The sequence below is a fragment of the Gavia stellata genome, chromosome 1 (genome assembly GCF_030936135.1).
Source record: "Gavia stellata isolate bGavSte3 chromosome 1, bGavSte3.hap2, whole genome shotgun sequence".
Lineage (NCBI taxonomy): Eukaryota > Metazoa > Chordata > Aves > Gaviiformes > Gaviidae > Gavia > Gavia stellata.
In genome coordinates this window covers 105586594-105730772 of record NC_082594.1, presented here as the reverse complement: position 1 = coordinate 105730772, position 144179 = coordinate 105586594, and the positions used below count along the sequence as shown (strand labels likewise).

The window sequence follows — 144179 nt, the reverse complement described above, 5'->3', positions numbered from 1 at the left end:
CAAATAGGTTTTCTCTGCTGGTAAAATTACCACTCACATTTTCCACTTTACAAAGAAATACAAAGCTGTGGATTTGTATTAGAATACATTTTGTTCATGCCAAGAGATAACTAGATAGCTAGATAAATAGATATTAGTAGACAAACACACAAATATTCTGTGTACATGCACGTGTCTTAGATGCAAGAAGGATCAAAAAAAGGTTACAGTGTGAGGCATCTAAAAGTTTATAAATGTCAGAATTAAGGTTTTCTCTCAAATTAGCATCCTTCAGTGTTTTTCATGGCAAGTGGTGCTATCTGGAGGTGTATGCTGATTATCCTAGCACTGTAAAATCTCTCAGATCCCTGCTTGATATGGCTTCCTCGGATGCTTCATGCTAAAGCAATCACCTGATTTGCAATCTGGAAGGACTAGTCTGAGCTAGTTCATAGCTCATCAGAAATATAAACAAATTGAATTTTGCTAACCCTCCCAAAAGAGAAACAGGAAGCAGAGGGATAGAGGGGCAGACAAGTGGGTGAGGGGAGCAGGGGAAAAGACAAGAGAGGAGATAGATTCAAGATTTACAGATCCTTCAGTGTCATTCCTTGAGGAATGCTTCTAGAAAAGAGCTATCTCCTTCCCAGCTAGCAGCAGAAACTACCAGCTTATATAATCACTAAGTGGAAGTAGCCGTAGTCAGCCTTGTTTACCAGGTCTTCCTATATGTACATGGACCAGCACGTGTACTTCGAGATTTTCTCAGTTATGCGTAATTTAATCAATCACAGGCTTATTTTTCCAAACAAAAGACAATGCCCTCATTTAAAAAAAAGTCCCACAACAGTTTTGCTTCCAAGCATGGAAGTGCTCGTTCTTCTCAGTGAAACATTTAAGATCTTTTTAAAGGGCACATATACTTTCTGCCTATTTATATTCTGGAAAATGAGCTAACCATGTAGCTGTATCTCTTACAGAAATAAAAATTGACACCCAGCATGGGCATTTTCACAGAGAACATCTTAAGCTGTGAAATCTTCTAAGAAACTGAAAACAGGATCTTAAAATGAAAAGGGACAGGTCTTAGATGCAGACACTGCCTACACATGCCATGGAGGGGGAATCGCCCTAGCTTTATCTTGCTGCTCAATGCCTGAGCAAAGCTTTTGCTCCAGAGAGTATCAAGGAGGGGCTACGTAAGGCGCATCAGTGTCTCCAACATGATGCACAGCACAGTACTGCAGGGGAGATAGACCAGGCTCCCACAGTCCATGTCTTCTGTGGTCCTACTGCCTCGTAACAGCACTGAGGAAGAAGCAGAGGGCAAGGATATTTCACAGAATCACAGAATTACAGAATAATTAAAGTTGGAAAAGACCTTTAAGACCATCAACCCAACCATCAACCCAACACTGCCATGCTGACTAAACCCTGTCCCCAAATGCCAGGTCTACATGTTCCTTGAACACCTCCACTGAGGGTGACTCCACCACCTCCCTGGGCAGCCTGTTCCAGTGCTTCACCACTCTCTCAGTAAAGAAATGTTTCCTAATATCCAGCCTGAACCTCCCCTGGCGCAACCTGAAACCATTTCCTCTTGCTCTATCGCTAGTTACGTGGGAGAAGAGACCAACACCCACCTCACCACAACCCCCTTTCAGGTAATTGTAGGGAGCGATAAGGTCTCCCCTCAGCCTCCTCCAGACTGAACAACCCCAGTTCCCTCAGCCGCTCCTATAAGACTTGTGCTCCAGACCCCACCAGCTTCATTGCCCTTCTCTGACCACACTCCAGCACCTCAATGTCCTTCTTGTAGTGAGGGGCACAAAACTGAACACAGTATTTCTTTCAGTCCATTGGCTTCAGTAGTGACTGCTGGGGTTATGCTGCCAATGTGCCTTTCACATTCATTATATGCGGTAAGGTACCATATTTGTGCATATAAAATTACTTTCACCCACTGAGTAGAAAAACCTCCTAAAAAATCTGTCCTGAAAACTGCAAATGAGACTAGTATCCTTAGCATCCAAGGCAGATGGGCTCTTTCAGGCATAAGAAGTGAGGCCCCACAGACTTGTAGGATGCTACTTGCAATGATACTTCCTACCCTGGCTCTATCAGCCCACCCTTGCAAATGTCTCATGCGCATTTTTTCCTCTGCTTTATTAAGCAGTGTAATACATAGTTTTCTGCATGCCCCTCTAAAATTCATCTTCTTGTTAATCCTTCTAACACAAAAAACCCTGTCATATTCCCTTCTCTTTCATGAGCACGGTTTCCCACCACTTCAGTTTGCATTCTTCTCTTCGCCACCTAAGTAATCTGTTTGTGCAGGCTCTGATAACACACTGGACACATGCTGTCCCTCCCACAGGACCTCAGTCTCACACAGTGAACAGAGCAGAATGACATGGAGCGTCCACAACTGCAGGGAAAGGTCTTCTCAGTCCATAGAGCCCAGGAGGGCTTGTGCACAAATTACTCTGCGGGATGTTATATGTATCCACATGCATAGGAAAAATCTGTGAAGTGGTTAGAGCAGGCTTGGGCAAGAAGACTCACCAAATAATTAAACTGCCAAACTCTTAACAGAATTCTGCTAAGTGCTTGTAAATTGATAATCCTCTAGGCTAATCATATGGTCAAATTTGAGCCCATGTCTGTGTCCTAAAACTGGTAAAAACTGCTGATCCCAAGAGATCCTCTTCCAAGTTTCAACCTTTCTTCAAAGCATAAATGTGCTAGAGGTGCTTCATAAAGAACTGTTTCATATTTTTAAGAGTGTGGGGTTTTTTTAAACTCATTTTGCTTTACTGAAACATTCCAAAATTCTTTACATGTGTCCAGTTGCCAGCAACATTCTGTATCTGCACCCTCTAGGTGAGACACTGATAGCACTGCACCTTCCTTCTGTAGCACCAAAATTATAGTACTGTCTCATTAACTTGGTTAAGGAGCTGTTTGCATTTTAAATTTTTTTCAGAATTCTAATATGAGGAATAGATCAGGAGAGTTTTGACTGTCCATTAGTACTTTTTAACATCATTAACTTGATCAAGAAAGAAGAAAATAATTTCCTAAACAGTTGAAAATTTGATGGAGATACAATTTCTGTTCTAAATAAGGAGAATATTATGAAATTGGATGTTAAAAATGGTTCCTTCTTCCACTAGTACAACACTTTATCTTTTAATGTTGCTATTGCATTTACTCTGGGTTCTGGCATACATAATAAGAGACCTAAAACCTTTAAAGTGACTTGCTGTTGAACTGAATTGGCTTTTAAAACCATCAAAACAATGTAAATTGCAATGCAATACAAGAAAAGTAGGAAAAATAGAATAGAAATGCTGTGAAAAGAAACTGGCATGTGGTGCTCCTGCCATCTTGTGGCTCTTCCGTACAAAGTCGTATGAACGTTAACTCATACATTTGTATACCTAAACTAAGTTTCAGTATTTATTCTCCTAGTGCCTACCTGTGGCACAGGTCTGCCAATAATAGTCATACACACATGAACTGTTCAGTCAAGGTCGAGCCATGGGTTGAAATAAAAACGCTATGTACCAGGAAAAAATATTTGGAAAGAGAAAGATATTTGTAGTTTGCAGACATCTTTTATTCTCTTCTGGGCTCCAGCCATGCTTTCCCAGAGGAAAGAAAAATACATTTTATTACACATATATAAATACAAGTATAATAAATATATACACATATCTATATATAAAAGTATATTTAATTTGTTTTTCTCCTGGAAATGCATACATTTATACATATACCTACACGCACACAAACACAGACACCATTCAAAATATATGCATTTAAATATCTGTGATTCTAAATTAGAGCTAAAGATGTCAGTAGATAAGATACATGATCAGCCTTACTTATTTCAATTTCACTTCTTCCTAAGAAAATCAAGACATACGATTACTTCCCCCACAACTTCAGCTTCCAGAAGCAACCACATCAATTCAGACAATCTGACCTGAATTTAAACCATTCAGCTCAATTCAAAAAACCCTCATGTTTTCATTCAGATAGATTCAGTCTGAAATGAAATATTGAGCTTGTTTTCCCAATTGGAAAGCAAAACAATGCAGCAGAATTGAAACTTAAGCACTGAAAATTTCGATTTTGCAGAGTTTCTTTTGTTCCACTAATTGTGGCCAAACATGGTTTGCATTAGAAAGCCTTAATCAGATCTAATCAAAAACCACTAGATGATCAATCAGTATGAACAGAAACTTCTGGCTTTCTTCATTTCACCTTTGGAGCCCAACCACAGAAACTGGCAATGTTTCTCTGTCCTGAGAAGTTCAAGTCTGACCACATAAGATTGAGGCTTACAGAGTTCATCTGCCACCAATTCTATAGTGCTAACACCCCCTCCACAAAACAGAAAGAAATTAGAAAAAGCACAATGAGTGGTCAGGTTCTTGGGGCTTGAACAGAGCTCTTGAACAGAGGCTATGATATGGGATTTTAACAGATTGTACTCTGCAAAGAAGGCACATCCAATTCCTACTGCGGAGGAGGAATAAAGTGTTTACCATTCCATCCTGGCCATATCTTATGACAATATATTAAATATGTCTAATTTTTATGTCAGGGACTAACACATTAGAGCACTGTCAACACCACTCATCTGTAGCCCTCCTTTCTGATGTATGAGGAAAACTAGGTGTTGCAAACTATATTTGGAGAGAAAAGATTGAATTGGCCTCTTCAGGAGAATATAGGTATTAATACCATCCAAGAATTTTTACCATGGTAAAGAAATTTCAGCTGTTCACTTAGGAAAAGTTGCTGCTGGTTCACCGAAAATTGCTGGGTGCCAACTAGCACAAATAGTTAGCAATTGTGGTGGTGATTTCTCATACACAGCTGGGATGAATGGTTAAGACGGAAATTGAGTAAACCATTTAACTCCTTGACTCTGCACAGGAGTGCTTTACCATCAGTCAAAGCAGTCCCAGCACTGGGACTGTACTGACTTACGTGATCGGAAAATACCGATCAAAGAATCCCATTCCACCATCAGTGTCACAAAGCAGCTGCCTGGGACTGGAAGACTTTGCTAATTTTTTAAAGAGCTCTGTAACTGTGACTTGAAGGTGTGCTATCCCAGAAAAAAGTGACTGTGACACATGGTATCAGTAGACTGCTGTGCACTGGGAAGTGTTCAGTGTGTGAATACTCCTCACTTCGATCACCGAAAGCTTTATCATGGATAGACAAGCATGTTCATCATATTGTAACTCTCACTACCCACAGATGATCATCACTGGATGTAAGTAAAAAAATATTGATAAGCCTTAATTTAAAAGTTTGCCTTTCCCAGGAAAAGACATTTTTTTCAGAATTAGATTTATATCATTCATAAAAGACCTCTGGATGTCATCTGGTCCAACATCCTGCTCAAAGCAGGGTGAACTCAGAGCAGGTTGCTTAGCTGAATTATGAACACCTCCAAGGATGAAGATTTCACAACCTCTTTAGGCCACCTGCTCCAGTATTTGAATACCTTTATTGCAGAAAAAAAAAATCCTAATACCTAATTGGAATTTCCTGTATTGCTGTTTGTGCACTTTATCTTTCATCCCTTCACTGTTCAACTGCAAGAAGAGTCTGGCTCCACCTTCCTTATACTTGCTCATTAAGTAGCTGAAGGCAGCAATGAAAATTCCCCCATCTCCCCAGCCTTCTCAACACAGAACAAACCCAGCTCTGTCAGCCTCAGCTCATACACCATGCCCATTTAACATTTCAATTGGCCTCCAGTGATCTTTCTCCAGTATGTCCATGTCTTTCCTGTAACTGGGGAAGCCCCAGACTGGACACAGTAGTCCTGCACAAATGCTGACCAAAGCGGAATCATCATAATCACTTCCCTCAACCCGCTGACTACACTTTTGCTAATACAGCCTGGGATATGGTTGGCCATTCTCCTGCAGGTGCACACTGCTTACTCATGTTCAACTTGTGTTCACCTGGACTCCTTTCTTACCAGTCAGGACCCAGTCTCTGGCCCAGGTCTCTGCATTTGCCTTTGTTGGACTTCACAAGACCCCTGTCAGTCCATCTCCCCAGCCCAACAAGTCCCCCTCTGGATCCATCTATCCTATAGTCTACTTACCCAATCCATAGTTCACCAGTTTGGCTACAAGGATACCATGGATATATAGCAGATACTGTTTGGTATCTAATGATCCTGAAGTTGGGGAATCAGAGTGTAAACAATTTTTGTGCAGCCCTTCTGTCTCTGGAATATTAGTTCAGATAGGAATTATATCTTGAAACTTGATATTAATACTAAAAACTACTCTTTGCATATGCTGAAGAAAAAATAACATGATTTTCAGAAGAAGGGTGCAGTTTTAAAGTTAGTCATTGTTCAAAAATATTGAGATGGTTAATATCAGAGACCTTCAGGTATCTAAAGAATAACTCGTCTAAAACATTTGATATGTAATAACAAGCTCAATCGAAGGCGAGAGTTTTCAGGTGCTCTGAGAAACAGACTGATCATAATTTTCCCACTATAGAGTATGTTTCCAGTCACTCTTATTTTTCTGAAGACTTTCTTTCTACCTGAAATCTTCTGGCTCCTCTCGGTCTGTTCATAAATTAATGCAGAAAATCTGAACAATTTCAAGTGAGAGGTGGGTAAAAATAAATCAGCTTCTTCAGTTATAAGAAAATAATTATCTTTTACCTTTATTTGAATCAGATATGCTGGAGAAAAAGAGGTTAAACCATGAGTAAATACAACCTGTGAATGAGCTCTAATTGGATGAACTATGATCATTGAAAACTGATTGTAAAATACATTACACGGTGCTAGATCTCAGGCTCCAACACACTTCACTGGTAGATGACCAGGCCTGATTTTCAAAATGAAGGGTGGATATATCTGTTTATCTGTGTTGCAATAGCAGGTACCAGAATTGCAACCACATACCAGGACACACCATCACCAGAATCCCATTGTGCTAAGTACCACATATACAAGAGAAAGACCATCTCTACCTCAAACAACTAGCACCTAGCAGCAAGACAAAAGAAAACAGAGAGAAATAGTAAACAATTTCTAAGGCCCGTAAACTGAAAAAAATCCAAAATTAATAACATATTAAAACAGACTAGGTTCCCTATCAGAGAAACAAATTTCCAAGGTTGAGTTTCTTTAATATTAGAGAATGCATGTGAAACCCATTGGCCAAATAAAAGTTTTAATACCACTTTAGTATCAGTCCACACAGGGAATGACTGTCAGTTTTATCAGTTCCTTTTAGTTTAAATGCCAAAAGTATGAGTTACTGATTTAAGAATAGCAACCCTGCTGATAGTTATGTGTTGCTATAGGGCCTAATTTCCTTTTCTTAGTCCTTTGTCTTGTTTTTTAAGACCTTGAAAATTATGCATAACTGGATATTTTTTAAGTGGCTGCTATAAAATTAATCAAGCTAAAATTAAGAAATGTGAGGATTAAAGTGTTATCTGTCACCTTCATTTCGCACCCCTGCTTGAATGCATTGTAATAGTCTTAATTCTATCATGCTATACAGATTTCTACCTCTTTCAGTATACAGTATGAATCATCTCTGGGAACAAGTCACTGATTTGCAGTGAAAGAAGCAGTTGTCCATAACACCTTGGTTTCATTTGTCACTGACACTGGGAGGTGTAAACTGAAATAGGAAACAATATGGTCTTCTGAGTAAGACAGGTGAAATCTGTCCCATTAAATTACATTTTATCCCTGCCTCTGTCACAGAAACTCCCATCAGCTAAGCAGAAAAGCTTTTAAATTATTTTCTCAGGTGCCTACTGATTATGAGTTTCTCAAAAAATGCTTGCCTTGAGACTCTGCTCTGGGGTCAAAGCTGATCACTCACAGAGGAAACTGAAGTCAGCAAAAGTTATATCTTCAACCTGAAAATTGCTAATAGTAAGTGTTCTGATAAAAGTCAAGCTCCAGACATCTTGAAGTAGGCATCCAAGACTGATAGATATTTTACACCTAAAATCATTTTGTGCCTCAGTTTCCCCTCTGTAAAAACAAGTTAATATTTCTTACACCTCTAGAGTTGCAGTATTAAGTAAATAAATTTATCATTGTTGAATAATCAAGATCATGTGAGTTAATATTCTGTCTTCAAGGAAGGCCAATGAGAGTAAATATGGTGTTGAATCACACCATGATATTAATAAAATATATTAAACAGCTTCTCATTGAGTAAGAATAAATTTGGAACAATAAAAAATAAGCAGAATACCTCAAAGAATGTATGCATAAAGGTCTTGCTCAGCAGTAAGGTTGCACATGCAACAGAAAAGCTTAATTTGGGCATTTTTTAAGCTTGAGGTACTTTATCTTGCAACAGGAACGTTCCTTTTTACACAAGACAGATTAAATTTTTAGTATTTAAATTTCAGGTGATCCCATTCAATCTAGTCACTGCGTGAATCACAAATACAGAATAATTTCTACAGCTTTGCAATAATCAACCTATTTATACTGTTATATTGCCATCAAATTTGAATCTGTTTTTTATCTTCAGCTCTAGAATGGGACAAACTCACAATTGCAGGCTATCAGTAACATGTGGCAACCATAGGAGTTCCAAATAAATCACTTCATTTGACTTACTATTTTTTGTCTTACAGGATTGTTACTTTTCAAAGCTCTTATCACCAGGTTAGACTACAGACATCCATCAGACAATAAACAAAGTGTTAGGCTTTATTTTCATAGAAGACTTAGCTGTAGTTAATGTGTATTTAAGCAGACAAAAATAATCGCTATGCAGTCCAAAGATAACTGAACTTGATAAACCAAAAATATAAATTTGTATTTATATGTCTGTGCCTATGTTGAGTAAGAAGGCAGCCTGTAGCTTTGTGGCAAAGGGAACTTTTGTTCATTAATAACATTAGAGGTTGATTTTTTAGAGACTGAATTTCCATCACCTTATGAAAAAGGCAAAAGACTGTCAACTTCAAAAATAGTCTTTCATATACCAGAACTATTTATGGTGTGCTTGTCGATGGCAGATTGGCTTCAATCCAGCTCACCAAGCTGCCTTTCAGTGATACTTTACTTATGATTAAGCCTTTACTCACTTATTGTACAGGCTGTTTAACATTTAAAATGAAATTTTATTAAAAAGGCTGCTTCTGTGGTTCAGATACCTTTTTCTTTTTTCAAATTACTAATTACTGTAGGGGAAATCCTTCCTCCACTGGTAACTGAACGTTAAAGAGAACAGTTGAAGACTAACCAGAAATATTCATCTCACTCCAAAGTTAATCTAGCCCTATAATCCAAATGTAAACTTTCAGACCTAGCTATCACAGGTTAAGCTGCTAAATTTTGTGCTTGAATACAATTGATGCATCTTCATGGCCACTTATTACCAAAAATTATTAAAACAAACCTTTTGGATGGAAGATAGTTGACTTACAAAATTCTGGTTCTACTGATTCTAGACTGGCAAAATTATATGAAAATAACCCAAGGATATGGTGAAAATTGTGAAGCTTTTTTGATAGTATGTGATGACTTACTACATTGAACAAAACTGTCAACATGAAAAGTATTTTTGCTAAAAGGGAGGACCATTTTTAAATTGTGAATAAGCAGTATTTTTCTACTTGAGGGATTTCTTAGAAAGAAAACTCATCAGAATTTAATCCATTTAAAATTTCTGAGGAAAGGATATACCAGTGACTTTCAAGCGAGAATCACCTGAGCAAGGGAATTCCGGTTCAATAGCCAGATGGTAAAGAGGAAGGCTAAGCTTTGAAAGAAAAGGTACTGTTGAAGTCTCAAAGGGGAGGAGGAAGATAAATCACAATATGTGGAAAGGAGCATCCTAAGTGGGGTTGGAAAGTGATCCTTCACAGGCAAGAAGAAGGAGCTTCTGTTTTTTGAAAAAATTATGTTCTATGAGCAATCCTCTTGCCAACCTGTGGTATGATACTTAACTGGAGTACTTCTTTGTCTCCCAAAAACTTTAATCAGAGCCCTCTCCAAATTATTCTTCTGCAGTGTATGGAGCAGAGCTGTGAACACATGTGCAGTTCTACAGGGGACTTCTATGCTTAAAAACTTTTTCAAGGAATTCACCCAATTGCATTTGCACAATTGTCAGTAATGTATATAGGTGAAATGCACTGGTGGTTTCAGAACAGGGAGGAAAAAAAAATCCTTGGGCTTTAGAGAATATGGGAATACTGAATATTAGGGATGCAGGCCACAGAATTCATAGAATTACAGATTTAACTGGGCAGGAAATAGATTCACCTGAGAATAGCTAGGGGAAAATGGAGTAGCTACTTGCAATTTGTAGAATACCAGTGAAAAAGGGAGGAAATACTTGGAAAGCTGTGTAGCTGGGGTGCAGGTCCAGCGAAGGCTGCTGAGCTTTGCAGAAGACCAAAGGAAGATGTTGAAGATGGACTATACTGAGTGAAAGGGAAATAACTTAGGACAAACTTTACAGAGATTGTTATAAGAGCTTTGAACTCAGTGAGATAGGTATAAAAAGGGTTGGTAGAAGCTCAACTTTTTCACTGTCAAATAGCAACTTTTCTGACATCCAAGAAGTGTGGAAAGGAGACTACTCGCAGCTCCCTGCTTCACCAACATCACCACAGTATCCAATAGTGACAGCCTTCTATTTTAGCCCGAAACTAACAACTAGTTGAATGTGTGGCTACTAGGTCTGGATGTTTTTGCTCACACCATGTCATATGAGATGCAATGGTACTTGGAAATCCCCAGTGGAAGCTTTGAGAGTTCTTTTTGCAGATGCAAGAGACCTTACTGTGCCTCCTTCAGCAAACTGTTATTGAAGAAGCATGGTTATTATTGTGTGATATCACTGTCCACTGTTACAAGACCAGGTACTCAGCATGGCCTGCCATCTTATTCAAGTTGCCAAACGGAAATCACCAGAAGAACCAAGTTTCTTTTATATTCTCTTAAAAGAGGAGGAAAGCAATGCAAATGAAAAATTATTGAGTAATAGGTGTCCAAAGCTCCACCGAGCATTTCTAGATCGCAAATCTGTAATAGTTGCAGAACAATTCAGACCAGAAACCTAAATTTTTCTCCTGCAGAAAGGAATTCAGAACATGTCTGTCCATTAGCCCTGTCAAGAAAGTCTACAGCCAAGAAAGTCTATATTCCTAGACTAAACCAGTCATCTAGACTTCTATAGCCAATGGAGACAGTCACACCCAGAGGGTAATTAATTCCATCTTAAAATAGGTCAGTAAAAAAAGTAAGGTTGAATCGACAACTGATAGGACCTATCCTTCTCTATTATTTATAGAAAAAATCCACATTAATATATTAGGTAAAATAAGTCTTACTGAGAGCCACCAGCTATCTCTGTTAGGCAGCCACACTTGGTAAAAAACTAATATATTTCCTCACTGACCAGAACTTTTCCATTTGTGTGTTGCTGTTTCTCAGTGGTCAATGTGATCTCCTTGAACATCCCTTCTACTGCTATATTGCATTGTTATAGGATATTTTACAATGTTATTCTTTCTGCAATTTCAAAAAAAATGTCTGCAACCTATTACTATAAATTGATTGTAAATGAATAGTTTGATACCAGATGCCAGATTTCTCTGGAGGCAGGGCTCTGGCAAGTGCCAGATGCTTTTTAATTCTACACTTTCAGTTATTCCAGGATGATCAAAAACTTAATAAATGCTAATAAGTAGTTTGGCACTAAAATGTACCTAAAAATCCAAATATTCCCAGTTTCTTTCTTGATAAAGATTGATATATCTTTGTTTGGAAATCCCTTAAAGACATTATTTTTCCCAAGCTGCTTCATTGTTTCCTCATTCTTTGAAGTAGAACTAGTAAAGCTCCAATTTTTTTTCTTAAATTCATGTGAGTATTCAGCTTCTTTTCCAGTCAGGAGGTTGAAAGTGCAAAAAAAAAAAAAATTATAAAGAGGAGGAAAACAACTCAAGTAATATTTTCCAAGACTGACAGAGGAAGGGAACATTTGGGTATAGATCGGGTGGGTTTTTTTAGAATTTCTGTTCTCACTTTCTCCAAGCCTCTTTTAAAAAATAAATACTGTATAAACATTACATGTTTACTAGATGTCAGTGTTCATTATTTTATTTTCAGCACAAACAAGATTTAAAGAGTAAAAAATACTAAGCATATACTTCCAAGTTAAAGAAGGACCTTGAAAATTAATACACTAAAATTCACGATACAACTACATTGCTGAATTTGTAGTCTGCAGTTTTTCTGTTTTCCCTCAGGAATTTAATGCATATGATTTTAAATTAGAATTTAAGTCTCTTCATTATATATATAACCTGTTATTTCATCTTGTAGTTCAAAGTTTTTCACTTTATCTGTACTACCAAGGGTATGCATAACAGAAGTGAAAAGTCTGATTAATACTACTATCAGGAGTGTGTGCTAATCTCTTCTATCCAGAGAAGTTGTAGGTTATTTCCAAGCTGATGTCATTAGTAGAAAAAAAAACATTTTTTAAATGCCTGACATGATTGGGAAATTTACAATCTAAAATACATCCTCCCAGTTAATGTTTTTATGCAGATTATTCTATCTGGTCCTTTTTGCCCCTTTCATTCTGTGAAATACTTCAGGACCCTGATGATAGGCATCGCATAAATGAAAGGTCAAAATTGTATTATCAAAACGAGATATATAAAAATAGCACTTAAGAGGATCCTACTTAGAAGAGGTAAATCAAAATTATACATGTGTATTGCCTATCTGAACAGAAATTATTGCTGTCCTGACAGTCATCCACAATACTTATTTGTGCAATGAAAAAATCACCTTTCAGAGCATGTGGTGGGCCCCAGGATGTCCTTTCCATCCTTCAAGTTTCTGGATGGGTGTCAGGGAGGAGGCATGGGGATGCTCACCAGGGCCAGTCCCACCATCCCAGCCAGGAGCAGGGCAGCCAGGGGACATCAGGCACCTCCCTGGGGATGGGACAAGGATAGGACATGGGGCCACAGGTGAGCCCTGCTCAGTGGGACCCATGTCCAGGCAGGAGGGAGCTGGAGACTGGCCCTGGTGGGATAAGTTGGGGTCCTGGGCAAGGGCAGAGCCCTGGGGGCCAGGGCAAGGACAGTCAAGCCCATGAGCACCCTCAGGGCCCAGACCAAGACCTCCCATCCCTGCAAGGTCTGTCCTCCACCTTGCAGAGGTCTGGGTTCAGACAAGAGCCAGCCTGGCACTAACCAAGCAGGACAGGGACAGAGGTGGTGGCCAGGTCCAACCAAGAAGCCAGACCATAAGGCACCATTGCGGTGATGAGGCAGGTCCGGACTCAAGCTGGGAAGTCAACCCACAGGTCATGGCCAGGATCAAGTCCTGTGGTTGCCAGACAAGTATGAGCTGGGCCAGGGAGCCAGCCCACAGGTTGAAGCCTGGCCCAAAGGGCTCTGTAGAGAGGCAGGGGCAAGGCTATGGCTGAGCTGGCAATCAGCACTCCTCCAGCATGACTCAGACAGGGAGTGAAGGCTTGGGACTGAGCTGATATAGAGGTCCTGGACCCACGGGTGTGTGTGGAGGCCCCAGGTGAGGCTGGTCAGGGTCTTTATGGCTTATTAGTCCTCTCAGGGCTCTGACAATGGGAGTAGTGAGTCAGAATGAATACAGCTGTGCCAGACTATGCGTTCTTGGTTTTACAGGTACATATGTACAAACTAAATATTGGCATGACTGTCCCTAACTAGAGCAAGACAGAAACACAGTCATTCCTAACTGAAGAGGAACTCACAGGAAGCTCAAAAGATAGTTCTGGAATTCAAGACTAATACTTCTATAGGCAGCAACTTCTGATTTCTCTATCGAAAGCTGTATCATAGAACCATAGAAACTGGGAGAGGAATGGACTTAAAGACACCATCTAGTCCATTCACTTGCCTCAAAGGCTGTACCATTACACCTATAATCATTCCCAGCCACTCTTCTTAAAAATCTTCGGTAATGGCTTTCTATAAGGCATAAGCCTAAGGCTCATGCCCTGCTGGAAAATATCAGGGGGTTTGTGTGGGGTTTTTTAACTCTAACAGTTTACCTCAATCTCTCTGACTTCAGAATATATTATTTTTTGTCTTGTCTATCAAGGACACAGAGAACAGACTGTTTCCTCTTTCTGTTAGTTTCTTCTGTTTTTCAGTACTGACCAGCTGCTACCTCTACCTTTTCCTCTGTTGACTAAATTACCCCAGGTCTTTCAAGCTTTCCTCATAAGTCACATATTTTAAGATCTGGACCACTCTTGCTGTTCATTTCTGAATTTTCTCCAATTGTTCTATATTGTTCATGAAGCATCGTGCCCAGGATTGAAAGAATTACTCTGGTTGCTGAATACACGCTAAATACACCAACTGGAAGTTTACTTTCAAGGTACAGCCTGACATTTCTCCTTATTGCATTGCACCCTTCTTTTCCAGACCGTTTCTCAAGTTTACCAGGAGCACTTTGAATTGTAATGCTCTCTTCTAGTGTACTTAGTGTCATCTGCAAATTTTAGAGTCATACTCTCTATTCCTTCATCATGAACACTAATGAAAATAGTGAATAGTAGCCTATTAAAACACCACTAAATATATCCTTCTCTTCTGGTGATGAATCACTAATTTATACTCTGTAAGAACAGTTTTCCAAGCAGCTTTACACTCTATAGCAGTTTCATCTAGATCATTTTTCTACAAATTCCTTAGGACAATGTCATGTGAGAAAGTGTCAAAAGACGTAAAATCAAGCATCTTTCCTAGCACAAAGCCATGTTCCCCTTCATGAATGAAACTACTTGACACAACGTGTTCTTAATGAATCTATACATCTAATTGTTTATAAATTGTTTGTTTCATGGTCTGTTTCAGAATTTTTTGGTAATAAAAGATAAGAGTCCATAAATCCCCAGATTCCCTTTGTGATGTGCTCACCCTCCTGCAGACTTTTTGAGTATCACCTGTTTTCTAAAAGTTTACAAAGATAACTGTGAATGACTTTGAGGCCATGTCAAGCTTGTTCTCTAAGTGTTTAGTGAGGAATTCCAATGAGCCAAAATGATTAAAAAAAACCATATTTTGGTAGCCCTCAATCCCACATTCCCACAGAGGTAACCTGTTTAATGCTGGTATTAATTCTGTTGGCCTACTGTAAGACATCTCTTATCAGTCACTAAGGTCACCCTCCTCCGCAAAAGTCCTCAGTCTCATCCACATCAACCTCAAGGGACAGTTTAATTCTATATCTGAAACCCCCTGACCACGGCTCCCACCAAACCACACTGTCACTGGCCCAGGCTGAGGCACAATCCCTGCAGCCACTGGTTGTGGAGAGAAAAAGGAGAGCTGCCCCCCACTATCATGCTCCACCACCGTGTTTCTCCTCCTGTAGGTAAGAAGTGATTCAGCCCTCCTGTATGATCCTTCACAGACTCACATAGGTCAAAGCCAGGGCAGTGGCAACTGGTGGACTTGACCCTCCCACCCCTCACACTGGTCCATGGGGAATCAGACTATTCCCAGGGGGCTCACATGTTCTTCTTCCCTGTGAGGAATGGCCGCCACAAGCCCAAACCAGTCTCCTGAAAGGCTACAAAGCCTACCTAAAGTCCTCATTGCTCTTTTCCGCCAGCAGCTGCACTTTCAGGGAAGCAGAGTAAGAGGTGACGCCAGCATGATTAGTCCTGTAGACCACACAGTGGCGCTTCCCCAGACATTAATGTCCATGGATACTTGACTGAAGACAAAGGCAACACTTCATAAAGAACAGTGCCCTTAAAACTATACTGTTGAGTTATGCTTATTCCCATAGAAGCTATATACTAAGCCATTTTTTGTGTTATTACCTCATTCCTGTTTGACTCTTTCCCAACACAGTTGGGTGTGGCAGATCTAGAAGCTGCTGTCAGAAGTATCTCATCCACTGTCTTCAAGCCCACTTTAAGACTTCAAGTTAAATGAAGTCAGTCGTCTTCCCTATTGTATTCATCAAATTCACTGAAATGCTTTCCTTCTTGAATGAAATGCATTCCCTGCAGGGAATGAAACAGCCTGCCATGAGGTAGCGTAAACTTGGTCCCATAACTTGCATTTCCTTCCTTTAGTTAAATAAGTTAAACCCATCTGCCATGCTTTTAGATGTCCATTGTCTAGCCAAAGGATTTGTTATGGGGGAGCAAAATAAAGCAAATAGATCTTTAACATCAATAACATAAAACAAATTGTTATATCCTATATAAAATTGATTTGAAAGCCAAGGACACACAATAAATTTCATTGTTTTTCCATTCCCAGCAGAGAGGCTAACATGCCTTACACATGCTCTAGAGGAAAGAAAGTTAAAAACTTCTCAAGACAAACTGAGAAAGTTGATGCTTTTCTTTCTGCTGTAAACTGAAACATCATTAACAAATTTCCATCTCCAGGTCTGAATAGTGACCTTGAGGTAAAGCCTGAGTTGAAATGACTGCCTGGAATACTTTCCTGGGACTAACATCTTCTTCACCAGTTTATTAGCTATGTCTACCCTGAGTTCTTCCACACACAAAGACTCACTCTAGAGGTGTTTCAGCTGCACTTCAGGATGAGAGCCAGGGATTTTTTGGAGAAAAAGTAGGTACACAGAAAAATCAGAAAACAAATGTGCTCTAGCATGTTTCAGTTCACTCCTGATCATCCAGATCTTCAGTCTCATTTATCAATAGACTAAGATTGCAGCACACAACTTGGAGTTCATCTGCTCAGATTCAGCCGTTCAAGGCAATTTGATCTGGTCTGCTTTTAAGAGATACATTTTTCTTTATCTACTTTTAGCTTTTAGAGCTAATGTCCTAGCTCGCTTCTTGGAACCAAAAAACAGCACCATCTTCTTAGAAGTGCCGGAATGGTAGTCCCAAAGGCTGCTTTAATCAGCACTATTTTGATTCTTCTTTCTAATTCTTTCCTCCATGTGTCCTCTGTAGCATTCACACCTGATGTTGAATTCTGAAAATTCTTCAGAAGCCAAATTTCCAAAGACAGTTTTGACAGTCTTCACAGCCACTGAAATGCTGATAGGAGAGGAGACTAAATAGAATCATAGAATCATAGGATCATTTAGGTTGGAAAAGACCTTTAAAGTCATTGAGTCCAACCATTAACCTAACACTGCTAAGTCCACCACTAAACCATGTCCCTAAGCACCACATCTACACATCTTTTAAATACCTCCAGGGATGGTGACTCAAACACTTCCCTGGGCAGCCTGTTCCAATGCTGGTTAACCCTTTTGGTGAAGAAATTTTTCCTAATATCCAATCTAAACCTCCCCTGGCACAACCTGAGGCCATTTCCTCTTGTCCTATCACTTGTCACTTGGGAGAAGAGACCAACACCCACCTCACTGCAACCCCCTTTCAGGTAATTGTAGAGAGCGATAAGGTCTCCCCTCAGCCTCCTCTTCACCAGGCTAAACAACTGTGAGAGACTGAACTGTGAAACATTTGTCTCAAAGATTGCTTGTTCAAGGTGAACAAAGTTTGTTTGTTTAAGCTGGCTGCGGAATGCGATAAGGACAGCTGCAAGGTAGTACCGTTGTTGTGGAAACCGCAGCATCTGACTGGGGGGATAAAAGGAACTGTGGAAGAAAACTGTGCGATTGCCCACCATGAAACTGCGATTGCCCACCGCAAAACCACCAAGAGGCTTGGACCCCTGGGACGCTGTGGATCTATGGTGGTGACTATTCTTGCAACTCTACCTCGACTGCTTGCTTGATTTCTACCTTTACTTTCCACTCTATCCTATCACTACTATTTTCCACTTTTGATAATAAAAAGCTGTTTTAGGCGTACGGCATTTGACCTCGTTTGTGTCTTAGTCTCGCTCTTGGGATCATATTGAAACCTTCCCTGACATTGGACCGGGACAACAACCCCAGTTCCCTCAGCCACTCCTCACAGGACTTGTTCTCCAGACCCTTCACCAGCTTCACTGCCCTTCTCTGGACACGCTCCAGCAACTCAATGTCCTTCTTGTAGTGAGGGGCCCAAAACTGAACGTAGTATTTGAGATCGGGCCTCACCAGTGCCGAGTACAGGGGGTGATCACTTCCCTACTCCTGCTGGCCACACTATTTCTGATACAGGCCAGGATGGTATTGGCCTTCTTGGCCACCTGGGCACATTGTCGGCTCATATTCAGGTGGCTGTCATTTTCCACCAGGCAGCTTTCCAGCCACTCGTCCCCAAGCCTGTAGCATTGCACGGGGTTGTTGTGACCCAAGTGCAGGACCCGGCACTTGTCCTTGTTGAACCTCATACAATTGCCTTGGCCCATGGATCCAGCCTGTCCAGATCCCTCTGCAGAGCCTTCCTACCCTCAAGCAGATCAACACTCCCTCCCAACTTGGCATCGTCTGCAAACTTGCTGAAGGTGTACTCGATCCCCTCATCCAGATCATTCATAAAGATATTAAACAGAACTGGCCTCAATACTGAGCCCTGGGGAACACCAGTTGTGACTGGCCACCGACTGGATTTAACTCCATTCACTACAACTCTTTGACCCCAGCCATCCAGCCAGTTTTTTACGCAGCAAAGAGCGTGCTCGTCCAAGCCATGAGCAGTCAGTTTCTCTGGGAGAATGCTGTGGGAAACAGTGTCAATGGCTTTACTAAAGTCCAGGTAGACAACATCCACAACTTTTCCCTCATCCACTAAGTGGGTCACCTTGTCATAGGAGGAGATCAGGTTAGTTAGGCAGGACCTGCCTTTCATAAACCCATGCTGACTGGGCCTGATCACTTGGTTGTCCTGTACATGCAGTGTGATGGCACTCAAGATGATCTGCTCCATAACCTTCCCTGGCACCGAGGTCAGACTGACAGGCCTGTAGTTCCCCAGATCCTCCTTCTGGCCCTTCTTGTAGATGGGCGTCACATTTGCTAACCTCCAGTCAACTGGGACATCCCCGGTTAGCCAGGACTGCTAATAAATGATTGAAAGTGGCTTGGATAAATAGGTCAAGGAGCCAAGAGGGGTGAGATCATAAAGGATTTCATCTATTTTGTTTCTGATGAAGAGAGATAGGTTTGGAATAGAAGGGAAAAAAGGGTGTAGGGGCAATGAGGAAAGCAGTATTAAAGTAGGAAGTCAAGGATTATATGTAAGTGGTACCTCTGGCCATGAAGCCCAGTAGAGGACTATTATTCTTTGTCCTAGAAGATGAAAAAGCTGATGGAGGAGGGAACAGGCTGTACTGAAGGAAGTGCTGGATTTCCTTCAAAAATGTTCAGCAGCAAAAGAACAAGGATGGAGGAACTGGGCACTAAGGACGGAGTCAAGGCTCAGGATTAATGGGATAGTATCTTACACTGAGAGGAAGGATGGAAATAAGAGGGAAACAGAAAAGGAAAAGGTGAAGGGAATGAACATTTCTTCTACCAAAAGGATGTAAGAGCTAGCATGGGTATACTAAGGACGATGGAAAAGTCCTCCACTTCCCTTGCTGGAGGTTTTGGAAAAATTGAGAGAAAGATAGATATGATACAAAATGAACGAACATGCAGCTTTGGCATTTGGACAGATATGCAGAGATTGGGATTACCCAGAATAAGAGTAAAAGCTGGAGAAGAGGTGAAAGTTTTCAAAATGTTTCTCAACATTAAATAAAACCTACATATTTGAAAACAATTGTCTTAGTGACACAGGAAGGTGGACTCCCCCCATAACCAAAAATAAGGCATGGTCTGTGAAATAAGAGTCCGTATTAAAAGAACTGCAGAAATAACAGTTGAGAGGGAAACTTTTTCCTTTTCTTGTGTGTCAGTTGAGAGATGAATGCCACAGAAGATGAGTAGTGTCATTCAAGAAAGAGAAGGAGACAAGCTATGGGCATGGGCAAAGCCCATGATTACAACAAAGGTTGGAGGAATATGTAGAACCTGCGGAGCTGGATGAATGGCTAGGAAAGTGAATGGTGATGATGGAGATAACAAAAAAGGAGTATGAGCTGAGAGTGATACAATGCAATCCATGAGGTAGAAGTAAAAGTGACAGTGAGCACAATATGAAAGAATTGGAGAAAAGTAAGGAAGAGAAGGAAGCCCAGAAGAAAAAAACTTATATTAGAAGAGGAAGCTGGGAAATCAGAACAGGTTTCTGTAATGAGAAGGGAAGTCAGAGGGAATTGCTTGTAGCGTAGTCTTTGCTTTTGTGCTGCACTAGTATGATGACATCATTCCCACACATTGCACAATGCAGTACCCCCATGGATTTGGGCAGAGGGAACATGAATGACGACCAGAGTGATCACATCAGCAAACGCACTTTTAGGATAATAAAGTCCTGATCTTCACAGCTGGGCTGAGATCAGAAATACGCTGAGATGCAGAAATTCACTTACAAACACTCTTTTAGAATTACCCTTGTTCAGTGGGAATCCCCATTCGATGTACAAAATCAATCGAGAATTGCCAGGATGAATCACAGCAGTGGTCCAACCTGCCCTAGCCAATACCAGAGATGTTAGGTTCCAGACACCTTGGGCGTAAGATCACTAAAAAATATGTTGCTTTTTAAGTCACAGCCCTCATTTGCAATTATTTCTGTATGTATTTTAATTAAAAGTTCCCTCTGTGTAAGCCATGTTGCTTCATCATAACTCTAAGATTGCAGTAAAAGCAAAGGGATACACTTATTTACAAATGTATACCAAATTACTAATTCTTTTGAAACTGTTGCCTGTAGACTGGTGGCAAACTTCATTTTGATTTTTTTTTCTCCTTGTGGGAAAAGCACAAATGTTCACTCAAGTTAATGTAAGCAAATGTCAAGAGATGAAAGAGTGAAAAAGTACAATGAATCAGTATGACCACTGAACTGTACTCACATGCATCAAACAGTAGAACATCTCCACCCTGGGACACAAGAAACAGCTGGAATTATCAGGAAACTTAATGGCATGTAGGTATCCAGAGAAAATAATTGTTCTCTTATGACCACCACCTTCTCTCTCCGCCTGTGATTTAGTGGCCTTAAAGTACCAAAAAATTATTCATTACAAGTGTAGGTCCCAAGAAGGAAACAGATTACCAAACCAAAAATGACATGCAAATGTCCTTTAGGTAACAGCATTTCTCAAGTGTGTGTTACAAGGGTTCTAAAAAATTATTTCACTGTCTTCTCCTGTGCACCACAGTGATCTCCATGAATCCTGCAGAAATTCAGGCTCTGATCCTGCAGATAAATTCCACTTTAAACTTTTGAGTAGTCCTGTCAGCTTTGCTGGAATTGCTTTTTCACATGGAGTCAAGAACTGTTATCAGCATTTCTATGATTAGAGAAAACAGTTTCCAAAGCTTATTAAAGTATTTGTCAAAGAAGCAGCCCGCTGAGTAGGATCCTGCCAGAATACTAGCAATGAAAGTGAGATGTAGGCCACAAACAGCTTAATGTTATGTTGAGGAGTACTCCACAGACACTGAATGATGCTGAAATACCTCATATTTTATCTGTACGTGCTCCTGGAATAAAAGAATTTGAAGTGTATTTGAGGAATTAAAAATGAACTAATAAAAAAAAGTCGTGAGAACACAGACAAGCAAGTATCATTACTTTCACTATGCTCAGTGCTTCACAGAAAGAGAATAGATGCACTCTCCTCTGACATATTAAACAGATCAGTTCCCACGTCTGTGTGCACAACTATTCACACTTCTGTTCTGCCTGGAAATACTGAAGGTTTATGTCTCTGGTCTTGCCTCACCAAAATGCCCCGTGAGTAGTAAGAGGTATGCTTTAAGAACTGCTTTGGTTAAACCACTATGAACACTCATAGGAACCCATTGGGGGCAGATGGGGTGTTATGCTAGAAACATAAAGTCTGCTTTAAGTAAAATACGAATATAAGCGTTACATTATCCAAAAGACAATTTCTTAAATTACACATTGCTCATCCCACAATACCATAGTATGTGATTAGATCAATATTGTTTTGAAGGCCCTAAGTCAACACAATGAAATATCATGGGCCTGTAGCCCCAGCAAAAACAAAGGGAAGGCATTACTTTGTCCCCTGTGAGAGCAGAAGACAAGTTTGGGAGCTCACCTCTCCCCTGTGGTTGGTAAGAACCCTGAGTAATTTCAAGTGAGTACATGAGTTTCAGGATGGAAGATGTAAAAGTGAGAGAAGTTTTAGATGTTCCTTGTAACGTTCCCAAGAGATGTATCAAACAAATGCCACATCGATTTGTTTAATGAGATTTTCAGCTTAAAATGACTGCAGGCCACTGCAAAAATCAGATTCATTTCTTGAACAGAAACATGGAGAAGGGACATTTGTGTAAGACCATATCCTTGTGATTCAAAGTAGTTTGTCATTCTGGGACCTGAATTTCAATTTTGAATAAAAGATATTACCTGAGTGTCAAATTAAATTAAAAAAAAAAAAAAAACCAGATGAGATCTTCTATGTCAAATAGAGAAATCTGTTTCAAAATCACTTATCTAGCTGTTGAGTCATTGGCTAATCAAAAATAAGTAATAGTTGCATGCAAGAAAAAACAAGACTTTCTGTTGAACTTAACAGTATATTTTCACAATGTCTCTGAGTAAGTGCATATATCTTGCAAAGGTATGTATATGATATACATTTCTTTATTCTTAGAAATAGTTCAGATTTTCTGTCTTCATACATTGGATCCAGCTTTCACTGAAGTGAATTCAGACTGAAGCAAGTGGCAGTCTTCCACAGATACAACATTAAGATATATATGTGGGACCAGCATGAATAAATTCATTAATTCTCTCCAGTGACTTTTACATAATATTCAAACAAAATAAATACTTGCTATTTCTTTGGTACTTGTCTTATGGGCTTCAATATTAAGAACACAAGATATTAGTTAATATGTGTTTGAATAACCAACTACATTTAAGAGTCCATTCAACTAATGAGGTAACAATTATTTGTTGTTATTATCACATTACATCCTGCAAGTAAATTGGCTTCCTACTCCATCAGTGTTCCATCTAATTATATATTCCAGATTATATTATAGAATTTGCTTCTATTTAACTTTATTTTATATATTTTCTAAGCAAATCTGCTCCAACTGAAAACTCTGGGACATTTGTACTGCTTTTAAAAAATCAGTGGGACCATGTCCACCATCTAGAAAGTTTTATTGTTGTGTTTTTAAATTAAATATTACATCTGTGTTTGGTATTTAATTGACAAATTAACTTACCTAGTACCCTACCCCCCAGGAGGAACTGAGCATCCCAGTTTTCCAGTAAAGCCATGATACGATTGACTAGAATGAAACATCTTTCATTTTCACTGAGCTCAAATACAAAATCCTCTCACTGCATCAAGCATTTATTGGTCACCCTGCTCCCCAAGTTTTGCTGAAATCCAAATAAGTCCTTTTTTTTTAAAATAATTACTCTTTTTTCCCCTGTGCATGTGCATGTCTCAGAAGTCAGTCAGAATATAGTAATCATGTTTCGCATTGCAAATGTTGTGGTTAAAACACAGTCTTGTTTTGAAAAATCTGACAAATTAAGTGGCATTTCCTGTTTGAAAGAGGGGAGCAACAGAATTTTTCAGGACCGTGCAATGCTGGTGACATTCAAGTGAGGCAACTGCTTTCATAGCACAGAGCTTTGAGCCTAGCGTATGGGGTAACTCTTGTCTACAGTTCAGAATGTAAGAAAAAGTATTCCCTGCACTCAAAATAATACAAATGTGCTCATGCGGACATTCAAATCAAATATCACCAGGTTCACAAATTAATTCAGTTCTCCCGCAAGAACCTCACTTGCTGCTGTAACAGAAACATCCAGGCAGCCAAAATCCTGCGTGGTCAAGCAACTTGCAGTGTTGCTGAAGCTGATGTCTATGGAGCACTGTTCAGCTGACACCCTCCTTTGGCTGAATCCTAAACTGAAAACTTTTGTCTTACTTATTTACCAGGAGGTAGGAATGCAACACTAGAGTAGGTCCTTAAATGCAGATCTAAAGGTATAAAGTGCACTTCTGCAAAGTTGTGACTAGATTCCTTCCCTATCAGCCCTTTTTACTCCATGGCTTTGCTAGATCAGGGGAGCAGACAAGTAGGCAGTAAATCCAGTCTACTAACTTTAAACAGAACTGATCATCTGAATATGACAAACCTTTAAGAACTCAAATATGGTTATCAAAATTTGGACTATAAATATCCACAGAAAGCTTTGCTGTTTAGCTCAAGATAAATTTTCTTACATTGCACTCCATAAATAAAAAACTCATCAGTAAGCTATAGCCACTGTCTGCCAAGAATGCCCTCACAGTGCCAGAAGATGTCCAGCCTCTCTCCTTATTTACAGTCTTTGGCAAATAGAGATCATTACAGGTACATTTAGGCAGATTATGTATTTGAACCAGTAGTAAATAAAACTGCAAATTGATAAATTCCATTTAGTAGCTTTGATGAATGGATTTCAGTCATTTTCGCCTGAGATTTTTATTTTTTAATCATGGAATCTTATAGCCGTATTCGGATCATGTCAGGGTAAATTCAAGTATTCATCTGCAACGTCATATGTTAAAAATAAAGCCAAATAAAAGTTGAAACAGCAATTTTGTAAAGCAAATACACACCCTAAATCTTGTAGAATAACTCCACAAAAACTTTGCAATTGTGTTTATGTTGCTAATGTTGGTAATCAGTACTGGATCTCGATCACTATAGCTATATAACCCTCTGCTTGAGGAGGATGGCGAGGTTAATGCACTTCACTATGCTTTTCTGGCAAACTTTTGACTTGGCCTGGGCTCTGTGAATAGGATTCACCTGAAGAAATGTAGTGTCTAACATAAGTAAATCTCAGCATCTGAGATAAAAGTATAGATTTGCTGTATAGTCATGGAGATAAATAGATCTTCTAGGGTACAAATCATCTCCATCTAAAGTAGAAATCTAAACCAGGCTGTATGAACTGTGTCCAAAAAAGTCTGTTTCTTCTCATTTACAGACCTTAAGGAGAATCCAGGGTAACTAACACAGACACAGATATCAGTACCATGAAAGTTGATCTTACATGAGATGAATCCCCTGTCGAAGGTCTAAACCTGCTTGCATTCAAGCCCAAAGGGACTTCGGAATTGTCTTCCTCCTCCTGTAGAAAGACCCAAGTCCGTTAAAACAGTTGTCCCTGAAACGTCCCTGGCAACAAAGGATTCCACTAACAGATTTGTTCACCTGCATGTGCAGCAAGTCTAGAGCAAGGATTGACTTTTCTTGTGCATCCAAACCTCCTCAGTTCTATTTTTCATATGAAATAGTTATAACCTGCCTTGCACCTGGCATCTCTTATCAGGTTTTTAAATATCCAGTAGCCTGTGCTGGCAAACATCTGGAAATCTGGTAGATCACCGCCTGCAGCAGCAGGGCAAATAAATTACTGTAAAAATTACTATCAGTCACCTAAACCAGTAAAATTAGGTCAGCAGTAAATATAAGATAAAGCCATCCACCTGTAGTATGACATACAGGAGATAAAAATACATGTACCTTGACAAGCTGGTTTTTAGAATTCTTTTTTGAATGTCTGTTTTATTCTAAGGTAAAGCATTCAAGTGCCCAGGCAAAAAAATTATGCATAAAATTCTATGCAATATGATAAATTGTGTTTCTGTAAGTAAATGAACATGCATCCTTATACAGGAATTAAATAAAATCTTAAGCAAGAATGAGTGTGTAAGTTTATGAATAAGTGAAAGTACACAAAGTAAGGCATATGTAAACTTATCTTGTGTTATATGAATCATTCTTGACATACGACTATAACGGCAGCCTTCATTAGAAAGGGGAACAGCAAAAACTTCTAAGAAATGAAGTAGGAATGCTTCCTAACGTTCAGTGGTTTGGCATTCTTTTTAAGAAGGTGAAGAAAGCATAAACAGAGACTGCATGCATTTCATGAGTCACTTCAGAAATTAAAAGTTTTGCGTATGAAGCTATGTCACTTGGAAAAGAGGATGTGATATGTATGTGGTGGGCATGAAAATACTAGATACATTTCTTGTTGTTAGTTGTGGCTCTGCTTTATAAATGCTCATCTTTCAAAGGACGAAATTTCAGAGAAACAGGTAATATTTTATACCTGAAGGTTTTCAATTTATGCTAGAGTGTAGACACATCCTATAGAAAGGAAGTTGTCACTGGAGTTTTAAGGACTCAGGAAAAAAGAGTGTGTGTCTGTGCGGTGTAACAATGTATGTCATCTTGGATCAGAAATTAATTTACAAATCTACTGATCCTCCAGCTGGTGTTGCCTTATATTTCCTGAAAATCATTCATGGATATGTTTAGTATTCTGAGATGGGTCCATATGGCACACAGTCATTGGGTGGCCTACTGCAAACATTACCATGGACTGGGGCGGGGAAGAGAGGGATATATCCATACACATGTACATACAGCATCACAGAATCACTAAGGTTGGAAAAGACCTGTAAGATCATCAAGTCCAACCATCAACCCAACACCACCATGCCCATTAAACCATGTCCCACAATGCCACGTCCACACGCTCCTTGAACACCTCCACTGATGGTGACTCCACCACCTCCCTGGGCAGCCTGTTCCAGTGCTTCACCACTCTCTCAGTAAAGAATTTTTTCCTAATATCCAGCCTGAACCTCCCCTGGCACAACTTGAGGCCATTTCCTCTTGTCCTGTCGCTGGTCACTTGGGAGAAGAGACCAACACCCACCTCTCTGCAACCCACTTTCAGGTAATTGTAGAGAGTGATAAGGTCTCCCCTCAGCCTCCTCTTCTCCAGACTGAACAACCCCAGTTCCCTCAGCCGCTCCCCATAAGACTTGTGCTCCAGACCCCTCACCAGCTTCGTTGCCCTTCTCTGGACACACTCCAGCACCTCAATGTCCTTCTTGTAGTGAGGGGCCCAAAACTGAACACAGTATTAGAGGTGCGGCCTCACCAGAGCCGAGTACAGGGGCACGATCACCTCCCTACTCCTGCTGGCCACACTATTTCTGATACAGGCCAGGATGCCGTTGGCCTTCTTGGCCACCTGGGCACACTGCTGGCTCATATCCAGCCGGCTGTCAACCAGCACCCCCAGGTCCTTTTCTGCAGGGCAGCTTTCCAGCCACTCGTCCCCAAGCCTGTAGCGTTGCATGGGGTTGTTGTGACCCAAGTGCAGGACCCGGCACTTGGCCTTGTTGAACCTCATACTATTGGCCTGGGCCCATGGATCCAGCCTGGCCAGACCCCTCTGCAGAGCCTTCCTACCCTCCAGCAGATCAACACTCCCGCCCAACTTGGTGTCATCTGCAAACTTGCTGAGGGTGTACTCAATCCCCTCATCCAGATCATCGATAAATATATTAAACAAGTCCGGCCCCAAATCTGAGACCGGGGGGACTCCGCTTGTGACCAGCCGCCAACTGGATTTGACTCCATTCACCACAACTCTCTGGGCTCGGCCGTCCAGCCAGTTTTTTACCCAGCGAAGAGTATACCTGTCTAAGCCACTATTCGCCAGCTTCTCCAGGAGAATACTGTGGGAGACAGTGATCTCATTTGAAACCTCCAACGGCAGACTGAGCTGCATAGCAAAAGTCCTAAGGGAAATGGACTGTTATCTGCAACCAGCTTCCTCATCCCAAACTAACTTCCTTCAGGTTGAGGGGTTTTACAGGTCCTCGTCTGTCTCATCTTCTCCAACTAGATCATCCCTTTTCATTGCATCAGCACTGCTTTGGCAGCAAACTTTCTAGACAGATTGGTGCTGTTGTGCATGTTGAAAACTGGAAAAATATGAACTGGTCTTTCGACCTCTCAGCTAAATTTGCTACTTTGAGACCCCCTAAGACATGAAAGCGTCATTCCAAATTGGTTGCTTCCATTGAGAAACACTTTTGAAAACTTTTTTTCAGTTTTGGAACATTGGAAACATGACTGGTTATTCATAACAACTTCTCTCTTTGTGAGCATCTAATACACAGCAACATAGCTGTTTGATGTTTTAAAGGATTGGAAGGGAATATTTCCCTCCTAAATTTCACTTTGTGCTCAGCTGTCAGCTACTGCATGGATCTAAAGTGACAGAGGGAAATGTTTTGGCTCATACCGAATTTTCCTTGCTCTACTTTGTTACCTGTTCTTCCTGCAGGATAGGAGAACGCAGGGAAAGGGACGACAAGCTGAAAGTTGTGCAGTGCCTACATTTTGCTGGGCAGAGCACAGCACTGAAGTGTTGGGATATTAGGTGTCTTTCTTAACAAATTCAGACTCAGGAATTCTGCAGTAACATCATACTTCCAGTTTTCACTCAGGGAAGCTTGCAAGCCCTCACAGTTACACACAAGCACACTGAAAACATGATCCTAAAATGCAGAACACATGAAGGAACAGGAAAATCTGTTTTGCCACTTCTAAATCAATGTGCTGGTATTTTGCTCCTGACTTCAGGTCTTTGCACTTAGAGACATCACGTAGTGTTGGTAAAGAATCCTGCAACAGAGTGCAATTTTATGATGACCATAAGCCTTGTGGAAACATTTCTGTTTCAAAAGACTTTCACTAAATAGTGAGCAGCATTCCCCCTGGTTTCCTGCCAGCTCATCTCTCCACTGTGAGCTCCGATCACTGAGGCTTGTGGCCCCAGAGTACCACCTCCCTCCCACTAGGTCTGCCTCAGGACCAAACTGCCCCAAATTAAAGTAGGACTTTTAGGATGCCTTAGCAAAAACTCCAGCAGCTCTGGAGGGCAGGAAAACCTTGGCCGCAGAGCGTTTTCGCATTACCCGCTATGCAGAGATGTATGGATGTTTTGCCGAAGCCGGACTTTCTCTGGCTCCTAGGCTTTGCACTTCATAGCAGGGGTGTGCCCTGAGGGGCTTTCCAACCACCCCTGTGTGCCAGGGACTCCCTGGAAATCCAAACACCTGCCCACAGTCTGCTAGCTGCTGGAAGCAGCCCCCGGTTAGCCCGGACCTCCAACTACATTGCACCCACCGAATCTCACCTCCAGCTTTGCTTTACGGGGGGCAATCATGTGTGCCCATGTTAGCCATGCTCAGGCTGATGAGTTAGCGTGAAAGTATAACGACACAGAACCAAGACCTGCGTGGATACAGATATACTCTGCCGCATTGTCACACTGTTAGCCAGTTTATTAGGTGTAATGCTACTTCCCTGTTTATGTGTTCGCTGTTGAGTCAGGCTCTGGTCTGGGGTATTTTTCTTTGCTTTTCTCCAGTTCCGGAAGTGTAGGAGGAAGAGATGGTCCAGATCCTACAGTTAACAGACACAAGTGTAATCTTATTTAACCCAACAACAGGACTGGTCACGTGAGGAGGTGCTCCTCACCTGAGCAAAACCACAGGGTACCCAATCCTCAGTGCTACCATGTCCTTCTTTAAAAACAGAGCATGCTGTTCCAAATGCAGCTGTAACTTTTTCTCGGTGCAGGATTGTGTTGCTCTCTTTCAAACAAGACAGATCTATTCCTTCATTCCTCCCTCTAATGGAGAAGAAATCAGTTGAGGCTGTGACTCAAAGTCAACTGTTGGCCCCATTGAAGACCACAGCCTCTCTTTTGAAGGCTAGGTTAGACGTGACTTAATAACACAATTTTTAGGCACATAATTACTAGTTGGCTTCTCAAGACAACCTGATGCTAGTAACACATGCTATCAGAACCTCGAGGCTCGATTATTCTAATTCTCCCATTGCCACTTACAGAAAGTTGTGAGTAGCAGCCCTAGGGCTCCTCGTGGCACTGAAACACCCTCATATACAGCCTTCCCTGCAGCCACTAAATTCCAGGGTGTCAACCTGAAAAACGGTAGACTCCATTTTTTCTTTTTTCTAAAAAGCTAAATAGAAATATAGTTACAGTGATATTGCTTATAGTGTGATCTTCCCTATGCAATGAGTTTCTGCTCCCAGCTACAACTTAAAGTGTGACACTGTCCCACCTAAAGTCCTTTCTCAGAGGTGTGTTACCTCACTGAAACCAGCCCTCTCTACTTGTTTTATTTATGTGTTGCTTTTGTTTTACTTACCTATTCATACATTTCTTGAACGGAGAGCACATATAATTAATGAGAATTTTTAATTACTGTTATTCAGTAAATAAGTTATGCATTAAATTATTAGTTGTTATAACTATTGTTACTGCTGCTGCTTTTATTAATAAACCTTACTGACATTTAAAGATAAAATGTGCTTGTGTAACTATGCTTGCAGTATGTTTGGCAGATTTATATTTATAAAGTTATTCAGTTTTCCTAGGAACATACAAGAGCATAGAAGACATCCAAACATGTAATTTTTCATTCAACATCTCTCTCTCCATGACATAACAATACTTATTAGCATATTACCAGGCAATCTTTTTTCTTTTTTTAATCTCATGTCTCTGTAGTAACAACCAGTGTTGTCATTAAGGGGATTCTGGGAAGGAAATACTCATCACTGAAAAAAGCACAAAATCCCATGTACTTTACAGAAAGAAAGATCATTGATTGGAGACTGACTTCTTCAGAAATTTCTGAACTTGTGCGTAGCTTGTAAAAATTCCCCACCCACATTATTCTTTTTGAAGCGCACTCTCACAGAGCTGCTCCTTCCATTTCTTGCCATAAAACTGTCAGCTGGGTGTTTCATGTTGTGATACAGCTCTCTGTGTTACAGGAAATCGACCTAAGTAGTTTTCCTGTGAGTGTAAAAGAAGCAGATAAAATCCATTAACCCTTTCAATACATGATCTATTTACACACTTGTAACCTTGCAGGTCTTAGAACAAACAGTCTCAATGGGAAAGAGCAATGGTTGCAGGGAAGGTTTTTTCCTTTAAGAACCTTTTTTCTACTCATTGGCTAATTTTTTTTATTTATCCACAAAAGGTATTTGTGGGTGTTTTCATGAGTGGCCCTTCTTTGCCAACATTGCTGTTTCTAACAGCTGCAAAATTTTTTTTTTTCATACTAAACATTAGCATACTCTCTCAGCCTAGAAAATAAACATCTGTTTTTCTTCTTGATTTGACCACCCAGCATGTTGCTGAAACAGAGCTGTGCCATGAGCTCAGATCCAGCTCTAAATTTTCAATGTGTGGTATTAGTTCTTGCTAAAACCTCTTTCTGGATTAGTAGTGATGTGCAACTGCAGGAGATTAGGAGCTTTGAATAAGGCTATACAAATTCATAATCCTTATCTAAATTTCCCTAGACATCCAGACAAAGAGAAAGTCTGGAACTGTAATAAGGATACCTTGCACTGTGGAATTCTTAAAAATTCTTAATGTCCTGCAGGTGATGGTTTATTAAAACACCTACTCACTTAAAAGCATCCAAATATTTTCTATTAATAAAATTTACTTTGCAGTCCAAACTGGAGAAGACAGCACAGAGGCCCTCAGCTTAAACCATAAGAGGTGAGCAGGGATCTTAAACTCAAGATCCAAAACCCAAAATGCATACCATTAACTCCATTTATCAGAAATTTTTGTCTACTACCTATGAATTTTGCATTCTTCTCCAAGAAACACATAGTCTACAGTGAGCTGAACTCTGCTGTCAGAACCACTGAGTAATATCAGGTTGGAAGGAACTTCATGTTACAAGACCACCTTATCTCACTGCGTCTGACTATACTGCAAAGCGACTAAACAAATTCATTGAACAGGTACACAGATGCAGCTCATAAAGGAACAGCATGAGAACCATCTTCAAAAGCAAAATAGGTCGTATTTCAGGGAAAGGATTTTTTACTTTCAAGTGGCACTCACAAATAGCTGCAGATAGCCCCTAATTCAGATAAAATATTGCCACCTTTTCTCCTGTGAGGAAACATTAGGCTCACCCAGCCTTTCTTTTGCTTTGTACTCAGTCTTATATTCTCATAAATTCTGAACTGCAACTTCTCGCTGTTCTACTTCCCACTCTCTTGCTGAGGATATGCCCCCATGTAACTTTGGTATATCTTTGTAATTTTTCAGTAAGTTCAAACAGTTAATGGTTATTGTTGAAGTCAGCTGTCCCTTAGTCCAATTTCACTTCTGAAACTATTTATCTTGGGAAAGGCAGGAATAAGAGAAACACAATTTCTTTCACAGCACCAACCTGGCTTATGGCGAAAAAATGTTTACCACCCTCAGAAATACAATAAAACTACTGAAATAATAAATTCCACAGACTGGCAGTTTTCTTCAGCCTAACTGATCAATAATCTATAAAAATGTTCTTCTGATTCCCCAAAATGTAATTCTGATTTTTCAGGAGGAAATAAGAACTGAAGGATTTGATATCTGGTCTGTGCTTAGGGGCACTTCTGTGTGTATCATCTACACATTTTTCTGTGTGGCTTATATAAAAATCACACAAGTCACTGCCCTGACTATTCAGGAATAATAAGGAATAATAAGGAATACCGTAGTTCTCAAATGCCATGTAAGGAAGGCATATAGCGTACAACCTACATGTACAAGGAGGTTCCACAACACTGAACGCAGTCGGCGTTTTCTGCACGGCTCTGATTTCTTTTCCCCTTCTCTGTGAAAGTGCAAGTGCAACAGTTGGGTTAGGATGGGAGAAAAATTTCTCTTTTAGATTTAGGTCTCAGCTTATTTCTGGCTCCCAACTAAGACACCTATGGGATGTTTTAGCTTAGCGAGGGACCTAAGCAATTTGTGAAGATCTTTTCTCCAAGCAGGAGTTGTGTTAGTCCCTTCAGCCCTTGCCTACCAAGACTGAGGGGAAAAAAAGTAGAAACACAAAACTTCCCTGCATAAGGTTACATATGCCTTTCTGTAGTCCCAGCTTAAACATAGGCTAAACACACTTCTGTGGTGATTAACTTCCTCAGTCATCTTTTCAATGACTACCCCTTGCTAATGTAATAGCAGACTGTATTACATAGCTGAACAGGAAAGCTCCAAGAAGTTCTTAAGAAGCCATGAGGAGATACATGCAAATTCAATTTTTCTGAACTCTGCTACAAAAGCATATTTTATTATTTTATTATTTAGCGAATGCTCCCCTTTCCCCACTCCCTTTTCCTCCTGCCAAACCCAGCAGAGATTTCTCTTCTACTGGTCGTATATTGTCCCTTAAACAGTACCTCCTGCGAAAAGAGAGGCTGAAGAAGTTTATGGGTGCTGCACTGGCAGGGAGCATTGCCAGTGGCTGTATTCCTCGCCAGCTCTCCCCCAGGGCAGAGAGCCAGGGGCTGCCCCTGGACCCTGCCCCTGGCAGGGTCCCGAGGGGACCACAGGGGCTGCACTGTAAAGCACCTGTGCATGTCCAGGGCTGTTCTCCATCAAGTAGTGGCTCTGAGTAGCAGGCGTGCTGCCTGGCACCAGTTCTGGAGCGAGGAACTAGTCTGCCTGAAGAAACAGAAGATTCCTAGAGGAGATTTCCACAAACCAGAACAGTGGACAGAACCCATCTGAGCAAAAGGGTGGCAGAAATCCAACCAGCTGCTGTTCATACACAGAAAAACACATATAAACGTAATCAGCAAAAAATGTTGCATTCCCCCATGACGCTAGCGAGATTTGAGAATTACAGAAGCTTACTGGATGGAAGAGTATGGGCATCAGACTACCTTGTTCTCCAGCCCTGTGGTTTGCAGCAATATTCATATTCCCTCTGGTTTTCCATATTTGAAAGGATGACAGCAGTTTTTACCACCAACAAAGTAATGGGAAGGGAATTCCAGTATATCAAAATTATTTCCAGTTCATGTTTTATTGCCTTCCTTCCTAAAATTAAAGTAGGCAAAGCATGGATGCTAAACATAATAAAACATAAAGGACTATCTCACAGACTGCTAGAAATTAAAATTACTTAAAGTCTGGGAACAAAAGTTATCTGTTCTCCCCAAGAATAAAAGGCTATAAAAAAGAAAACATCCAGAAACTGTGAGAGCTGCAACTGTAAATTGAGAACACTGCTAAAAGAAATTCCATTAGGATACAAATCCAAATGCTGTTCTTTGATATCTGGATACAACTCAAAGCACTTAGAAACTACACACAGTAATTTGGCATTATTAAACATACTTTTAATTATACCTGAGTTCTATTCAGTCACACTTAGACTTATCCGGGATGCATTAAAATGTGTGCTTTATAAATGTAGCCCATTCTGCCATGTAAAGATAATCTCAAAGGCAGTTCACAATAACATCCATTCCCTTTTTGTATTGGACTCCTCCTTACTAGTTCCATTTTTCATTGTTTTCCAGGACCGAGTCTTTTCCTTTCCTTAAAGAAGTAGAAGGAACCTGTTTGCCCTAGGATGTAGCTTTCAAAGCAACCTTCTCCATTGCTGCTTCCTCTTGCCAGGGCCTTGAGCGTGGGGGCTCTGCAGTTCATGTTCAAAGCCTGATCTCCAGCTTTTTCACTGGAACGGCCTCCAAGTTGCACTCGAACATCTGTGCAGCCTGTTGCTCTGGCACGCCCTCCTGGATTTCTCACCGTCAGTTTTGATACCAGTGGAGGAGGACCACAAGCAGCTCATCTGCTTCTCCTGAGCCTCCCCACCTACTGGTGTACCGGCTCTAGCCCTAGTTGCTCAGGTAAGGCCACGAGTTCCACTGGAAAGTAGGTCCCCCAGAACATCTTGCTTGCGTGGCAGCTTCAGAAAGCAGCATCTCCATTGCATGGACAAGAGAGACTGTACAGAAAGGGAAGGCACTGTTCATCAGTGTTTAAAGCTGCATCTAGGACTTATGACCTTTGAATCAGAAAAGGAAGATAGATCTGAGCAATCGCGTTCTGGCTTCTCTATGGCTCACCAGTAGGATTTCAGTATCACAGAAGAAGTGATAAGCGCTTAAAGAGTAACTTGGGCAGAATTTTGGTGCCCACATGAAAAAAGTGTTTTCCTGTAAAAGCAACTCAGTTGTCATTAAGACCCAGGACTGCACAAGTTGAAGTGCCAGAGGCTGTTGAAAAGGGATAGAAGAGAACAGGGAGACGTGGTTTGAAAAAGCTTCAAACATCCATCTCAAATTACGTTTTAGACACTTCACTAGGCAGTGTGACAAGAACTGATAAACCGTATGGAATAATTTTTGGCTAACTGAAATGTTACCTTTTAAAGAACTTTTGTTCAAAAATATCTTGTCTAATCAATGTCAAAATTTCCACAAAATTATTAAAAGTTTACTCAAAATAAAAATTTACAGTCAGCTTTTATTGCAAAGCCTAATTTTAGCCATTTTGGAATTTTCAACTCAAAAAACTCGGTAGAAGAATAAAATAATTTATCTCAAAAAGGAGAAGAAGATGAGTCTGGAAAGTCTGAAGAAAAATTGCAGTTAATTAGAAGAGAAGTTTGCTGCCTCTAGATTTTTATTAGCTTTTCCAGGGACCCATAGTTTAAACCCCTGCAGTTACTCATGAACAAGCTCTACTTGAAGATGGTACTTCTGTCATTAAACAGTTCTAATTAAATCTGGCATTTCCACCTTTTTCATTGTTTATTTTCTAATAGAGCCGAAACTGCGATCTGCTTCTGTCTCTGTTACATGTCATTAGGATACATGTCATCACCCGCAGGACCGCGGTGGCACTGCGCCCGCCCCGGCCTGCTGCGGGGCCGGGCTCCCCGCCTGTGCCCCGTGGACCACTACCTCAAGTGAAATTAGTATTGAGTGTTACGGGTCTGACCAGTGTCATACTAAGCTCAAACTCTCCTTGATTTCCATAAGTTTTGGACCAGAGTCTATTGCCTGTATGAATGTATTGCCCTCTGTTGGTCAGGCATATCTCATAGAGCATCACAGAAGACAGGAAACCTAACCATCTTTACCGTGTCAGTTAGGAAATTTATATTTCTATGTATGCTGGACAACCAGAAAGACTCCAAAAATTTAAAAATATATGGCATACTTTTAGAGACTGATTTTTTTTACAAATTACCCTAAAGGTCCTTTTTGACATTCTTGCAAGGTGTTAGTGCTTTGCATCTCTTGGTGTAGCCACTGAAATCATATTCACACACTTGAAAATACAAATACAGTGCTTCTCCCAGGAAATTATGCTACAGTTCTGTGCCGTACTTGAGTGCAGAATCACAGTGATAATTGTTGTAAGGTGCAAAAAAGAGATTAAGGAGCGAAACTCAGAGGAGCAGGAAGAGAGCATGGGACAGCCTCAGCAGCTGGACCATGGCAATGCCACCAGACCACCTCACAGCACCCGTCAGTCTGGGCATTTGAAGCTGATTGCCTGTCTGCCTTCAAACACAAATGCACACACATAACCCTAATCAGGCTACCCCTAATTAGACATCAAAGCCTAATTGACAGCTTTCCTGCTAAATTACCCATGTATATTTTTCTTAGCAACATTAGGATTTTATTTGCTCTTTAACCCAAAATCATCTATTGATCGATGTATTAACTGGTGTTTTCATGCATTTAATGTAATCCCTTACAAACCACGACATTTTGTGAGTGGCAAAATGAACAAAATCTAGTTGCCTATGGATTTGTAATTGAGTTCCTATGTGGACTCTGTAATATTTAATGAGTTGAACTCCAACTACTGTCCTTTCCACAAGTGGGAATTTTAACAAGGTCTTTCCTAATGGGCTCACTTGTTTTCACAAAAATCATAGGAGCTTCATATCCTCAAGGTATCCCTCCGTCATTGTGGGTTCAAATTTACCCATGATTTCAACCCATTAGAGAGGAGACCAACAGATATGCACGCAGACATACATATGCCAGATGTGATTCCCTAAGTCTCATCTCCTTAGGAATATAGGTTTCCAATTTATACCAAAATCAAGTTAAATTGCAAGTTAAAAAAAGAATTTGAGGTAAAAAACAAGATTTTTGTGTTGTAGCGTAATCAGATTGGAGACAATCCCAGGGTCTAATCTCACTGAAAGGGAGCTTCCCTCTTCGTCCCCATGAAAGCTGGCCCCAAGTTTTGGCTCTACATCAAGTACCAAGTAAGAGAAGCCACTTGGGGGGAAGGACCAAGTAGCTCAGTGGTTTTTCTTTTTCCTGGGTAAGAGCCCAAGAGAAATCCAGTCTCCTTCCGACCCACAGGCATAGGAAGAAAACAGAAAGATGACTGCCATAACCTCCCCACCCATCCAGACGCATGAGCATTAGAGCGCAGCCAGGCTTACTGCCCTCTTCTCCTCCAGCAGTGTGGGCGGTGGCAATGTCCCAGAGCGGGGGACCTCGGAGGTAAAATTAATTGTTTGTGTTTCTCAGAGCTGCTTCGCCTGGGATGTGTCGGAGGAACATCACTGCTCCAGCCGCAGCTTCAAACTTTTCTCTTATAACCGCAGGAGCCAAAATCCATCATACTGTTAATGAGGCGTGAGGGTCTGATGTAATCATGTAAGTGCAGAGCTGCGGACAAGCACCCAAAACTTCTATGGGCTCAACAGGGAAAATGAAGATGTTTCTAATTACACACCTAAAACAAAGAGAAGAACAGTGTGTGTAAGATGAAATTTGACAGTTGTTTTTTATTTCCTCGTATTTCGGTGGTTGGCACACAGAACTACTGTCTTTCAGCCATCTTAATGAGTTCTGAATTGAAAATATTTTTTTAAAAGTCACTGAACTTCCAAAGCGTGAAGCAGAAGAAATCTTGTTAATCCTAGTGAAAATGTAGTATTTTGAGAGCATACAAGTCTCAGTGGCTGAGGAAAATCAGGAGGTAGCAGACATATCTTTCCTTGCTGGAAATTCACATAAACCGGATTTTTCTGGGAATAGGGTCAGAACCTAAGAACTGTATAAATTTGTATCTCCTGTACATTTAGACCAACCTGTCTTTCCAGTCACCTGCAGTGGTCTTTCAAGAATGTTAAAAATGCCGTATGATTTTAATAACAGTCTTCCATGATCCACTGTTTTAGAGTCTTCCATGTACATCCTAATTTATCTGGAAGTTGTCCCTGGTTTTAGACATTTCTAACTGTACCAGCTACAGCTGTCAGGTGTGTCTGCACGTTTCTTGAGGACAGGGAGAACTGTATGCATCTCTGATTATTTATTTTTTTTTCTGCCTGGATCTGCCAGGGTTATTTGTAACACAAAAAGTCCGTGCAGGACAGCTCTGGATGAAAAAGTAATACAGAGAAAAGTAAGAAACAGCTCACCACAGTGAACTCCCTCTCCAGTTAGATCTCTGAAGATACTGGCATGAACTCTCTCTCGCACGACATACCCCTAACTTGTTTAAGTGTACTGTCACTACCAAACAATCATTTGCATTTATTATTATTACTCAATTCAAAGGCTGATGCCAAGCTGTCTGAGGAAAGGAAAGTACATGGTGTATTTTTAAAAAATCCTCAGTTTGATTGGAGTTTTCTGTTTTCCTTGGGTTTTCTCTTTTCTTTTTTTTTTTTTTTTAAGCTCTGTTCTAAGAAAAGGAAAGCAGGGGATTTACTAAAGGCAAGGCAAGTCGGTTAGTTATGAGTCACCTTCATGACTTATAAAGGGTCTCAAGTTGTTTGGAGCGGGCTTTCTTCACCTAACTTGTGCTGCAGGGATATCAGGCGACCAGCCAGACCCACAGACCTCTGTGGCAACTGTTCCTGCCTCAGTTGCTTTTTTTCATTTTTCGTTTGCCTTATTTCTCTCTCTCTCTCTCTCACTCTCCCTCTCTCTTTAGAAGAAAAAAACACACAACCCGAGCTCAGTGATCATGGTTAACCTGTGAGATGGAACAAAGGAAGTCTGTGGCCTTCTTGCTGCATTGGTTTTGCTTGCAACTCTGTGTAAGGAAACTGCCTCATAGCAGGTAGGTTTTTCAGTTTGGTTCTTTGGCTTTTTTGTTTATTTTTTGTGTGTGCTCCTTTTTTTTAAATGAGAAGCTCATCTGTTACAGGAGATGGGAGCAGGCCAAGGGAAGGGGCCCTAGGGCAGGGTTTAGAAGCCTCAAGAGTCGGAGAGGCTGAACTTCAAACATTCGTACACATGCAGAAATACTCAGGCAGGCATCCTTGTGGAAATATGCCTTCAGCCATCCAGAATCATGCACAGACAACCAGTCTCAAGTGAATACAAACCCAGTCCCCTTGCTGTCTTTGCATTCACTTTTGTAGGTGGCTACACCTCACGTAAGTGATGGGACAGCACCCATGAGAAAGGTGTCTGCAGACAACTAAGAGGACATGGGGGATGCATGCTGCTTTTTAGCTCCTGCACCCCTCTTTTTTTTTGTTTTGAGATGAATAGTTTAGAAGACCATGCAATATGGAATAGAATTTCTACAGTGTTTCAGTTATCTATTTCGAAGAGATTTCTGACTAATCTGCAGTTATTCTCTTGCCTACAGCTTGTCAGAGACATTTTGAGGTGGGGAAAAGTAACTGTTCAGACTAGTTTGACTTATTTAATTTTGGCCATACAAGTAGGTTTGGACATGGGACAAGTTCTGGTCCTCATTTCATAAATAAGCAACAGAGAAATGCCTTCTTTAAAGTATACCCATTAGACTTGCATCATTCAGTTATGGTTTATTTTAATTCTTTTTAAAATGAAGATGTTTAAAATGCCCACGTAAGAACTTTATATAACTTTCTTGAAATGCATATCCATACTGACAAAACAGGAGCTCCATGCTCAGCATTAATACCTGTCTGGTGAAAACTCTAAGTTTTAATTTGGTCATAAAAATTTGCTCTGAACTCAAATTTGGTTGCCAGTACCTAAGATTAATAATTTATTTTATTAGCTTTTTAATATGCCAATTTTTATTTTACAATGGAACAAACAAAATAGCTGAAATATAGTATAAAAAAAAAAAGAAATCCAGCTACTTGATCCACAAAATGAAATAGAGTTACTGGGGACATTTTATTTTAGAGGGAAGTTTTCAGCAGAGAAAAGCCTCTTCTATCCACATACACATCTTTGCAGCTCTTCCAATATCTTAAGAGTCTTGAATTCAATATTTTTCTAAAAGTGTTTTAAAAAGAATAGCTTTACTTTCTCAGAAATTAGAGGAGAACAGAGGACTTAAAGTCCTCCTGAAAATGTAAATAGGGTACCTGAAAAATGCATGACTGGTGTACTGTTTATGTATAACGCCTTTTGTGGGTGATTGAAAGAATTAAAGGATGTGCTAATTATATTAACCCTAATTCTTTTTCAGTCAAAATTGGATTTCTGCTATTCAAGGGTAAAAAACAGCTCTGAAACTGGTACTTTTCATTTTGGTCTTAGTTTTTACAAAAACGATTTTTTCATGACTGCAGAGGAAGACAGATTCAAAAGCCACTCTCGTATACTATACCAAATTTTAGTTTTGACAAATAAAAGGAAATAGGTATCTCCAGAGGGCAATTTGCCACATTCTAAGAAAGATATAAGATCGGTGAAGCATGTTACTCTTTGGCCAGTGCCCACTTCTCTCTCTCTGGTGAATGTTAAGGGAGGACATGCAGATAGACAGCATAGACTGAAGACCTAGTTTTTCTATAGCTGCAGCTGGGTGATGTGAGTCCCACCTCATGTCCCCTACAAGGCTATTCACGCAATCTGTTTGCTGGCATATCTCTTTCAAGATGCCAAAGCTCCTTCAAGTTTTTTCTCCCAGAATCAGGCCTTTAGTTTATTTTCAACAGGTAATCTGACATTGTGCTTGTGAGCTATGTCTCGTTTATATGCAGGTGAATGGAGATAAAAGACTGGGGTTCCCTAGGTCTGTTACAAAGCCTGTTGCAGTCAGTGTGGGTCTCTATTCTTTAACTTCAAAGCAACAGGCTTGGGGACTAGCGCAGTCAGATTCCTCCAATGTGATTGTGAGCGTCCGTGCTCACGTGCATGAGCACTGCCGATTTCTGGCCTTGGTGAACTGCCTTTTCTCCCTCACACCCTCCCACTGAAAAGGGACTTTGTAACACAGGTGATTGCACAACCCTAAGCACCTTCAGGTAAGGCTTCCCAAAAGGCAAAGTTCTAATTTTTTTTTTGCTGTTTGGAGAACACATTTAATCTTTTCTAAATTGGCTACCAAATTTGCAGAGTTGGGACTACTTTCCTAACCTGCATGTGGTTTTCATAAAAAATTTATATTGGGAAGCTGACATGTCCTCTTGCTACCGATCCAAAGACAAAAGGTTGAGTTTTACTCCAGATTCATAACAAAAGATCCCCTCTAGTTGAGCAATAGGTAAATAAGAATTTGGTCTTTTGGACAGGAGAGGCAAAACTGACTAATAATCACATAAGTAGACTAAGAAGCTGGATGGTTCTAGTCCATCAGTGGACCAGTGTAAGTCCACTCAGACCCTTGAGGTACCGTACAATGATGTACATATGTACAGGTGGGGAAATGAACACTCGTCACATTTAAACTAAGTAGTTTGAACTGTACTTGTTGTACTCCTTCTGAAGGGAATCTGAATATAGACTATGATATGGTTGAACTGATTAACCATTGATATTTCACTGACCAAAGAAAATCCTAGGTTAGAGAACAATGAGCTACCTACACTTAAGCAGACTTTTTAAGTGTCTCAATGACTTGCCAATTTTTTTTAAAATCTATGAAATACAAAAATAGCTATGAATATGATATCCATTCTCACACATTTTGGAAGACAAATTACAAAGTAAAATTACTGTAGTCTGTAAAACTACTAGTCAAAATTTATTTTTCAGTAATGCCATAGGTCTCAGTAAGGTCTCAATTGGTTGCATTAACATTGCAACAGAAATGAAGATAAACATTGTCACATACCGAGGAAATTACAAGGAGAAGAAATTAAATGTATGTGCATATGTGTATACAAGAGCAGAAAAAATCTTGTCCATATGTTTACTATTTTTACTTTTGTTTTTATTGCTTATAGTTCAAACTAAGACATCCAGCCTCTCAGTTTATCCCAACTGCCTCCCAGGCTCTTCAGAAAGCACTAGCAGATTTCTTGAAGCTGTCATAGCAGAAGCTGACCTTTAGGAGGTATTTGAAATAGGAGAAAGAAACTGGGGAGAAAAAATGTTTGTCTGAAGGAGAACAGTCTGTAAAAAAGTATGAGGAGAAGTAGAACAGAATAGAATATTTCAGCTGGAAGGGACCTACAATGATCATCTAGTCCAACTGCCTGACTAGTTCAGGGCTGACCAGAAGTTAAAGCATGTTATTAAGGGCATTGTCCAAATGCCTTTTAAACACTGACAAGCTTAGGGCATTGACCACCTCTCTAGGAAGCCTCTTCTGAGCAGATGAAGTACAGTAAGGAACTAGGTTGGTGGAATAGATCACTTCTGTATAGTGCTGACAGAAAAGGTGGTGGTAAGAATTGAATGCAACTGGAAAATAACTGAATCAGAGGTGACACTGGAGGAAAAATTACGTGTTGCAGTTGATATGTCTTAAGTCAAACGTTGCTACTAAGAAATCCAGAGGGACATCTCAGAGAAATAGGCAAAGTCAATGATTTAACGAAAGCTAAAAATACAGAGACAGGTCTGTGGTCACAGAGGTGAGAGGCGAACCAAGAAAGAATAGTCACAAAAAGGCAAGGTGGGACAACATTTTCATGTATGTCTGACTGTCAAACAGGGATAAAATAATCAAAGAATAATGCATCTAGCCTAAGAGATCAATTCTGATAGGGACAGCTTCTGTGGAGTCAATAACAATGAAAGCAGATACGAAGTCTGAAAATGAAATTAAAACACACACCTATCTGAAGTCACTACAGCAGATGAAGGAACAGAAAAGCAGATGAGTGGATGGGACCTGATGACCAGAGATCAGCAGATAAGATAGGAAGAATGAATGTGTTATTCTGATGTCAGTGACTAAAGGAAGAGAGTGCTGGAAAGAGAAAGAGGGAAATCACACCACATCTTATGAGCTTTTTCTTTTTTCATGTTGCAAGGGAAATAATAGGGGATTTTATTTTATGCTATTTAAGCATGAGTAGATGGTCATCATTTCCATTGATGGCATGGCCACATATTTAGAGCTGTGTGAGAAGACAGGCAGCAATATATGTATTTGCTCATGTAATGGAAATCTGACAGCGGTACAAAAGGCTGTTACAAAGGTTCAGCAAGAGGAAACACATGTCATTTCTCACCACTTCCTGATAAAGCATGATTCTTGTTTTTTTCCTTTAGCACACAAAAGCAAAACAGTATGCAGCGTTGGAGATGCTATGTAGCTTTTAAAGCCAAAATTAAAATGCTAAGGTGCCAGCCTAGGCAAAACTATTCCATTACATAAATCCAAGGTCATGGGAGTAGAAAAGTACCAAAGGCAAAAGTTTGTCTGTGGTTATGGCTACCTGCTTACCCACTTTTCCCTAGAAGGGCTGACTCTGGAGTAAAGCTGCAGAGAGCAAATGCTACCTTAAGTCTCTCACTTCCCTCACTGCTCAACAGTAATGTTGGAAGTAGGCATGTGCAAGTACAGCACTCATTCAGCTTTGTTAGAGAAACAATTATTAGACCTATTGAAGTGATTGATTTCAAAAACATCCCTTCTCCAAGACTGAACGAAGAAGGCAGACTGAAGAGGAAAGTGCCATCAACCACAAATGACTGCTGCAAACCACAGATAAAAAAATTCTCTTTTTTGGCAAAACCTATAGGAGTCTCTAGCAAGCCCTAAAAAGATAGGAAAGAATTAGGCTTTGGGAAGCATGGTGTGAAGAATAGCAACCTGGAATACATTTAAGATAGATAGTGCAAATTTACAAATATGTTCAAATATTCTTGGGGCAACAGACTCTGAAGAGACAGAAGCTTCTTGTAGCAAAGCTCTTGTCCTACTGCCTAGTTTGATCCTGATCCAAAGCTTAACAAAGCCAAATTTAGTGTTCCCACTAGAGGAACAGATGTTTTGCATCAAGCCTTTCATAAAGATGTATTCCCACTGGGTGACGGCAAGTGAATAAGGAGTCAGGGACTCAGAGACATTAAAAGTGCAATAATTGAATCAGAGAATAATTTAGGTTGGAAGGAAACTCCGAAGGTCATCAAATCCAAATCCCTGCTCAAAGCAGGTTCAATCCACAATAAATTCAGATAAGATAATAGCCTTTATTAACAGTATTAATTTGTTCGCTTTCATCCTAAAAAAAAAAAAAATAATTAATACCTTAACTTGCATCTCATCCTCCTTCTTTGACCTGCACCCCTCACCCTCCACACACACACCACATATGCACACACAACATTTTGGAGTATTGAGGTATAGATTTAGAAACTGTTCACTTCATTGCCCACAAATGCAAATGTTACACTGCAGGTCTCAGTGTCTGACTTCAGTAGGAGTTTAGCCTGAACACTCATCAGAGCTCTGAATCATCATTTTAAATTTGAGGTTTGGAAATTTCTAAACCACTTTTTTCTGCCTACCAAAATTTTATATTCATCTTGGAATTTTTGTTTGCCACTTACATATCACAACCATGTACTTGGCTGGTTTCATTTAGAGTGGCACAAAGTGAAAGGTAATTTCCCTAAAATCTCTAAATTAGATCACAGTCTTACTATGACATTTTAACTTCCTCTTAAAACATGTGTTAGTAAGAGTAGGGAAGTTATAAAAGTACATAAGTTTCTTTAAATTTACATACAAAGAAGATTGCCAAAATTGCGTCTTGTATATAATGCCTCGTTTCCTATACTGTTTTTCTTGTTACTTTTTTCTTAAACAACAGTGAATGTTTTTCTTTAAAAAGCGGTCACTGGGAGACCAAACAGAAAGCAAACAAGATTCAACCATTTCTGAACTCTGCCCAGGAGCCAATACTATATTTTAGAAGGATGGAGAAAGGAAAATATATTTCAATCAAGACATACATAACAGAGAACTAACTGGGCATTATTTAGGCCTTTTTAAATCTGCTTGGAATGACTGTCTCAACTATTCCATCCTTATTACTGATGTAAGTAACTGAAAATTGTAAAAAAATTTCAGATAATTGGATATATAATGAGGATTCTCTAACCTTTCTTCTACTGAGTGCATTTCTACTTCATTATGCGATTTCTTTGGGGATTTTTTAAATATTTTATAGAATTACTGTTTTCTAAAACTATGTTTTCCTTTTTAGTTTTCAGGAGAGAGCTCATAATAGGCTGAAAGAAGTAAAAAAAAAAGTTCAACTTTGGTCAAAAAAATTCAGCATTTATTAATTCTGTGGTCAAAGCATCAGTGACTGGTTACTATTAAAAAGCAATTAGCAAACAATGTACTGTTCAACACAGACAAATATAGCCATTAATCTCATTCTAGCCTACTGGAACAAGGGTGTAGGAACCCTGCATGTGGATGCTAGACCAGCAACTAAATCTGTCCGACAGGTTTTCTCTCCATTCCGTGCTCACTTTTTCCAGAATCCAAAGGAATATTTGTCGCTTAATCACAAACACCGCATACTGATGAAACTATGATTATTTCTTAGCTCTGTTTCTTACATCCTGTTAAACAGTCAGCTCTCCTGATGATAGGCATTTTGTCTATTTAAGTAAAAATAAAACCTAGTAATTTTTGCTTTTGTTTATCTTGGGTTCTTAACATTTTGAGAAACTTGGCTGATGTTAGAAGTCTTCGTTAATTGATTTCTAAAGGGATACAAAATTAGGCAAGACTGTGCCACAATCTGTATTCCTTCTGCTCAGTGCAAGTAAAGCAGCACAAAAAATGCAATAAACAGAACAACGGAAGTCCTTCAGAGAAGAAGAATAGTGAATGTACTCTAGTTTTCTTATAAAAGTAACTAAAACAATTGCAGGTTTGACTGTTTTTAAACGTACAGCAGATGGTTCCTTTGTATTTAACTAACTACAACCCTTTTTCCTCTGATGCCTGTCCTTTCTCTGACATAATTTTTTTTATATGCATTTCTGTCCTCTTTTTTGTCCTTTTTTTTTTTTGTAGGTATATCAAGAGAAAAAAAAGACAGTGGTTTCAGTTCTTTATGTCTCGTACTCCAGTCTCTGGAGTTCTTCTGTAGGCTGTATGTTGTTAATGCTAATCGTGATAGGGGTTTTTACCTCTGACTGACTCCTACATGTTAGCATTAACACTGTGCTATGCCTCTTACCAGAATTCACATGGAACAAACTGCTACTGCGGGAGAACAGAAATCATGAATCAGTCAGTACTATGCTGGGAAAACCTCCGTTCTACGTGTAAAAAGACAAGTTGTTCTGCATATAGGCATGTTTGCTAGGTTTAGAGTCACTGGAAAAAGCAGGGAAAAGAAACAGCTTTGTGTATCAATAAGTCCTTACTAGGATGCAGAACATGTAACATTTTGAGTGCAGCAACCTGCTTTTTATTTTGTTTTATTGCTTTTCACGTCTTCTGGCTTTACTTCCCACAAAAATATTTCATTTCTTCATTTTATTTAGGAAAGAGAAATGATGAATTAAACTTTTGGCATGTATAACTGTGCATTCTATTCATTTCTATAGAATTTTATTATATGTAAGAGAAAAACTAACAGAAAAGGTTTCTCTGAGATTTTGTTTTCAGTTCACTGGGAAAAATGGGTCAACAGGTCATTAGGAGAAAATGAAAATATATTTATTTTACTCTAGGATTACCAGTGCATTCCAAACTTTTAAAAAAAATCTCAGAAGATTTCAGAGACATAGGAAAGTACTGTTATATTTATTTTATGGAATGTCAAAATAGATACTGAATACTCACAGTCACACAAAAACTGTGTGACAGAGCCAGTCTTTAAAACTCTCTGTCTTATGCTTTAATTAAATCTGCTTAATGAATAGTTTAGTTATGAAACATTAGTTTGATGGGGAAGCAGAAGGGGAAACAAAAAAACTCAAAGTACTCACCATTAATTAAGAAAAGAAATAAGGTTAATGTTTGTGCTATATCAATACATACACCCTTTTCTGTTCACAGTGTTTTGACTGTGAACCCCCTGCATGAGGTATGATTACAGAGCACCTCGAGACCGCAGACACTTATGAATCAATGGCCTTACATATAAAACAGTCTCACATATGAACAGTCTCACTGAATATGATTTTTCCACTCAGGCAGAACCGCTGCAGGGTGTAAATGTTTTCCAAATTAGGCTGTAAGTTCAGTGGCTCCCCTGGGGATGCATACAGCCAGGGGCCATGCCCATCAAAAAGAAAAAGCCAGCTTCATCCCTTCCAAAGTCAGAGCCATAGCTCTGAGAGGGGATTCTCAGTGTGGTGAAGGACATTTTGTTAAAGAAAAACATATTCCTATTCATTTTGCAGGAAAAATAGCTTTGAAAGTGTGGAGGAAATTGTGGCAAAAGAAAGGAGGAGAGCAGACAGAAATTCTCATCTTGGGACTAGGGTGAACAGTGCAATGCAGTTTGATTTCCCTCTCCATGTGAGGCAAAGTTTGGCAGTCTCTCACTGAAGCCAAGGTGGTGTTGGAGGCCCCAGGAGCAGGGGACTCCCAGGCTTCCAGATCACTGCTGCTTGTCTTCTCCGTGGTGCAGATACCAGAGAGCTGGCAGCAAGCCCTGAGCTGCCCTGGTGTGGCTGCAGTACTTACGGAGCACCCAGCTGCGTGACTGACATTGAAAGCCAATTTTAAAGCTAAGATTCTGTGAAACGCAGAAATCTGGAGATGCTGTTGAGCTTGTCTCCACAACTTAAATTCCCCCATGGGATGTATAGATTAAAGTGAACTATTCATTAAGTGATGACATTTATTATGTTAATTGTGCTCACAAAAGGAAGATGTTACTTGCTATTTTCCTTGGATCCTCATTGCATTCAAAGAAGTCTAATTTACTGCACAGCACCCCAAGCCTGCAACCAGTAAGAGACTTCTTCTCTTCTTCAAAGGCTTTAATTAACGTCAGAGCAGTGTACCTGGAGTACAGTACCATCCTCAGTGGTTGTGAAAGACACAGTACTGAAACAATGACCAGCTGTGACTTCCTTACTTCACCCCACCTTTCCACTCCCCAGCCTGAACTTCCCATTTCTATCCTATATAGGCACATGCCAATAAAGGTACATTAGATACATTAAGGAAGAAAACAGGTCTTGCCACTCACCATTCTGATTCACAGTCATGCTATAAAAATCAAATGTATGTTCCCTTACATTTTCTCTCTTTAAAATGTAAGTTGAGTGACCTGCAAACTTAAAAAATAAATAGCAGATATAAATATGGTCATTAGACCATTTATATGTATTTTTTCTGCATAGCTGATTCCCCAGAAAAGCAGGCATATTAAGTTGTAGATATTATAATAGCATTTATTAAAAAAATCAGTTTTCTTTTTACTCTGAAAAAATGTTAATGCTGTCCATGACTGGGGTTAAATCTTGTGAAAGACCACAGCATGATAGCATTACCATTTTCAGATGGTTGGTGTTCTTCAGGAAATAACCACTACCAGCTCTTCTCATCAAATGCCTCTATGATATTGAGTTCCTGTGTCTGGATTCCTTAAAAAACCTAATAAAATAAATGTAGCTGCACTAGCAAGTTCACTGGCATCAAATATAACAAAGTATTGCAATAGGCTGAGTGGTATAGGATTAGATAAGTCACCAAACAGCAGAAAAAGATGACCTCTTGCCAGAGGTTAAACTAGAAAGGGAAGGTCATTTTGGCTGCTGTGACAGAAGGACTGAACGTCTACTGATGATTGAGCGTTTTCATCGCTTGCATGTGTTCAGTTTCCCAGGGAAGAGTTTCACTTCCTTGGTAAGAAAAAAAACCCCTCTCTCTTGACGTTTAATTCCTTCTGTTATGAAGGAAGTCAGACTAGATCATAATAGCCTTTTCTATCTCCAAAATCCATGATAGCATGGATTACCAAATATCTCTTTGGAAAAAATATCTCGCCTGGTCAGATAATGTGTATACAAAGCTGGAACTGACTCAGCTCAACCTTCCTACTGCCACCTCTTAGGATCAAGACAGCACGTAGCTTTAACCTTATTAAAACCAATAAATGAAAAGGGAAGGCTCAAGAGTCCTAAACTCAGAGCAAAATTTCTGCAATTCGGAGAAGTTTCTACTCTCTTTCAAACAAGAAGTAGAAGGAGGAACAACTTGAATATGAGAAGCCACGGAGCTACTACTGAGATGTGCAACAAGGAAGAAGGCTTCAGTTCCTGCCTTTTCCCCTGGAATCACAGAATCGTTTGGTTTGGAAGGGACCTTTAAAGACCATCTAGTCCGCCCCCCATGCCTTGGGCAGAAACATCTTTCACTAGATCAGGTTGCTCAAAGCCCTTTCCAACCTGCCCTTGAACACTACAAGGGTTCGGGTATCCACAACTTCTCTGGGCAACCTGTTCCAGTTTCTCACCACCTCCATCGTAAAAAAAATTCTTCCTTATTTATTCCTTATCAGAACCTGGCCAGTGTCATCTTCTGCTCATCTATGTTGGCCTAAATCATTCTGCCCTCCCTTTTCTCCATCACCTGTGTTTTGCAGTATGGTGTCTTCCTAGATTCTTCCTTACCTTTAACTGGCTCTGCATTTCTTTTACTGGATGGATACAGTAAAAACTGCCTCTTCAAACCTGAAAAGAAATTTAATAAAAAGGAGAAATAGCCAAGGAGGGGACTTTGCTTAATTTTGTAGTCTCTTTCATTCACCTACCCTCCCCTAATCCCTGTAATCTCTGGGACCTATAGCATTCAGTATAAATAACAGTATCTACTTTCCTGTCTCTTTTTGAACTGACCTACAGTGGTCTCTTTTGGCTACTTCCAATGGATATAAAATATAGAAATGCTAGAATGCAGAAATGGCCCTGACCTCAAGGACCAGATCTTCCTGTTACTCTGTGGCTGCTATGAGCACTAAGCATTGTTTATATTTGTCCTCAAGCTCGCCGAAGAAATGTTCAGGACTTTTTTTCTAGTAGTGGCATCACTTCCTATAGATCAGGTAGGGAGTACTCAGAATACCTTATGGTCCATCGCCCAATGATGTTTGCCCCTGCAAGTGTGGCTCTGAATCCCTCTGTGGCAGAATAGGAGATTGAATCTACATCTACTTTGGAAAGTGCTGGCACCACCATACTGCTGGTAAGAAAGAAGTGGACACGACCTTCTATTACCTGATTCTCTTTTAACTGCTACTGCCTTCTGCGAGACTGGTGCTTTTCAAACATGTCCTCCAGTTCCATCTCTCCCAAAGGAAGACCTGCCTTCTGGAGCCCACGTAAGCCGAGATGTGAGCTAGCACCAAGTTCTGCAGAAGTTTGAGCTTCCACCGTTTTTACTCATAGACCTCCGGGGAAGGGGGGGAAGTTTAATCTCGTGTAAACTTCAGCTGGCAGCCCTCAACAGCATTTTCGGTAATGTAGTTCTGCACTTGCAAAAGTCCCTTCCATGGGGATTCACCCATGTCCCCGTTGGGCAACCCTCTTGCTGCTCTCCTGCCAGCAAGGCGGCACCTCCCTTCCCCAAGCCACTGCTCCCACCTAGCGGTAGGAGCTCTGCAGGTTCCCCAGGCTCGGCCGTAAATTCTCCTGCCAGTCCCGCACCCGCTTGTCATAGCCCCAGTAGAGGTCAGGAAAGGGAAATTCCCTCTCCAGTTTGTTCAGCCCAGCTATATGCCTTTCAAACCATTTCTTACGCTGAGCACTATAAAAGCCGAATTACGCCCCACCCCCCAAAAAAAAGCTTCAAAACATGAAATATCTGTTCAAGTTTAAAAATTTCCTAAGGGGAAGCAGCATTCTCACCTTCCTCTGCAGGTGGTCGAATCCTGGAGGAATTCTGAACTGGATTCCCAAAACACAGAGCAGACATCAGGAGACTGCATGGGTTGCTGAGGTAACTGGTTTAAGATTCAAAATAGGCCACCTAGATCAGTTTCCATTTGCATAGTTTCACTGTGGTCTTAGGTTAACCAGAGATAGCAGGTACCTCCGAAAAACCCAGCAAATTTCATGTTCCTCAAGACAGGAACCGATGTCTGCTTTTTCAGTAGTTACCAGAGCAACAGGTCCAAAGCTAAAGTATACTCCAGAAGGTTAGGTTTAAAATAAACATAAGTATTTGAAGTTCAGTGCAAAGATCATTTATAGTCTTAAGAAAAGATACAGAATGTCTGTGCGCACTTTCAAGGTAAGCCTTGAACCAAGAACCTTATTTAAAACAGTAAGCATCTGATACCATTATAAAAAGTCCTCTGCAACATTAATCAAGAGGAAAAAAAATCAGTTTTTCAAGTAGCCCGAGAAGGCATGGGCTATACTTTAAAGATCTGTTTAACAGGAAACTAAACCAGGGGTCATAGTGTGTTAGCATATTGACGGACTTCAAGCTTCACTGTATGCCACTAAATTTGAATAGCTGAAGATTGCACTAAACACAGAAATGCACAGAAGCAAACATATTTTAACACATACCTTAAGCAGATTTCTGCAATGTCACCAAAAGCTACTTTTACCACTTGCATTTCTTCTTCTGTGCTCTGACACATTCAGCATTTACTTACTAATTATTTAGTTCGATTAAGCTAGGTAAGATCTCCTTACCTAAACGTATTTCAGAATCATAGAATCATTTAGGTTGGAAAAGAAAGACCTTTAAGATCATCAAGTCCAACCGTAAACTTAACCCTGCTAAGTCCACCACTAAACCATGTCCCTAACACCTCATCCACACGTCTTTTAAATACCTCCAGGGATAGGGACTCAACCACCTCCCTGGGCAGCCCATTCCAATGCCTGACAACCCTTTCAGTAAAGTTGTTCCTAATATCCAATCTAAACCTCCCCTGGTGCAACTTGAAGCCATTCTCTCTTGTCCTATGACTTGTCACTTGGGAGAAGAGACCAGCACCCACCTCTCTACAACCCCCTTTCAGGTAGCTGTAGAGAGCGATAAGGTCTCCCCTGAGCCTCCTCTTCTCCAGGCTGAACAACCCCAGTTCCCTCAGCCGCTCCTCATAAGGCTTGTGCTCCAAAGCGAACTGCTACCCTGCTCTTAGAAAACTATAGTGTTAATGGATTAGAAAGAAAGTGATGCAGTTAATGGTAAAAATAGTAATTGGGATAAAATTCAGAGAAAATATTTGCACTTCAAATACGAATAAAAATCTCTTCTGGTAAAATTAGAACAGCTCTAATGAGCTAGGGATGAAAATACAAAATGTCAGAAAACATCATCTAACAAAAACCCCTTGTGAACTTTAACTGAAGTCACCATATTTAAATATCAAAGAATGAAAATGCGTAATAAATCTTACTACACTGGGGATGCAAGTAATAAGACTACATTCATGGTACTATTGTGGAAAATCATCTTTAACTGCACTTGTACAGCAGAAAATATTAAAGAACGTTTCAGCTTTTACATTCTGCTATTTTTATATTAGTAAAGCAATGGCAATTACACAGTTGTCTACTGAATGGAGTCTTTTGAACAGGAAACACAATAGAGTATCTAATTTCAATTCTGACTGGAAATCAAAATGAGTTAAATAATAATCTTTTGTAACCGTTTATGGGCTTCTGAAAAGGCGGGGGGTTTTTTCTTCTTTTTCTTTCTTTTTCTTTTTTTTTAAAGATACAATTTGTCTCAAATTTCTATTGCAGTAGGCAAAGAACTCAGTGGAGTTCTATCATCATGAAGTTCCAGCAAGAAACAAACATATCAGGTCAGAAATTAGAAAGAAATACTTTCTTCATGGAAGACTAAACAAGGGGTCTTGAAATTACATCAAGATAAAGGGGATGGCCTTTCCAGCTGCCAGTTCAACTACAGTCTGTAGGCCACACTGCACTAATCACAGAGGACAACATCTGGACACATACAATTGTTGTCAAGATAAGGACAAGGGTAACTTGCAAGATGAGTTATTGCAAAAGAAACGTTACCTTTTTTTCCTCCCCCCCTTTTTTTTTTAAGTAACATTCAGTGGACTGAAATGTCTGATACTGGCTTTATATCTATCCATGATTTAAGTCCACAGAATTCAAATGAATTAGCCAAGACATTTTTATATGCAGCACAAATAAGTCATGTAAAAATACACAATTTATTATGTACATTTAGAGGTTAAAGTTAATTCAAATTGATACAGTTTTTCCTTCTTCAGTTCCATCTTTTGCCTCATGACATTCTGCTGCTGCTTCCAAATATTTTTCTTCAGTGACCTGCAGAAACATTAACAACTCTGTTATATTTTGAAACATGATTTAATTCTCCTTAATCCTGGAAATCCTCCCCTCATACTGTTACTGAAACAAGAAAGGACAGCCTACAAAGACAATTATTGTCTCCAAAATTAAACAACCTGAATGACAAGCATCTTCAAACTAATTTCATAGAAAAATATCACAGGTTAGGCTCAGAGCACATCCTTGGCTAACAAGTTTCATCAGACATACAGCATTTTTTTCTCTCTCTCTCGCCACACAAGTAAGTAAAATATTTGATCTGAAGGCTCCAAAACATCTGCTGTTTAATTCTTATGAAGATTTTCCACATTGAAGCATGCCTTGAAATTGAGTCTCTTGTTATATGCGGCTTATGACATTTTACAGTTCATTTATCTTAAAAACTTGCCTTTTGCATTTATTCAGTCATAGTAATTCTCTTATATCATTCTATTGGATAAGTACATTTCAACTTTGAAATACTGTGGGTTTTTTTAACAGAAGTATGCTTGCAAGAAACTCTTCTTTTCCATGTCAGTTTTAAACAGGCAAAAAAATACTCAAACTAGTGCATTTATGCAGCTTACTGAAATAGCATTCCCTTTTATCTCCAGTAACTTCCACCTAGGTTCACCCAGTGGTGTTAAGATTTTATCCCTGCATTTCCTTGTAAGAAACATGTTTGTATGTTTTTTCTCAAAGCTGTGGCAGAAAACTTCTTACTACCTAAAATCTAGGTAAGTGTAAATATATTACTCCAATTTTAATTTTCTTATTTCACGTTCACAATTAAAACAGGAAAAAATAATTTTATGTTTTACACACACGTGATACCAACATTAATTCTAGAGACGAATTTGAAAAATACTAATATAGTTTAAAGTGATCATTAACAACAGCTTAGAGATTTCATGTGCATCTGATTTTTCTTCACCTCTGAACATTTGCATTCCTATAGATATGTTCTTGAAGATACTACCCATCTCTAATCATTCAAATTCTACTCTATCACAGCATATCTTTCTTTATATTTATAAGCTGCACTTCACCACTAATGAGACTCACCAGCCGCTTCGATCTTTCCAGCAGTTTGTGCCACACGGTGTGGTGAGCCTGTATTAAAAGTCATGAAATGATGTTACTGGAGGCCAAAAAAAATAAAACCTTCTCATAGGATAGATTCTGACAATTGAATAGAAATGATGGCACAAAACTGTAACAATCCCTAATTCAGATGTTACAGCTTATGATTTCAGTGTCCAATTTGCCCATATTCCTTCAGGGGACCTGAATAAATGTCTGCTGATCATACCCATTCATCGTGTGGAATCATTGAGGGAGTAATGGGCAAAAATGGGAATTAAAATCTTATGACGAGGAAGGGTACACAGAGATGAGGTGAGGAACCCAGTGCCTCCTTGTCCCTTGAAAACTTCCCCAAATGAGACAATAGCACATGTGCTAGACCACAGGTCAAAAATCACATGAGTCAACAGAAATGGGAAGACAGACTCCTGCCTCCACCTATAGTTCTGCAAAGCCTTTGTTTAAGACTGATTAGTGCCAGGACTTTTTTGTTATTGTTGTTAAGTTTTACTTTGGTGTCATGAAAGACTTTGAAATGGCATCCTTTATCATGAGTATAAATTTAAAGTTCTGCTCCTTCCTGAATCTGAATAATCACTGTCAGCAGCCTCAATTTCAGAAAATTAGCACACACAACTAAGGGAAGGTGAATGAAATATCCATGCAGAAATTTCACAACCAAAACAACACTTTAAGTACTGAAAAATAACATCAAGGGCCCTCTGATGCAAACTTTCCTAGTTCTGATTTCACATCTACAATAGTTCCAGGAAAACAAATCCCAACTATCATCATGGCCTTCCATTCTGCTACTGTTCTCACCTTTGAATTACATTCAGCTACCAACACAGCATATAATAAAGATCAGAAAGTAAAGCCAAATGCCCTAACTTAAAGAAGGAAAACTGTACCAAATGGGTTAGTTACCTTCAAATGGATTGGCAGGGACACACCTTGGAACCTCCTTATCAATTCAGATTGGTTAGTCTGAAGATTATGGGCTGCCGTTATCTCATATTGGAAACAGAAACTTGTCCTTGGAATATGAGGGCCTTCACTAACATCTACAAAGTCACCAAACCTGATGGAAGCAAAAAAAATCCCTATGTCAAATATATTTAGAGAGAAGCACAAGCCTATTTGTTTTCATTTTTGATTAGCAAATTCCTAGCTACAAAACAGATGAAAGAAAATCCAAACAAATCCCAAACCAAATCTAAACAAATCCCCAGTTCAGCATTCCTATGTTTCCTGAAGAAAAAGTACAGGTCACATAATTTCCTAAAATGAATTTATGAAATTTAAACCTCAAGTCTAGAAAGAGGATCCTAGGTTTAACAAATCTTTAAAGTCATGTTGAATTTAACAGCGGGATCACTCTGTCATTCACCAGAAAAAGATTTGTCTCCAAGATCACACATTTCTCACAGTACAGTGTTTATAACCTGCACAGGTATTTTCCTTTCAGGTCTTGGAAAGCTTCAAATCAATTAAGAAAAGTGAGAGACAAAAAGATGTACAGCAAAAAAACATTCAGAACAAACCTCTCTCAGAAATCAATATGTAAGCCTATTTTCTCTCTTATTGAGCAAACTAGAGAGTGGGAGGAAGGAAGAACAACAGACACAACATTGTTCTAAAATTTCAAGAACCATCATTGCAGACATCTGTTCCTTTAGAGAGATGGGGACTCCAAAATCAAATGCCGAACAATTTAGACATCTAGAAAACTGAATATCCTACACTAGCCTAACCTAGTCACAAATTCTTTTATATGCCTGAGATACAATACAAGCTTCCTGCCTCCAGCCTAACGACTTTATATCTTACACTGTATCCCAGAAGCCAGCTCCTTTCTCATCTCCACCACTACAAGGCAGTAGCTTGCCGGTTAGGAAGATCTTGACAACTTTGGAAGAAAAATCCTCTATACAATGATAACCTTTGTTTTCAAACAAGTATTTGGTTTGTATTTAACCTGTCAAGCTCTAGAGATTTATTTAGATTTTATGTAAAAGCATTTAAAGCAGTAAGACTTCTCTGGCACTTACCACCAAAAAGAAATAGAAATTTAGTGAGATCCACCAAGTGTTAAGTACCACAAAACAATAGCTGTATTAAAAAAAACCGCACCCAAACAACAACTTAAGACAGACTACAGAGAGCAATGAATACAAGTGATTTCTAAATTGAAAACCATCACAAGTAACTTACTCTTCTCATTTTGAGAGTACTTGCAAAATAATCACATCTTTCAGTGAATCATTACAGAATGAGAGTTCAGTTTTGCTCACCTATGTAACGTTACAAGTCCTTCCATATTCTGAGAAGCTTTTCGTTCTATCATCTCCATTTTGTATCTGAACAAGACAACAAAAAGATTAAAAAAGTCCTCACCTTTAACACCTAGTTCTTATAATACTTGAGATTGATTTAAGGAGCATTCTTAAAAATCATGCTCATATTTATATGAGCTTTGAAACAGGTTTCAATTCTTGATTTTATATGACAACATATATTGGCATATTTCACAAAGCACGTTTTACAGACCTGTTAGTATAACCTCAGTTCCTGAAAAATTATGGAGATTATACTGAGTACGATTGAAAGGCATTTAAGGAATAATGCAATCATCAGGCACAGTCAACATGGGTTCACAAAGGAAAAGTCTTGTTTAACTAATTTGATATCCTTCTATGATAAGGTCACCCACCTAGTGGATGAAGGGGAGGCAGTGGATGTAATTTTTCTGGATTTTAGTAAGGCTTTTGATACTGTCCCTCACAGCATCCTTCTGGACAAGTTGTCCAACTGTGGGCTAAGCGGGTTCACGGTGTGCTGGGTGAAGAACTGGCTGAACAGCAGGGCTCGAAAGGTTGTAGTGAATGGGGCTACATCTGGCTGGCGACCGGTCACCAGGGGTGGTCCTCAGAGTTCAATTCTAGGGCCACTTCTGTTCAGTATTTCTATCAATGATCTGGATGCAGGAGTTGAATGCACCATTAGCAAGTTTGCTGATGATACCAAACTGGGGGGTGCGCTGTTGACTTTCTTGAGGGACGAGAGGCCTTACAGAGGGATCTAGATAGAATGGAGCATTGGGCTATGATTAATGGAATTAAATTTATCAAGTCGAAATGCTGGATTCTGCACCTAGGACAGAGTAACGGCAGGCACAAGTATAAATTGGGAGAGGAGTGGCTGGAGAGCAGCCCTGCAGAAAGGGATCTGGGGGTGCTGGTCGACAGCAGGCTCAGCACAAGTCAGCAGTGTGCCCTGGCAGCCAAGAGGGAAAACCGCATCCTGGGGTGCATCAAACACAGTATAACCAGCTGGTCAAAAGAGGTGATTATCCTGCTGTATTCAGTATTGGTGCAGCCTCACCTGGAGTACTGTGTGCAGCTCTGGGCCCCACAATTTAAGAAGGATGTTAAGATGCTTCAATGCATCCAGAGGAGGGCAACAAAGCTGGTGAAAGGGCTGGAAGGCATGTGCTATGAGGAGCAGCTAAGGACTTTGGGTTTGTCTAGTTTGGAGAAAAGGAGGCTGAGGGGCAACCTCATCACCCTCTACAGCTTCCTGAGGAGGGCAAGTGAAGAGGGAGGTGCTGATCTCTTCTCCCTGGTATCCAGTGATAGGACATGTGGGAATGGTTCAAAGCTGCGCCAGGGGAAGTTTAGACTGGACATTAGGAATCATTTCTCTACTGAGAGGGTGGTCTCAGTAACCTGGAACAGGCTTCCTGGAGACGTGGAAGATGCCTCAAGACTGTCAGTCTTTAAGAGGCATTTGGACAATGCCCTTAATAACATGCTTTAACTTGGTCAGCCCTGAAGTGGTTAGGCAATTGGACTAGACGATCGTAGTAGGTCCCTTCCAACTGAACTAGTCTATTCTAGTCTATTCTGTTCTATGTTTAACGTTATAGGAGGGCCATGCTCTCTCAGCAGAGTTTTATTCAGAAAGATAAAATGAACCTACTACTTCAAATAAAAATAAGAGTTTTTGAAGTCACATGTAAGACTAGAAGACACTATCAGATCACCTAAACTGATTTTATGCAATGCGTGGTCCTCAACAGCTGGTCATCTGCAAGACAGCAAAGCGTTCTCTGCTCTTTCTACACACACACACACACAAATACTGATACAATCTCTAAAGCTATTATCAGAAGTCAGCTCCCACCCGCTGTCAATGCTTGCCAGCCAACACAGTGAAGAGATGCTAGTCCGTATGTCACATTAGTATCATCTTCATTACTAAGCTAAAAAAATAGTTATTTGTGCAACTTTAGCTTAGTTTCATTTTGGTTAACAAAATTATAAATTATTTATCATTTCCCCCCACCTCTCTCCAACCACCAAAAAGCTGTGGGCCAGAGAATTTTTCTCCCAAAACACTGCTTAAGTGTTTTTTCACCGCAGAAGAGTAGAGTGTTTTGAACAAGCCTTGTTTTATAGCACAGGCCAGAGTATTTTACCCATTTTCCCCCTGCAGAGCTCAAAAACTGCATTTCATCAAATCTTCATTTGAAGATAACCAAGATATAAGAAAATCTACATTTCTTTGAATATGAAAGCTTTTTAGCAAAGGCTGAGAGTAACTAGCACACCAAGTCTAACCACCAGAGCTTCAATTCAAAAGTAGCAAAATCTTGAAGCTCACTATTAAACTAAGAAGTCTACAGTCTTTCCATCTGTCACAAAACTACATCCAGCAAAGGTGCCTGGTGTTGGCCTCTGGAGAGAACAATAAAAAGGAAGTAAGGTAGTGTGACAAAGAGAATGGAGGCATGTTCATTCAAAGTAGTGGGAGAAGTACCTTCTTACTTCACCTGTCACATCTTATTTTAGATTTACAAGAACAAGCAGAGATTCAAATTAATTTCTAATCATCTTTTTTAAAAGGAAGGCAAATTCAGACACTTACCTGTTATGCTGAAACATTTCACGTGCTACTTTTGCTTCAACATGCAGTGTTTCAAATGGCAGGTCTTTATGAATTAGCTTTCTGGCATCCCTTGTAAGAGAGCGGAAATTGTTCTAAAAAATAATTGATAAATATAAAACTGTCACCACTGTTTCACAGCTGTACTGAATAGACAAAGCATAGCAAACACTAAGTATTAGTCAAAACAATAAGGATCATCTATTATAAATCCTAAATGTAAGAATATTAAGAATTAACAACAAAAAGAGAGCCAAGGAGAATCTCCATCCTTTACTGGATGCAGGAGGGAACATTGTCACCAAGGGTGAGGAAAAGGCTGAAGTACTTAATGCCTTCTTTGCCTCAGTCCTTAATAGCCACACCAGGTATCCTCAGGGTATTCAGCTCCCTGAACTGGAAGACAAGGATGGAGAGCAGAACAAACTCCCCATGATCCAGGAGGAAGCAGTTAACGACCTGCTATGCCACCTGGACACTCATAAGTCTAGGGGGCCTGATGGCATCCACCCAAGGGTGCTGAGGGAGCTGGTGGAGGAGCTTGCCAAGCCACTCTCCATCATTTATCAACAGTCCTGGTTAACAGGGGAGGTCCCGGATGACTGGAGGCTTGCCAACGTGACTCCCATCTACAAGAAGGGCCGGAAGGAGGATCCGGGGAACTAATGGCCTGTCAGCCTGACCTCGGTGCCTGGGAAGATTATGGAGAGGTTGATCTTGCGGGAGGTCACAGGGCATGTGCAGGATAAGGAAGGGATCAGGCCCAGCCAACATGGGCTCATTAAAGGCAGGTCCTGCTTGACCAACCTGATCTCCTTCTATGACCAGGTGACCTGCTTAGTGGATGAGGGAAAGGCTGTCGACACTGTCTACCTGGACTTTAGTAAAGCCTTCGACACTGTCTCCCACAGTATTCTCCTGGAGAAGCTGGCAAATCGTGGCTTAGACAGGTGCACTCTTCGCTGGGTAAAAAACTGGCTGGACGGCTGAGCCCAGAGAGTTGTGGTGAATGGAGCGAAATCCAGTTGGTGGCCGGTCACAAGCGGAGTCCCCCCGGGGTCAGTTTTGGGGCCAGACTTGTTTAATATCTTTATCGATGACCTGGATGAGGGGATTGAGTGCTCCCTCGGTAAGTTCGCAGACGACACCAAGTTGGGCAGGAGTGTTGACCTGCTTGAGGGTAGAAAGGCTCTGCAGAGGGATCTGGACAGGCTGGATCGATGGGCTGAGGCCAACTGTATGAGGTTCAATACAGCCAAGGGCCAGGTCCTGCACTTGGGTCACAACAACCCCATGCAACACTACAGGCTTGGGGACGAGTGGCTGGAATGCTGCCCTGCAGAAAAGGACCTGGGGGTGTTGATTGACAGCCGGCTGAATATGAGCCAGCAGTGTGCCCAGGTGGCCAAAAAGGCCAACGGCATCCTGGCCTCTATCAGAAACAGTGTGGCCAGCAGGACTAGGGAAGTGATTGTGCCCCTGTACTCGGCTCTGGTGAGGACGCACCTCTAATACTGTGTTCAGTTTTGGGCCCCTCACTACAAGAAGGACATTGAGTTGCTGGAGCGTGTCCAGAGAAGGGCAACGAAGCTGGTGAGGGGTCTGGAGCACAAGTCTTATGAGGAGCGGCTGAGAGAGCTGGGGTTGTTCAGTTGGAGAAGAGGAGGCTGAGGGGAGACCTTATCGCTCTCTACAATTACCTGAAAGGGGGTTGCAGAGAGGTGGGTGTTGGTCTCTTCTCCCAAGTGACCAGCGACAGGACAAGAGGAAATGGCCTCAAATTGCACCAGGGGAGGTTCAGGCTGGGTATTAGGAAAAATTTCTTTACTGAGAGAGTGGTGAAGCATTGGAACAGGCTGCCCAGGGAGGTGGTGGAGTCACCATCACTGCAGGTGTTCAAGGAACATGTGGACGTGGCATTGTGGGACATGGTTTAATGAGCATTGTGGTGTTGGTTGATGGTTGGACTTGATCTTACAGGTCTTTTCCAACCTTAGTGATTCTGTGAATATTGCTGCAGGATTGTAATTCTTATTTATCTGCAACAGATTGTTACAGATCATCGCTGTTTGAATGGACTGATTCATCGCCCAGTGAAATCAATAGGCATTTTTCCATCAGAAACAATATGTATTAACTGGAGTTAAACTTCTCAGGAGATTTTCCCAACATGATACATGAACACACAGTCTTGCTACTTTTAAATATTCATCTGTGTATCCTGTTTCCCAGTCATGATTCCACTTATAAATGACCCCTATTCTGATGGAATCAAAAGAAGAAAACTACTGAATAATTAATAAATAGACATTGATCACCCTGGTCCAGAATCCAGAGCTCTGCATACTCAGATTTGTCAATAAATAATTACATTTATAATGTCACTTAGAAAATATTTCAAACTAAGTTACTTCAACTACAAGATCACATTGAAGAAAAATTCTGCATTGTACCAACATTGCTTTGTTAGTCATACACACCTCTGATAATATTTGGGCATGAGAACAAGAATAGGCAGCAGACAAGTAAAACACTCGTGATCACACTAGCTACCAAACAGTTATGAGACTTAACGGTTTTAGATTATTAGATTTACCAAAGAGCATGAAATATAGCAAGCTATTAAGAAAAGCTTCAGCTGAATGTGCTCACGGTTCTTTTACAACAATAAACTTACTATGCTGTAAACCACTAGATGAAAATACTCATATTACACACATTTTTATTTTCAGCGGGCCCTATTCACATAAAGGCTATAGGGCTATGGTTGCATCTACATTATCAGACAAGAGTGGCTGAGTAGGAGCAGATCTGTATAGTAACAAAGATGGCACTGAGGTCCCAACAGCCAAGCCAACTATTTTGGGAATTGTATTTCAGACTAGAGCTACTCTAGACCCATACACTTTAAACCTGTTAAGTATTTGGAGGACAGCTCTAGGTTCAATTTCATCTGAAAGGAACCCAGTTTGTGTGCTCTGAGACCATCCTGCCATGAAAGCCAGTATGCAGTAAATAAGATTAGTTTCCAGAGAGTACTCCTAACCTAAAATAAAATACTAGTATAGATATAGCCTATGAAAAGAAAAAAAACTCGCTGTCCCCTCTCCCCCATTAGAAAAGAACCACTGGACAAGGATGCAAGCTATATAACTTTTTCAGGAAGAAGTTATTGTGCTCACGTTTGTTGGTTTCCAGTCATTCAGTCTGTTGTCCAAAATTACGTCGTAACAGAAAGCTCCAGAGATCACTATGATTCCAATTCCAAAGAGAAAAATATTCATGTTTGTAACAAAGTATGTATTTCATTGCCATAATACACACTTATAATATATCAAAATGAATGAGAAGAAAAACAAAATGATCTCAAGAAATCCATCATAAATTTTCAGCTGTGATTATACAGTCAAATGGCAGACTAAACCTGTATCTGGTCACAGATGAGCGAAAGTTGTTATTAACCCTGTTTATACTTCAATAATCTTCCAACTTCATGTATGCATCATAATTTTTACTAACTCAAGTGCTCACAAGGTTGTGTAGTTATTAGGGCAAATTTCACAGAAACACATCACATCTTCTAAATACCTTACTCATGTAACTTCACAATAAAAAGGTTATGTCCTCAAGTTACTAACTTAACCTATGAAATCCTAAGTGGTCTGAAACCCAGATGCCACAGACCAATCTTCTGTACTTTGATAACAAAATTGTTTTCAGTGTGATCGCTATACATTAAAGGCTACAACAACAGCACGCAATACACAAATCAATGCTAAGTACCTTCAATCACTGGAAAAGGAGCCTCTGATTTTTTTGGTAAGATTATTAGGCAGTCACTTAAGCAGCAGCAAAAGACAAGAGAATCAGTATAAAACACTTATATCACCTGGCACTTCTGGAGCTTTAATCAGATTCACTGAGTACTCATCTTTGAACGCCCGCTTTAACACACATGCCATGATCATGGCACAGGAACGCCAATAGGCCTATAAAGAGAATTTCAAAACACAGATTTATTACCTAGAAGCTAACAACCCATACCAGATGAACATCAGCTATTTATTCAAAAATAACACCAACGTTTATCTGAATTAGGCACAAACCTAGCTGTCAACCCAAGCATTCATTTCTTTAGTATTTAAACTTCTATTTGGAGATGACTCTCCATGTAGAATCAATCAAAAAAAGGTCAAAACTGCACTTAAAATGCAAGACAGATGTTTCCCTGGAAATATTTAAATCTGAAATCATAGAATACAACAACAATACAGGTTGAAAGGGATGCCTGCACATCATCGAGCCCACACCCTGGTCCAACTAATGACAAACACAATATGCCAACCAACTATTAAAAATATCTGAACTTTCACAACAACAAAGTTCAGGAAAGCAGACAGACATGGAACTGAAAGGGGCATACAGAACCAAGTGGTCATAATCAGGGTCATCTACAATGGGATAAGATACAGGCTTACCTTGTTTACTTCCTCTGGATCTTCATCTTTGAAAGTAAGGAACTGAATTTCACATGATTTGGTCAAGGGTCTATACATATCCCAGACTTCACCATCCACAAGAGCTAGAACGGATTTCCTGCAATGCCATTCACTTAAGTCTAAAGAAAATGAAAAAAGTATTACACAGTTATTAATCATACTCCTCATAATCATACTCGTCAGAGTCAGCAGTTTAGACCCCTGCATTTGTAACAAAAGTGAAACTTGCAATTTGTTGTAAATGACTTGGAAGGATGAGCTGTTAACAGAGCCTCCAAAAATTAAGTCAGTTTCTGCTGAAGTATTTTAGTACAAATGTATTTTAAACATACCAACCACAAATATTCTGAATGCATGTCTGTTATCTTGGTCATTAAAATGTCAATAATATTAACATCGCAAATTTGGATGACAAATACTTCAATTAGCAGCACAATTTTCATCACCAGTGGCACATTAGTTTAAGAGTCCATTCACTTACGCATGGCACAATTGTATGGAGTAGACAAAGCTTTGTTCATTACAAACACACTGCCAGGGTGCGATTTCCCAGTGTATTTTACTTCAATTTTCTCAATTCGTGGATACAGAGATAACTGTCTCTCTTTCTCTTTGATAAAGAGCTCATTACGCATCTGAATAACTTCATCTGATGTCAGTCGAGAAATAGTTGGCGTGGAGATGAACCCTGGTAAAAGGGATGATACAAAATAAGCAATAAGGAGCGTTCAAAGCCTCTTTATAAGATGTTCGTTTCTAAAGAAAAGACGTGCCACCGCAATGCTAACCCAGACGTCTGCATCAATATGCCTAAGGGGAGCACTTCAGCAGCTCTTACTGCCCGTCCATTGCAATGCTTGCAGGAAGTCACAACACAAAACTGTTAAGCAACGAAGGCTTAATGACGTTCCCTGGCTGCAAAGGCCCTTCCCTCAGACCAGCCAACCGCCCCTGCGGACCGCGCCCGCGCCTCGTCCCCGCGCGGGGAAAGCGGTCGGCAGCGCCTCCCGCCCACGGCCGCCGCCCCCGGCCCGCGCCCGCAGCAGCCTCCTCAGCCCGGCGGGCCGGGGACCCAAGCCGCCCCGCACGGCCAGGCCCGGCCGCCCCAGCCCGGGCCCCTCCAAGCACCCGCGCAGGACGAGCCCGCAGCCGGCCCGGCCCGGCTCCGCGCACACCCGGCGCCCCGCTGCGCCCGCGCCCGGCCCGCCGCCACTCACGGCGCCCCTTCCGCCCGCCCCGCAGGCAGCCGGCGGCCCAGCGCGCCGCCATGCTCGGGCCGAGTCCCGTCGCCCCGGTCCCCCCTCCCCCGGCTCCGCCGGAAACATCGGCGGCGGCAGCGCCGTTCCGTCTGTTCGTCTGCCCGCGGCCGCCAGGCGGCGCAGCGGGGTCGGGGCCGGGGCTTGAGGCGCGGGGCGGGGTGGGGGGAACGGCCGGCGGCTGCCCGCGGCGGGGGGCTGCCCCCCTTGCCCTCAGCCTTTAACTCTCTCTTCGGAGGCCCCACCGTGTATGTGTTAGCTCCGCTACGCTGCGGTGTAACGCGTAGCCCTTCTGCCCTCCCTTTGCCTCAACAGGCCTCATACCCTGGGTGGTAACGTCGTCCCGGAAACCAGCAGCTTTTGGATGGCCTCAAGATGTATATTCAGCCATCTCGTAGCAAGGATCGCAAATATGTCGTACTGGGGTTACAGCATTAACATTAACGGCCCGAACGGTTGAAAGGGTCTTTGGCGGCAGGCCACGGCCAGGCCCCTGTGACTGCACCCCTCACCACCAGCTCCCTACGCTGTCACCTCCCTACCGCCCTTTCCTGCCCAAAAGATTGAAGCCAAGCACAAAGTAGTTACTGCCCAGGTAGGAAAACCACGGAGAGCATTAAAATTTGTTAAAATTTGTGAAATACCTCAGAATTTGTTCCAATACTTTACAGTTCAGCTGATGGTGGTCTTCAGCCCAATCCCCAATTGGCAAAGATACAACAACAGCCATCAAGAATGCCAATGTCAAAGAGTTACACTGAATTAGTGTCATTAAGAGCTAAAGGATGCAATTAAACTCAGCATCAAAAAAAAAAAATGTGTTAATACTGGAAAGGGGCAGCAACAGAGTATTTTTCACTGTGGAAGCACGTCTGCGGAGCAGAGGGACAGCTGGCTCCTCTTGGTTTGGTACCTGGCACTGGCTTCCCAACTCACCCAGGCTCTCATCCAGAAAACCAAGTGTGCGAGTACAGTAGCTGTTCATGCCCTTCATTATGTTATCTGATAGATTAAGAATTTCAGGAAGTCAATCATCCTGCTTCCTCATTTTTTAAAACGAGTTAAATACAGGTTATTTTTTAGTGCAGCAGGCTTATTGTAGGCTACATACTTGTGTCTGTAAAACGGATTATAGCCTTAAGGTGAAAGGTCCTGAGAAGACACAAAGGTGCTATTATTATTTATATCGTTATAGCTCAGCTCCACCCTTTCTTCTATTAACTTCTTATTCTATTGCTTGAGGAATCATATGCAGTCAATGATCACATCACATAATCGTTTTGGTTTAAATAGTAAAAAAAACCCAAACAAAATAAAGTTCACAATGTGAGGTATAAAAAGAACATTTTTATTCTATGAGGAGATAAATTCAAAATGTTCTGAGAATGAGAGACAGCAACAAACCCTATTCTGTCACTCTGAGGAAGTCTTGAATGACAGGAGTAAAATCCTATTTGTACTGCACACTTCATTATATGTCTCTCTCTCTGTTCTAAATTGCCACTTTCTAATCTCTAAATCTTCTTTTGTACAAGTACTTTCAACTTTTTATTCAGCTTAATCTTCAGAAAAATGGTGGGAGACTACCTGGTCCCTCCTTCCACTTGTTTGGTGTCACTCTGGAAGCACAATACAGATAAAAAGCCACCTGGGACTTGTAACATGCTGAAGTCTACAGGAGGAGCATGGTTGTAACCCTCTATCTTTTAGTAATCCTCAGCCAACAGAGTGACAGTGCAAAGCTTTACCCCCCAGCAAAAGTCAAAAGACATCCAAAACTGCTGGAAATTTCACCCACAGTTCAGCTGGCATCTCTACAGCCCCTGGACAAAAGCAGAAAAGAGAAACAACATGAGCATAGTCTTGGGGTTAATTAAAAAGTTCAGCCTATTTTTGATTCATGCTGGCACAGATGGCTTGCAACTGTAATATCATTTCTCTGTTTACTGCAGTATATTTACTTGAGGCTTCTGTGAGAGGGTAAAAACCCCTGGGTCTGCTCAAACCCTGTGGACTGAGCCGCGGGCCAGCAGGGAGTTACTCTCAGGTGCCAAACGTGACCCTGTCAGCAGCCTGTGGGGGATGTACAGGCCCACTGCAATCCTCCAGCTATTGATCCCTCAATACCAAAAGACAAAAGCCTTCCAACTGAGAAGTACTCTGGGAAGGGTTTGGCTGAAGTCCAGCGGCTTTTAGCATCTCACAACACTGAGCAGAAAAAAGCTACTGAGAACAGGTAATTTGCATTATTGTTATCTTGTTCTACCCTCACATTTTGTGGCTTTCCTGGTTAAAGTTTGGCTGACACATTATATATGGACTATTTTAACAGTCTAATAGAGATACAGTGTTCCATCACAGTGCTCTAGTCCATCTCATCATAGCAAGGCAAGTAGTCAATGGCATACTCGGTCTTTAAACAGCCATCAACAACAGCTTGGTGGAAAAAAAAGAATATCTGACGTTTTGTTTTGCTTCTTTTCTCAAAACTATACTTGCTCACAGTTTTCAGTTTCAAAGTACAAAACAAGCAGATAATCTCACAGCTAAATCCCATTTTTTCCCCAGACAGGCGTTAAAGCAATTAACATGAAGCAGCGAAACAAAAGAACAAGATGCCACAAAAGTAGAAAGGAGACAAGGCCTACTGTGACTAGAGGAGTGGATAGCTGTTACACCAATACCCCAGAAACATTATAAAAAGCTAGGTGTGGTGGTAGTTAAAATCGCAAAAGAAAGAAATTATCCCTTAAATTGTAGATATCAGCCTTTCCACACACTTACACATGGCTGCTGATAATTCTTCACACTAAAGAGCAAGGCTTTCAAGCTGATAGATTCAATGTATTGCTGGCTGGTAGTCTGGGCACAATGCAAAATACATAGCACATCGATCAATGAGTTTCAGAAACAAGGTTTGTGACACGGAGCATGGAATACGTATTTTGGTGATTAAGCTAGTTAATTAAGTGGAATCTGGTTTAGCAGTTTTACAAAATAGATTTCCATCATCTTTCCCATTGCCGTGCCCAGAATCACACCAGAACAGTCGCTCTACAGCTATGTGCTCCCATCTTCGGCACTTACTAGAACAAACATATGTGACAACAATTCGGTGTGCTTGGAAAAAAGATGTGTACAGAGATTTAACCCACAGGCTATGTCACCAAGTCTCAAATGGCATCTCTGAACACCTCAAATGCAACATTCCTCTTCTAGAAATACGAAAAAATCTGTTTCTTCTCCTTTAAATACAGAAAAATATTCAAAGATGTCTTCTTGATCAAAACCTAAACAATGTAAATTCCAATAACAATCAGCCTTCCAACTCTCCATATAAATGAAGATATAGGTATACTTATGCAGAGGAGAGCTTTTTTCCTATGTCTTTTACGTTTGCCCTCAGTGGCTCCAGATTTTAAATCTTCCCCCTGCTCCCCTCATCATAACCAGGCACAGTTATCAGCAACCTTGCTGAGCTACCTGCTATTATAGATCAGCTAAGACACTAAAAAGTTTAAAGAACACTGAACTTAGGAAAGCACTGGAAGAAAAGGGAAAAGTGGTGCAGAACTGTAATCTTCGATGCTTTCACTCTGCAAACAAGAGGTGAGCTACTCACAGGTCACCACACATCCATACTACCTGCTCATCAACACAATAAAAAATATGTATTTGCTTACATGAAACCAGGGTTTCACTAGTTAATCTACTTAAATTCAATGAGTAAACTTGAGATATGTCAGGTTTATGCCTGAATGGGATATACTAAGGAAGCATTGCCTTTCATTAAACTTTTTTTTTTTTTTTAACAACAGTTCAAGGATGAACATTCATTAGCTCTCCCATGAATGTCTCCTAGTTTGGTACGTGTAAGCCATGACAGATGAGTGATTACATAGGAATTAACATCTTACTCTTCTAAGTGTTCATTACACAGCCAGTTCTCATCTTGTAGTGCAGTACTTTTCCCCCATCCTACGCATGTTTTTGAGAATAGGAATCATAATCATCTTCCTCTCTTACCTATCTGTAATGTGTTTGAGCATTTACATCACAACACCTTTGTAACCACATTTTGCCATTCTAATATGTTGTACTGATTTTTTTATTATTATACCTCAAAGTTATTCTAGAAATCAGCATGCAAGGTGCAGAAAAATAAATCTAGGGTGATTTGGTTTTGTACCCCCTGCAAAATAAAACCTATTTTGAGTGGAGAAATCACCAAAAGGAGCATTTTCTTAATATAGACTAATTTCTCTCTATTCATTTTTATCATCCTATAGCTAAGAAAAAGCAAATATTCCCAAAATGCAGAGTCAGAGTTTTGGCTTATACTGTTTCACAGAATTTTTGCAATTTATTTTTCAAAACTGTTTTTGCACAAAGCTCTTTAACAGAGTGATGGTGCCATAATAAAAGTGGTAAACTTGTATTGTTAGAGCAGATTATCATCAGCACTCCGTATTTGCAATAGTAAGTTTCATTAAAAGGAGAAAGAATTCCATTGCAACGTAAGAATGTAGATTTATCTAAAATATCATCTAATGAAATGAGGGTAATCCTTTGGCTTATAAATTATTGAGATCATTAAGAAGCAGTAAAGTCTTGAAATCATGTTGCACTTCCACACAATTCGTAAAGGCTTTTCTACACAGAGAACTTGACTACAATAGTTATTACAAAATAAGATAGCTATTCTTGACTGACATTCTGTGTGCAGATGTTAATTGTAGACTATTTTTATTATTCTAAAAAGGAGTCTCTGTGGAAAACTCTCCAAGAATAACTGTTAAACTGAGTATCTCAAACAAATTCTTCCATGTTGGGCTCTATGTGCTGTTTGATGAAAATATTTTTACTACGCCTTACTTAAAAAGATTAAAAATATGGATAGCAGTCTTGTACTCTTCTAACAAGGTCCTTACAGTATTTTTAAGAATACCTTTGTTCAGCAAAGACCATACTGAAAATGTATACACATTAAATGAACTATATGCGTTACAACCAGTCTTCCAATGATTCTATAAATGCATTCAGAATACTCTCATTTAGTTCCTGGGGTTTCCTGCAATTGTATAAAGCAAGCAGAGAAAGCATGATCTAGTCATTGCTGAAATAAAAGAGCAAAATGTAAAGAAACTGTGAAAGTACTGTGAAACTGTGCTAGACAATGTCAGAGAAATGCTGGGGAGACGACCCTGTACACTGTGTATTTGCTTCACTTGCCAAAGAAACAAAACAGTGAACAGAAAAAAAAAAAAAGGAATTTTACTCTGACCTCATGCTTATATAAACCCTATGCATTTAAGTGGATTTACTGTGGTATAAGAATCATGTTAATGAAATCCAAATTAAACCCTATATGTGAGTCTATGTATTTGGGCAATTAGAACTGAATGTTTACTGTGGTGGAAAGACTACTGTACTAGTCTAAACTTCATCCCATCATCTAATGGGATACCTTCTCACAATTTGTCTCTTCATTCCCCTCATTGATTCATTGTCATTACGTCAGCTTTAGTAGTCATTCTATGAGCTATCCCGCAATTTAATTCTGTACTGCCATGTCTTAACATTCCCCACCTCTATACCTTTTCCACCAGGCTCCTCCCATATATTTCAGTTTTGTATCAACATGGTGTTTTTATCACCTGTGGCTTTAAACAGTGAAGCAGTCCTACTGAAATCAATGAAACTTTGTATATGCTTAAAGCTACGATGTGCTGGGCCACACAAAATAAAGAACTTTTCTGTTGTCTATGAAATAGTTTTGATTTTATTAAATGCATGTCGCCATTATACTGGTAATATAAACTGGACATATATATATATGCACATTTTTTGCAGAAATATTACTTGTATTCTATATACATTTTTGCATGTGAAAAATAAGCTAAGAAGATTTTGATGTGAAGAGCATCACGGCATTCTACTTCTTTGGTCTCCATTAAAATAGCTGCTAGAGATATTATTTGTAAATAGACATTCCTCATTTTGCTACAGTCTAACAAAACATAGCCAACATTGCTGTTCTGATTATCAAAGAAATGCTTATGATACTTTTCTTGTTATAGAACTGTATTACATCAGTCGTAATACATTTTTAAGATGTCGTTAGAAACCATTCAGATGCACTATTAACTGTCACAATGAGTAATTTTTCTTGATACATAAATTTAAAGGGCCATTACACCTCTTGTATATTTAATCAAGAATCTCCTAGACTGGTACAAACTATTAATAAAAAAGGCTTTGAAGGTCACCGAGTAGTCCATCTTCTGCTGGTTAACGGATGTGCCCTACGGTAGGTGGGATTTTGCCCAGTCCAGCTGTACAGGCACAAGAAGTCTGTGACTCTGTTTAAAGGCTGCTTAAAGCAGCGCCTCACCATCACATTGCTTTCTTTTCATCCGCAACGTCGAAATTTTTGTTTCGTGATTTCACCTTGTTACTCCCACTTCCACCCCGGGTGGGTTTGACTGCGGGAAATGTACCAACAGGGACTATGGTCTTCTTTGAGAAGTTTCAGCTTTTCGTAATGAAAGTCCGCTCTGTCGCAACAAATGTCCTTGAGCTTATGAAGACCTCACAGTTCAAAAATCGTTCAGTAGTTCGGAGGGAAGAGCTGCTGAACACAATACAGTACAGCCCCGGGATGCGCGGGGGCACCGCGCTGGCCCCATGGCGAGGAGGGAGGAGGGGAGCAACGCACCCGGGGCTGGCGCGGAGCTGCTGCCCGCCGCGGCTCCCCGGGGAAGGGCGGGGGCAGGCGGAGCACAGCCCCGCGGCCACCGCGGCTCCCTGCGCTCGGAGCCAGCGCGGGGCGGGGGGGCGCCTCCTCGGACATGTTACAAGTTGTGGGGGGGCGGCGGCGGAGGGCTGGCGGGAGCGGCGCGCGGAGGCTCCGCCGGCGCGGAGGCAGAGCCCAGCGGGCGCGGGCATTGCGCCCCGGCTGCCGCACCTGCTTCACGGCAGCCTCCCCGGGCGCCCCCGGCCCGCCAGGCGCCGCCCCGTTGCCCCGGGCCGAGGCGAGGCCGGGCCGGGCCGCCCCCCCCGGCCGCGCCTCACGCCCCGCCGGCGTCGCCCGGCGGTTATTAACCGCTGCCGCCGGTGGGGAGCGGCCGTTGCTGGGAAGATGGCGAGCCGCAGCCTTCGCCTGCTGCTCCTCGGTTACTTGGGGGTCCTGAGCTGTAAGTGGCCGCGTCCCTTCCCCGCGGAGCAGGCACGGGGACTATCGCGTACCGCTCCCTCCAGGAGCGCCCCGATCGCTGGGCTCTCCGCACCGCTACGGCGCTGGGCTCCCTGGCCGGGGGGGGGGGGGCGGTGCCCCCGAAGCGTGTGTGTCCTGACGGGGGAGGGCTCGGCCCGGGGGCGCCCGGCTCGCTCAGCCCCTTCCCCGGCCGCCGCCCGGGCCCTGCCCGGCCCCGCCGCGAGCCGCGCCCGCCCCCGCTGCCCGGCCCGGGGAGCCTCTTCAGGGCGAGGGGAGCCGTGGCGGGACGCCGTTTCCCCTCCCTCGCCCCCGGAGCGAGAGGAGCCAAGTTGCGTCTCCAACAGCGAAATAAAAGCGAACGCGTCGTTCGCTGCAGCCGCGGGAGTGCGCGCTGATTATTTCCATGTGTCTCTTGTTTTCACACAGATGTAACCTCTTCTAAGCCGGGCCCGTTTCAGCGCAAGCCAGTGGCTTTCTGCAGTGAGGCAAACTTAAGGATGCAGGCTGCGTAGTTTGCTTTTCTGATGGCCTTTACAAGATGAATGAGCAAGTGACAAGAGCATGTTTTCTGTTGCCAGGACTAGATGCTGCAGCCCCAGAACATACTTATGTTTCCAATATTTTTGTGGTCCTATTGTCTAACTCATTAAAAAAAAAAAGGGGGGGTGGTGGTGGAGGAGATGTTAGAATAAGTTGGCAAAAGCTGCCCTGCTCAGAAACCACAGGGAAATATGAAAAAATAGATCATGGAGCCACATACCTGTGAAGAAGCAGTGAACTAATATACAGTGTTAACAGTGCCAGTCGTGTGATAAGGCTGTCACTTCCACATCACGTCTTACTGTGCTCCTGTTGTATGCTTCTTGTGTCTTGCTGGTATTTTAGAGAAAGAGGCTGTACATGGAAATAACATTTTGAAAAGAATTATGTAGCACAGTCTTGCAATGAAGTGACCATTTGGGATGTGTTCTCAATCTGTTGTATGTGCGGAACATCCACGGTGCTGATGCTTTGTAGTTTACCTTTCATTCTTCCTCACCTAATAGAAATTTGTGTGTGTGGAAACTCCTCTTTTGCAGAGGAGGGATGAGTCCCGTCAAGGACAGACTTGAAGTGACATGTGTCTGTTAGGTCTTTGGTTTGGTGGCAGTTTTTCTTTTCCTCTCTCTTTGCTTCTAAGAGACCTTACGGAAATTTTGGGCTGTTAGATAGGCAGCTAGCACAGACTTTCTCTTTTATACAGTAAATAATAATAATTCTTTTTTCTCATGTGTTGTTAATTGCATGGGTATATCTGAGCAGATGAGGCTGCTGTGGTTTTTTTTGGTGACAGGTTTCAGCATCTTCAGGCTGCTCAGCCTTCTGGTTAGTTGTGTCTGTTGGCAGTTCTGGCTTTGACCAGTGAGGAAATGATAGAGGGTGGTTTGGAAGCAGTACAGTGGATCAAAGTCTGGTGCGTACATTGTTGTCAGACTTGCATTTTTTTTCCCTCTTCCTGTCCCAATTCCCAAGAAACATCAGGTGGGGAGAAAGTTTACTAGCAAGGTCCTGATAAGAAGTTGTCACGTGAAGAAAGTGACTGTAGGTGGGTGTGCAAATGCTGTTTGTTTGTGTGAGCCGGAGGAAATCCAGGCAGAAATCCAGGCAATCAGGAGTCTGCTGCTGCTTCTGTGGCTGGAGTATGTTCACATTACCAGTAAGACCGAGTAATACTGGCATCCAAGTCAGACATAAGGGCTGAGTGGTCTCTTATGTGGGACTGGGGTGCAATGTGCCATAGAGATAGTGGGGAATGGGCAGAAACTAAGGAGGAAAGGAAGGTAGTGATTGATACCTGAAGTGTGTGAACGTTATATTGTGAAGTAGGTCTAGAGAACTTGCTTGGTAGTTCAGCTGCAGAAATTAAGAGCTGTATAAGTTGGTCAAAGGACATCAGCATAGCCAAAAACAGTGCTGAGATAGATGAGGTTTGGATTGCTTTTCAGTGAGAACCTACTAAGAAATATTAATGACCCACAGAAATAGTGGTTTCTCTGAGGTAAATCTTCTTTTTCACCTTAAATTTGAGGGAAAGTAAGGGAGTTGGAGGTCTTCAATCATATTCTCTGTCAGCATGAGCTCCTGAATCTGATGTTAGCTGGAAAGTTTTAAAAGATGCCACAGAGTAAGATTTGTGAGCTCTGTTGGCAAGACAGTTAGAAAATATAGAGAAATGATTGTTACTAATCATCATGGCTACTCTGGAGGAGATAGTACATACTGGTGAACTGGCCTTTTTGTGAAGCTTCTAGGTGTGATTTTTTTCATGCATTAGTGTACATTAGAAATTAAACTTAGGCTGGTGATGCTGAGTACAATGTGTCTGTATGAGGACAATGCAGAGGCAATAAATAGTAGTCTTACATAAACATTTGATAGAGCTCACTAGGGTAGTTTGAGCAATAAATAAGGTGAGGTTTTGTTTGTTTGTTTTTGGCTTTAAAACAAACACTCCTTAGTGCTCGGGAATCTTTCAACCAGATACAAAAGGCTTTTGGGGTCTAGCACCTCTGTGTCTCGTCTCCACCCCCACCCCCCCACCCCACCCCACCCCCCACCCCCCCCCCCCCCGCTCCCAACAAGAAATCATAAAGCGTGACTGCATTTGCTGTAGGAATTGACAGTGGAAGTCTTTAAACTATGCTCTCTGATTACATGTGATGTACAACTGGTGTACTCAAAATTGAGAATATTGTCAACCCCCAGTCTTCTGTTGAACCCTCTTTGTCTGCTGGATTAACTTGGTAGGGACTTACTCTGATTTCTAAATCTGAGTCCATATTCAAGTGAGATGGGGTTTCTTAAATTTGTAAGACTGCATACTTCTCTAGTAATAGCTGTACAACATAATACTATAAACCAGACTACTTATTTTTTTTTGGAGAGGGAATGGGGGGAAGAGGCATCAAAGGAAGGTTCCTTCTCTTGCTGTTTTAGTTGAGAAGCAGTATTTCTTTGCTATAGACTGCAGGGTGGTCTACAAACCTGCACAGACTCTTAGACACCATAACATAGGCTGTGAGATGACAGTAAGCTTCTTAAATATAAACAAACAAATGAAAATTAACTACAGAAAAGCAATGCTTGTTTCTAATGTTCAGCCTAACTTTTTTCTTTTATGACTGTGGTGACGCTGCACAAGTTACCCAAATGCTTCTAGAACAGGTAAAAATTGAGGACTTGGTTGGAAGAGCTTCTTGTCTTTAAAAGGGAGACATGCTGCTCTCTCTAGCTTATGTTATAACCTTCACAATTCACCCTCTTGGTTAGATCCTCAGGGCTCAGAAGAAACTTTGGCTGTGAGTTATTGGCATGTCTCTTAGAAATCATGGCCTTTGCTGCATTTGAGCAAGTTTTGCTATTTCCCTTAAACTAGGCATGCTACTTGGACGGGGCTCTCTATTTCTGAGAGGCCTCAGCCAGAAGTAATGCTGTTCTGTGGTAAGGGCTTTGTCTCTCTCATCTCTCTCTCTTTCTCTCCAGCAGAGAGGAGGCAGAGAGAGCTGGTCCCTGGCTGGCCCTGCAGTATACTTAGTTCAGGTTACTGGCCCCATAGCCTGATGTTGCATGTGCAAAAGAAAAAGTTAGGATGAGTGTCTTCCCTCACTGCGTACAGGAGGCAGGAAACGTACCTGGAAATGTCACATCAAGACAATTGCAATTCCTCTTGTTTTCTTCTGTTTAAGGGGGATGTATGCAAGTGGAGGACTTGCTTTTGCTCTCGCTTGGCCTCTGAGGTCCCGTTTTCTCAGCTTTAACATTGCAACAATTCCTTGTTCATGTCATAGGACATGTATTTCTGGTAATTGTGAATACCATAGGGCATCTGGCATTAATAATGAGAGTTAAAACTACCACTGTGATTAGCAGATCTAATTGAGCCTGGATGAGGTCTTCTCATTGGCTATTTAACTGAATTACACAAAGATAATACAGGAAACAACCACAAAAAATATACCTGTATTTCCTACTGCAGACCATTTCAGGAGCAACACGGTAACTGCCAGGTTCTGCTGCAGACACTGGCTAATGACATCACAAATGATTAGGTAAGAACTCACAAGCAGTTGAACTTCAACTTCACCTTTTCTCTTTAGCTGACTGACTTAACAAAATACGTGGGATCATCTTTCATAGAATCACAGAATGATAGGGGTTGGAAGGGACCTCTGGAGATCATCTAGTCCAACCCCCCCACCAGAGCAGGTTCACCTAGAGCAGATTGCACAGGAACATGTCCAGGCGAGTTTTGAATATCTCCAGAGAAGGAGACTCCACAACCTCTCTGGGCAGCTTGTTCCAGTGCTCTACCACCCTCAAAGGAAAGAAGTTCCTCCTCATGTTTAGATGGAACTTCCTATGACCAAGTTTGTGCCCATTACCTCTTGTCCTGTCCCTGGGCACCACTGAAAAAGGACTGGCCCCATCCTCCTGGCACTCAGCCCTTAAGTATTTAGAAGCATTGATAAGATCCTCCCTCAGTCTTCTCTTCTCCAGACTAAAAACACCCAAGTCCCTCAGCCTTTCCTCATAAGAAAGATGTTCCAGTCCCCTAATCATCTTCATAGCCCTTTGCTGTACCCTCTCCAGCAGTTCCCTGTCCTTCTTGAACCGGGGAGCCCAGAACTGGACACAGTACTCCAGAGGCGGCCTCACCAGGGCAGAGTAGAGGCAGAGGATAACCTCCCTTGACCTGCTTGCCATACTGTTCTTGATGCACCCCAGGATGCCATTGGCCTTCTTGGCCACAAGGGCACATTGCTGGCTCATGGTTATTCTGTTGTCCATCAGACTCCCAAGTCCCTTTCCACAGAGCTGCTCTCCAGCAGGTCAGCCCCTAACCTGTACTGATGCATGGGGTTATTCCTCCCCAGGGGCAGTACCCTACCCTTGCCTTTGTTGAATTTCATAAGGTTCCTCTCTGCCCAACTCTCCAGCCTGTCCAGGTCACGCTGAATGGCAGCGCAGCCTTCCGGTGTGTCTGCCACTCCTCCCAGTTTTGTGTCATCAGCAAACTTGCTGAGGGCACACTCTATTCCTTCATCCAGGTCATTGATGAATATATTGAACAGGACTGGACCCAGTACTGACCCCTGGGGAACACCACTGGTTACACACCTCCAACTAGACTCTGTGCCACTAATCACAACCCTCTGAGCTCTGTCGATCAGCCAGTTTTCAATCCACCCCACTGTCCATACTTCTAACCCACACATCCCAAGCTTGCCTATGAGGGTGATGTGGGAGACGGTGTCGAAAGCCTTGCTGAGGTCAAGGTAGACAACATCCACATCCTCCCCTCATCTAGCCATCCAGTCATGCCATCGTAGAAGGCTATCAGATTGGTCAGACATGACTTCCCCTTGGTGAATCCATGTTGACTACTTCTGATAACCTTCTTTTCCTCCAGATGCGTTGAGATGACGGCCAGAATGAGTTGGGGGGGGTGTGCAGAGCTGTTTTTAAAGAAGCAAGCTAAAAATGTTAGCAAAGGCTTTTACTCTTCCTCAAAGGGTACCCCAAGTGCTTTAGCTTCTTCTCTGCTGGTCACGAAAGGGAAGCCTTCTTCTTAAGTATGGGAGAACCTTCTTGTACAACTGATATTAAAAAAAATCCATTTTTCTCATAATTTCACATGAGTAAATAATAGTGATATTTCTTCACTAAAGATGGACAGTGGCATGCATGTGAATCTTCTGCAGTAGCAGTAAGCAAGCTTCCCTTGTTTGTGCGGGGGAGAGTGTAGGTTTGGTTGTTGGTGCTTTTGGAGGGGCAGGAACAACTAGTAATTCAGTTCCGAAATTGGGATTTAAAAGTTTACATATGGTATGATCTACTTAGAGTCCATCAACACTCAAAATGTCATCTTTCTGTTGCAGCACTTCTGAGGACAGTCTGTTTATCATTGGTTCCCTGCAGCTGGCGATCCCATTTAGGAATATTTTTCTCAAAGTAAGGCTTAGTGTCATACTTTCTCTTAGCAATGCTAGAGGTGACTCCAGTGTAAATGCTTATGTAAAGGAAGATTACTAAGAAATGTTCACACAGCCAGAAATGTCAGCATTGCAATATAAATATCTTGTATATCAAAACAATTCAAGTACAAGGTAGACATTTGTATTTGTCATTGCAGACTATTTGCCAGGGCCATATGGAATGGCTAAATTGGTTCCCTTGAAGTTATACAATGATAACAAACAAACAAAAAATTGCTTAAAATAGTGTCCCTGTGGATGTATGCAATGAACTATCTTATTGCTGTTTTTTCTTGTTTGGCTGATGGGGTTTTTTTTCTCCACCAGGATAACTTTGTGGCACTATTGCATATATGTGGAAAAATAGATGATTTACAAGTTCTTACTTTCTAGTTTAGTGGCTAATTTATAATGAAGTGAGTACTTTAATGGAAACTGAGGGAAATGTTATGTGGAAGCTGAAAGGCTGTTCATTCACCAGTAACTAATTCTTTTCCGGTTAGCTCGCCTTTCTCCTCCCCCTCCCCTCCCAAATTTTGTAAAGCTAGCTTTGTTACATTTTTACTTTCTGGCATGTCTTTTCCCATCCCGAGTACTTGTCAAAGTACTATCAGTTTTAACAAAATATTTCTGCAGAAAAGCCTGTCGTGTCTTCCTCGAAGTGTTGTACGTGGCTGTGCTGTAATTCCACCACAGGAAGCTTAAAGCAAATATTATGGTGTCTTGTAATCAAGACAAATTATTTGTTTCCTTTATCTAAATACTGGGTTTTTTGGGGAAATGAATATGTATTTCAAAGAATGAGACAGCAAATGAGGCTGGAGGAGCTTTTGGATGATTGCCAGTGCTTGTGCTCACCTGTATTTCCAAAGCCACTTTTTTTCTGGAGGACTCCAATGAGTTATGTCACCTCTATGCTCACAGTGTATCATTGAGCATTCAAGTGCTTATATAAAACTTCTTAAACCAAGCAGAAGGTGAACTTGGCCAGCTGAACATCTGGTCCTGTTCACTTGTCAGTTTCTCACATACACTGGGAGGTGAAGGAGCTTTTGGAGAAGGAAGAAGAGGAAATTAGCCATTTCTGAACAATAGCAAGTAATACAACAGTGGTAGTTGTTGAACCGCTAGTAAGTCAGTAACCCCTCCTGGTTAATAGGAATTAAAGCAGGCGTTCAGTTTCTCTCAAAGATTATTTGCAGGGGAAAACATGATAGAAAAATCTGGCAATAAGCCTTTTTGAATGCTTGCTTTTTACAAGTTCAAAACGTAGCAGTTTTCAGTAAGAGATGGGAAGATCAAACTTGCATTGAAATAGCTACAACTTGATCCTGGCTGTTTAAGAAAGTAAGAAATGACCAGACTTGAGCTGGAAAGAACAGACCCTACAGTTATGAAGTTTCAATAGATATATTTACATAGCTTTTGTTTGGATTAACTTCTTAAGGGTTGAACATGCTCTCAAACCACTGGATCAGACTCAAAGGGAAACAAAACATATTATCGTCTGGATGGAAAGTGATGTATTGTAGGGTTGTTTTGGTACCAGATAATGTTAACAATAGGGGCTATTATTTGCTGTTCACAAGCTGCTAGCATAGTATTTGGAGGTAATGATGGAACATGCATTCTTTAGAAGTTACTTTTGCTCAAATTAATATAATAAAGAAACCAAACTGATTATGTATTGAATCTCAGTCTGCAGAAAGTGCCCAGTATGAATTGGGAGAAATTGTTGGGGGTGGTGTGCTAAGGACTTGTGTATGTTGACTAGAGCTGGGTTAGAGTTGGAGAACTGTTTGTGCTTGGCACACTTGTAAACATATGAGGGAACAATATGTAGAAAACCAGAGTTTGAATACATATTATGCAAGTGAGACAGCTGTTTACCACTTTAATATATAGACAATACTTACCTCTGGGAGGCCCTGGTTCGTAACTGAAGCCTTCTAGTAGCTGTACTGGCAAAAATGAGTAAAAACACATCATCTGGAATGATATCTGTAGAATGCGTAGGTGTGTTTAGGTGCATGTTATGGCTAGCTTTTGTGCTCCAGTACCCTTTCTGTTTCTATAAAATGGTCTTAAAAAGTAAATATTGCTTCTTTGCCCTTTGACTGTTGGGCCACCTAAACTGATTTTCTGCCCTTCCTCCAGTCTTTAAGCTAGTCAACCACAAAGGTGAGAAATTCTCTCTCATGCTCCTGGCTTCTTGTTTGTGGCTCTTGTTTTATGTACCCTTGTGCCAGATTGACTGGGATTTTGGGGAGCATGAGAGGGCTTTGATGCAGCTTTGACACCATTGAAACTGGTGGTGGTGAGCACTTCTGCAACCGGGGTTCAAGCAAGCTGTGCCATGTATTTAATAGCGAAGGGCTATACTGCTGTATTTGGGGAGGCTGCTTCCCCGCCTAAATACAGAAAAATCTGAGAGGGCACAGTGGCTGGGGATGAGAAGTATGGGCTTTGGGGTGCCAAGACCTGTGGAGGGCTGCTGGCTGGGAGCCCCTGCAGCTCTGGCTGGAGGCACTGCTTAGTGACATCGGCTGGGGCATTCTGAGCCACCATTTTGATGCTACAGGGCTTTGCTGGGTCCGATTGACTGGTGTTAGGGTGTTGAGCTTGCTCAAGAGCCTGAACGTTTTTAAAACGTAGATTGGGGGAAGTCAGGCCCTACTGAGAAAAATGCACTTAGCAGACCTTTGCTATATGAAAGGTGTGCGCGTGAATTAAGTTAAATCTTAAGCTGGGCAAGTTAATTCTAAACAGAAATATACGCTTTCTATAATAAATGTGACATGACTGAAGACTCTTTAAATGCTGCTGCTGAATTAAACAATTTTTAAGGTGATGTCTTGCCAATTAAGATGTTATATGTCAAGATTTGGAAAAGGGTATAAATTTTAGTAACTTCTAACAGATAAATGCATATTTTTCATTGCTTGAGACTTAGAAGATTGTAACTAGTCAGTGGCTTATACTGCACATAAACAACTCCAGCTTGTTTCAGGTGTTTACAACTCCTAACTGTAGGAATAATTAAATAGAGGAAGATTATCTCTTTTTTTTTTCCTTTCTTTCTCCTCTAATGTCCATATAAAGTCTAACTAAAAGGTCATTAACAGCAATGCTTAGATGTTGGATGAGTTTGTGCAGAAAAGGTCTTTATCCTCCGAGAAGACTTAGTAGCTTTCCGTTTAAATGTCAGTAAATATTTTTATGGGAAAGTTTTGGTTTTAGTCAGTATTTGAGTATTCTTTATATCTTGCAATGAATGCTGCTGTTGCCTTCTGTTCACCAGCATAATGATCCTCCCTGGTGTAATGTGATTCACTGACACACAAGAATGTCATAATCATTTGAGAGGCTCCTGAAGGGATCAGTATTTCAATATTGAAACAGAGCAATACAGCATCTGAAAATGTAGAAGAGAGGGAGGTTTGGGACAACCAGGTAGTAGTAAGGGCTCATAAGATTTTTAAGATGGTGCTGTTGTAGTATTGGAGTGACTAGTAAAGCAAACAAATTCAGACACTCCAGATTCACTGGTAACATCAAAGTTGGTGCCTGGGAGAGGAGGTAGAGAGAAGTAAGCAGATGCATCCATAGTGGAAGTATGCTTAGACATCAAGAAGCGACCCTTTGGGCTGCGTTAGTGTATGGTTTTGCTACTTGCTATACATTCTAAGAGGCTTTCACATAATTCTATTTGTAAGGCAAGTGCTTTATTTTTTTTTCCTTTTCTAAATAAGACCTACGTCCTGGACATCAACTAGTGCTGTTTGAGTTAAGTGATACAGAAGTCTTTTGAAATGTATTAGGTAGAAAAAGTAAATGTGACTCTTGTCTTTCTCCATGTTCAGTTTAAGTGTTGTTGAAACAATGGCATGGGGTACTTCCAGAAGTTAATGTACTTATAGCACTCATCTTCAGAGCCTTTCAATAAATTATGTTCTAGGGGATAAAAGTCATCTGGGCAGGCTGTTTACCAACAGGGAATCAGCACCACACGTAGAGAGACTAATGAAAAAATGGTTTTCAGCTCTATTCTTCCCCTGTCACTGCATACTCTTATCTATTTCATTCATGTTCCAGTCGTACCTCTAGCTGAGTCCTCAAGACTGTAACAATCCACACACAGTTGCTGTTCACTTCCCAGCTGTGTTCAAATTCTTAGCCCCCTTTTTTAGGGGGTAGAAGGGAGGGAAAACAGTGCTACGAAGGTTTTGCCCAGTTGCCAAAGAGTGCACTGGCTTTCTAACATAAATAGCTGTTGGGAGAATGCACTGATTTTTGGGAGAGAAGAATGAAGTGATGTCTCTTTATAAGCATTTAAACTCATTTAAAGTTTATTCAAAGCTTTTGAAAGCTATGTAAACAGAGAAAGAGGAGGGGGATACCCAGTTCTTATATGTACGGACTTTCAGGTGCAGAACATTTTTCTTGAGTTAAAGCAAATTTAATGTCTTCTATGGAACATCAAAGCTATGCAGAAGGTTTTTTTCTTACCTTTTTAAGCTAGTCTTCAGTCCAACAAGAAAGTCACAGAAAACTTATATTTTCTTGTGAAAATCTCATAAAACTTTAAGACAGATACTTTGTCTTCTAGTAAAATAACAGAACCTAAAAGGATAGAATATCTATATAACAAAATCTATTAAACCCAAAAGATTGTTTTACACTTCAGTTTGGAAAGCTGGGAATAAGTCAGTATTTAGGATCAGCCTAGCATTTAATAAACTCTGAAACAACTGGGTTTAACTTCATCTAATTTTTTTGGGGGGGCAAAGTTGAACTTTGATCTTATTGGCATCTTTAACAATTGATTGTATATAACAGTGTACGCTCCCCCCCCCCCAAGTAAAAGAGCAGCTTGGAGGGAGAACAGGATGGGCAAGGAACAGAGCTGCTGTTTGTTACTGAAGCGATGCTGTACCTATGGATTACAGCAGAAATTAGATGTTACAAGCAGTTAATGAAATATTGGGAGGGGGTAAGGAGGAAATAGCACTTCTTTTGAAGCTGAATTAGGTCACATTGCATGAATACAAAGAGAAGGAGAGGGACAAATCGTAACTGGAGAGAATATCAATTGAACTAACAGAGTAGCTTGTGTGTCCAATATGTACACAAAGAAGTTGATTGGATGCCTAGTAACCCTGTCTATAGGCATACTATTTAAAATAGTATGTCCAATATAGATATGTTAGTAACTTAAACACCTTCAGTTTTGGGGTGGGACTAATAATCTGAAAACTAGAAAAATCATCTACTGCATCGTGTTGCTGTTAAGGCTGCAATCCTGCACCTATATGCTGCATTTGAATCCCTTATAGCTTTATGGAGCCCTGCCGAAATCTTGTACGTAAAAATGTGGTATGAAATCTGATTATTTTAGATTGTCAATTGTGGTGACTGAAGGGTAGACAGTCCATGTTCTTTAGCTGCCTCTGCCTCAGGATGGAAAATGTGTGCGGGGTAGACAGACAGTATCAAAGGAAGTTCCTATGGCTAAATGTAGCAAGGGGCTTAGTTAAGAAATCAGCCTGTTTAAGTAGAAGATGATGTGTAGACTTGGCTATGAAGAGTTGCATATCTGTAAGCTCTGAAGTAGATGCTCTTTCCTATGAAAGAGCAATTAATTTTTTCTTGCAAGGAACCTGTTCCTCATCTGCCCTAAAACAATACCTGGCACTTGTAAACATAAACCATAAAAGCTTATGGCCTTATTTTACAAAGGCACTTTCAGCAGAACTGTTGAACTTTTACTTAGTTGGTCGTGAGTTCCTCTTCTAGAAGAGAAATGCTGGTAGCAATCTATTATTCAACAAGCCACCTGGTTCCCTTTCTTGATATTTTTTTTTTTTTTTTTTTTGACCACTCACAGCTCCGCTGATGCTAGCTCTGTACCATCCAGGCTCATTGCAAGAAGCTCAGCCCTACAACAACAGTGGGAATAAATATGTAAATGTGCACAGATCCTCTTCTTCCTAAAACATATTGTTCTGTGAATTTAGAGCTGAAGTCTGAAGACCTTAGTATGTGTTTGGGTTCCATGTGTATAATCTGTTTGCCAGCATAGTCCTTGGCCTGTTCTTCAGTCATCTTTCTCAAAAAGAGATCCTTAAATTGAAATTAGTTGACCTGAGTTGAAAGAGCACAGGCACCTTCAAAGCGGTATTATTTAGTCTTATTTCTAATGGAAACTTCAGTTTAAGCAATAATAGTGTCACATCAGTTTCTAGAGCATCAACGTCTCATGAGCAGTTGGTTATAAAGGGAATATGGGCAGAAGTAGGCAAAGCAGATGGCAAAACAGTAGTTTAAAGCAGCTTATATGCCTATCTGGGAGTCATGGTTTCATGAAATGTGTTGATTTATTGACTCTAACAAGTATTCTAGAAATGTAACACGTGTTTTTTGATGTTATTATAACATATGTGCGCTGTAGAATATTCCAGACAACAGCCATTTTGACAACCAGAGTTTTAAGCACTAAGTTGTGCTTGAGAGAGTAGTGACCCAGAGGGCTGAATCCTTGATCAGATATGGTTTATTCTAAAAAAAAAAAAAAAAAAAAAACCCAACAAAACCCAACCAAAAAAACTAATGGCTTTAAAAAAAAAATGTAAAATATTCCCAGCTCTACATGTTCCCAGTACTATTTTTGTCTCTGAACTGTAACTAGATTGACTTTAATTATGTCAAGATTATTTGTCTTCCATACAAACCATTCTGTCTCCTGGATTATTTTTTGTTGTAGTTTTACAGCATTACAGAATTGCTGACATCTTTTTTTTGTTTCATTTTCGTGAGAGTGAAACAGCTGGTAATTTCTTAGTTTAAGTACCTGCAGACCAGATAATCAAATCCTGTTACATGAAGCAGCAAACCAGTGAATTGTGAATGTTGGCTCACATACTGAGCTTTCCCTTCCTCTGATGCAAAGCAGCAGTGTTTCATTAGTGAACCTTACCCAAATATTCTTGAGGATGTGGCTCCTAACACATCCCTTCTGTTGAAAAGCTGTGATGATCACTAAGTTAACACTTATGCTTGATTTTAAAATAAATAAACAAAGCACAGAGTTACTCTATTATGTTTATTCCTGTTTCCTGTGTAACTTTCCAGTGTTGTTCTTCTGATGTTTTCTAATCTGAATACCCATATGTTGTTTTGCTTGTGTAGCTTTTTAATGTGATGAGGACTGTAGTGTTTTGTTTTGTTGTGGTGGTTTTTTTTTTTTACCCTCTTCATCCCCTTTAAGGAAAACTTGGCACCTATTATACTGTGACCTATTGTTCCTAGCTCTACCTTCCGGAGGATTTCTTCTAATCGTCCTTCTCCTTTAAGCATGCAAAACATCTTCTGTTTGTTCTAGCTACTCTTAATCCGTATCAGCCTTAATTGAATTGAAGGAGTGGCTTCAGTCTTGTTCAAATGTGCCCAAAGGTGCTTCTAGAAAATTTGTTATTAAAGAACTAAATTATCTATTAAAGGCCTGTAGAATTAAGGCTAAAGATATGCATTCATATTGTAAACTACAATGTTGATTGAAAGTAATAGTCATCAAACATGACTGTTAGCTGCTTCTGGCAGGAAGAGACTATTGAGCAAACTTGGCAGTGTAAGAGATCATGTGTGAATGAAAATGGGATGAGCTAATTTGGCAATTGCATTTGGATTATTAGGAAGGGTTCACCAAATTCTTTTGGCCAAGAGAGAAGTGGTCATCATGTTCCCAGCTCATATGAGCAAAGAATCTTGTAAAGTTCAGTGCTGTTTATCACTAATAGGATGCAGTCCTACAATTCATGGTTTGAGTGAAACTTGCTCAAGTGAAAACACTGCCACCACCACCCCCAGTTATTGGAAACATCTCCTCAGAAATCCCAAGTTCACAAAGCATTGCACAAGGCTCTTGCTGAGTATTTGTATTTAAAGAGCATCCTACTGTTTTTGGAAAGACTCTGCTTTTTTTTTTTTTTTAAGAAATATGCTAGCTAAAATGAAGTCATGGTATGTCCCAAATTCAGCAAAAACTGAATGGGAGAAAGCCTGTGTAAAGCCCTTTTTAAAAAGTCACCACAAGGAGTTATTCTGACTTTTGTTGCATATTAGTATAGAAGTATATTCTAGGACAATATTTGCTTCAGCAAGAACAATTCATATTTTGTTTTAAATTAATGTATTTCAGACATATCATCCCCTTCAGTGGGGCACAGAAGGTGACAATGCTGACTTGGCTTTGATTATTACACTTTGCTGAAAATGAGACATTTGGGCATAGCTGGTCAAATTAGCTGTCCTACCTGCTACTTAGGATCTGTTTACAATGCACAGTTCTGGTTAGTTAGCTACTCCTATACCTTTAGAAGCCAAAACTTAATACATACTCATACGTACTCATCCACTGCAGTGGAAGAGCTTTGTAGAAATGCTTAGATTAGTCAAAAAGGGGTTGAGAAGACCTACTGGGGAAAAGCTACTATAAACTTGAGAAGGGACTGAGGATGCACAGGAAATTTGGTTCCAATTTAAATGAGTAAGACTAACTATGGGAAGAGATATTCCTTCACTATAACAATGTATTTACTTACAACGATTTAAAATTGTATCTTCTTGATGTTCTTCTTAGCATCTGGAAACATGATCCTACAGTGAGGGAGCTTGAATGACTTCACTGGTTCTGAATGAGCTGGGACTCCGTTTTCATATGGTGTTTACTGGAATTGTAACTAATGCTGGTTGGCACAGTTGGAAAGTAAACTAAATTTGTTTTCAGGCTTTTTTAGATAAGTAATATGTCTATTTGCAGGTATATAAATGGTGTAACTTCTTGAAAATGTTTATCTGTTTCAAATTGCTTGGCAATTCCAGCAGAAGTCACTTAAATGTTGTAGGAGACTTCAGAGATCTCTATCTTGAATTGTGGGCCGGAATGGTTGTGTGGGTTTTGAGGTTGGTGTTTGTTTCTTCTAGTTTCCCAGTGCTCTTGTGTTTCAGGGCTGATTTTTACAGCTGATGTAAATCAGTCGAGTACTATTGACTTCAGAGGAACATGCCAGTTTGCCCTGGGTACCTACCTTTGTTCTGTAAATTTAAAAATCGTTCTACGACAATTTCTTTAGGTATTTGCACAGGCAAGTGTTTTGCTGAATTGTTACACCTAGTAATGCAACTGGAAATCTGTTCCTTCAGATTACTGCTGTAATGTGTGATATGAGGTGGGCAGGACAGCAGTGGCAAGGGGCTTCTACTCCCATAGCCTATTCTCATGGTCTTTTGAAACATGATGGTACTAGACATAAGTCATCAGCATCCTGATGCATCTTAAAATAAGCAACAGCTGAAGCAGCTACAGGCTTGCACTGCATTTGCAAGCTGTCTTTGAGCCACTGCTGAGTTGCCGTGGAAACCAATGTTGAGCAGGACCGGGAGAGGGCTGGAAAACTGGCTTTTTTGTGAGAGCCTGACTAGTTTAAAACCCCATCCCCCGATTTCAGAAGCTCACTCTGAATTACCATGGAGATAAGAAGAGTAGTGGAGTTTTGAGTCTTGTAGAATTGCGAGCCATAAATACTTACTTGGTTAATAGCATGTGCTTTCTGGATTGTCCCTCTGTTGGAATAAACTCCATGCTACAATGAACCTTTGCAAGCTGTGAATTCAAACCTTCCTCTCTTCTGTGTGAGTAGAAAAAGAAGAGGCAAAAACCCCAAACCTCTGAAGGGAATAGAATTTTACATTTTGATAATTAATTATATAAAAATGAATTATAAATTTATTTTTCCTCAGAACTTCCCACACCATCTCATGCAGTAATCATGGGACTGCTGGAAGCGCTTAAGAGGCTGTTCAGTTTATCTGGAATTGTTGTGCTTTGGTGTTCAGTTTCTTCAGAAAGGCTGACCTAAATAATCTCTTCCTTTCTTGTCCTTATTCCTCTTATTCCCAACTTTCTCTTCTACAGGCACTTCCAGTTCTGTGTTTCCAGGGCCAACTGTCCTTTGGGGCTCTGCTCTGAAATGAATCATTAACATGATCTTAAACCCTTAGGACTACTACTGATAACTTTAGATAATTGGCTCTGAAAACTTCAGTCTCTTATTACTTTTTTACTTTCAAGATTTTTTTTGCTTAACTTGAAAGTTAAGAATAAAGGCACCATCAGACTGCACTATACAGTACACACAAAGCTGAGGGTTAACTCATTCTTAGGTTGGCATTATAAATGAAAACCTCTTCCCTTGTCTGCTCTGTAGTTGAGGCATTTAACACAAGAACTTCTTTCCCGAGTGAGAGCTCCTCAGATCATCCAATAACAGCTTTTAATACAGGTAGAAATCCTGCTCTTAGTCACTTTCTGGCAAAGCTTCTCTTCCCCTGTTTAAATAACTCCTGGCTGGATGAAAATGCACCTCTGCGTTCTGTTTCTCATGTGATTTCCATTATGAAGGCAGAGTTACTGAAGCTGATTAAAACCTACTTTCTGTAACAGATGAGTGTGGAGGATTGTTTTTATTTTTATGCTACATCTAAATAAAGTAGCGCTTCTTTTGTATTAGACTCTAGACCTCTGTATATGTAATAAGTAGTAAATCCAAGAAAAACTATTTGAACTTGGGCAGCTTGGCCATTTAAACTGTGTCACTTTAGCCTAAGGTTTTTTTTGGGGGGAGTGTTGTTATTTCTGAAACAACTGATTACTTGTCAGGGTTTTTTGGTTTGGAGGAACCACCGTAAAGTATGCTTTAGGGTGACACCTTGCTTTGTTGCAATAGAGGTCCTGCAGGCAGGATACCTTGAAACTTGACTGCTTTGTCTTACTTGAGTATCTGTAGATAGTTTATTTTTTTTTTTTTAATTTGACTGCTTTTGCTCTTAATTTGAGATCTTTTAATAAAAAAAGGTGAAGAGAGTATCTGCTGACTTCCCAGAAAGGTGACCTACCATTTGGATGCTGGCTTTGTTATCAGCTTCAGATGTATAGCTCGGTTCAGGAGAGCAAATGGAGTGGAGGATTACTGCATTGTGCAGGGCTCTGAGCCTGGGCTGGAGGGGGGGAAAATGCCTTTGGGTTTTGGGGAAATCTTTTTGGATTTGCTGGGGGTGCAGGGAAGGTCAATTTTGTGTGCCTCCTACTCAGCTGTAGAGATGGAATTTTAGTTTTGTAATAGCTGCTCTTCCAAAAGAGAAGCCAAACTAAATATTGGATTTACCTGTTTTCTATAACTTGCTGTGTTTAAGTCTAGCAGTTTCCAAAACATGACAGAAGTGCTGCTGTGGCTGAAGGTATGCAGGCTTGTGTTTTTATGAATCGGATAAACTCTGCCCAGTGTAAATCCTGTTCTATTATTCTTCTTTAAGATTCAAAAAATTTTGTAATTCAAGATAACTGAAAGACTGAAGTTGAGCTACTTTTTCCTTTTTTTCCCATGATGTGGGATAATTTCTTCTAGCCCTTGTCCAAAATTTGAAGTCTTAATGCCATGTTTATGTTATGTTTTCTTAATGAAGCTGGGTTTACTCCAGTTATTTCTGGCTACATTTTGGTGCCTAAATTGCCAGTTTTGGAGATTGGTTAAGGAATCTGGCCAATACCGGGTACTCCTGCAGAGGCTGTGAATACTCCCGATTTCTTTCCAGCATGTTTGCTGTAAGTTCACCACGCAGAACTGATGGAAGATGCTTAAACACTGACCACTGACAGCAACGTGGCTGGGAAGAGTGGTGGGCCTGAGTCCTGGCTGCCTGTTGTTTAACTGTTGGAGTTAACGTAGTCTAGCCTGCCAACACCACTGTGAGCAGGGTTGATAGCCTTTCAGTTGTAGCAACCGCATCTTAGACCAGTAAGAAGAAGGGGAGTTAGTGTTTTGTGGTGTTTGGTTTGGTGTTGTTTGTTGTTTTTGTTTTTTTTTTTAGGTGATTCACAACTAATTCTGTCCAGAGGTAGATAGCTTCTCCTCCCCCTTCCCCATTTATGGACTATGTAATCTATGGACTACTTCTCTTAGGAAAAAATATGGCAAGAGGAGAGCCAAAACAGATGCAAGTGTTTAAATGATGTGACTGTAGCAAAACTCTACGTATCATTTGAGTACCTCATGGTAGGTAGTTACATAGCTGAGAAGTCTGCATCAGCATCTAAGCATGTTGCTGATGGTTTACCCTGAGGTGGTCATGTGTCTGAAGGATGCTAACACCAAACAGATGTCTGGTTTCCTATTCTCTTTCAGGGATTTCAGTAAGAGAACTGGCTTCATTATCGCTTTATTCTTGGGACATTGGACTTCCTAAACTTACAGTATCCTCTGAATCCTTTGTTAAGCTTTGCTCTGGACCACCTGCTATTTAGGACTTGGCAAAACAAATACTACAAGACTGCTTTTTCTCTTGTGCTTATAACTTTGTTTTGATTCTGTTCTCATGTAACTTCCTCTAGGCACACTGTTTCCTTTGATTTGGTTTGACTAATAGGCTTTTCCTTAATGATTCTTCCAGCTAGTAGTATCAGTTTACAGCTCTGAGTGATTATCAAATGGAAAGTGTGTATTTTGGGGGTTTATTGCTAAGCAAATGAAGTTACTGACAAATAAGAGTAGGCTTTTTTCAGTCTGTATAAAAGCATTTGATGAACAAAAAGTTTACTGGTACAGTAATATGTCATCTTTTCACTATTGCTTTTTATATGGTGAATTAAAATCCAAAGCTTAGATCTTGGATTCTGAATTATTCTGAATAATTGGAGGAGGCATTTCTAAAAGGACATTTTAAGGAAGAGATGTTTTGGCTTTAAAGAGCTCTCCTGTTTTTCTGCTTGATCAGAATATATAATGGTTTTAATTCGGTCAGATATCTCTGCATCACCTTAAGTTACTGTTCAGACTCTACTGCTTCTTGAAGAGGGTCATGTGTATGTGTGGTTTGTGTGTGCGAGGAGGAGGACTGTGTGTATGTTGAACTTCTTTCTTTTTTCTGATTTATTTTGTACTTAATGCATTGCATAATAGAATCTTCACGTATTCTATAAATCCCTTGATGAAAGGGGAAATATGGAGACTGTGCAATTGCAAGCTCACAATACAAAGTAAGCAAAGTAATTTCATCATAACTTCCACAGTGAGAAGTAAGTACCATGATCCTGCCCCAGAAGTCATAAAACACGTTTTCTTATTGTGGTTTCTAGCTTATGAATAGTTAGACCATGACAGTGACCTGCGTGACATCTGTATTAAAGAGGAGAGAAATTTCCAGGTCCATGAAACAGTGAATGTAATACAGTGGTGAACTGCATGTATTTGAGCTGTTTTGTGTCCAGACAGAGAAGGTTGATGTGCCAATAATTTGTAAATGGCTTTACCCACACACTGGAGTCCTAGAAATGCTTCCTACCTAGGTGTTAGCAAGTGTTAACTGCTGTCAGAGCCTCAGAACAAAATGCTCCTTGCCGTCATGAACACATGAAGGAAGATGTTATCTCAATAGATAAACATCATTTGTTATCTGTTGGCATATAGAATATGGGGGGGGGGGGGGGGAATATTGTTCTAGAAGCAACATGGTTTGGATAAAAGTCAAAAGCTAATTTTCTTTCCATAAATCTTATTAGGGCTTAATAGGTTAAAAGGAAAATGACTTAATGACTTCAGGCTTTCTTCCAGGCCAGGCTTGGACAAAACCAAGGAGATAGGCTATGTGTGGATGTGCAGGAGTACTGGTTACTTTGGGAGGCACTGGCAAAGTGGTTCCCTCCTTTGGTTTCAACAGAGTGTGTGTGGGGTCATTTTGGTTTTTTTAATTTCTTTTTTTAAAGTCCAACAGGAAAGTTTCCTTTCTTGATGGGGTGGAAAAAATTTCCAAGGGCTATTTGTAATGCAAATATTTTTTGCTATTTCAGTATTCTAAGGGTACGTAAATGGCATTGCTGGAATTGTCTTCTTCACTTCGTATTTATTTTTGTATTATAAACTTCTGCTGTAACTATTTTGGGGTAACACAAAGGTGGTGATAAAATTAAAACATATTAAGGACAGGATAGTTGCACGCAAATTTGGATCTTTTGGTAATGTGCACATATGAAAATTCACTTCACATTGCCAGGTGTGAAGCTGTATTCTCTTAGAAACAAGAAATGTTGGACATACATTTGGAAGAGGGGAAGGGGATGGTGGGATATCTACAAAGCAGCAGCTCTGAAGAGGTACAGGGGTACCAGGCGCAGGTGCCCCGGCGCTGGCAGGGGCTGCAGGGCGGCCGCTGTGAGGAGAGGCCGGGGCTGCCCCGTGCCGGACACAGCCGGTTCCAGCCGGCTCCGACCACCCACCGCAGGGCACGGCTGAGCCCCGCAGCCACGATGGCGGCGCCTCAGGGAAAGCCTGGGTAAGGAAGGGCAAAACGCTGCCCGGTAGTGAGGGGTAAGGAAAAAAGTGCGAGAAACAGCCTGTGAGCACTGAGGGGTGAGGATCCCCTGCAGCCCATGGAGAAACCACGGTGGAGCAGGTCTTGCCCTGCAGCCTGCGGAGGACCACGCTGGAGCAGATATCCACGCTGCAGCCCATGGAGGATCCCACACTGGAGCAAGTGGTTATGCTTTGAAGGAAGCTGAAGTGCATGGAGGATCCATGTTGGAGCAGGCTCCTGACAGTAACTGCGGCCCATGGAGAGGAGCCCATGCTGGAGCAGGAGAAAAGTGTGTGGAGGAAGGAGCGGCAGACAGGAGCTGTTACGGACTGACCACAGCCACCATTCCCCACAACCCCTGCACTTAACTTTATTTTTGATTGGCAGTAAATTTAATTCATTTTCCCTAAGTTGAGTCTGTTTTGCCTGTGGTGGTAATTGCTAAGTGATCTCCCCATCTTTCTCTTGACCCATGAGCTTTTTAATTTTATTTTCTCCCCTGTCGTGCTGAGGAGAGGAAGTGAGAGAGTGGCTGGGTGGGCATCTGGCAGCTGGCCAAGGTCAACCCACCACAACAGGATACAGTGAATGAGTAACTGAACTTCTGCTACAGTGCTGGGGATTCAAATACCTATTCTGACTGTTGCTCCATGACTCACAGAGGCAATGGTTATAGATACTGATAGAACTGCAATCTGTATTTTTAAAGGATGCTGGAAAAAACCTAGAAAATTATGGAGGTAAAGGGCTGTAGGAACAGTTTGGATGGAGAATTCCCTCTGTAGTGCCAGGCTTGAACAATAAGGAATGATCTTTAATTGAGAAGAAAACCATGGTGGTGTATGGGACCAGTACTGTTTAATATCTTCGTCAATGACATAAGACAGTGGGATCGAGTACATCCTCAGCAAGTCTGCAGACAACACCAAGCTGAGTGGTGCAACTGACACACCTGAGGGATGGGATGCCATCCAGAGGGACCTGGACAAGCTCGAGGAGTGGGCCCGTGTGAACCTCCTGAGGTTCAACAAGGCCAAATACAAGGTCCTGCACCTGGGTTGGGGCAACCCCCGGTATCAATACAGGCTGAGGGATGAAGGGATTGAGAGCAGCCCTGCAGAGAAGGACTTGGGGGTCCTGGTGGATGAAAAGCTGGACATGAGCCGCCAATGTGCACTCGCAGCCCAGAGGGCCAACCGTATCCTGGGCCGCATCAAAAGCAGCGTGGCCAGCAGGTCGAGGGAGGTGATTCTGCCCCTCTACTCTGCTCTTGTGAGACCTCACCTGGAGTACTGTGTCCAGCTCTGGAACTCTCAGCACAGGGAAGACATGGACCTGTTGGGGTGGGTCCAGAGGAGGGCCACAAAAATGATCAGAGGGATGGAACACCTCTCCTATGAGGAAAGGCTGAGAGAGTTGGGGTTGTTCAGCCTGGAGAAGAGAAGGCTCCAGGGAGACCGTATTGCAGCCTTTCAGTACTTAAAGGGAGCTTATAAGAAAGATGGGAACAAACTTTTTAGCGTGGCCTGTTATGATAGGACAAGGGGTAATGGATTTAAACTAAAAGTGGATAGATTTAGACTAGATACAAGGAAGAAATTTTTTACAATGAGGGTGGTGAAACATTGGAACAGGTTCCCCAGAGAGGTGGTAAATGCCCCATCCCTGCTAGTGTTCAAGGTCAGGTTGGATGGGGCTCTGAGTAAACTCATCTAGTTGAAGATGTTCCTGCTCATTGCAAGGGGGTTGGACTAGATGACCTTTAAAGGTTCATTCCAACCCAAACCGTTCTATGATGGTACCTTCCTACAAAGAAAACAGCGTGCTAACTCAGAGCTATGAGAACGCATAACTGAAAGCCCAAATAGACTCACTCAAGTGAGAAATGAGGCACACGCTTCAACAGAAGTAATCAGCTGTCAAAAGAAAACAGTAAGAAGCAAAAGATTCTTGATCTGTCCATGTGTTCACAACAAGACTGGATATCCATCTGCTAGGTTGCATGCAACTCTTCGCCCTTAGGCCAGGGAAAGGGAAATTAATTCTTTGGGCATGAACAAAGGAGGTCTGTGTGCATGAGAGAGGTAAATAGTAAGATTAGACTAAAAGGAGTAAAGCAAGACTAGTTTCTGTCAGTCAAAAGAACATTATGCTCTTAAACAAGCCATGTTTCTAAATATTGTTGATGGGGAGAGGGGCTCAGTTCTTGTTCATACCCTCTGTAGCAATTGTTCAGTTGGCTGATGCAGATGGAGGAAATAGACTGCATTAGGAGCGTCCATACTGTCTTCAAAACTGGTCCTAAACCCAAGGGAACTTGAGGTGTTTTTGGAAGAAAAAAAAGTTAATGTAAACCTGTGTAAAGAACTGTGTTTAGCTGTTCTTAAGCACTTGGTAGACTTGTAGCTTGCCATGGAGTAATCGGAATAACTGTGACTGACTGTTGGGCCTTGCAGGAACACTTCTGAATCATGAGGGAACATGGTGGAGTCCTTTCCTGGGAGAAGAGCAGCTCTTAAGAGAGGATGTATAGTGAGGTCCAGGGAGGGAGGTAGCTGGGTGGGGGTTGATGTAGGGCTAGTGGTAATTTCAGTATTCCTGATACAAGAGATATCCAAGACTGTAAGTTGGTTTTTTTCTCTCTTTGATATAAAACTATAGAAATGTGGACTAATGTTTTCCTTCTCATTTCAACAAGAATTTGAGGTAACTGCCAATTACTGCACACATTTTTTTTTACCCTGTAGAAGCTGTACATGGTATTCTTCAGTAAACATGCCTGCTTGTAATAGGAATACAATGGAAAATACCCTTCTGGATTAATACAAGTCTCCCCAATTAGAAACAGACTGAGACATTACTCCAGTATAGAACAATGCCTACTGTTTATATAGAACTTGTCACATGTAAATATTATCATGCTATTGTAAAAGAGAAATATTACTATTTTTCACAGGTGCCAGGGCATGGAGAGGCCACCCACATGGCCAACCCTGGTCTAGCTCTTAGTTCTGTACTCTCTCTACTAGACAATATCTAATCTGTCCAGCTGCTGAAGCACATATGAAATTACAAGTGTTTATTGCTGAATTGTCTTTTTTTTTTTTTTTCTGTCCCCTTGCAGATCATAAAGTGTCTGGAATTTCCATTGAAACGGATAACAAAAACGTAAAAGCAGAGGAGTTTAAGGGTACAGTATGGGTGTTGCTGTGATAATTTTTAATATATACACAACACATGCAAACCATGTATACAGAAGCTGTGCAGCTGTTAAGATTGTCTTCCTCTTTCCTGAGGGGTTCTGCTCCTACTCTCTCCATTGACTCTTTGTGTAATCTTGGTCTTGTCCCCATTTTCTCTTACTTGATGTGGGGTTGGACTAGATGTTCCCCAGAGGTCCTTTTCAACCTCACCTATTCTGTGATTCTATGACTTGTTTGTCAGTCCCGGTAGCTCACTCTGTAACTTCTGCCTGGTTACCTTCCACCCAAAATGATGGGAACTGATAGAAAGGAGAAGCATTATTTATCTTAGAAGACAGAGAAGTGAGGGTCTAGAGAGAGAACAACTGTAAGTCAGCTAATTGTCAGTAACTATAATTCAATAGCTATTTTTAGTTGTCAGTAACTGTAATGGCTATTTACATATATATATGTAATGTCATATGTAAAATGACAAATGAATTCCAGTAATATGCTAGAGAAGTTAAGGAGGCAGGGAGGAAAACCTAATGTTTGCTGGGTAGATGAGAAAGGGATCCTAGTAGTGTATATGTGAGGTTTGTGGGTTATGTGATTTTTTTTTTTGTTTGTTTGCTTTGTTTTTTGCATTTGGTTGGAATGGAGAGATGGGCATTTGGGAATTGAAAGAGCTGTTTGCTGAGCTTTAGGTTTTATTCATCTGTTCAAGGTAATAATCAAATATTTTGGAGGTCTCTAAAGCTGGGCTTCTGTCAAGTATTCTTGACACTTTTGGGGAAGAAAAACTTAATGCGTTTAGAGCTGAGGACAGGCAAGAGGAGAGAGAAAAGCTCTTCAGGTAATATTAAAGCTTGATTATATTCTATCTTTTTATATGATAGAGGGCTTGCATTTTGTTCTCTTGTTATTTGTATGATAGAGTGAGATCTGTTAAACATAGCTCAGATGCCATGCTGAGGTTTATTTGTGTAGCAGCACTAAGGGAATGGCAGAGGCTGATAGACGTAGCTATTCAACTGATTGCAGCTGATCTGAAATGCCTTTTTCTTTTCTCCTTGAACTCCTGTTACTGTAGAGGAGAATGGTCAATCACTGGAACAGGATCCCCAGGGAAATTGTCACAGCACCAAGCCTGTCAGAGTTCAGGGAGTGTCTAGATGACCCTCTTAGTCGTATGGTTTAGTTTTAGGTATTCCTGCAAGGAGCAGGGAGTTGGACTCGATGATCCTTATGGTTCCCTTCGAACTTGAGATATTCTGTGATTCTGTAACTAAATGATAGTCTCCAGACCAGATGTAAAACCAAATTAAACATTGTCCAGACCTCTCCAAGATCTCAGGAGGTTCTTGCAGGCCTGGCAGAGCCTGTGCTGATGCACAGTGTCCTGTGGGCCTACCTTAATGCAAGTCAAGTAGACCTGTTCTGGAAAGTACCTCTCACTGACTCCATTACTACTGGAAAAAGTGGGAGAGGGGAACTTATAACTAAGGAGGGTTTTATTATGTTGATCTGTTCTGTGTGCACTCCCTTTCATCCATTCCATTCCCTGTCTCTGAATAAGATTAGTGGGAGGGCATCAATGCTAGCTTTTTCTGAAACGAAAAAATGTGGCATGCAAGAAAGGGGCAGATCATTCAAGATGGAGGTGCTTGTTCAGCTTAGAACACTTCAGCTGAGCTGTCTCTATGTCAACTACTACAGACCAGCTCGTGAGACCGCCAGCTGTCACAAGGTCAGTAGCAAAAGCAAGCTGAGCTTGAATGATGGTTTTTCTTTGTTAGAAGGATACAAAAACAAAATGGAAAGGAAACTTTAGCAAATCTTAAGATTCAGGAAGCCTCCACCCATCCACTCAACCTGAAGTCAGGAACCTCAGGCTTCCTGAGTGCACAGCATGTTTTTCAAAGTGGCCAGTGCATGTGTAACATGTTTCTGGCAAAGAATGCCCTCCTGCCTCAATTTTTCTTTCAAGTCTGGACATTTTTTCCCACATGAGAGATCACCAAGGCTACCAGTCTGGTCCCTTGGAAGCTTTTTGTTTCTCTGCAGAACAGACATGGGAAATTAGACTCTAAAGGGTAAGTGGGTAGATCTGTCGGTAGCTCTTAATTACCCTTCGGCACTGTTTGCTGAGACTGGAAACGAGGGTGCCAGTTAATGCAGATTGACTCTATGTTTGAGCAGGGGATGTTTGTCTCCTGAAAGCTAGACGGGCATTGCCGAAACTGTAGAGGCTTTTGATCCTTGATACTCTGGCCTATATTGGAAGAGGAGCAGCATAAAAGTAGTAAGATCAATATTGTATTTGTTTCTTTTACAGAAGTTTCTGGGAGATACTAAATTTTACTTTATTAATAGATTTGGAGCCAGTCAGATGTATGGTTTGATTCTTTTCCCTGATGTTGTCTCCCAACAATTCTTATGAATACCTTGTCTTAAGAGTTATTTACCGGGAAAAAATACTTATATATATTTTAGCATGCTGTTCCACAGAGAATGGAACTACTGAAACACTGAGTTTGTCCCAATAACTCATCTATACAGTTTGTCATGTCTTCTCTCCCTCTTTAGGTCCCCCATAATAACTACAGGTGTGACCATAGACCACAATTACTATGATGCAAGCTACATATTAGGGATGGCATATGCTGATGCTCTGCTGTGAGGGAGCAAAAAAGAACAGTTGAGCTCCCAGTGTGACCCATTCCTCATTAGGAGCACTAATTTTGGTTTGTTTCCTACCTAGTTATGGCAACTTTAGCAATAATCATTAACTCTTGAAATCTTAGCCTCTCTGTGAAATTTAGTTGATGATGCCCACTATACGTAAGTCAGGGAAACTTGAGTGGACAGACAGAAAGGTGAACAATTGTATGAACCTTCTTTTCCTGAGAACTTAAGAAAAATAAGAGGTAACCACTAAGGGATGTTATGAGCAGCCTCTGCTGCCAGCAGCTCTGGATGCCTGGGGGTTCCTCCTGCCGGCCACTGGAGCCCAGCCCAATGTGCCTGAAGGCCTGGGGGGTCTTTGTCCCAGGTGGATGGACACAGCTGCTGCTTTCCCATTTGCAGGTTCAATCAGTAGCAAGGCTGTGTGTGTGTCCCAGGGATGCATGCATGTATGTGCACACCCACACATACACACTAGCGCTGGCACTGCCAGCTACACAGACTGCCACAGACAAGGCGCTGCCTTCAACAGCACCCACATACAACACTGCCTGGGCTCACACAAAGTGCTAAGTGTAGACAGCTGAGCCTCCTTACTCCTCTCTGGCTGGTGGAGATTGAAGTTCAGTGGTGAAAGCCCTCACACAACACTTCCTAGATTCACAAGCACATGCATGTTCTTGGATCCCCTGAGTACCAGCACAGTCCCTCTGCCCATCTACTACCCCTGCCCCACTCACCAGCTCGCCCAACTTGAGGTTTGCTAGAGAATTATGCTCACACCTCCAGGCACACCGGGTTTAGGAAAGATACAAACACTGCACACCTCCACTTCCAGAAGCCAGCACCACAAGCCCAAGGGTGCATACGCTCCCAGTGTGACCCCAGTTGCTGGCCCTAAACTTACTTAAGCCACCCCTCTCTGCCCCGATAGCTAGCACTCCAGGCACACATGCTTTGAGACTCACCAGCAGACACTCCCAACATCTGTGGCCCCTCCAACTACTGCTGCAGAGACCCTCACTCTCTCCAGTTGCCCACACCACAGTCCCATCAGTTTGTTTGGAGACTGATGGTCTTTGTCATAATCTCTGTTAGTCCCTGTCTGTCATGTTTGTGTCTCTGTTTTTGCTTGTTGCTGCTCCCTTCACTTGTTACCACTTTTTGCATTGAAAGGGTCCTTGATTGGGAAACCTTAATGAAGCTGACTCTCACCTTCCACATACCCTTACAATAACCAATGTGAAATTGTAACTAAATACGTAAGTTACTTAAGAGAATATTTAACCATCTTACTGGTATGTTTTCCATCTGCATTAAGTTATACATTTAAACAGTTAAACTACTGATACTGAATTCAGAATGGTAATTCACAAAATATTGTTGATAACAGGGTCAGAGTCCTTTTTTAATGGTGGTCTGCTCACTGACAAAATATTTAAACCTAAAACGAGGGTAGTAATACAAAATCTGTGCCCATCCAACGTGGGAATATCTAGTTCCCAACATCTGAAGTTTGATCCAAAGGCCACTGAAGTATGGGAAAATTACTAGTTTCTGTTTCCCCGTTGTGTTTGTGTAAATCTGGAGAAGGTCTGATGGCATCACTTTGACAAGTAGGTCTGGCCCTTGCTGACTGCTCAAGTTCTTTTGAAGGGGGAATATTAATTTCATGGAGCCTGAATGTGTACCAAACACAATGTGGAAGTCTCTAATTTTCCCTTTTGCATTCTTCCCCCCCCAGAGGCTATTCTTAGTTGCAAGCACAAATTTTCAAAAGGGATGAGCTTAAGAATAGAATGGAAGAAAATCCAGTCTCAAGGAGTCTCATTTGTCTACTACAATGGTGAATTTACAGGTACAGTACTACAAACTTAGACTAATGGCTTAACATGTTATTCTGTATCATAGACATCTACTCTTTCTTGGGGAATAATATTAGGAAAATGACTGAAAGAGAACGCTCTGGACTCTCCATACTGAACAGCTGTCCTTTTGAGGAAAAGAATTCTTCCCCAAGGGGAAAAATGGCATTTCTTAAAAAAATCATCAAAGATTTGTTACCTTTTTAATGAGGTTAAATGTAATAAAACTCAAGACTAAGGAAAATGGCACTGCACATTCCTTGACATTTTTAAAAAATGAAATTACGTTGAGATATAAACTCCCCAAAACTACTGCAAGCTCTGCACTCGTATCCTACAAAGAGGTTTCTGAAGCCTTCTGTAGAGCTGGAGGTTTAGATATGAATAATGCAGCAATTTTTATATACATAAAATATAAACTCAGCTGTATATTTTAAATTATTTGTATTCTTTTCAGAAGTGGAATTTCTGTTCATATGTTCTGAAAAGGACTTACCTCAGCTTTATGTGTTGAGGAAAATATGGGTCTCTTGTATCTTGTACACAATGAATGAAGGTTAAGAAGCAAAATAAAAGCACAGTGATTTTATTAGTTTGTAGAGCTTGCAAGATGTGCTGGTCATGTTGAACTGTTTTTTTCTGCATATATTTAATTCAGAGAAACACTGGAACTCATGGTTCTGTGTGTGCATGTAACTTTGATTTCATAACAAGCTGTAGAATTAAAAAAACCTCATTGTAAGAAGTCTGATGGCAATATCTTTGTTAAATCCATTGGGGTTTTCTTGCCAAGTTAGAATGTCAAATACTTTGCTGTGGTCTCTCTCACAATTCTTTCTGTAAGGTAACTAAGTTAGTGATTGCCATCCCTCTAGTGGAAAATTATGTCTTTTTTGTTACCTGACTACTGCTATACATGTTTTTTTTTAAAATATCTGCAGAAAAAAAGTATTCCATCTTCCAAATAGAAAATGTATGACAGATGTAGTTTTTTTGAACTGAAGGGTTTTTTTGTACTAAATGGACAAGTTGTAGAAGTTTCTTACTGTCTTGGGAGAGGGATTACATATTGCTCCTTGGTGATAGATAACTAACACTGAACAAATGAGCAATAGTTCATAAATTGCACATGATTTCAGAACAAGCCAATGAGATGTAGATGTTTGCTATAAGCAAAGAGCAGAAACCTCTCTGTCTGTTCTCCTTTAAAGGTGATCTTCGAGGCCGAGCAGAGATGCTGAATACAGGAATCCGTATTAGAAATGTGACTAGAAAGGATTCTGGGACCTACCGCTGTGAAATCAGCGCAAAGAGTGAAGAGGGGCAACGCCTAGGAGAGGCTACTATTACTCTCACAGTATTGGGTACAAACTTTATTACTTGGGCTTCTGTAAATATATTGAATGATGCAAGGGGTGTTGAAGGTAGGGTTGTTCATATCTTATGTGGCTGCTGGGTTTTTGGGTCGTCTTTGGGCTGGGTTTGTAAACGCGTATGCACATTCTACAACATACTTCACAAAAGAGCTTTGCAAAATGCACACTTGCATTAGAAAGGAATATAACTAGGGTTTTGTTGAGATAAATGTGGGTTTCATTTCTCAAAACTTAGCAAGTATGCTGATTTATGTGATGGTGAAACTTCCATTTCTGCTAAAACTGAAGTCATTCAGTGGATGAGAATCTGGATAAGCAGATCATGGTGTTTGGCACTGGAAAGTCAGCATCTGTCAACACTTATCAAATATTCCTAAGCGGCAGTTCATTCTAATATGCTACAGTCTCCTCCTGTTTTTGGAAGGAGAAACTGCTGCAGCGTCTGCACAATGCCAACCAGCGAGCTAGCAATCTGTGGACTTTATTTACAGGAGAGATGGGGTTGGCTTGGGGGGTGGTTGTTCTTTGTGGGTTTTTTGTTTGTTTTCTTTCCTAGTTGGGGAAAGGAGGGAAAAGTGAATACTGAGCACATTCTTCTTATATTGTCCCTGGTATTTTTCCCAGTGGATGAGTGGTAGAGGTTTGTGGTTTTCTTCTTTCCTCCCTATAGGGAGAAAAGAAAATACTTGCTTTTGTAGTTTCTATATTGTTCTTTCTATACAAAAATAATTGATCTTTTAAAATCATGAATAAAGTCTCAGAGTTATTCATAAAGGATGATAAATCCATGAACTTCTGATTAGCTCCAACAATGAGGTAACCCCACTTATTCCTTCTTTCTTCCACTCTCTCAACAGCTTTCCTCTTTTAAATGTGACTTCTTAATTTAAAGTTGAAGTCTTAGACCCCAAGGGAGAGTGTGTGTGGGTGTGTTGCTCACAAACCTTTTTGAAAGTTAATGTGAATTACTTAGTATTTCACTTGGTTTTCTTTAGTTTTGCTTTTTATTTTAAAATCGGCCAAGAAAAAAACATGAATACTTGTTAAGGTGTCACTTACGCTTTTAATGTTCCATGCATGCCTCTTCACCCTTAGTTTTCTTCTACGTAGCTTCAAGTTACCCCCCAAAAAAAAATTAAGTTCCTTTTCTCTTCATGTAATAAAAATCAGAAAAGAGACATTCATCTTCATGGCAGAAGGAACGATCAGTTCTCCTGCATCTGTGTGGGGGAATGTTTGTTTTTTAATTTAAACTGAACTTTAGTAGCCAACTGTTTTTGGTTCTCAACCTGGGATTTACACAATGGCTGTGATGATGGCCAGTCTTGGTAATTCTTTCTGACAATCATCTTTCAAAAAACAGTTGACTTCTTTTAATACGAAAAAATCTCTTTCCTCTTCCTCACTTCTGTTTTTTAAATACTGAGGCAGGGAAGGGTGGAATTGCTGGACTACAGATTCCCTGAATTATCTCTCCTCTGTCTGTGAGCAAGAGGCCCCATACAACAAACAAGGTGAAACAGGCTCTCTGGGTTTGGATGAGAGTGTATAGATTGGAGACAGGATGACACAGCATGTGGTGGGGGAGGCTGTGATCAAGCCTCTTTATTCCATTTTTAGCAACTCACAAATTTTACTGTGCTCTCCAGTAGCAGGACTCTGCCTTCAACCCTTTCGCCAGCACCTCATTTCATTAACGTGGTAGTTTCTAAACATGTACACAAGTGCTCACCTCCTCACCAGTGACTGTCAAACTGCTGTCATATAGACAATACTGATAAGACTGTGTAACAAGTGCAATTTCATTGTCCAGTTGCTCCGACTACTCCAGTATGTGAGGTACCCAGCTCTGCAATGACGGGAACAGTAGTGGAACTGAGCTGTAAGGAGACTGAGGGGTCTCCTCCGTCTGAGTACCAGTGGTACAAGAATGGTGTTGCCTTACTGGAAAAGACAGGAACAGGCACTGCTAGAGCAGCAAACATAACTTACACCATGAATAAAAAGTCTGGCACTCTGGTAAGTGTAATAACCAACTCTGTCATAACCAGCTATCAAGAAGACCAAATTTACTGTTTAGTACAATGATGCACAGGGGCCATAATCCAAAAATGCACAAGGTCTTTGTCAGAGAGCAATGTCACGCTGAAATATGTGGTAACAAACGTAGAAGGTGGTTTCTGCCTCAGACCAATGACAAGCTGTAGATGTTGAGCGATACCGACAAATTGGGTGAGTTGCAAGACTGCAGTAATGATAAGTGAGCAGAATCTAGAAAATACATGACAAATTTCACCTTGTCAGTTAGCTAACTAGTACCAGGTGAGAATGATCTCTCAGTATGTCAACAGAGTTATATTTGATAGCGCCTTAAAATCTGAAATAGCAACTTCACACACTTCAGTGGGAGTGCAGCACTAAGGGCAGTCCAGAATCTGTGCAATCCGGTGGCATTTACAAGTCCAGTACTTGTGAAGTCAGTGGGAATGAGTCGGGGCTGTAAGTAAGCTTAGTGGTTTTTTTATTTAGTTGTAGTTTGTTTTGTGGGTTTTTTTTTTCCCCTCAGAACTGGCAGTCTCTTTCTCATCCCTCCCCCATTAGCTGATCCTTCTAAAAAAAATTGATACATACTACCTGCGATGCATTGTCAGCTGAGATTTTTCAGAAGCAGAGAGTTGTTCTAGGAACACCCTACTCTTGTGCATGATCAAATGTGGAAACTGAAATGTGATTAAGCATTCAGAGGTGCTGTGGATCTTTCAGCACACTGTGAAAATTAGGTGGATTACTCAAAATTACTAATCACTTCTAAAAAACCTTAGTTTTAAAGTATGGGATATATTAAAGGGAAAAAAGTTAACAAGCCTAATGATTAAAAAAATAAATAAATACAGAGAAACACTGGAATTGACATGAGGTCAGTCTCTGTTCATCTTTTGCTTCCTCATTTTCATTTTTAAAGTAATAGTATTTGATAAATAGTGCAGTTTAGCATTTCTCCTTTGGAAGAATAGAGAAAGTGCCATTTCTGGGAGGAGAACCCCACAAACTTTCTGTGGTAAACATTTTTTGTAGTACATGATTTTTTTTTTTTTTAATTTTTGTTGTTGTTGTTTTGGTAAAATGAACAAAATGTTCTGATTTCAGGGACTCTGAAATGAGAGCATGTCTATGAAAATGCATTTTATTGGAAAGTACTGATCCACTAAAAAAGAATATCCTTATAGATACACTCCATCTAGTTAAAATGTCCATCTAAGAGACCCTCTTAGACCAGAAGCTGAAGTTAAAGACCAGGGAATGTGACTAGGGAGCTGAATTATGAGGTCAAACTGGACCAGAATTTCTCACTTTCTTTCAGTTTTTTTTGTTTAAAAAACCCGACCAAACAAAAAACCCTGTTGACATGTCAAAATTTCTATCCCACAGGAAATTCTGAATTTTTTTCCATTCTGATAATGGTTTTGGACTCTGTCTTAACAGCTATTTAACACAGTTACAAAGAATGACACTGGAGAGTATTTCTGTGAAGCCTCCAATGGGATTGGATTATCTCAGAAATGCTCAGTGAAGCGAATGCAAGTTGGTATGTGTCAAAGAAAGTAAGGGCGGAAAACAGTCTTGCAATAGGAATTATTTTATTGCATGATGAAACTGAGAAGCTAAGACCAGATTGAATTATATCTTTTTGTTCGATTATGGCATTTTGGGGGAGAAATAATATTCATATGAGTTCCTGATATGTAGTTGCTGTGGCTACTTAAAGCATTCCTTTCTTACAGCACAAACATATCTCACTGCATTTCAGAGAAAAGCAGCTAGTTTCGTACCTTAAAATTATTGCAGTAGCCAGCCTTTAGGTTGCTAAACACTGAACTTCGCAGAACGGCAGTATCCATATGAAAGAAAGCCTTAGTATTTCAGAATGCTTTTGTGGAAGGTGTACAGAATAAAGTGCAAGTCCACTGGGTTATTTTCTTTATGAAAAGCCTTCCTTTTGAGATGCATTCATGTGAGATCTTAATGTAACAGATCAGAAATTTAACTGAATGACTCATTTATACCTGCCAGAGGAAGACTGAAGAAGTCAGTGAATCTTTAAAAAAAAAAAAAAAAAATCCTGCTGCTGGTTTCTTTTCTACTTGCGCAGCGTAGCTGAAGTGAACATTGGTTAGCTAATAAAGAACTTGGCAAAGGCTGGAGGGGCAGAGTCTATAATAACCCAAAATGTATGAATGCTTTTGCAAAATATAAAACTAGCTCTTGCAGATGTGATAGGAAAGCAGATGGTAACAAATCCTAACAAATACTGCACAGAAGTTCCTGTCCAAGTATTCCATAAGGCAATTGTCTGGTGCTTTCTTAGAACTTAGGTGAAAATCACTGTATCACGGCTTTTAATGCATTCCTGATTGATTATGAGCAAGTGTTCCACAAACTACCAAGATAGAATCCCTCTGTTGTGGAAATACTCACCGAAGTCCTAAATTGCTGTCAACCAATGCACAAAAATCGATAGGTTTGGGGGTAAAATTCCCAGCCATATATTAAGGTATGCTTAAAGTCAGGATCCAAATAAGTAATTGGACATATAACAAAAACTGAAAATGTTCCTGCTTGTTGATGTTTTTGTTTTTCCTAAAATGGATGATTTGTCTGAAGCTCTTAGTGATTATATCAGGAAATGGGCATGGGTCATCACCTTCAAAATAAAAATGGCTAGATGTTTCAGTAGCCCTGGGTAGAGTTTAACTTTAGACATGCGGCCTAAAATATTTGTTGGTCTTTATTGTGTTGAATTTTAAAAGCCTTGTATTTAAAAATAAAAAAGCATTCTCACCTGAAGAGTTCTTCAGCACTGGGACCTGACATTGCCATCAGCTGTTTCAGTTATTTTAGGCAAACTAACTACATTAAACCACTTGTTTTAAGACTTTCAAAGATTTCAAGATATTTTCCCTTAGAGACATATAACTTGAAAAATACTCACTGGGGAGAGGTATAATGAGGATTATGTATCCCTTGACCTCTCTTAGTCTTTCCTTACTTTTGACCCAAACTAAGCAGCTGAAGTGTGTCAAGCACTCCTGTTAATGTGGCTGTGATACAGTAGTGCTTTTGGACTGCTTATCTACATCTAATTGTTACTAATTAACTTACACAGCTTGGGCCAAAGACCACCTATAGATAAAAAAGGTGCCTGTAGGGAAAAAAATCTAGCCAATGGAAAACTTTACAACTTACAACATTGGACTTATGTTTTATAATTACAGATGACCTTAATGTAAGCGGTATTGTCGCTGCTGTAGTATTTGTGGCTCTGGTAATGGCATTGTGTGGCCTTGGAGTATTTTATGCCCAAAAAAAGGGCTACTTTACAAGTAAGTAAAATAAAATCACTCCTTTCTTGTGTCAAAAAAATGTCTGTAGTTCTGCTGACTGTAACATGTCCTCCTTTTCTCGAAGGCTCGAACTCTATGGTACTAAAGCTAAAGAGCATTACAACAGCAACTTTTTTGTGCAGACGTTTTTGTTTTGCCAACTTCTGCTGCAAAAGCTACTTCAAGAATGACATGGAGACATTTGTGCAGTTGCGTAAGGCTACCAAACAGCAATCTAGGGAAAGCAACGAGCTGAACCCTGGTTCCTGGAGCCTCTCTGCTCTAGTTTAGAGAGGGAACGGCAAGGAAAGGCAACCTAAAAACAAGCCGTGCAAGTTCACCTTGAGTCTAAAAGGTCTGAGCGGCTTAGTTCTGATGAAGGGGAAACTAAATTACTGGCTCCCTCTTCTGGGTAGTGGTGAGAATGCACGTGGAGAAAGTTTGCTTTTAAGGATTGCTGCAAAAAGCTCGACATCGAGCAACTTTCTCCGTAGCGTTTACATTAGCGCCTGTAGAGTTCAGCACAGCAAGAAAGGATGCCAAATGTCGGGGTCTAGGAAGGTCCGCCGCCTGAAAATAACAGGCTAACGGAGCAGCTGTTAGAGTTCACGTTCACTTGGAAGTTCATTTACCTGTGAAAGCAACTAATCTGTTTAAACTCACTACACCAAAAAGAGACATTTGGTTCAGAAACTCCTTCTAGAAACTGAAGAGCTGAATAAGCTATGAATAACTATTTCAAAGAACTTTAAATCAGCTAAGAAAACTGTTCCTGTGCTAATTCTCTTTTTTTTTTTTTTTCAGAGGAAAGCTCTTCACAGTAAGTATCTTGATGCAAGTAGTACACAAATCACTGCAAACTTCATTTACATTTCTGATTATTTAGTAACTGTGATGATTGTTTAAGGCCTTTCTCACATGATACTTGTACTGTGGCTTTTTTGAACACTGAAATAAACCTGATCCTACACACCAGCTGGTTCCCTTATTAGAACCAGTGTGCTGTTCAGAAAATGAATTAAGCATTATTACTGTGATAAATATGCAGAGATTGTCTTTTTACATAGTTATGGTTTACACCCTTAACTCAGCTACAGGAATGCATTTGTGTCCTCTTCAAACTAGACAAAAGATGATCAGAACCAAATGGAACTGTCCCCATGTCTACAGATTATTTCAGGAATTAGTAGCAAGTTGGAATTCCTCAAGCTATTTTAGTGCTCCCACATGAGGCTAAAATTGTGTGCTTCATTGGAGGCTGGCCTCCAATTTTATTTTTTTTTTCCTTTTAGAAGTTTATCTTAGGACTTCCAGGTAATAGCAGATTAAAAAAAAAAGTAATGTACTAAAGAGAAATACAAATACTACTTTAAAATACTGTGTGATTTATACTGGCCATGAACTAGACAGAAAGCATAACTGGAAGAGTTGAAGAGACAAGCTAAGGAAGGTAATTTCATGGTGGTTCATGAGATAATGACAGCTATCTAAAAGCATTCAATGGATTTGTTGTAACTTTTTGCTAAGAGGGGAAAAAACCCTAAGGATTGCTGGAAATCTGGAAAAATGCATTCATAAATAAGGTTCTCAAAGAGTCACCAGAAAAGTCACTATTTAACCTATGTTCCTTTCCTGTTCTGTTAACAGAAAGAAGACCAACTATCAATCTACGAGTGAAAAGGCAAGTTTTGCATTCAGTAGTGTGTTTAAAAAGTTTTAGATGTCTTCAAAATTCCTTAGAACACTGATGGTTTTGCACATATACACCCCCCACCCCCACCCCCACCCCCCCCACCAAACCAGACATACCACCAATACCTGGAGATACCTTATCTCTGTTTGCATTTATAACTTCCTATTACTTGGTCTCAAGTGTCATACAACTACAGCACCTTGCTCCATACTTTGCCATCTCTTTCTTTACCACACTAACCAGTTTTTTACCTGGTTCTCTTTTACCTACTTCTTCCTACATTTCCCTGTTCTATTAGCATCTTTCATTCTTTCTTTCCCATTTTCGTGATTATTTTCCCTCTATCAGATAAACTAAAGGGTAACACCCGTACACTATTTGGCAATATCCTCTCTATACTGTCCACTTAATGATGCTGTTTCTTGTGAAGACTTGCACTCTGCCTTGATTGTACCTATCAGTTAACCAAGGAAACTAACTCAGACACAGTCCAAGGCAGCAGTGAGGGAAAGATTGGGTCTTAATTCCTCTAAGATTAATGTGGGTCAAAAGGCTTGACTAAATACAGAAGTTAAACCTACTTTTTTCCCCTCTTCCTCATTGAGAGGGCTTAAGGGCCTTAACTGCATATACATTGCTTCAGCATTTCAGATTGGTGCAAAAAGAATGGAGCTCCAACTAAAGCTTCAACTAGGGCCACTTAGTTTTACTATTCATAGTTTAAGGCTACATTAGTACCCTTAAAAGCTTGTTGAACGCCACCCATTTCTTGAATCAAAAGAGAACATACTAAATAGCACCTAATGTGTATGTAAGAAACCTACTGAGGCCAACTACCTGGTTGCTCTGAGTGAGAAGCAGCAAACTTTGAAGAGTTGTGGTATCTGTTTATCAATATTAATGCACTTACAAATCAGATGCTCAACAGAGCTGTTTGATACTTGTATTTTTTCATAGGTTATTACTGCTATTCTGTGTAGCAACACATTCTGTAGATTCCAGAAAAGAGTAAACATTAACTAACAGCGCTTCAGACATGCTTCTTTCCAATCTCTGTGCCTTATTTCTTCTGAAATGTACACTAAATGTTAATGTGGTTAAAATCTTTGAATTATTACTTATGTAACCTTGTTTGCTTCATTTAGGATTTCAAGCATACCAAGTCCTTTGTTATTTAGAAGATTTCAGCCTCTGTGAGGGACATCAAATGACTACTTGTTATACAAAAGTATCAAAGGGATCTTTTGACCTCTACTCTGTAAATATTGTTTCCATATACTACACGCGGAAAATAGAAACTGCCAATGTTTAGATCTAGCCAACCTAACTGCCTGTCATTACTTTTTAAAAAAAACAAAAGCCAAAAAAACTTAAGGATAGAACTAAATTGAATATACAATTCAGTATGTGTGAAGGCTTCTCTTTTTTGTTCATGTATACATGCAGCAATTCAGGATTCACTCTTACAGCTTTGAACAATCTATTCAAATAACCTTCAGAGATAACCTTGCTACCACTACTTCTACTTATGTCTCCACCATTATCAAGGGCTCAAACTCTCCTACAATTCTGACTTATTAGTACCTTGACATTGTATTAGATTTGTCAAAGCCATCTGTAAGTGCGTAAGTAGTCGTGCAGACTAAACTCACTATCCTGAGAGCTATAATTGAAGCTCAAGCAGTATTTTATTGTCTAATATAAAATGCGTACAGCTCCTCTTCCACAAGGAAGTATATCTCTCTGTAGACTGCATATGCAATTTCATTCTGAAGAAAAATCATGCCAGTAAAACAAGCTGCAGCATCTGGACCCTAACTGTTGAAGTGTCACAAATAAATAGTTCCTCAGAACCTGAAGTGTTTGTGTCAACAGTTCTGTTACTGAAATTTAAGTCTCACAACCTCATTAACAGGTTTCAGTTGCTTCTATAAGAGTAACGCTTCATCACTTGTGAGTTCATTGATGCAGTGTAAAATTAGTATATTTGTACCACAGGGCTTTGCTACAGATTTAGGGTTCATAGGGGTTTTTTCTGCAGAAGCTTTTTGGATGTGACAAACTCAGAAAAACAAGTAGTTCCTTCTTGGTGTATCATTATCGGTGTTACAACATCTCAGTACTAAAACGTAGCTTGGCAAAGGAGTTTTGCAGTTAACGCTGATAAACACTACTCAGATGCCTCACTTAGAGGTGACGATCATAGCTAGCTGTCCTCACCATACAGTTAAGAACTTATTCACACTTCTGAAATCAAACTGAAACACTGCATTTATTAAGTTATAACTCATGCTATGTTCAGCAACTCCATTGATGTACACTGCTCTTTGGTGTGCAACCTGCAGAGATCACTTTGGAGTCTCTTCAAAGTTGGGCTCTAAAATAGGAAAGGGAGAGAGAGAAAAGTCATATTAGTCTCTTTTTATTCCAGCCTTGAACACCACAGTTCATCTGTTATTCAAAGAAAACTAAACATTAATTTGGCAAGCTAAAGCAAGCTCTTGTACGCTGCAGTCTACACCACCACTTACTTTGTTTCCGTCAGGGTGTGATTGGATGTGGGCAACACTAAATAACTTGTCTCCAGCATAGTTCTTTTCCACCTTAGAGGAGTTATGCATAAGGTTTAAGACAGATATGCACCTTAGTAACATTATGCCAAAACAGCTTTTAGCACCACCTGGGGTACAGGAGAAGGCAGCAGAGAAACTGAAGAAGTCAACCAGAACGTTACCGGACATGACAATAGTATTTCCAACATAGCTCTGATATAAGAACAAGTAACCAAGCTCTTCTTTCCTCTTGATTAGTGTCTTATAGCCAATTAACAGAATGGAGTGCACAATTTCAGCTCCACTCAGCAAAAGATATTCTCCACATACAAACGCTGAGGAAGGAGTTCTTGATGTCAAAGGTACAAACTCAGAAAGGTTAGGGCTTTTTGACAGGTGGGCTATTAATGCCTGTTCTCCTTGCTACAAAGAGTCTGAGAGGTAAGGCTTAGCTTATAGTAATCTTAACCAACACCAAAAATTAAGTTTCTACCCATCTAGCCGCTTAGTTTTGAAAACTTGGTGAAATTAGATTAAAGACAGGCAACAGTGGTAAAAGAACATGGTCTCCCCCTGCTTTGTTTTGTTCTTATAGTCACACAAGTTTTGTTTCATTACCAAAAAAACCCCTAAATTTAATATGTATTGTTTCACGTATTACATAGAAATAAAACTGAGTATAAAGAAACCACATCCCTAAAACTGGGCAGGGTGGGGGGGAGGGGGAGAAACACCATAGATCCTGCTTTACAGATGCTCTCTTTTATTTGTACCAGTAACAATCTGACACCAAATTCTTCCTTAATCCAGCTGAAATACCACTAAAACCCAAAATATTTTTAGGTGTATTCTAGTCCAGAAATTAGCATTTCGTGTTAGTCTGATCAGAACTACAAGTCACAGATTATGGTGGCTTGACCTTGGCTAGCTGCCAGATGCCCACCAAGCCTCGTGCTCTCTCGCTCTTTTCCTTCCTCCCTCTCTCCACAGGAGGGTTGAGAATAGAGATAGCATTTTTCACCCTTTTTTAAATATGTTGTCACAGAGATGCCACCAGCATTGCTGACTGGCTCAGCTGTGTCCTGCAGTGAGTCCATTTTGGAGTCAGACGGAACTGGCTCTGTCTGATGTGTGGACACCCTCTGGCCTCTCCTGATACAGGCCACCCCTGCAGGCCCCTGCTACCAAAACCTTGCCACGTAAACAAAATACACTGGTATGTTCAAAAGATTGCCGAATCTCAGCTACCAGCTGCTTGCAGCTTATGAGAGACAGCTTATCCCCCGCAAAACCTGACTTCAGCTAAAACTGCTTGTGAGCAATGAAGACTTTCAGCTGTACTTACATAAGCAAGCAAAAGAAACAAAGAACTATAGAAATGAGCCTGTCCATACAAAAATTAAGTTGCCTTTATGTCCTAAGGCAGGCAGAGTCTGTGCAGTTTCTTTGCATTCTTGATAAACCAATCATCACAAGCATTCTTGTCATAATCAATCCGGGCAATAGTAAAACATGCTAACACAAACTTAGAGCAGTTAAACAGAAGTCATATCCAAATAACTGAAGGAAAAGGTTTAATATCATTTAGTCACGAAGTAATCATAAGTGACAAAGTTAAGTTCTATGTTTGTTTTCTGAAATCACTGACTTCCCAGATGAGCGTACAAATTGCAGTTTGGATGACATAGACAACTGGTTTTCAAATTATAGTCTGCTGACCTCTTTGGGAGGATGAGAAAAAAATGTAACAATAGGCCCTGGGCTACTTCTATTTATATTTGGGCTATTTCTTTAGGGCCTGTGAAGGGTAGTTAAGATAGCCTGATCTGACTGAAAGTTTTGTCAAGCATCAGTATAGGTAAATCCACATCTCTACTGGAAAAGGCAAATAATAAAAAAAAAAGGAGTCTGATAGAATCAGATTTAAACTGTGCAGAAATAGACATTCACTGAGGGCATCTTACATGAAATTAATGGTCCAAATAAAAACTGAATGAGAATTAAGAAAACCAGTCAGTGGACATGTCCTTACTTGCAATTAGAAATTCAGTAAGGTCGTTAACTCACCCTCAAATTTAAATTCTGGAAACTTGGTTAGATCTCCCTCACCATACGCCCGCTGAAGTCTAGCAAGGGATTCAGTCATGTCTTTCTGAAACTCAGGGCCTGCATCAACAGGCCCTCCAGCTTGCCTAAAAAACATTAGAAGTTCTGATTAACAGTTCAGTTCTGAAATTTCATGTGAAAGATCCATATTTTCATGGCCACTTACAAATTAAAAACGTTTTTGACAATCAACTACAGCAAACCATTTAAAATATTCCCAAAAGTCACCTTAGGGCCTACTTATCTTACACATAAACAAGGTTCTCAGAGTGAAGTACAGGCTTTCTACTACCTATGATGAAAATCCAAGCTACAGAGGTAACCTTTTGAGACATAAAACTACACTGAGTATCCAGGCTTTCAGGGCTCTTTGTTTCACTTGTTCCAGATGTGATTTCCTAACAAAATTGTGATTTGTACCTCTGCTATTTCTGAATTACTGATCTTGGTTAGTAAAGCTTAACTGTTCTTGCAAAGAGAACATATTTTGAATACTAAACAAGCAAAAAAACCAAGAGACAGGGCACCTTGCATTCGTATAGATTCAGACAGGAATTTCTTGGGAGACAAATATAAAATAATTAAAATAGTTGTACCAAGACAGATATCACTTATGATTGGTAAAGCCACCAAAAATATGCCTTCCTGCACAGGCTGGTTTGTAGGTGTGGAAACACACATCTTCCTCCAGTAGAACTAAGAAGTGGCTTATTTCCCTCCCAAGAATATATTACACAGAATTACTATAGTTTTAGTTTCCTGATAAGTAGTGCGTTTAAACATTACAAGAATCTAAGATACCATCTGAATGGGCTGCTTATAAACTTAAGATGTTTAATGAATCAGCATCAAGTTCCATTAATTCTCAATTGCTTTTGGAGGCTATTTCTATTCAGCTTCTGGAAACAAGACTGAAGAATAGCTGTTTTCCCCAGACAAAAAAAAGAGGGCTTTTTTTCCCCCCCCCATTTACAGAGCGTATAGATGGATAAAAAATAACATACTGGTATGTTCATGTAGCATGCAAAAAAACTTAATTGAGTGCCTTAACTCCCCGAGAAGAATCACATAAGCTTTACTTCTTTTTTCTTTTTTTTTTTTTTTAAGTAGAAAAAATAAACATTTTCTGTCAGGTATGCAAGAACAAGCCTTCTCACTTGTGACACTATCAGTAAGTGTTGCAGGAAAGCATACCTTAAGTACTTAGAGACCAACCTAAAAAGCTAGCATATTTTAGCATTTGTCAAAATCAACATTCTTCCCCCTTTTGCCATCAGCCTTAACATAATCTCCTTTACTTACTTGCTCTTTGTGTTGTATTCTCTGATCTTGTCCAAGAAGAGCTTCTGAACTGGATCGAGCTCTTTTGTCTTATTAAAGACAATAGCAGAAAGCCCTATGTTTCTGCGCAAGTGAATGGAAACAGCAGAGCGAAAAATAGAAGAAAGTCGCAGGATCTGATGCAGAATCATGATGACACTAATATTTTAGCTAAAAAAAAAAAAAAAGAAGCCAAAACAGAAATACAAAATTGGTTAGCTCTTTCTGCAATGTAAATACATAAAGAAGCAAAAATTTAGTTCAGAGATGAGCTTTAAACCAGAAAGAATATCTAAACCAGCATGCAACCTGGGGTGAAAACTCAAGCAGCCACCGAACCCAAAGAGCACCACGCCAGCGAGTAGGCTGCTACACGTCCCGTTCAATTACGCACTGCGACCGACTTTGCTCGCACCACCACCGAGACAAGAGAGAATTTCAGGTTTTGTCTTGTTTAAAGAAAAAGTAGCAATTTTAACCCAGCCAAAGCCAGCAGCAGCAGCGGCCGCCGGCCCTACCGCTCCCCCCCGTCTCTGCCTCCACCCCACCCGCCCCGGGAACCACCCGCAGGCGGCGGGGCCAAGAGCCGCCGTTAGCCCCAGGGCTCGGATGCCCCAAGCGCAAACCGATGGAAGAGGAGCCGCCCTCCGGCACCCACCGGTGCCGCCCCGGCCCAGCTCCAGTCACCTTGGGAGAGTCGCCGCCACCACTGCCCCCGGTCCGCCCCGCCCCCCGCGCAATGCACGCCGGGAAGCCGGCCCGTCCGCGCGGCCCGGTGCCGCCACAGCGCTGAACCACGCGGCTGCGCACACGGGGTCCCCGGGGCGGCAGCGCCAGCCTCAGCGCACGGCCCCACTCAGCTGCCAACCCGGGGGGAGCGGGAGCGCGGAAAAAGCCCCCCACTAACAGTTACCGCCGGAAGTAGGCGATATGCTTCCGGGTGAGGAGAAATGGAGCCAAGTGACAGGCTCCACCAGCCCCGCCCTCGCCCGCGGATTGGTGGCGCGCGGGGGCCGCCGGGAGCTGTAGTTCCCGCCCCTGCGCGGGGGGTGGCGGTGTCGGCGCGCCCTCCCCGCCCGGGCCCGCGCTGGGCCGCGCTGCCCAATCCCGAGAGCGCGACGGCCTCCTCGGGGCGGCGGCGGCGGGATCCGCTGGAGCTGTGAGGGCCGCGGCTGGCGGGAGGTGTCGTGCGGCCGCTCCGCTCGGGGCCGGGGCGGCGGACGGCGGCGGCGGGTGAGCGCGGTGCGGCCTGGCGGCCCGGCCCGTGTTTTGTTTCCGTTTCTCCCCGGCGCCGCGAGTCTCATTTCCGTTTCGGGTTCAAACAACGACGAGGCGCCGCGGGGAGGAGGGGGGGGGGGAAGCAGGCGGGGTGGCGGGGGGGAGAACCGGGGCCTGCGGGGAGGAGCGGCCTCACCCGGCCGCGGGTCTGCGCCGGCCGCCGGCTTGGCTGTGGCGCTGCCCGCCCGCCCGCCCGCGGGAGGGCCCGTGGCGGCGGCCTCGCGGCCGAGGAGCGGCCTGGGGCGCCCCGTCCCTCGGGGCCTCGGCGCCTCCGGCTGAGGTCGCAGCCCGCCGGCCACCTCGCGAGCGGGAAATGGAGGCGGCGGCCGGCGGCGGCGGGTTGCGGGGAAGGGCCCCGCGGGCAGCGCGGCGGAGCTGGCGCGCCGGGGGCGGGGGGAGGGTGAAGTTCTCCCGCCGCAGGTCCTGCGGTCGCGGCTGGGGGCGAGTCAGGCAGCCCGGGCGGGGTCCGCGAGACCTCTCCGGGACGAAAAAACTTACCTCCACTTGTGAAAACGTATTTTGGGTGAAAACGTGAGCGGGTATTTGGCATCTTACTTCTTTTGCTTCCTGGTGCTCAGCCAGGTACGTGCTGTACAACCATTTCTCCCAGTTCGGATTTATTTTCTGTCTGTTGATAAGGAAGGAAAACACTTGAAATCTGGCATGACTCCACCCCGTTTAGTGGTCCGCCGGCTTTGTCTTAAATCCCAACTGGCTGGTAACTTGTGAAAGCTGATCTGTAAAGGATAGGTTGTCTGTGTTGGTATTTCCCAATTCGAATGATAAAAAGGATGGGTAGTACCAAATGTCCCACGAACAACTGAACCATCAAAGCATCTCGGGAGCACAGATACCTCAGGTGATTGTGCTTCAGTATCACTTGACAATGCATATGGGCTCCTGTAGTCGTGTCCCCCGCCCCTGCCTCGCTTCACAGTTGCCTGGTAGGGTAACAAATGCTACTCTAGTAATAGAGTTCGTGCCCCTATCAAGCTTGTTACTTCCTTAATTCCTTGTATTCCAGGGAAAAGAAAAGATAGACCTTAACAGAACAATGGGGTTTCTCCCCAACTGAAAATGTCGAACGGTAAAAGATACTGGCGTAGCACTGGGCTGTTGTGCAGGGGAAAAAAGGCTCTGTTAATAGGTGCCTTTTCTTACATTAGTAGAGGTCTGTGTCGGACATTATGGTCAGATTCTTTCTTGGATAACAGGTAAGTTTTACGGCTTTTTGGGTTGGAGGAAAAATAAAAACATAGAAATTAGTAGGCTGTAACTTCTACAAATCAAGCACACTTTTCTAAGTTCCTCCAAACAAATGCTGCTGTTGTGGTATTCCTGCCACATTGACCCTCCTAGCAAACCAGGCTGATTGAGTTCTCTGGCTTCTCAGTAGCCTTTAGGGAAGGCTCAGGAAGCTTAGTCCCATCTGAACCGATGTACACTTTAAATCTCTGCATCATCCCGTAGCAACAAATTCCACTAGACTTGTGTGAGATGTTTATTTCATCAGGAGTCTCTCTATTCTAGCATAGGAAAGAGTGAGTAATTTTCCCCATTAGGTTTCTCTGAACTTTTAATAACTTTGCATGTTTTCACAACATTCTTCCTCTTTCCACCCATCATCTCCCTTTCTTGCATCTGTGTTCAACGGAACCGTCTTTGTGTACCTGCTGTCTGTGCCTGTGCTTCCCTCTCCTACCTCCGCAGGGTAACCGGAAATGTAGTAGAGTCTGCGAGATGCAACTGCAAACCGCCTTTGAAGAGTGAGTGAACAGTTACTAGTCCAGCTGCCAATTTGGAGTCCAGTCCATAAGGACTTCAAAATGTCTTCCCTAATTCTATACAGTTACTGTGCTGTTCTAGTATTTACTGACTGTGCATCACTTTGCGTTTACCAATATTGACTATTTTCTGCCAGAAACAATTCAAGATGATGAGTTCTTTCTGCAGGTCTGCACAGTTTTCTCAATGAATAACTTATGAATTTGTCAAGGAAAAGAAATCTTAGCCTAACCCCTTTTGTAACCTTACTGGTAAACTCCCTCACAAAAAAATGATAACTTATTCCTGTTGTTTTGGGTTTTTAATCTGATTGCTAATACAGAAAAGAATTTCCCCCTTTTTTATGGTACCAGTTAGCTGCTTTGGGAGTTTTCAGTAAGGGATTCAAACCTTCAGTAAGGCTCAAACCTTAATTTTGAAAAAATCTCTTTAAGAGTCAACCAGATCACCTGTAACCATGCAGGTGTCAGTTCTTTCAGATATTTAATTAAGCTTGTCTGCATTCTTCAGAAGTGGTATTTCATTCTTCCCCGTTTATCATGAAGATGATATATAAGATTAAGTGATATGGGAATTGGACTCCCAGGGCCTTGTTCAGTGGACATTACCACTCCAGTTCAGCAGACCCTACCCTGACAGTTAGGGGATTTTCACGGAGCCAGATCTGTGAGCGGAACAGATTCTGATTTTGCTTCTAGTGGTGAGATATTAATGAGGTGCTGTTTACTTCCTATCTAGCCCTGGTAGCTTCTCACAGATTGATATCACATGCAGCACTTGATTTCTTCAAAACTAATTTTACGCAATAGTTTCTGAAGGAAATAATAAGATGAGTAATTTGAATTTGTTTAAACCTTTTCTGTAACAACTGTACAATTTAGTTGGTTACTCCTTTTGAGAAGTATTAAAGTTTAATAAGTTCCCTTATTAACTTGTCTTTAATAAATTCTCTTACTAACAGTTGGGTTTGGGATAGAGTCGTCCCTGGGAAAGAATGGTTCCAGGATGGAAACCTTGCTAATAACCTCTATTGTGGATACTTAAATAGTAGCATGTTTTGATTTTTCTACTGTGATTTTTTCTTTCCACTGTACTCCTACTTCCTACTCCTTTTCCTATGAGTTGGTGGTGTTATTTATTGTAAACTGTTAATATAATTTGGCCCAGTTCTTTATCGTGTGTATTTCCTACTTACGATGTATGGGATGGTTAGTAAGACATGATAATATTATACAAACTATGTCTTTACAGACCAAATACTGTAATTCTTTCTTTCCCCTTTACATTCCAACAGACCCCAGTATTCTACAGGGTGTGAAAATCTTCAGTGTCAATGAGAATATCATCACAGAATAGCTTTCCTTTTAATTGCTAACATACTGCATTAGTTTGGGACTTAACAAGATGCATTCATTATGCACATATCATCAAGTGATCGCCCGTGAGAGGGATGGGTTGAGAGATGGGACAGTCAATAAAAACTTTATTGCTGAGTTTATTTACCTATGAGGAAATCATGGATCTTCTGTCTGGCTTCCAGTCGCAGCATTTTATGTAAAATGCTACTTAAATTTATAAGTACCATCTTTCAGCCTTGCTAGGAAGGTATTACGTAGCTGAATCTAGATGCCAAAATACACATAACTTTCAAAGAATTTTCAGAAGTTCTTTGCAACCAGCCACTAAAAGTTGTAGCTGGCCCATAACAAAAACATTCAGTAAATTTGGATGCCTCTGAGAAAATCAGGCTTTGGTTGCTGTGCTAATGTCCGTTTATGGTCCTGGATTTGCCCCTAGAACATTTGTTTGAAGAACAGGTATCATCATCCGTTTTGTGAAATCTGTATTAGCTTTTGGCTATTTTTTAGGTGAATTCTTGTCTTTAAAAAGCTGTCCTGGTATTTGGTTTAAAATATGTTTGATATGACAACCCGTCATCTAGTTTTGTTGGTCTGTGACTTACAAAAAAAATTCTTTTCTGTTCATAGGTCTGTTCTTAAGACATTTTAGCCATGACTAAGAGAGAGGCAGAGGAGCTGATAGAAATAGAAATTGATGGAACTGAGAAACAGGAATGCACTGAAGAAAGGTATGTACTGTCTTTGCTTTTTGGGGTCATTAGGCTGCAATTCATTTATTTATGTATTTTCTTTAATTGCTTTCAGATTTGTGGCTGCACATACTAAGTTTGGTTATTCAGATTTATTTTTGGCTATTGTGTAATGCTTCAGAGATGGCCATGGTTATGAAATAGGTACAAGTGTTTTCTAGCTAGGCGAAAGAAGTAACTTTAAACTGGCAGAAGTAACTGGCTCAGTACCATCTCTGTAATAGTGCTGTTGATTGTTTCCACAGTTTTTCAGCTTTCTTGCTGGATACGAAGTTCTTAATTTTGCTTGTGCTTTCTTCAGTTTTTCTGCTTCTTATTTAATTAAATGGTGATTTTCTTGAAGTGGAACTGTAGCCACTATAGGAAACCAGTATAGTGCTATTATATTATTCAATCTTAATTGCTTAAAACCTAAACTGTTTTGTCTGTCTCTTGCTACATTCTTAGTAGTTCTCTTCCCCCTGCTTTCATGTCTGTAGGCATATGTCTACGTGTACATGCTGCAAACCTTTCAGTTTCAGTATATCCTTCTGTAATTGAGATGAACCTTTCAGTTACTCCAGTCCATTGCTTTAGTGTTATACAGGGTCATTTGTTTTTAACAGAGCAGAAATGATATTCTGTATCTATTGACTCTATTGTTGTTAGGGCTATTGAAACTGTAGATACCGAAGTCTGATATTCTTTGACTTAATTACTTCAGCCTGTTTTTTTTTTCTTACTAATGGTTCCCTCCTAATTTTTACAACTGTTTTTGAAAGCACAGAGAGGCATTTAATGTGTTGGATAGAAATAGCTGAGGCTGGTAGGTGACCTGCTCTTTAAGAACCCGTTTTGGAGAACTGATTCAAAACCACTTATTAGTTTCTTCTTATTCTGAGCTCCTTGTATATTTTTACTACTTACAAACTGACTATGTCTGTATACTTTCTGATTTCATTCTTTGTAAATGTAAGGAGACCAACTGTCTAAGGTCATTGTTAAGATACAAGACCCATAACTGATGTTTCTGAATGCCTATGCCAATACTGTCACATCATTTTAGTGCAGGACAACCATGACATGTGACTGATGTTTCCTTCAAGGCTCCATGTTGCTGTAGTTCCTTCTCGTTGTCTCTTGTATGCATTAAGCTTATCCTTGTGCTGACTGGTTAAAAGACATGGACAATTACTCTGTATGAGAGTGGGTATTTTTTTCCTTCTTTGTTCCCTATCTGTTAAGTTTCTGTGTTTGTTTTTAACTTGAATATCTTTTAAATACAGACTAGGCAAGGCAAATAGAATTAGTTTACTCTACATGCAAGTTAATAATGTATAGTATACTAATCATGACTTAATGTCTTGAAAACGGTGATCTGAAAATAATCTTCATATTTAACCTAGCTTTTTAACTGCAACAGGGTAAAAGAAGAGTTATACAACTGTAAAATCAATGGGACCAAGTTTAGTAATTCATCGTCTACTCAATCTAAGAGCTTTTCTGCATGGTATTAAGATTTCAGAGTCAGTATTACCTTTCATGTAGCTTACTTCTAACTTTTTTTTAAGCTTTCATATACCTACTATATTGCACAAGCTATATTAACCTGTAGGTAATATTTTGTTCTGTTAATTTGCTACTTAAGCATCGTTGAGCAAACCTACACCACAGCAGAATTTGTGAGTCAAGCTATTGACATCAATGAACCAATTGGAAATCTTAAGAAGTTGCTGGAACCTAGACTGCAGTGTTCCTTGGATGCACATGAAATTTGCCTGCAAGATATCCAGGTAAATTGAAAGGTTATGAAAGATTTAACCTCTTAATGGAGAACCATTTTACATACTTTGTCCCTTTCTTCTATTGTTCTTGGAATTCATGCTTCATTTGATATATTAATTGTAATTAGGAGTTTAATTTTATGTCAGGTTCATTATCATCGGACCATTTAATATGTACACACTAATTCAGTGTAAATAAAAGCAAAATGCTTTCAGGCTTCCTGAGGTAAGGGTAAGAAAGAAAAAAAAATACCACCTTGCAAGTGAAAGAAGAATGAGGGCGACAACAAAACTGTCTTCTCTTGAGGTAGCCCACATTTGTTGCTGCCTGAACTTCCATGAGTCTAATCTTGTTTTGAATCTGAATAAAGTGAGAAGGTTTTCCTACTATTCAGGTACATAGATAGCAAAACATTACTCAAGAAAGTTCCCCTTCACCCTGTTTTTACAGGCATCACCATGTTAGACAGTATAACTGTTTTGCATTGTGTTTAGCTGGATGTTTTATTTGTAGTTATAATCAGACATCTGTGGCTTCTCCAGAAACAACAGGGAGAATACTGCTTTAAAGACAAGAATTTTTATGAAGGTGATAAAAACTGAAAAAAGGAACTGTAGATACTTTGCACAAAGTGAAGGTACTGCCAGGTTTTGCATTGGGTTTTTTAGGTTAAAAAATGTCCCTGTGAGTGAAACTACCTTAAACAGAACAGAATGGCGAGTTTCAAATTCCGATCAAGTTCGTTCTGTCATGTACTAGGTCTACATAGTACTAAAAATATTTGCACGTTTCCTTAGAAAATTTGCTGCAGACACTAAGTGTTTCTAAAGTTTAAAGGTGAATAAGTTTCTTGTAACTGTGAGACTAATACATATTTTGAATTTTTTTTTGCTTTTATCAAGCTGGACCCAGATCGAAGCCTTTTTGATCAAGGAGTAAAAACAGATGGAACAGTGCAACTCAGTGTGCAAGTAATATCTAGGCAAGGTAAGCAGTTACGTTTGTCAGTTGTACAGACAAATTAATATTGTAGGAGTGCATGTGAGCAAACCCAATCCCCTACTCTTTCTAGCTGTAAAATTGAGAAAATCACTGAATGATCACATAACTTCAGAATATCTCTTTCATTGCGTACTGTGGTTATAAGTAGTAGTAATTAAAATAAATGTCATGGACTGATTCTGTTCGAAATGTCTTTTATAGTAACTTCATATCAATTTCTAAGTGAAAAAAAAGACACCCCAAACCAAACAAAACTGGGTCAAATAGTGACAGTTACAGTATGAGGCTTTCATTAAGGGTGAGTAGTTACTCATATCAGACCAAGTATCTAAGCAGGCAAAAGATTTTTGTCTACATAGGATACAATTTCATCTTTGTGAGGCGAGTGAGCCTGTGTGCTTCGTAAACGATTAGATTATGAGAGTATATGTAGCTAAGTGAAAACTGGTATGAAAGGCTGGGATCACTATCTATTGTCTGTTTTCTTTGGATGAGAATTCAGAGTGAACTGTTGTGACAGAGGACCGTTAACCAAGTGGGTAGGGATTTGTTAATGCATAGTTTTTATTTGCTTGTAGTATCAGGTATGACAGGGTTGCCCCTTGTCGAATCCTCTGGAATTAGTAGCTTCATTGTTTTGCTTTTTGTCCTATTCTCCTTTGTCCTCTCCATATGTCTTGAGTGGAAGGACTGCCACCACTCACTGAAGACATTTGTGTTGGGCTCTGGGAACAGCTACAGATGTTTGTTCACCATATTTTCAAATAAACAGTGGCAACAAGTTCCTCCTGTAGTAGAGTATTTGATTATCTGTTTTGAGTTATGTCAGCAAAGCAGATTAGCAAAATTTAGGGAGGACATTTTGTTTTCTTGTGACTTCAGCATAGATTAGACAGAAGAAAGCCTTTCTGTTTTGTATTAACAGTATTAAGACTGCTGATTTGCATTTAATGCTGAGTGTCAGGTGGCTAGTGCTAGGTTGAATCCTCAGTTCCCCGTATGTAATGTGGATTGAACTACCTTTCTGGTTTTAAAAATAGAATAGAAATATCCTTCAGGGAACTAGAATAACTGCTCTTATTTCATGCCCCGTAACTTGTAGTATGCAGTGCTCTGACTTCCAGTTTCAGAAGGATGCAGGTCATAAGTATCTTTACTCCTATCTTCCATTTTCTTCCTGTGTTGTGTTTTTTTTCTTCTTCAGTGTAAAACTGAGGTGCATGACCATGCAGCACAAGGAGCTTCTTTTTTTTCTCTCTCTCTGTGTCTTTAAAAGAAACACCTGAGTGTTAAGTACTTTGGTATAACTTCAGAACGATCCTCAGTGTTGTTTTTCAGGCCATGATACTTGACACTTAAGCAACTCATAATAAATCTGTCTGTTGAAGGCAAGTAAAGTATGGCAGGACAGAATATCAGAAAACAAATAGCATGGATATAAATAATAAAAAGAAGATACTTGGATCACTAACAGGGAAATGGACTTGTTACTCTGACCGCAGTGACCCTTTCAGCCAGAGAGAAAGAACAGCTTCTTGTGCCATCCACATATTTCTCTTCTGTGGATGAGGTATTGAAAGATTCTCAGTTTATTTATTTTTGTTTTTCCCCAACTTCTATAATACATAGAATTCAGCTAGCAGTAATCAGTGATGCTAATCCTTGTTAGAAATTAGTCTCTCTAATGTCTTAAGAGACAAACTGTTATGTCAGTTCAAGTGTTCTATCAAATTTTGATTAGCCATCTGTAAATTCAAAGGAATAAACACCAACTGAAATATAGTCCATTGTAGTTCTTTTATAGCATTTCATCTAAAGCTATTTTAATATAAGTTAGAGCAGATAAAATATCGGTCCTGTTTATTATTTTTGCTAGAAAGACCATTCTGTCACTCCACTTTGCCTTAATGCCTTTCTCCTGGTTTGAAGAATGGAGATGTATATGGTTTTCCTGCCATTGTAAGAACAGCTATTTTGAGTGCAGCCCTGTTCTGTACTGCTCTGAACTAAGCCTGTTGCAGGTCTGTGGAGATCTGAGTAGCTGCGTTGCATCGTATGTTAAAGAATTTGAAAAAAGCTTTAATTTTGAAGACCTCCATAGCAAATATTTTGGTCTTTTTTTTTTTTTAATCCAGACACAAGTAATATCTGATCAAGGCTTTCTCCTGCCTGTCTGACTGTAGATAATACCAGAATATCATTTTGCCATCCTTAAGCTGTTAAGGGTGATAGATTTTTTTTTTCCTTGAGATATGATAGAATTGATTCTGACCCTACCTTTAGTTGCTTTCTTTTTTTTTCTTTTTTCTTTTTTTTCTTTTTTTTCTTAAAGAAAAGAAATGGGTAGTGGGGAGGGAATATAAACTTTTCAGGTTGTAAATTCCAGTGCTGTGTGTATGGCATAGGTTGAAATCTTTTTTGGGAAAACTTCAACGGTGGAAGCTCTGGCTGGCAGTCTGTGACCTGAGGGAATCTTTTCTTTATTTTTCTAATTTCTTAATCACCAGAGTAGAGGCAAGGTTGAACGGAAGTACTTGCCACACTTTTTTCAGATGAACTGTGTGAGACAGACATACTAGATTGAAAGGGCTAGAATGAGAGGAGCAATCTTTGACAGTCATTGGTTTGAGCAGTAGGAGGAGAGAGACATGTATTATGGAGGTGGACAATGTAGTTTTGCTTTCTGTTTATTGTTTGACAAATATATGAACAGGTAGTCCAGTTAACCTGCCATTGAAGTTGTTCACATACCACATACACAAACTTAAATGAGTCAAGGCCACATTTGTGAATGAAAATGTCTGTAGCTTCTGTTTGTGTTGATATCAGTTCTGTCTGTTACGCACACCTGCAAGATTAACATTTTCCCAAATAGATGCTGGTCCACCTACTTTTTGAACACTTGACTGACATAAGAGGTTAGTGCCTAGCTGCTTTGAGAATTTCTGAGCACGTGTATGTAGCTGTACTATAGATATTTAACATAGATTTTGGCACTAAGTGGTGGTTAAGCACAAAAAGTTCTTTGGATTTAGGCAGCTGAAGTCCGAGTCCTGTTTTAAGTGTGGAACTCCTCATTTGACCATGGTCTCTAAACTGTTTTTTGCAATAACTAGGCTTTTATTATTTTTAGTATGTAAAGGAACGATTCATAAGTGTAATGAAACATGCTGATTTAGATTAAAGGTGCAGTTTGACTAATGTCCTGTCTCTGGCTGTGGTTAATACTAGACATTTCAAGAAAAAAAAAAACAGGTTGCCTGTAGGTCAGTCTTAACCTTAGTATATTCTCTAGCTTCAGACAATTAGCAGTGAAGAGGCTTGTACTGGCAACATCTGGACATGTCTTGATAGCTAATGTCCTTGAATTTTTCTACTTTTTGTACCAGTTTATACTTCTGGGGTGTGTGACATTGTCACATTGTGTTCCACAACTTACGTGCTGTCCAAGGAAGACTGGACATCTGTTTTCTTATGCAGTAGGTAAAGGGAGAGATGTGAGAAGAGATGCAGACAAACCCAGTGAATTAATGTTGATCTAATGTTGTAGTAGGTTAGGTGGCAGACTGTTACTTCACAACATTTTTACGTATAAGTTGATTCTTCTGCAGAGACTCATCACTTTGATCTCCATGTTTGCATTACAGATAAAGCAGTAGATTCACAGTTCTTTTGACATGTAGTTATTTGACAGACAGTAAATTATTTTGTTGAGCAATAGTGAACTGTTCCTCTCTAGAAGCTTTTTTCTTTCTTTTTTGAAGATCAAAAATAGAATCTTAACTCTTAGTGCTTTCCCTTACCCATTTCTATCTGACTTTAAAACAAGCCTGTGCTGCAAATGTTAATCTTAGATGGCCTAAATAAAACACTCTCCTAAGTAAGGTTCTTATTTGCTTTTTCTTCATGTTTGCTTCTTCATCTAATCCACCACTTACTGGTTGTCTACATCTATTTTCACTTCCTTAATTTCATATTGCTGCATGTTGTACTTCCAGTCTTTGTAGTATTCCCTTTCTAATGTTTTTCTCAAGCTGAATTCCTTTCAAAGTATAGAGGAATACTTGTCTGAAAAAGGCTTGGTTTGTTCTTACTTGTACTACAGGTAAGTAGTCCATTTGTTTTCCTTGATAAACTGTGAATAGGTTGTGGTTTTAGCTTTTAAGACTGTCACCTACAGAATCTACTATCTCACATTGAGCTTTAATATACGTTAGATGGGGGGAAACAAAGTAATACCTTATGGCACAAGATACTGAAGGTATTCTGGCCATGTGATGTTCTGTGAATCCTACTTTCAACTGCCTAATCCTAGTCAAGGTTTTCCAAGTCATACTAAAATGGATTTTTAGATATTTTTTTTTAATGTCCAAATATGTTTGACAAAAATCTGTTAAAGAAGTGTGGTGGTTGTTATTATAATGGAAATGACACGTCACAAAAAATGGAAAGAGGTTTTTTCTGTTTAGCGTATTATAATGACAAGAAAAATCTTCTATACAACATCAGAAATTTGGTGAGGCACCAGTTGGACAAAACACCTTCTCAGAAGACGACAGAGAAGGTGATAATCCAAAGCATTAGTAGCATTACTGAATGCATTCTTTATCGCTGCAGAACATACAAGCATATCTTCCAACTCTGTGGCCTAATATCTTAAATGACAGATGTAAAACTAAAACATGAATGGTTAATTAAGCTTAAAACATGAAGAATTTTCTCGTTGTCTTTTAACTTGCTGTTGAACACACTGCCTCTTGCAGGGTGCTGAAATAAAATGTTAACTCCTGTGTGTAGACCCCAGAGATAGCAGGGAAATATTGTAAAGGCTGAAAGAAATGCCTCTTGGCTGGGGAAAAGAGGTGGATGCTTGTTTTGTTTTTTGGGGGTTTTTTGGGGTTTGCTTTTTTCTTTTGGTTCAGTCTATTTCTTACAGACCAAAATACTTGTTCTTTATGCCCACATGCTGAACATTCTGTTCAAGATACATGAAATGGATCACCTAAGTAGAACAGGAAGCTGTAATACTGGGGAAGGAAAGAGGGACAGCTTTGCATTCACCTTACTAAAGTATATACTGTATAATAGAATATGTCATTCTGATTTAGGACACTTACAGAAATTTGATGATGCTTTTGTGTCATGCTTCTTTCTTAAGTATGCTAACACCTGTTAATCAGAAAGCTTTAAAACAATGTTTTGGTCATATTTGCATTGCTATGTTTAAGTTTTGTGTTTCTTCTTTCTGTGCCTAGGGATAGAGCCCAAGTTAAACATCCTTGAAATTGTGAAGCCTGTGGAGACTGTGGAGGTAGTGATTGATCCAGATGCTCATCATGCAGAGGCTGAAGCTCACCTTGTTGAGGAAGCTCAAGTGATAACCTTGGATGGAACAAAACATATTACAACAATTTCAGATGAGACCTCTGAACAGGTGACACGATGGGCTGCAGCATTGGAAGGCTACCGAAAGGAGCAGGAGCGCCTTGGAATACCTTATGGTAATAACACATGACTCTGTGTGTGTGCGCGTGTGTGTTGAGGTGGGGGCTGGTTATTTTGTTCGTTTGGGGGGTTGGCTTTTTTTCATAAATGATAATTAATTTTGGTTATTTAATTAAAGTGCCCTGATACTTCAGAGAAGGCTTCTTATGATATGGGTAAGTACAATGCAAATACCGCTGCATAAGAGAAGGCTAAAGAGAAGTAGAATCAATGCTTGTCATAGTTTTATTAAAATAGTGCTTTTTGCTCCAGAACCTTCTCGTCATTGCAGTTTTTAGAAAGCAGTTTTCTTCTTCCTGCCTTCCTTAAAAATGTGTACGTTAGTGATAAAGCTCTTTTTTCATGTGTGTCTGAATTTGAACTAGACTCAGTACTTGGTGAGGGTTGCCTCTCAAGATACTGAAACAAATTGTTCATAGATTGTGGGGTGCTGAGTATGGTGTAAAATCAGATTTTGCATGGAAAGCCATACTTGGCTTCAACATAGTGGAAAAAGATGATTCAGAACTGAATGTAAGTATTCTGGTAGATCATCATCTCTTGAATTAATGTTGTTACTTAGCAGGCTGCTAATTTAATGTTAGCTTAGAAAGAGCATCTCTGAATGCCTGCTTAGGATTGAGCTGAAACTGCGGGTTTTAGACCTACATCATGTTCAGGAGATTATCCAGCTAAGTTGCTCGTTGTGACTTGTAGAAATGTACTGTCAAGGCATATTCAGCACATGAAGCTGTAGTATCTAAGCAGACCTGCAAAACTGGAATATATTTGGCAAGTGGGATATTTGGAAGTGTTAAAGAATTCCAATGAAGTCACAGGTCTTTGCAGGACATGTAGCTTGCCAATATTCTGAACGTATTTTTGATAACTAAAGCAATGGCTTTTTTATGCCTTTTTGCTGTTCTCATTGGCAAGCACTTCCAAAATAGCTTTCATCATGTTGATAAGCAGGGATTTGACACAGAATGTTTGAAAAAAACGTGAGGTGTTATCAGGAGCAGACGGATATTTTTCAACATGCTCTCCCATTAATGTAAGAAGAAAATTACTTAAAACTATGTTGTTGTTAGGTTGAATAATGTTGTTAATAAAGCTTTTAAATTCACAGTTGTGGATTATAGGGTTTTCTTAAAGCAGCAACACTATTAAATTTTGTCTTTTGTGTCATGGGGTTGCAGATTTTCCAGGAAAATCATACTAGTTGATTATGACAGAGATATCTGTACTAAGAATAATAGTGTTCTCCTGATATCAGAAAAACGTGCTAGACTGCCTGCCTAGAAAGAGCAAAATTTTAAATGTTGTCTGAGTTGACGTTGCAGGGACTTGGGTTGAAATAAGGCACCAGTAAGTTCTATGTTACGGTACAGTCAGAAGTTTCTGAGAATAAAGAATGTTCTTACGGTTCTTATGTAGTCCCCCAAAACCAAAAAAGCCTCCCCCCCCCCCCCCCCCCAACATTTATAAATACACAACTTTAAAAAATAGAAAAAGAGGCCAATTTTCTTCAAAGAGTTGTGTGAGGCTTGGTTCTGTGAAGTTATCCAAAATTACTAATCTGAAATTATTCCTTGAATCTTTCAAAAGAAAGGGTATGTTGATATTAAAAGTCAAGTCCAGTCAGTAAATAATCATCATCTAGAAAGGTAGTGGTTCAGTATCTTCATCAACAAATTAGGAGCTTTTTGATGAAAACTCACTGCTGATAACATTTTGAAGACCAAAACCCTTTTGGTGTGGCTTTTCCCGAAGGATTACATTGCATGGTTTTAGGTAGCATCAGTGAAAAATGATGCAATGTTACTGTCCTTTACTAAGCAAAATGGGATTTGTGGCTCCTAGATAATGTTTACAGACTTAGCTTTCTTTAATTCTTAAAATAAAAATTTGTCAAGGTGACATCTGTTTGGGGTATCGTAATTTAAAAATACGTGATTGTTCTACTCCTGTGTTTTGCCCTTGAGACAGTGAAAGTAAATATCCCAGCTTTAGTTTCCATTTCCAGTTTGTACTCATTGACATGTTTTAATATATTGCATACAACGTTAACAAAGTTTTGAAGATGATGCTTAGATTTACCCATCCTCTTTCTAGCTTGTTTATACTAATACTGCTTGAAACAACAGACTTCTTACGTTAAAATGTCTTGAGTCAACAAATCATGTATGACACGTATCTTGAGCTGATTATTTATTACCATTTCTACATGTTCTTCTGCTGTGTGAGTTGTCTATGCTTTTGTGTGTTTGGCGCTGGCATTTAAATGATGTGCATATTGTGTTCTGTTGAAATGTCAAACAAGCATCCCAAAACTTGATGCTGTGGCTTGTTTGCTTCAAATACAGGCATGCATTTGGTCCTATTGTATCAAATCTTGGTTTAATGGTTTATTTAATATGGTCTTTCTCGATGTGCCATATTACACTTACTGTTTTATATTTTTATATATATAATAGTGCATGTTTATTAGCCCACCCGTGTGGTGGGCTGACCCCAGCTGGCAGGTAGGCCTCCACTCAGTCACTTGTTCACTACCTCTCCAGAGGCATGGGGAAAAGAATCAAAGGGCCAAAGCGAATTAAAAAAACAAACCATGGGTCAAGATAAAGACAATTTAATAAGGGGGGGGGGGGGGGGGGGGGAGGAGAGAAAGGAACGAAAAAAGAGAAAAAGTGATGCAAAAGCAATCACTTGCCCCCAGCAGGCCAGTGCCCAGCCAGTCTCCGTGAAAGGGCTACTTTCGAAAAACTGCCCCTCAGTTTTATTGCTGCTGCTGATGTAGTATGGTATGGAATATCCCTTTGGTCAGTTTGGGTCAGCTGTCCTGGCTGTGTCCCCTCCCAGTTTCTTGTGCACCCCCAGCCTACTTGCTGGGGTGGCCGAGTGAGAAACAGAGAAGGCTTTGCATTGGAGTCCAATACTCTCTGATCAGGTTCTTTCAGATATTCCATGTGTGGAGGGTGTAATGTTTAATATCAAATTTACTTGAAGATGGTTGATGTTACATGGGATTTCTGATTTGGTAGGGTGATACAAGTTGTACTAAAAACACAGTACAAAGGTAAGTTACACATAGAAAAATACAGCAGTTGCAATACACTGTTCAATCACTGTACCAATGTGATTCCCATTACTGGTCTCTATAATGTGCTCACCATCATGATGCTGGGTGTCCCCAGTCACCAGGAAGGAATACATGGGTTGAAACCAGCTCAAGCCTGTTGCTCTCTTTGAAATTCTTCTGCTAGTTGTCTAGTTTGTGTACTGTGTGTTGGGCTGAGCCACATGTTCATGGTCTGGCTGACTCAGGGAGATATTTACACCACCAGTTGATTCACTCAGCTGTTGATAGCTGTTTATCTAAAACAAAGGCCACCATCCAGTCTCCTTTTTTTTTTTTTTTTTTTTTTTTTTTTTTTTGAGATAAAGTCAGCTTCTTTGCATTATTCTCTGAGCTGCATGGGCACTTCACCCTTGCTCATCTCCTCTGAGCCTTCTTTCATTGTAGGGGTTTATTCATTGATTCATGTTCCTCCCCTGCGGTTGTAGTTAGTCCCACCTTGAGTGTGTGCAAGTACTACTCGGCAGTAGCTCAAATATCTCAGTGTGTTATCAACACTGGTTTGGTCACCAGCCTAAAACACAGCACTATATGGGCTTCTGTGAAGAAAATTAACTCCATCCCAGCTGAACCCAGTATGATGGTGATTTCTAATAGTTTAGAAACTTGGATAATGTGAATGAGTTCAGAATGTAATATTTCATCATAATCACATGCTGATCAACATATTTGAGGAAGAGCGTCCTTGTGTGAGAGAGACTACTCTTTTTTGAAACTAAAGACCTATGGAAAAAGAAAAATAATTATTTTCTGTGTTTGAGGAATGTCAGGCATAGTTCTGATGTAAAAGCTTTTGCTAAAGAAAATCCCTTTTTTGTCCTTTCCATCTCCCCTCCAAGCCATACCACTCCATCAGGGTTTTAAGAGGAGTCAACTTTCCATCCAGTCAAATTTGGTCATGGTAACTGTGCTTCTAGTAGGTATTTACTTTTATGGAAGTTATTATATAATTGAGGAGGAAGCTTGCAGTATATAATGGGATGATTTGCAGTTTCGTCTCTCTTTTCCCAGATCCAGTGCAGTGGTCAACAGACCAGGTGCTCCACTGGGTGGTGTGGGTGATGAAGGAGTTCAGCATGACTGACATTGACCTCAGTGCGCTTAGCATTCCCGGGCGGGAGCTCTGCAGCCTCAGTCAAGAAGACTTCTTCCAGCGTGTCCCGAGGGGAGAAATCCTCTGGAGCCATTTGGAGCTTCTTCGAAAGTGTACGGGAGATTTTTCTGTGATTGATTTTACTTATTCCTCCTCCTCCCTTCTCTCTCTTCCTTTTTTCTTTCTTTAAAGATGAACCCAATTGTGAGCAGTTGTTTTTTCCTCTATTTAATATTGGCAGTAAAAATGAGGGCATCAATATAAGATAACAGGAGTTATTAGTGAGAATGTCTGCTGTTACGAAACAGATCTGCATACTAAACACTGTTTGCCTGTCTTTCATCAAGCTTCATAACTAATAAGGACGGAGTAGTGACTGATGATTCTTCCTTTGTTTTAATAAGGATTTTTAGTTTGTGCATCTCCTGAATTTGACAGTTTTATAATTAAATATTGATTGTGAGTTATTTAATGTACATTTCTGTGTCATATAGAAGTGAAGATTATTAAGCATAGGCAATGAAATCCTTAGATTGTACACAACACAACCGATAAGTGATGCATTGTATGTGCATAGTACAATAATGTATATGTGCATTTCAGACTTACCACGCTTGGATGTAACTTGGCGGACTAAAAACTGTTTCCATATTTACTTACATGATATAGCTAAAGGTTTTAGGGGATGGAGAATGCGTAAGATACCTTGAAATGCACCATGTACATCCGTATTTCTAAAAATTGAATGACAGACGTTAAATGTCTTTACTCATAAGACCATGAGGTATGCATGTCTCTTGCAAACTGATACCCAATTTTTACATTTTTCCTCTATGAAATACGAAAGTTTTTGACCTTCAGGTGACTTGAAATTTGTGGGTTAAATAAAAAAAATACTTTTTTTTTTCTGATTTGCAGATGTGTTGGCTAGCCAAGAACACTCTGGAGAAATAGCAACTGTTACTATTGATCAGCGTAAGTACTTCTGCCAGCAGTCAATTCACACAATTACAGATTGCAGGTTTAGGACTGTACTTTGGTTCAGCACTGTAACAGTACAACATCTAGAAAATCACTCGAGAGAGTAGTTTTCCTTGGGGAGAGGAGGGTATTTTAAACTTCAGAGCAAAACGCTGGGTTTGTCAATGTTTTGTTATTGGCTGAAAGGTGGGGTATGACCTGAACTATGAAAGTTTCTAACTTTCTTTTTGGATGGTAGGTTTTCCACTCTCTTGAAATAAGCTGTCTAGGATACATATTTGAGGTCTTGAGTTGTTACGGTTTTTTAGGTTACATATTGAATTAATGAATGGATATATTAAAATGTTATGATTTCAAAAGAAATTGTTTCCAAAAATTGAAAGGGAGTGTGGAAGAGAGGACTTGTTTAGAAACCAATACTAGAAAAAATACATTAAAGTAACTTTCCAGTTATTTGAAACTCACTCTTCCAACTGAAGCAGTGTCATCAATTATTAAAATGAGTCAATTTTCAGACTTGTAAGCAGCGTATATGTTAAATAGATAGACCATGTATTATGTCCTGGGTTTGTGTCTAATTAAAGCCACCTAGAGTGGGGCATTTGCATCACCTTATGCCATTGCAATAGAAGGGTATTTAACTGGTGTTTGAATAGCAGGTATGGAGGGTCGTACAGTGACTGTAGAGAAAAGTGCATTAGGGTGGGTCATATGGGAACAGCATGAAGATGAAAACAAAGGCATGAGAGGGGTTTTTTATGGAAACATGTAATATACATAATAGGAAACTGAAGCTGATGTTTTATCTGTAATGTGGCATCTCTGCTACGAGTCTAAACCCACAATTTCCACTGTAAGAGGTAAAAAGTCTTTAAATTATTCTTAGCTTTGTGACTTACACAGTGTGTCCTTTTATCAAAGGAAAAAACTGGCTCCTAGATGTTATGATAATACAGGTAATAAATAATATACGCCTATTTCTGTGCCAGCAGTTTATAATTTATGTTCTGCAATGTTCTCTTCTTTACAGCTGTGCAGATTATTCCAGCATCTGTACAGCCTGCTACCCCAACCACCATTAAAGTAATAAACAGCAGTGCAAAGGCAGCTAAAGTACAGAGAGCTCCAAGGATCTCTGGGGAAGATAGAAGTTCCCCTGGGAACAGAACAGGTATTGTCTCCATTATTTTTAAGTGCAAATGCAGTAAACACTTATTCATTAATTTTAATTACAGTTTTGTAGGACCATCTTTGTCACTCTAGATGTGGGGTTTGTAGAAGTCCACGTGGTATGGAGGGAACCATAGCTACAAAATATATCACAAGCACTTGCAGACCTGGCAGGTTGGTAGCTCATGCAGGCACTATGTTAATGTGGTGCTGCAGCTTTTGAGTCCTGCAGTAAATGAGATGCATAAAATTGTTTCTCTTCCTATCACTTAGCAGTTTGTCCTCTCAAACCACTGCACAGCATTTATTCAAGCTTTTAACTTCTTTCCATTTGCAGAAAGAGGAGAAAATAAACTATGTGTAGTATCCTAGCCTAGCTACTACTTGTTCTACTTTCCCGCCCTGCCCAATTTGGTGACTTTAGAATTTAGCAGGTTTCAGATTCCTGTTTTGTTAAATAATGCACCTTCTGGAAAACTGCACACTAAATCTGCAGTTATTTTTGGAATTACTGTTATTTGTACATAGTCTTTAATTATTAATAACTCATCTTAATTTCTTTATCTTATTTTTTCTTGCTGTCGTTTTTGCTTTGGTTCTCTCCACTGTTGTGAATTTTTCTATTAAAACCTTTCTTCTCCTTTCCCTTGAATTTTTATTTGATTTAAACTCTCCGTAAAAGTCTATTATGATATCATTCAGGATTATTAGGCCAAGATTTTATCGGCTGACATCAGTGGGGAATACTTTGTGTTTCTCCCTTTAGACATTAGGTGTGCTATCTGTATCTCATTGAGAGTTTAGAAATTTAACTGCAGATACTTGAGTTAAAAAGAAATCTTAATGATAGGACATGAAAGATGTTATATTGACTTAAGCTGAAGTTTGGGGTTGGTTTTTTTTTATTTCTAATATTAATGTTGAAAATCAGAGACTAAACTATTTTTAAAAAACAACTTCTATTACCTATATATATATGTGTGTGTGTGTATGCCTGAAGAGGAATAAGCAGCTCTTGCTAAATCTGTTCTATTTTAGTGATAGGTATATATCTAAATGATTATGTGTACTGTTACATGATTTTTTTTTCTTAAGTTCTAGGGACAGATTTGTGAGAAATCTATCTTTATTTTTTTTCCCCCCAGGAGTCATCAGTTTCTTTTTTAATCTATTAATACTGATGACTTTGCAGGAAAAAGTTTACAAAAGAATAATTAGAAGAAATTAAATAAGTGCAAGTTTTCCTTCCACAATATATTCTGTGTTGGTCTGCTTTAATATGTTGGTTGAAAATTTTTAGCTATCAGGGGAAAGTAAAAAGGACTAATCAAAATGGATCTTATTATCCCTATTTCAACAGGAAACAATGGCCAAATCCAGTTGTGGCAGTTTTTATTAGAACTTCTCACTGACAAAGATGCTCGGGACTGTATTTCTTGGGTTGGTGATGAAGGAGAGTTTAAATTGAATCAACCTGAATTGGTTGCGCAAAAATGGGGACAGCGCAAAAACAAACCCACGATGAACTATGAGAAGCTTAGTCGGGCTTTGAGGTAAGAAACTTTAGGAACTGATCAGATACAAAGTGATTTGCTTCCACTTGGCTACTTTATTTTTAACTATCATAATGCAAGACTTGTGGGTTTTTTAGTAAAGGGATAAACAGATCCTCTGCCGCTACTCATTCCCATCAGATCGTACTGGTCTTGGGGCAAGGTATTTGTTGGGGTTTTTTTCTTTTTTTTTTTTTTTTTTTTTTTGAAGAAGCTAATACAATAACTTTTTGAACATTTGAAAATATATTTTCTTTTTTTCAAGATTATTGAACACTGACAGGATAGTTAATTTGGGTAGCTCACTTCCGGAAATATATTTCTTTTTGATGTATCTTCAGCATTTATGCTTTCAGTAGTGTGCCAAACAGAAATATGTGAATGCTCTGAATTACTGACTTATTTTTATATTTTACCATTTACTTGTTTGTGTTCCTCTTGCTTTTGTTATGGTATGAAGCAATACATTCCGGTAATTATGTAATCGTTAGTAGATTTCTCTATGTAACAATTTTTTCTGTATGTAACAAAACTTTTTCTAAGTTCAAATATTCATTGATCCATTTCATTGTTCTTATGGTAGGGATGTTAAATTGAAAAATGCCATTGACAGGTAAGTTTCAACAGTTGTGATTCCAACATAGTGAACTTTTGTCATCTGAAGAAATGGAAGCATTTCAGGCTGTCTTCATTCCATTATGATTTTTTAGTTTGACATTGGTAAAAGGGACTTGTATTCTTGAATCACGGTAGGTGATGTGCTTGAGGAGGGGGAAGAATGCAAGTACCTGAATTTTAGACTTTTTTTTTCCCCTGATTATTTTGGCCTCTGGAATCATTTGACGATTCATCCAAGTTCTCTGAAATCATTAAAATTGAACCTCTGATTTCTCTTTCTGATATGGTTAAATCTATTTATCTTGATTATTTTTCAAGAAAGGTATTTATTGCCTAATCCTGCAAATTATTTAAGCAGTTTTAAGAATTATATGAGTGAAGTTGCATATGGTTTAAATCGGAGATCTAAGATTTACTTTTCAGCATTTCCACTTTTGGCTACTCTATTTTTCTAAAAGGAAGTGAACTCATCTAGCATTGTTTAAAAAGAAAAAAAACAACTTCTATTTAAAAATACCTCTGTGAGAAATTATTGTAATGTTACCATATTCTGGCTTTCTTTAGTCTTTTAGGGAGGATTTAAATAACATCAATATGCGTAATGCTTAATGAGTACTTTCACTGGGGGAGAGCAAAGTCTAGAAGACCATGAATGGCATAGAGTCAGTAAAGAATGACTGCTCAGTATGTCATTTACATGAACAGGAGGCATCAGAAGAAACTGGCAGGCACCAGATAAACAGCTTAACTATACCCTTTCATTTGTCTTGTAACTTCTTTAGCCACAGTATTGTGGATGCCAGAATTATTTTGAAAGTTTGAGAGGAAGGTGGACAAACCAATGAAAAAGAAATATTTTGAAAGATACTAAGTATGGAAAGATGCAACTTCTAGATATTCCTGAGCCCCAGATCATTGAAAGCAAGGAAGAGCATCGATAGATACATGCTTACTCTACTTTCATGCTTTTCCTTAGGCACCTGCTTTTCATCTGTTGGAGTCTATATCCTGTTCTAGATAGATCTTTAGTCTGGTCTTGTATGGCTGTTCTTGCATTATTTATGTATATTAAATTAGAATGTTACTTTTTTCATAGGATCACAGAATCCCTTGGGTGGGAAGGGCCTCAGGAGGTCTCTGGTTCAACCTCTTGCCCAAAGCAGGGCCGTTCCAGTAGAGCTGCTCCCCAGCCTGTATTATTGTAATGCCATTCCCATATGTCCAACCTGTTTTTGTGAATCTATGCGTTTGTGTACTGAAGGTACATGTGAAAACTTTCTGGAACATAAAAATTGTGTAAGTGATGCTAATGCTTTTTAGGTTTTGTCAACAAACTCGGCAGAAGATCTCAAAGGCAGCTGAAGAACTTCAGAATAATGTTCTTATCACTGGGATATTAAACAGATGCCTGCACAGTAATTTGCATAAATCACTATTAGAGAAGTTTTGCATTTATATTTTAGTCACAGAATTACAGAAATAGCATTCCTCAAAATGTTGCCATTTTGGCAGCTGCATCAATATTGACATGTTTTCTAACACTTCAATGTCTGAAGGGATATTTAATGGCTCTTGCTACTCCCATGTTAAACACTGTTGTCAAGCTGAAGTTTTATTAAATGGTAATATGTTTTGTTTACTAATGTACTGAAATTATGGTGTCAATTGTTGATTAATACAGAAAATGGTGTTGATATTATAGAGAAATGTGCTAGCTCTTCTGCTCAGCTGTAGGGAAACCAGGAAGTATAGAAACTAGGGCAGGGGGAAAAAATGGAAGAACAGCTTTTTTTGTTACATACATCTTGGTAAATTTTCTAAAAGCCACAACTGTTTAGTTATCCAGTAGGGAAGTGATACTTGAAGAAAAATAAATCATCTCTTGTATTATTCTGAAACAGTTTTCTTGTGATTCAGAAAATTCCAGTTATTAAGGTTTTGTAAACTTTCATGGGTATTTATTTATTTTTAGCTTTCTATATTTTTGAATGAGCAAATGCCGTAATCAGAAATGCATTCAACATAATATTAAAATAATCCTCTTGCCACATTGCCTCAATTCTAACTTGAGTGTTTCTAGCATGAGATGTGGGAATCTTGCATGCTTTTGGCCCTTTGCATAAATGCAGACTAATTTCTTGTGGTTCTTTTCCGTTCTGATCATATCAGTAACACGAACTAAATAATTTATAGAAATAATAATATTGAGTTTTGTAAAGCATTTTTCTACAGCATTATTTTGACACAGGCATTATTGTATAGGATTGTACAATAAATGCTTGTACAGAGTTAAGTAACTTCAAAAAAAGATTTTGGCCAGTGGCACTTGACATTTTGCAAACTCTGGCTTTTTGCACATGCTTCGTATTGACCCAGGTGAGCACAGCTCCCAGTTGCCCAATTTCTCTATGTCCAGTACTCTGTCGCATTTAACACGAATGCCTGCCCATACTGTTCCCTAGGCTGTACTGTATTTCACATGCGAGGGATACACCAGGGTGTATCGCTCATCGTTCCCCAATTCTGCCCAGTACCACAAGACTTTACTTCAAAGCTGAACAGAAATCATCATCTCACCCTCTAAGTTACAGGGTTTGTCTAACCTGTTATAACTAAACCTTCCTTGTCAAAATATGTGTGTTACAATGGACATTCAGCTGCCTCTCTTCTAATAATGAACTGTGATGGACGCCATACAACAACAGATCCTTCGGCTGGTGCCAAGAAGATGCTTTGGAGGATAGGGCTGGTGTGGAGAAGTGCTGAGTGGGAGTGGAGTAGCCGTTAAGAACAAGCATGATGATGTGGCAAAGACGACAGAGAGGAGTTGAGGGAGGTGCAGGTGTTAGCTTGGGGGAGTGGAGTGAGGAGGACTGCAGAGGAAGCTTTCTTAGGTCATTCTGGAAAAAGGTGAAGGAGAGCTTTGGCAAACGGACCAGATTTTCTTTACCCACAGAGCATTAGCAAGCTATTTTGACAGTCCTTACACTCCATAATAGACCTCTGTGCCTTCTTGCATGGTATCAGTAACCAGGAGACTTGCCAAGATTTTTTCAACATAGTCTGTCTCTCATCCTATCTTTGCTTTGGTCCTGTTGCTTAGATCCTAACCCTCAAAAGTAAGAAATTAAAAGGCTTTTTTTCAGGATTTGAGGTGCCTGACGAAATTTGGTTGGATTCTTAGTAACTTACCTCTTTTCCATTAGAGCTGAGAGACAGAAGTTAGTCTTTTTTGACTTAATTTTGCTGGTGAATGAGAATCATCTTTGCTTTACAAGCATGTCACTCAGATGATTGAGTTTTAGACAGTCAGGAAATCTGGGCTCATTTGTACTACATTTGGCTAATGGTTTTGAGGAAATTAAATTGTGTGGTGGGTGGTTTTTTTTTTTTGGTTGGCTGGTTTTGTTTTGATTTTTTTCCAAATTTATCACAAGCTTGTTAGGCTCAGCAAGTCCAAGTTATGTCCCAGCCACTTAGATTTTCTTAATGAGAAATATAACATGCATTCTATTAATGCCTGCAGTAAGATAAGATCAGCAACAAAACTGTACAATTCTAACTTCTTTTACTGGTATCACCTAAAGTTTTGTAACATCTCTGGAGTACAGCGGGTCATATAGACTTCATGTTACATTTACTGCATTTCTGCTCAGTCTGATAATTCTTTTGTGACATAATTTAAAAATAATTCATAGAGGTCACTTTATTTAAAAGGATGTAGTTTTGCCAGCATATGAACTATAAAAGCGTGTTTGGGGTTTTTTTGTATAGTTTTACTTCCATCTTTGAAAACAATAGGGAGAGAATGGCTGCTTTAGTATCACAGAAACCACAATGCTGATCTTCAGACTGTTTCCAACATAATTTTTTTTCCTCAAAAGCAGAGATGAGTAAAGAAAGCAAAGGACAATAATGAGCGGGGAGACAACATTTTCTTCTTTAGGCAAAGCACTGTAGAAAACTTATTTCCCCCCCGCCAAGCTGTTTTTAAACTGCTCCAAGACCTTAATTTCTGAACTGCTGCTTCTGACTGCCTGTAAAATAATTACTATGTTTTGTTTCTCCTTAACATATCAAGGTGCAGGGACAATTTTCAACCTTCTTCCCTAATGCCTAAACAGTATCTTGGTATATGAAATGGTATGAGAAACTTGATATGAAAAAGATTCATATTTTGGCCTCTGAGTGACTTTCAGTAAATAACCAATGCATATGGAAGTTACAGAGGCTGAAAATTTACATTGTTTTCTTTTTTTTTTTACAGGTATTACTATGATGGAGACATGATCTGCAAAGTGCAAGGCAAGAGGTTTGTGTACAAATTTGTCTGCGACTTGAAAACTCTCATTGGATACAGTGCAGCAGAGTTGAATCGGTTGGTCACAGAATGTGAGCAGAAGAAACTAGCCAAGATGCAGCTCCACGGCATTGCACAGCCGGTTACAGCAGTGGCGCTGGCGACAGCATCCCTGCAAACAGAGAAAGATAATTAAGCACTAGTACCTGGAAGTGGGAGCCTGAGGCCTTTCATATATAACCAGAGCAGTTACTGCTCTTACCTTTATCAGAATTGGAAACTTCGTTTGTTTCTTGACAGTACAATATAGTGCATGATTTTCTACAAAGAACTGAGACTTGCATAAATTTGGATCTTTTAACAGCATATATTTCAGTATAAGTTAAGGGATCACCACAACTTCTGCAACTTTGAGTCAGGGCCTCTACGGTATGCAATCTGAAATTGGTGAGAAAGGCAGAACTGGTCAGCATTCTGTGTCCACAGCTGTACAAAGTAATTTTTGCAGTGCTTTTAACAAAAATGAAGTACCTACAGCAAGCAGGCTGATCAGTTGTCTGAACTCAGTCCTTTCCAGTCTTGTCTTCTCTGCTGAACTACCAAATGGCATTTGATGCTTTCAAAGTTAAATATGTTCATTATTCTCATTTAATCAAGCAGAGCTGAAAGACACATTAAATGCTACAAAGCATCAGGTTCTTAAAATAGCTTCTGTGTTTATAAGCAAAGGAAACTAAGATTAGACTGAACTGAAGATCAGTGCTGAAGAAGGAGATCCAGGTTTAGATCTGGCTTAGGTGAAAAGCCAATTATGAGTATTTCATTGTAATATGTAGATAATATGCATATATGAGGGCAAGTACTTACCTCTTTTGAAAGACACTGTTAATGCTAGCCACTTAGCAAAAAGCGAAGACAAACTCCTTCCCCCACTACCACCCCCCATCAGGTGATTTGAAAACTTGAAAAAATAGCCCTCACCCAAAGAGTGGTTTGTTTTGGTGGGGGGGGTTTAATGCTCTGTTCTGCAAGGTGCGTATACCTGCATGGTAGTCAACCTTAGTAACTGAAGACTTAAGTTAATCACAGTCAGTAGTCCCTGTTTAGAAACAAAATGCAAGTTGAAAATAGTTTTACAGAGAATTGAAGTTTGATTTCCAAATTATTGTACAGTCTGACATATATTAAAATACAAAGATGTGCAATTTTTATTTAAAATTAATTTCTTTCTGAACTTCAAGTAATGTTTTTGAAGCTTCGTAAGCCAAATGCATGCTCCAGAGCTGGGTGCGATTTGAAGTTTGGATGATGACTAGAAATACTTGGAATGTATCCTGAATTCTCAGCTGCAGAGAATACTTCATGCAAACTTATACATGCAGTAAAAAGTAGGCTGCAACTTCTGAGCTTCTATACTGATGCCTATTAGACTATTTCCTTTGATGGCTGAAAATGGTGCAGTTTTGGTTTTGCTATTGCCCCTTCACGTTATTAAACAGTATATTATGTCACCATGCGTATTTTCCAACTTTTTATAAGTGAAAACCTCTCTGGTAACACTTAACAACTAAAATGCAAATAGATAAGGGAAACCCTTTAATTCTGTGAGGGATCGAGCTACCCTTAAACCTTAAATCAAAAGTGCTTGTCCAGTGAGGTTCTAAGTGTAAAATGTGTTTATACTGAGTAGCGAGAGCACTGAACTGTTGCTCTTGATCTGAAGAGGAATGGTCATACTTGCAGGCAGAGGGCAAAGAACAAATACGGCTCATGTTTATTTTAAAGATGTGTTGAGGACAAAGCTTTTTGTTTATAGGTTGATGTTCATCTGCAGATAGTTTTTGCTTAACTAGATATCTTGCATGTAGTTCTAGCCGACTTTTTTCATCATCACCACAATTACAAACCTTTTTTGCCAGATTCTTTCAGTAACTCTTAATGTTATTTTCATTCTTGAGCGCTTAATGCACTCCATCTACTGAGCATGCTGGTTTTATTTTGTTTCGAAAAAACTCTGAAGCCCTGAGCAAAATGTGTAAATGCACCTGTCACAAGAGGTCAACCATCAATCCCTTTATTACTGTTACAGTAGGCTGATTCCACCAGTTGGCAAGTGTTGGAGGTGACTCATACAAATAGATGCAGGTTTGCTTACTAAGAATAAGATGAAGCTGATAGTTTGGTGGCAGCAGCTATGTATGTAACGCCGCTCCATTACTAAACAGAAGTCCAATGCAAGTCACAAGTTATATTTAGTAGAGTTCATGAGAGGCCTTTTTAGTTAAAATACAGTACAAAAAGAAGAGAAGCTTAAAATATCAGCTTTCTAGATCAAACTGGACTGTGGGAGGATAAACTAACAGCAAAACTGAAATGTAGTGTCAATGCTTTATCCCTGTGAATGTTGTTGTTACATAAGCCCTCTAGGGGAAACTTCCAAAATCACACTGTTCTTGTAAATAGATCTGATTATTATTTTGCAGCTTTTCAGTAGGTATGGTAGTCCTTTGGGTTCTTTGTTGTGGGATCATCTGCTTTTCCACCATGTTCTAATTCATAAAAAAGGAATCTTTCAAACAGTATAAAATCACTGTCACATTCTCTGTAGTTGAGGGAGAAATCTGTGACTAACTTGATGTCTTCAATAAAATAAAAGTTGTAGAATATATTGTCAAAGGTTGTTCTGTTGCTGCCAGAAGGAAAACATAGAAAGAATTTCCCAATTTTTTGTAAAACGGAAGGTTTTTTGCATACTTTTTACTCTTTAAATAAAGACACTTATACTCTGCTAATAATTATGCATTTCTTTTGTGTTTTGCATTTTTTTGGTAATTTTACATGAAACAATTATTTTCTATTTTTACTCTGATAAAATATTTGTGCATAAAATGTCAAATAGTAAAATAAAGATGTTATACAGCTAATGCCTGTTGACTTCTTAATTTTTCAGAAAGCCATTTGTGATGTCATTCAGGTGCAAGCAGTTTAAAGACTAATACATGCACTTTATTCTTATTACTCTTAAGATCACAAGCTCATCACAGGAAGAAGGCAGACTGTCTTATTTTCTGAAGATGCATCTTCTTTGGCTCAATACTTGGCTATGTGTTTCTACTTTTAAACTGGAACTCGGTGTCCTTCATTGCTGTAACAGCTTGCTTTAACTTATTAATTATAA

General features: G+C 40.2%; 4 protein-coding genes across 5 annotated transcripts; 2 read left to right on the top strand and 2 right to left on the bottom strand.

Moving 5' to 3' along the window:
• Positions 1-52997: 52997 nt before the first annotated feature.
• MRPL39 (mitochondrial ribosomal protein L39) lies at positions 52998-64938 on the bottom strand. Its single transcript, XM_059821541.1, has 10 exons — positions 64887-64938; positions 64151-64357; positions 63649-63788; positions 63060-63159; positions 62353-62420; positions 59153-59265; positions 56518-56583; positions 55151-55304; positions 54203-54250; positions 52998-53134 (listed from the first exon to the last, which is right to left on the bottom strand). The coding sequence occupies exons 1-10, from the start codon at positions 64936-64938 to the stop codon at positions 53048-53050; spliced, it is 1035 nt and encodes a 344-aa protein (XP_059677524.1). The 3' UTR covers positions 52998-53047.
• Positions 64939-72066: 7128 nt separating this feature from the next.
• On the top strand, positions 72067-110111 carry JAM2 (junctional adhesion molecule 2). Its single transcript, XM_059819886.1, has 10 exons — positions 72067-72121; positions 95683-95748; positions 100173-100286; positions 101505-101657; positions 103483-103688; positions 105153-105255; positions 106943-107050; positions 107855-107870; positions 108698-108731; positions 109889-110111. Exons 1-10 carry the CDS (start codon positions 72067-72069, stop codon positions 109919-109921), a joined length of 888 nt encoding a protein of 295 aa, XP_059675869.1. The 3' UTR covers positions 109922-110111.
• Positions 110112-110996: 885 nt separating this feature from the next.
• ATP5PF (ATP synthase peripheral stalk subunit F6) lies at positions 110997-115460 on the bottom strand. Its single transcript, XM_059817779.1, has 4 exons — positions 115409-115460; positions 114704-114892; positions 113363-113487; positions 110997-111120 (listed from the first exon to the last, which is right to left on the bottom strand). Exons 2-4 carry the CDS (start codon positions 114871-114873, stop codon positions 111092-111094), a joined length of 324 nt encoding a protein of 107 aa, XP_059673762.1. The 5' UTR covers positions 114874-114892; positions 115409-115460; the 3' UTR covers positions 110997-111091.
• Positions 115461-115917: 457 nt separating this feature from the next.
• GABPA (GA binding protein transcription factor subunit alpha) lies at positions 115918-143784 on the top strand. Of its 2 annotated transcripts, none has more exons than XM_059835713.1 (10): positions 115918-115954; positions 119773-119873; positions 121522-121666; positions 122561-122645; positions 127916-128161; positions 132298-132492; positions 133298-133354; positions 134391-134531; positions 135891-136083; positions 140969-143784. In XM_059835713.1, the coding sequence occupies exons 2-10, from the start codon at positions 119797-119799 to the stop codon at positions 141195-141197; spliced, it is 1368 nt and encodes a 455-aa protein (XP_059691696.1). In that variant the 5' UTR covers positions 115918-115954; positions 119773-119796; the 3' UTR covers positions 141198-143784. The 2 variants fall into 2 exon arrangements, with proteins under 2 accessions (XP_059691696.1, XP_059691705.1); XM_059835722.1 differs by lacking the exon at positions 115918-115954 and adding an exon at positions 117735-117765.
• Positions 143785-144179: the final 395 nt, after the last annotated feature.

What these genes read in the sequence shown, in the direction of transcription:
- GABPA (XM_059835713.1), top strand. Translation starts at nt 119,797, where the DNA reads ATGACTAAGAGAGAGGCAGAGGAGCTGATAGAAATAGAAATTGATGGA. An exon ending in CAGGAATGCACTGAAGAAAG is followed by an intron (nt 119,874 to 121,521) that starts GTATGTACTGTC and finishes TTGCTACTTAAG; the next exon opens with CATCGTTGAGCAAACCTACA. An exon ending in TTTGGAGCTTCTTCGAAAGT is followed by an intron (nt 132,493 to 133,297) that starts GTACGGGAGATT and finishes TCTGATTTGCAG; the next exon opens with ATGTGTTGGCTAGCCAAGAA.
- JAM2 (XM_059819886.1), top strand. Translation starts at nt 72,067, where the DNA reads ATGGCGAGCCGCAGCCTTCGCCTGCTGCTCCTCGGTTACTTGGGGGTC. An exon ending in TATTACTCTCACAGTATTGG is followed by an intron (nt 101,658 to 103,482) that starts GTACAAACTTTA and finishes TTCATTGTCCAG; the next exon opens with TTGCTCCGACTACTCCAGTA. An exon ending in ATAAAAAGTCTGGCACTCTG is followed by an intron (nt 103,689 to 105,152) that starts GTAAGTGTAATA and finishes CTGTCTTAACAG; the next exon opens with CTATTTAACACAGTTACAAA.
- MRPL39 (XM_059821541.1), bottom strand. Translation starts at nt 64,938, where the DNA reads ATGGCGGCGCGCTGGGCCGCCGGCTGCCTGCGGGGCGGGCGGAAGGGG. An exon ending in GAAATGTTTCAGCATAACAG is followed by an intron (nt 56,584 to 59,152) that starts GTAAGTGTCTGA and finishes TGTCTTGTTCAG; the next exon opens with ATACAAAATGGAGATGATAG. An exon ending in CCCTGCCAATCCATTTGAAG is followed by an intron (nt 54,251 to 55,150) that starts GTAACTAACCCA and finishes CTTTTAATACAG; the next exon opens with GCTCACCACACCGTGTGGCA.
- ATP5PF (XM_059817779.1), bottom strand. Translation starts at nt 114,873, where the DNA reads ATGATTCTGCATCAGATCCTGCGACTTTCTTCTATTTTTCGCTCTGCT. An exon ending in GAATACAACACAAAGAGCAA is followed by an intron (nt 113,488 to 114,703) that starts GTAAGTAAAGGA and finishes AATGTTTTTTAG; the next exon opens with GCAAGCTGGAGGGCCTGTTG. An exon ending in TCCAGAATTTAAATTTGAGG is followed by an intron (nt 111,121 to 113,362) that starts GTGAGTTAACGA and finishes TTCCTATTTTAG; the next exon opens with AGCCCAACTTTGAAGAGACT.